The sequence below is a fragment of the Bubalus kerabau genome, chromosome 2 (assembly GCF_029407905.1).
Source record: "Bubalus kerabau isolate K-KA32 ecotype Philippines breed swamp buffalo chromosome 2, PCC_UOA_SB_1v2, whole genome shotgun sequence".
Classification (NCBI taxonomy): domain Eukaryota; kingdom Metazoa; phylum Chordata; class Mammalia; order Artiodactyla; family Bovidae; genus Bubalus; species Bubalus kerabau.
In genome coordinates this window covers 79285469-79429647 of record NC_073625.1, presented here as the reverse complement: position 1 = coordinate 79429647, position 144179 = coordinate 79285469, and the positions used below count along the sequence as shown (strand labels likewise).

Here is a 144179-nt window from a genome sequence, read left to right as displayed (position 1 = left end):
AGAGTGCCTGATGAACTATGGATGGAGGTTTGTGACATTGTACAGGAGACAGGAATCAAGACCAGCCCCAAGAAAAAGAAATGCATAAAAGCAAAATGGCTGTCTGAGGTGACCTTACAAATAGCTGTGAAAAGAAGAAAAGGGAAAAGCAAATGAGACAAGGAAAGATATACACATTTGAATGCAGAGTTCCAAAGAAAAGCAAAGAGAGATAAGAAAGCCTTCCTCAGTGAAAAATACAAAGAAATACAGGAAAACAATAGGATGGGAAAGACTAGAGATCTCTTCAAAAAAATTAGTGATAATTTTCTAGGGAAAGATTTCATGCAAAGATGGGCTCAATAATGGAGAGAAATGGTAGAGTCCTAACAGAAGCAGAAGATATTAAGAAAAGGTGGTAAAAATACATAGAACTGTACAGAAAATATCTTCATGACCCAATAATCACGATGGTGTGATCACTGACCTAGAGCCAGACATCTTGGAATGTGAAGTCAAGAGGGCGTTAGGAAGCATCACTATGAACAAAGCTAGTGGAGGTGATGGGATTCCAGTTGAGCTATTTCAAATTTTGAAAGATGATGCTGTGAAAGTGCTGCACTCAATATGCCAGGAAATTTGTAAAACTCAGCAGTGGCCACAGGACTGGAAAAGGTCAGTTTTCATTCCAATCCCAGAGAAAGGATATGCCAAAGAATACTTTAACTACGACACAATTACACTCATGTCACGTGCTAGTAAAGTAACGCTCAAAATTCTCCAAACCAGGCTTCAGCAATACGTGAACCATGAACTTCCAGATGTTCAAGCTGGTTTTAGAAAAGGCAGAGGAACCAGAGATCAAATTTCCAACATCCACTGGATCATCAAAGAAGCAAGAGAATTCCAGAAAAACATCTATTTCTGCTTTATTGACTATGCCAAAGCCTTTGACTGTGTGGATCACAACAAACTGTGGAAAATTCTGAAAGAGATGGGAATATCAGAACACCTAAACTGCCACTTGAGAAATTTGTATGCAGGTCAGGAAGCAACAGTTAGAACTGGACATGGAACAACAGACTGATTCCAAAAAGGAAAAGGAGTACATCAAGGCTGTATATTGTCACCCTGCTTATTTAACTTATATGCAGAGTATATCATGAGAAACACTGGGCTGGAGGAAGCACAAGCTGGAATCAAGATTGCAGGGAGAAATATCAATAACCTCAGATATGCAGATTTCACCATCCTTATGGCAGAAAGTGAAGATGAACTAAAGAGACTCTTGATGAAAGTGAAAGTGGAGAGTGAAAAATTTGGCTTAAAGCTCAACATTCAGAAAACGAAGATCATGGCATCTGGTCCCATCACTTCATGGCAAATAAATGGGGAAACAATGGAAACAGTGGCTGACTTTATATTTCTGGGCTCCAAAATCACTGTAGATGGTGATTGCAGCCATGAAATTAAAAGATGCTTTCTCCTTGGAAGAAAAGTTATGACCAACCTAGACAGCATATTAAAAAGCAGAGAAATTACTTTGTCAACAAATGTCCATCTAGTCAAGGCTGTGATTTTTCCAGTAGTCATGTATGGATGTGAGAGGTGGACTGTAAAGAATGCTGAGAGCCATAGAATTGATGCTTTTGAACTGTGGTGTTGAAGACTCTTGAGAGTCCCTTGGATTTCAAGGTGATCCAGTCAGTCCATCCTAAAGGAGATCAGCCCTGGTATTCATTGGAATGACTGATGTTGAAGCTGAAATTCCAATACTTTGGCCACCTAATGCGAAGAGTTGACTCATTTGAAAAGACCCTGATGCTGGGAAGGATTGAGGGCAGGAGGAGCAGGGGACCACAGAAGATGAGATGGTTGGATGGCATCACTGACTTGATGTACATGGGTTTGGGTGGACTCCGGAAGTTGGTGAAGGACAAGGAGGTCTGGCATCCTGCAGTTCATGGGGCCACAAAGAGTGGGACATGACTGAGCTACTGAACAGAACTGAACTGAACCCATAAATTTATTAACATTCGAAAGAAAGTGTGTTCATCTTCTACTATGGACTTAAATAACAAAGGGCTCCTAAACTGAATAAACATTTTTAAGTTTTCAGCACAAAAAAAAGTATATTTATAGTGAGAGTAAATAAAAGGTCAAAACAAACAGTGAGTGGGCTTCCCTGGAAGCTCAGCTGGTAAAGAATCCGCCTGCAATGTAGGAGACCCGATTTCAATTCCTGGGTCAAGAAGACCCCATGGAGAAGAGATAGGCTATCCACTCCAGTCTTCATGGGCTTCCCTGGTGCCTCAGACAGTAATGAATCTGCCTGCAATTGGGAGACCTGAGTTTGATCCCTGCGTTAGGAAGATTCCACTGGTGGAAGGTGTGGCAACCCAGTCCAGTATTCTTGCCTGGAAAATCCCTATGGAAAGAGGAGCCTGGTGGGCCTACCATCCATGGGTTTCAAAGAGTCAGACACGATTGAATGACTAAGCACAGCACAGCAGTGAGAAGACCAGATCAGATAGGTACAAAACCAGAGTGGAAAAAAAAAGAAAAGAAAAATCCATACTTACCAACAAGGACACTTTTGGAGGGAACATTGCGAAGTATAGGAGTGAGGCCAGGGTTACAGTGATGTATGAGTAAAGAAAAGCTCAAAATTAAATAAAGAGAGGAATCTGAGCAGTCTCTATGGTACGCCCCAGAACAGGGACAATAACAATTTGGAGACTAAGCTGGAGATATGTGTATAATTTCACACCAATGCTCATTTGCTCTTTGTTACATCTTTGTGTTCCAATCTATCATTGCTCTGCTTATGGAACTTGAAGGCAAATTCCAAGATGTGAGACTCAACAAATGAAAGAGAACTTTGCCCTTTCATATAATTAGATGGTGTACCTGCATTACATTCAGCAAAACATGCTTGCCATCTGATTTATTTTCTTAATGGATTGAATTTCAGCAAACAAACTTAAAAATCCTAGTTCAGTAAATTGGTAAGGGCAATTACCACACCTATATGCTAACTGTTTTATAATGTAATAAGAAAAATATTTTCTCTTCAAAAGGAAGTTTCTGGCTTCTCAGAAATATTATCACATAAAAATAAGTGATTATTTTGTTACTGACACCTATAGTTTAAATGTCCTTTAAAAGTGCATTATCTCTATCTGTGTAAGTGTACATCATTTCCCAGCAGCAGTAAGACCATATACACCATCTTCCTCCTCTGACTGCCCTTTATAGCAAAGGGCCCTTATGAAAAACCCCTTAGTTCTCCAGGGTCACTACTTATTACGGTAAATACAGACAAAAAGGTCCTGTCATCCTATAAGAGCTTTCAGTTTCTGAAACCTAAAATTTAATTCCCTGTGCAAATTCAAATATAACTCAAGAATAGAACAGCTTCTCTATGTAGTTGATAGGATTATGACAAAAGGGTAGAAGAATTGATTTTCAACTGTAGTGAGAAATTAAGTTAACCTTAACCTTCACTCGGATATACATGCTGGTGTACCAGAAAAGATCATGTAGCTTCTTTCTAGTTTTCAGAAAATTCAACCTACCAATATCCATTGTTAAGACACTGTGAAAATAGACAGGGGGATAGTCTGTGCTTGAGAGAATTGTGATGCGCTGATACTCTGAATACAAGGGTCGATTTGCTATTTAACAGATTCAGACAATAAATACAAAGAATTTTATGCAGATTATTTAAACTAGGTGGACTAAATGGATCCTTTTAAAAATTAAAAGCAAACATATTTATAATGTCACTACTTATTAATTCTTTATCTGTCTTATTTTAAAATGTTGTGATAAAATGACACTCCTTGAACGTGGACAATTCTTTTCAGCATTACGGTTTACTACGTGTTCCAACTACAGGATACCTTCATGGAACACTTTTTGAAGCATTACTGGTCTACTAAAGAGTCGAGGGAGTCTCCGAGGATATAATCATCCTCTCTCTACCCTGCTCTCCCACACAACTGGAGAGGAGTGGGTGAGAAATGGAGCATAAACTTCTCAAAGAATGGTTAAGCACTCCAGAGGAAGAAATGCTCCTTAATCTACAAGAGAATGACTTTCAATCTTGCAGTGTTACTACTTTGCAAGGTATCAAGACTTCCTAAGAATCTACAGTGATATAATTTGTGATATTCAAGAAGAGACAGAATAGAGCAGAGAGAAAAAGCAACACATGAATGCAATTAGACTATATGACAGAATTTGCACTTCAGCTTTATGGAGAAAGAGAAACTATTCACAAATACAGTCTGGGACAAGTAGTTACCCATGTGTTAAGGACTAAAATTAGTCTTACTTCATATCATATGTAAAATATCAGTTAAAGGGGGGTTAAAGTGTTAATTTTGCAAAGCAAAATAGTGGAGTGACTATAAGAGAAAAATATCTTTCTCCTAACTGAAACTTCTTAAACAAGTCACAAAATAGCACTAGCCATACAAAATTCAAATTTGGCTATACTACAGTCAAGAACTTATGCTCGTTACAGGAACCATAAAGAAAGTGAAAATACAGCCACAGATTGGGAGAAAATATTTGTCTCAAAATTGTTTTCTGGGAGTTCTTTAAAATTCAGGAAATTAAAATTTTGTTATGTATGTCATTACTAAAACTAAAATAAAATGCTATACCCTTTTTAAATATTATGAATTTGTGTCACATGCAGCATATGCAGTATACAAAAACAATACACATTTATCTGGAAGTTGAAAATTTATTAGTTTTAAGAAAAATTTGTTTAGCCATGTTTTTCATAGATCTTGAGATAAGCAACATGCTGCCCCTCTTCTCAAGTAGTGCTGAGAGGGAAATTGCCTAGGTGCTGCCTAGCTGTTCCTTTTACAGCAGCCTAAGCCACTCCTCTATCTGTCGGACTAGCTTTGGAATTTAGAGAGGGCTCAGCTGCCTATAAAGCTCAGAGAATCAACCTATGCTGACCTCATTTTAGGCTAGTGCTTTTTTGAACCTGACATGTCTGTTTACACACTATGATATTCATTAATGACCTGTCTAGGTGATATTGGGTCAATATCATGCCTAACAATAAAATTGTTAGTTGCTGCAACATATGATGTATTAAGTTTGCAACTTTAACTGTGATCATCACTCAAATGAGAGCAACTTGGTATAATTATATATTCCAAGTTCATTACAGCAGTGGGCACAGGACTGGAAAAGGTCAGTTTTCTTTCCAATCCCTAAGAAAGGCAATGCCAAAGAATGTTCAAACTACAGCACAGTTGCACTCATCTCACACACTAGTAAAGTAATACTCAAAATTCTCCCAGCCAGGCTTCAGCAATATGTGAACTGTGAATTTCCAGATGTTCAAGCTGGTTTTAGAAAAGGCAGAGGAACCAGAGATCAAATTGCCAACATCTGCTGGATCATGGAAAAAGCAAGAGAGTTCCAGAAAAGCATCTATTTCTACTTGATTGACTATGCCAAAGCCTTTGACTGTGTGGATCACAACAAACTGTGGAAAATTCTGAAAGAGATGGGAATACTAGACCACCTGACCTGACTCTTGAGAAACCTGTATGCAGGTCAGGAAGCAACAGTTAGAACTGGACATGGAACAACAGACTGGTTCCAAATATGGAAAGGAGTACGTCAAGGCTATATATTGTCACTGTGTTTATTTAATTTCATGCAGAGTACATCATGAGAAATGCTGGGCTGGATGAAGCACAAGCTGGAATCAAGATTGCTGAGAGAACTATCAATAACCTTAGATATGCAGATGACACCACCCTTATGGCAGAAAGTGAAGAATTAAAGAGCTTCTTGATGAAAGTGAAAGAGGAGAGTGAAAAAGTTGGCTTAAAACTCAACAATCAGAAAACAAAGATCATGGCATCTGGCCCAATAACTTGAAGGCAAATAGATGGATAAACAGTGGAAACAGTGGCAGACTTTAATTTTGGGGGGCTCCAAAATCACTGCAGATGGTGGGTGCAGTCATGAAATAAAAAGAGGCTTATTCCTCAGACAAAAAATTATGACCAACCTAGATAACATATTAAAAAGCAGAGACATTACTTTGCCAACAAAGGTCTGTCTAGTCAAAGCTATGGTTTTTCCAGTAGTCATGTATGGATGTGAGAGTTGGACTATAAAGAAAGCTGAGCGTCAAAAACTTAGTGCTTTTGAGCTATGGTGTCGGGGAAGAAGACTCTTGATAGTCCCTTAGACTGCAGGGAGATCCAACCTGTCAATTCTAGAAGAAATCAGTCCTGAATTTTCATTGGAAGGACTGATGCTGAAGCTGAAACTCCAGTACTTTGGCCACCTGATGTGAAGAACTGACTCATTTGAAGAGACCCTGAAGCTGGGAAAGATTAAGGCGGGAGGAGAAGGGGACGACAGAGGATGAGACGGTTGGATGGCATCATCGACTCAATGAACATGAGTTTGAGTAGGCTCTTGGTGTTGGTGATGGACAGGGAAGCCTGGGGTCCTGCAGTCCACTGGGTCACAAAGAGTAGGACAGGACTGAGTGACTGAACTGAACTGAACTTATGATGTTAGGGCAATATTCCAGAACAGAATTTGAGACAGAGTTAAAAGTTAAAAACTGGATTTTGGACTTTTCTTGAAAGAGAAATGATAGTTTGGGAATTAATTAACATGGTGTTAATCATTCACAGAAGTGTTTTGGTACACCATTAGAAATTAGATTTTAAAATCATTGAAAAATATTTTAAATGTATGCTTATTGTCACAATGGGATTTTTTTTTCATTTAATCATATTTAAAATTATTTTAAAAGCCTAAAACTAAAATGCTTTTTTTAGCATTTAAGTTGTAAACCCTTGCCTGGATTGTACTTTTGTTTTCCTCACCATTATCCAGAAGTTCTTAAATTGTAATTACAATCTCTTCCCTAAGAAAATTTACAACATGCTTGCAAGAAACTTTACAATATGTCTTTAAATATTTTATCAAATGAGATAATGAGATAAATTTTTAAAAATAATTACTTCCTAAACACACAAAATGAAATCTTTGCCTTTACACTTCAGCAAACCCCACTAAGTGGTGGGCAATCTGTAAATTAAGGTCATCGCCCTGATTTATACTGACTCTGAGAGACTGTGTAGGAATTATCATGGCTGATTAATATAGCTGAAATTAACAGATTGACTCTGCCATGCCCTATTCATTTTCCATGAAGGGATTCAGTTAAAAGGTGCATAGCTTATGATTCTTCATTTTACAGGGATGAAAGGTAGATCATCACCTAAATTTGATGCAATTTATCCTCACTTTAACTCATTGGGAATAATTAGTTCATTTTCTTCTTCATAATAACTGTAAGTCTATAACCATTTAAACTATTTCAATACAAATAATCCAGAAATATCCATGGCAATTATAGACATATTATAAGCAATATAAGTGGGGAAATGTTTCCCATATGCATTCACAGTGCTAAGAGGCTCTCTGCCAGCAACAAAACCTTTTGGACAACTTCCATTTTTCATTCATATTTTCATATCCTTGAACAAAAAGTATGCTTAGTAAAGCAACTGAATCTTAAGAAAAATTCCACATTCAGATCAAGAGTTGGTATATTTTTAACTGTTTCATGGTGTATATTAATTTTATTGGAAAACTCAATTTAAAAGCCAGTGGCTATGCAACTAAGATCACAGTGCCAAAGAGAAGATAAGCTAGTTCCCAGTGTGAAGATCATGAGAGCCCTTTCCAAGAAGTCTTCTGACACAGAAAGAATTGCAACTTTTTTTCTTCCTTTGAAGTAAGGTGTAACTATGCAATTTGCTTTGGCTGAAGAAACATGGGCAGGAGTGATATGAGCTGCTTCTTGTCAGTAGCTTTAGAACCTCTCCTGCTTCACCATCTCCCTGCCTCTGAGAGAGGAAGCATAGAGACCCATGCTGAAGTGGGGTCTTAGGCGCCTGGATTCCTGAATGGGGAAAATAAATAGCTTCTTCTTCTAACCCATGTTGGGTGATCTAGCTTGATCATAAACAAACCTCCATTAAAGAAAGCCACTGAGATTTGGGGCTTGTTAATAGATTCAAGGATTATATTGTAGCTGAACAGACAAAGCAAGTAATCTTACTGCCTACCAAAGGAAGCAGCTGGTAACAGGACTAGAGAGAGTAGCTAGACTGAGCTGTGAAAACCTGCTAAATTGCCCAAAACTCAAGAGACTATGAGGCCAAGGGGAGTTTCAGATAATTGTGTTTTATCTAAAGAAATTTTAAGCTATTTTTATCAGCATATCTCCCTCTGTCTATATTTCTAGAGTATATGTTGGAATAAAAAAGGGTTGAAAGTCAGTTAGAGTTGTCATTAAAATCTTGCGGACAAAAGTATATTTTTATGTTTGAAATATGCTATGTAATGGGGTTTACTTTTGAGAAGCAAAAGGTTTTGGTAGAAGCATATCAGTAGTTTCCACAAGTATTTTTCCAGCGTGAAACAACCACTGTTATTGCCGCTACTACTGCTCAAGTACTAGTAACAGAACAAATATTTTACAATGCTTTCTGTAAGACACATCCTGTTAAAGCATGTGTTAAATATCTAATTCTCACAAATAGTATCCTACCAGTAAGGTACTGTTCTTTTGTCAACTTTAGAGATTTGGGGAAACTGAGTCACTATCAGTTCAACAGGTTTGTCCAGTGATACACAGTTAGCAGGGCTTCCCAGGTGGCGCTAGTGGTAAAGAACCCACCTGCAATCCAGGAGACTTAGAGATGCTTGGGGCTGGTGCACTGGGACGACCCAGAGGGATGGAATGGGGAGGGAGGAGGGAGGAGGGTTCAGGATGGGGAACACATGTAAACCTGTGGCGGATTCATTTTGATATTTGGCAAATCTAATACAGTTATGTAAAGTTTAAAAATAAAATAAAATTTAAAAAAAAAAAAAAAAAAAAAAAGAGATGCAGACTCAATCCCTGGGTCCAGAAGATGCCCTGGAGGAGGGCACAGCAACCCACTCCAGTATTATTTCCTATAGAATCCCATGGACAGAGGGCCTGGTGGGCTACAGTCAATAGGGTTGCACAGAATCGGACATAACTGAACTGATTTAGTACTCACACATGCCTGCATGCGGGTAATAACTGGCAGAATGAGATTTCAACCCAAGCATTCTAACTCCAGAGTCTGTGCTTTGAAAACTAATCTACTCATGTTCAGTAAAGATTGATAATTTCTTTCAATGTATTAAAAAAAAAAAAGACTAGTTCTTAAATTAAATCCAGGATTTTGCGTAAGATGAAGCCAGATAGAGGAAAATGACTGAATACTATGGAATCAACATGTCTAGTTCCTGACTAAACTTCCTTTCATGGTCACAAATTCAAGGATGAAGGACCTGGATTGGACATCATGGGTTTTATGTAAGTTGATTTCAGTAAGGACTAGGGTGCTCCCAAGAGCAGAGTCTCTTGGTTCCCACACCCCTAAGGAGTGAGAACAGCTAATTTATATAACCAAAGTTTATAATTAGCTAATTAAAAGCAAGTCTGTGAATCCTGTCAGGTTAAAGACATGCTGTGATATTCTGCCAAGCAGCTGAGAAGCAGCAGCAATTTTAAAAGCACATACGACCCAGAGAAACTGCTTAGTTCTAAGTCCAAACTGTCTGAATAACTTTCTAATCACTCAGTGTGAGAATTTTAGTAAGTTACTTAACCTTTTTAAGCCACCAAAACCTCAAGATAATGATGCTACCTCAGGATCAATGCAGAATTAAGTGAGATAATGTTTGCAAAGCATTTGGAACATCTCCAGGCATGTTTCTACATATGACAGGGTTTATAAGGACAGTGTTAAATGGGTTTTTGAGAATACAGCTGTATTTTAAATCCTAACATATGCTATCAATTTATATATTTAGGTTCTATTTAGAATGTAATTTGTCCTGTAACTTCCATTTCATCCATAACCTTCTTACTTTCCTCTTGATTTACTAAATGCATATTAAAGAAACTACATCTGCTACATCTGCTATGCCCTTAGAAATTTCTTACAGAAAAAATTATTGTTTTCTTATAAATAATTTAATTTATATTAACTTGTATTAACATTAACCAGTCAATCCTAAAGGAAATCAGTCCTGGGTGTTCATTGGAAAGACTGATGCTGAAGCTGAAGCTCCAATACTTTGGCCACCTGATGCGAAGAACTGACTCATTGGAAAAGACCCTGATGCTGGGACAGGTTGAAGGCAGGAGGAGAAGGAGATGACGGAGGATGAGATGGTTGGATGGCATCACCGACTCAATGGACATGAGATTGAGCAAGCTCTGAGAGTTGGTGATGAGCAGGGAAGCCTGGGGGCACAGTACATGGGGTTGCAAAGAGTTGGACACAACAGAGTGACTGAACTGAACTATATTAACATGACTAACTACATTTTCTAATTTTTACATCTCAAACATTAATGAATCCCAGTTCCACTGGATAAGGTTAAATATGCTTCAAATGCTATATTATTGCCATATTATATATATATATATATAATAATTTATATATACTTTGATGTATGTGAATTACATAATTCTTATGTAATTTTATTAATGACTCAATAAAACCTGGTGGAGTGCAAGTCTTTTAAAAATATATGTATAGCTTTCTGAGGATTGAGCCCACACTTTTAAACTGATGGCTCTCTGGTTCCTGAATCTTAATGTAATACAGGTTTAAGGAATCTCATCCTTAGGCAATTATGTATTTGTGACCATCTGCTAACAGCCCTCCCTCTCCACTGGCCTTGAAGTCCAGCCTGAATATAAACCTGTCATCTGTTCTGCACAGCCGTGTTTCCCTGTCCTCTTTCATTTCCAGATACCACCTCATCTGCTCTTGTATTGATACTTCTATATCCCTCCACAGGTAAGATGTTTTTCCCTTGCAAGGTAACCTATCTTTGTAAAGCAAAAACCCTTATAATGTCATCAATGTAATTATCTCTCATTTCAGAGAGAAAATTGAGCCCTAGATGATCTCTCATTTTTGCTAAAATTACCAGATCCCAGAGAAATGGACACAATTTCTCATTAGTTAACATCAGATATCATATTCCAACTTAACATTTTTATTTTTACTGACTATAATCTGACATTTTTATGCTCTCTATAAGCTTCTTTGTAGCTTTTGTGTATAACCTATAACTCTCAAAAATAAAATATACATATTATGTATATGTGTGTGTGTATGTGTGTATGATTTGGTCTACAAAGAAAAATTACAGCTTTAAAGACAAAATAAGTCCATAAAAGTCTATCAGTTGTATAGGCTGGTGAAGCACAAAGACTGAGATAAGAATTTATAATCTGCCAACTATATAATGTAATTACAAACAAATAAATATTGATCGAAGAAAAGAAATAACTCAAAAGCCAAAATATGACCTTTAGATGAAACTTCTCATAAACATGAATGGTCTTGTTGTAAGTGGTGTATTTGAGGATTTGATTTTTGATAATTCAAAAAGCACCAAGGATCTTGTTCCTTATTCACAGGAGAAAATAAATGTTATATGCTATGTGTTGCCATTGTTAAAATGTGTATATAATACAATAACTTTATTCCTCCTTTTTAAGGATATTTCAAATTTATTAGAGGACCTCAGGGAGCAAAATTTCAAAAGACCAATTTAAACTCCAGTATTATTTCAGAAGAGTTACTAGCAGATTTGGTTCCGTGTCCTATCCCTCATATTCCAGACAGAACATTCTCAACATGCATCACTGGACACCCATGATGGACACGGTTACCTTCTCCTTGTAATAAGCCCAATTCGCCAAACTCATACTTGCTCTACTACTTCCACTTATCCTACCATTTCTCAAAGTTTCCCTTAGCTTCCCAATTTCAGATTAAAGAAACCACAGCTGCCTTTGAATTCATTCCATACTATAATTTACTATCTGACAAAGCAACTGAAGCCAAGGGAATACAAATGTAGTGCTCAATGTGATGGTACTAGGGTAGTACCTAGTATACTCCATCACATCGGGCTGTCTCCTCCAGGATGCTGAAACTAAATGAATAATAAAATAACCTTATAAAGACAAAATAATTTTTGATATTCACCATTTATTTTTTACAAATTGTATTTACCAGTTATTATTGATAAGATACTAAATTTTTGTCCTAGTGATTGAAATTACCAGTATAGTAAAATATGCTAATAGCTGCAACCATAAATTACCTTTTATGTAAGTATTGAAAAATTATGAAGAAAAACACCTCATTAGATATTAAATTTTTGTTTAAAGTGATATTTTTGCATAATGATCTGTGGGTTATAAATATTTACATCTGAATACCCAACACATTTTGGAAAATAAAGTGCAAGCAGTTCACTAATATCACAAAACAAAAAAACCCCTAAAAGAACCATATGAAGAACCACTGAGGCTTGCCTGTATTTTCTAACACCTTGAGTGTTCTTTGTAATTTCCAAAAGCATTTCCTTTCCACTCTTAAAAGTCTTTGTAGCCCATTTCTGAGAGTACATAATAAGTATAAAAATCTGTTTCATGATGCTGCAGATAAATATATTGGTACAGTTTTCCCTAATGGGTTCAGAATACAGCAAAGAAAAGAACAGTTGAGAACAATGGCATGACTCACTGAGTAATTCTGACTCTACCTGCTGAATTATCAGTAACCAGAATTTACTCCATCCTGAGAATTATGAAAATAAATTTATCCTGCTCTTTCTGATAAGGTAGAATGTAGTCAACATAGAAAATAAATGCCAACTATTTTAATATTGTATATAAATGCATATTCATATAAATAAAAACCTTTTAGCTGTCTGCTTCAAGATTAAAAGCACTAATGATTCTGTATGTGAATATTATATAATGTGCACTAATAGTGAATATGTATATTTATTCAATATGTGTTTATGAATATATGTTTATGTTCATAAACATATTTTTGCAATTATCCAACTGAGATTCAAATTTTCTTGATATTCTAAAACCATAACAGGTACCTTCCAATACTAAAATTATCTTTTAATATAAATGCCTCAAATCATTCTGTAAAATTATTTCTACCACTAATGACCATTTTTCATTTAAATACGGAAGTTTAAACCTACAAAACTAAATCATCTCAAAGTTCATTGGTAAAAACACTGAAAACTCAGAAAGTTACATTAATTAGTATTTATATTCTGGTATCATCTACACATCTCAAGGTTTATAATAAATCACCAGGATAGAAAACAAATATTTGTAAAATGATTCAAACACCAGAAACTGCTAAATCAAAATGTGTTTTACATTATTAAACTACAAAAAACACCTGAATATTCAGCAAAAAGATGCTGTTGTATTTGATAATAAAACTAAGTACATATTTGTGCTTTATTTTATCCACTAAATGCATTCTTCTAAACCACTGTGGATCTGGAAAAATATTATTTGACAACAGTACAAATGGCAGCAAGCGTGAAATGATAGAGTGAGAGAGAGAGAGTGTGATGATATAAGAATTCTCATATAATAAAGTTTTTTTTATAATTGCTAAATTTAAAAATAAATACATTTTTTCAGTTTGAGAAATTAAGGATTCCCAGTTGTTCATTTCTTTCAGCACTTAGATTGAAAGAAATCTACTTCACTATTTAATTGGTATCTTAATGATGTGTCATACCCTGAGGAAAATAGAATCAAAACAATTCCAAAGACATCCTGGGTAGATTAGATTAATTATTTATACTTTCATGTTATGATACCCCAGTATAATCTACAACTGGGTTTTGAAGGAAAAGATATTTATATTTTTTCTTAATTGCTGTTGGTACTTAATTGTGAGAAGTTCTTATTTGCACAAACTTTTAAATATAAAAGATGGCCTATTACAAAATAACACGTCAATGTTGCTACGGTGCAAACTGAACCTCACAATTCACATAATACAATATGTCAAAAAGGTGATGTAATTGGAATGTATTTTTATATTCTATGAATTTGTGCTTAAAAAAAAAGAGCAGATTCAGAATGTGGTAGCCTACTTAAATGTAAAATTGCAATTCTGTGGGAATTACTTATTCAAATGCATATTGAAAACTAGTTGACTTATTTTCTTTAAAGTTAGGTGCTGCATTCCTAAATAATATGCTCTAAGCTTTTTCTTTAACATGAAGATAACTTCTAGGATGAAATATTATTCATACTAAGGTATATCATCTTCCCTTGTGGCTCAGGTGGTAAAGCATTTGCCTGCAATGCAGGAGACCTGGGTTCGATCCCTGGCTTGGGAAGATCCCCTGGAGAAGGAAAAGGCTACCCACTCCAGTATTCCAGCCTGGAGAATTCCATGGACTGTATAGTGCATGGGGGTCTCAAAGAGTGGGACACGACTGAGCGATGTTCACTTCACTTCACTTCACTTTCTGGAGAAGAGAAAGGCTACCCACTCCAGTATTCTGGCCTGGAGGATTCCATGGACTATATAGACCATGGGGTCACAAAGAGTCTGCTATGACTGAGCAACTTTCACTTCACTTCACTTCATACATCTTCAAACTTTATCCTAAAGTATTTGTATTGTAGTTCTAAAGTATCTGGTTATTATTGTGTTTCTTCTGATCAGGATTTTTAAGGCAGTCCCACTGCTAATATGAATATCCCAGTTATTGAGTAGAATTCAGTAGAAGGAAGGATCTGTGGATATTTCCTTCAGTCACAATACATAAATTCAGGACACTATCTGTCAAACAATAGACTAAAAGGAAATTTTTCATTGTATCATTTAAAAAGAATATTATCATTTTTCAAAGGGTCATAATGGTATAAAGCAGAGTGGCATGCTTAGTTAAGTAAGTTACTTATATTATTATTAATTAGCCATTAATATTAATGGCTAAGTATTTAAAATGACTATTATAGAATCTGCACTCTAGTAGTAAATTATTTACCTGTAAAATATGTTTGAAAACATTTCACAGAGATATTACAAGTATCCTTTGAAAGATATTTTAAAACTAGGAAGTACTACATAAATTAATGAGATTTATTATCCTTTAACTGGTTTGACATAAGTCGGTGAATGATGAGAATGTAGTAACCAAATATTTTGGATTTAAAAATAAACATGTTCTGTTTCAATATAAGAGAAACAGAGATATTTACATGTTCTCACATTTCTTCCATCTATCTACAGATCTGTCTTGCTTCCTTCTGCTGCTGCTGCTAAGTCCATTCAGTGGTGTCAGACTCTGTGTGACCCCATAGATGGCAGGCCACCAGGTTCCCCCATCCCTGGGATTCTCCAGGCAAGAACACTGGAGTGGGTTGCCATTTCCTTCTCCAATGCATGAAAGTGTAAAGTGAAAGTGAAGTTTCTCAGTTGTGTCCGACTCTAGAGACCTCATGAACTGCAGCCTACCAGGCTCCTCCGTCCATGGGATTTTCTAGACAAGTGTACTGGAGTGGGTTGCCATTGTCTTGCTTCCTTAAACCATAAAAATTTCTAAGAACCAAGGGAATTTTCAACTTCTCTTAAAATCTTCATTGACTTTAGTCATTACCTCCTGTTGAAATTTTAATGGTGCAAAATTTATTTCTGCAAGGAGTCCCTTGGACTGCAAGGAGACCAAACCAGTCAATCTTAAAGGAAATCAGTTCTGAATATTCATTGGAAGGACTGATGTTGAAGCTGAAACTCCAGTACTTCGGCCACCTGATGAGAAGAACTGACTCATTGGAAAAGACCATGATGCTGGAAAAGATTGAAGGCAGGAGGAGAAGGGGACAACCAGAGATGAGATGGTCAGATGGCTCACTAACTGGATGAAAATGAGTTTGAGCAAGCTTCGGGAGTTGGTAATGGACAGGGAGGCCTGGCATGCTGCAGTCCATGGGGTCACAGAGAGTTGGACACAACTGAGTGATTGAACTGAACTGAAATGTTATTTCCATATATCTAAATTAAATACTACTTATCATGACCTATGAACCTTATAATTAAATTTTATATCAAATATGTAAATTATGCTACATATAAAAGTTCATATAATTTGAGTGAAAACTTCCTATTGGTAATTAAAGGTGAATAAAATAAATGATAAAGTCTGCTTATGAAAAGAATGGATTTCAAGAGTCCATAATTTTAAATACCCTGTAATATTAGGATCTGCAGATGGTGACTGCAGCCATTAATTTTTTTCTTTTTTTTGCAGCCATTAAATTAAAAGACACTTGCTCCTTGAAAGAAAAGCTATGAGCAAACTAGACAGCATATTAAAAAGCAGAGATATTACTTTGCCAACAAAGGTCTGTCTAGTCAAAGCTATGGTTTTTCCAGTGGTCATGTATGGATGCGAGAGTTGGACTATAAAGAAGGCTGAAAGCCGAAGAATTGATGTTTTTGGACTGTGGTGTTGGAGAAGACTCTTGAGAATCCCTTGGACTGCAAGGAGATCTAACCAGTCCCATCCTAAAGGAAATCAGTCCTGAGTTTTCACTGGAAGGGCTCATGTTGAAGCTGAAACTCCAATACTTTGGTCACCTGATGTGAAGAGCTGACTCATTTGAGAAGACCCTGATGCTGGGAAAGATTGGGGGCAGGAGGAGAAGGGGATGACAGAGGATGAGATGGTTGGATGGCATCACCAACTCAATGGACATGAGTTTGGGTAAACTCCGGGAATTGGTGATGGACAGGGAGGACTTATGTGCTGCAGTCCATTGGGTCGCAATGTGTCGGACACGACTGAGCAACTGAACTGAACTTAATATTAGGACTAAAGTAAATTATTTCCATTCACATACTCCATATGACCAATTATTTTACACAGGGACACAATCTCTTTATTTTGAAAACTTTGTAGAAGCACTGTATAATTAATCACTGTGATGTATCCAACTTCATCAATATTAGATTGAATAAAATTACACATTACTTAGGAACTGACCTTAATTAGAAACATTGGACATTTTACTAAAAAATATCCATTGGATATTTCTTTGCTTCTATATTTGCAAATTTTCCTGGATTTAAGAAATATATCTCTGTGATGTTCAGATTATATCTTTAACAATGATAAGACTACAATAAAAGTGTAGAGAAAACAATGCTACTTGGCAGTTTAAGATAAACTTGTTTTAAATACATCTTAGGTGGTGATATATATTAAAATTAATTTTCTAGTAGTGTTGTATTGTAAATGGGGAGATTAAATCCCTCTTACAGAATCTTTAAATATCACTGAAACAGAGACATATAAATTACACTTGATATATATGAAATTAAAGGATTTTTTTTTATTCACAGATTCTAAAAGAAGGGGGTATGGCATGCCATGCAAGGAACAGATGAGAGGAGTTCCAAGTATCCTTTATCAGAGACTGGGGTAGAATACATAAGCAAAATGAAAGGATTTCACTGGAGTGTTTGAATGTCAGTAGTTCACTATGAGAGAACAAGAAGGGGAACCTGTGGCAGGTACTAACCTTATCACCTTGGAGTTCTTGGCCACTAGGGTAAGATGCTCATTCAGTTTCTGGGAATGTTGAGGCATCAGGAAAATACAAGTATTAAAATTTTACAAATGCCAACTTGGTTTGTATTCAACAAATAATCTTGATTATGGCAATAAGCACAGTTCTAGGGAAATAACATGCCGATATTGTGACAAAGAGAAGCCTGAAAGCATAATTAGAACAAAGGTGTCATAAAATAAGTCAGACTTGTTTTTGGATGTGTATATAATGGGTTTAACTATACGTTTGTACATTCTTTCACCTTTGTGTTCAGATTGCTTTCAAGTGTGGATTCAATATGCATAAAACTATTGCTCTAAAATGACACAAAGTTCTCAGAATATTTTTGGCATAGAGTAAATTATAGAAAAAGAAGGATAAATTAAAGTGATAGGGTAACCTTATCTTAAATAAGTAATTGCCTACATACAGGACACAGAAAGAAGTTAAATAAAATTAAAAACAGCAGTTATAAAGTTTAGGGGGTGCAAACAATCAGCACTGAATGAAAATCGAAAATAGAATTTAAAGATTACTGTGTAAGCAAAATCCATAGCTTTTTTTTTTTTTTTTTTACTTTAGCTCTACTGAAGGGGACCACCTTTTCCAGGAAAAATAAGGTGAAGACTATTTCCAAGATGCTCTACTGAGTTACCCTAACTTACTCTTCCTTGACCCAAACATTGATCTGATATAGTGGCCCTAGGGCAGGTCCAAGTGTCACTCTTGCAATACATAGCACTGAGGATATGTATGTTTTGGTGTGTCAGCAAGAAAATGAACACAAACCTCAAAAAGGAGAGGATGATTAGAGTTGGAATCACATGAAAATTAAGGAGATCATATCTGCTAGTGGGTAAGTTTACTTTTAAACCTTGGTATCTGATATAGATACTCTGAAAAATCATAATTGATTTTGGGGAAGGAACTACATAGGAAATTAATTAAATGGTATTAATAATTTATGTCCCATTGTAAAAAAATAAGTAAATAGACATTATATAATGATCTTCTTTAAAATTCTGCTTTTAATTCTTATAACAATAGAAGTTATTTCTACTGCACCTTCATGAAGAAGTACTAGATTAGTCTTAACACTTTCTTTTACCTAATTTATAGGTAATCAGATCTTTTGGCAGCCTAATCCCAAAATTAACTCACAAGAGGGTTGGAAGAGGAATTAACTGGTATATATTTATGGCCTATAAGTTATCTATCTTAATAACAATGTTCACCTGCTGAGTAGTCATGAGCTTTATCAGACTAACTTAAGGTCTTTAAGATACAAATTAAACTTAGCTGAATAGTACACTCTACAATCTCACTGGTGGACAGTGACTGCAGCTATGAAATTGAAAGATGCTTGCTCCTTAGATGAAAAGCTATGACAAACCTAGACAATGTGTTAAAAAGCATAGACATCACTTTGCCGACAAAGGTCCATATAGTCAAGGCTATGATCTTTCCAGTAGTCAAGTATGGCCGTGAGAGCTGGACCATAAAGAAGCCTGAGCACCAAAGAACTGATGCTTTCTAACTGTGGTGTTGTAGAAGAGTCTTCAGAGTCCCTTGGACAGCAAGGAGATCAAACCAATCAATCCTAAAGATTCATTGGAAGGACTGATGATGAAACTGAAGCTCAAATACTTTGGCTACCTGATGCGAAGAGCTGACTCATTAGAGATGATGCCGATACTGAGAACAGTTGAAGGCAGGAGGAGAAGGAGAAGACAGAAGATGAGATGGTTTGATGGGATCATCAACTCAATGGACATGATGATTCTGAGCAAACTGTGGGACAGTGAAGGACAGGGAAGCCTGGCGTGCTGCAGTCCATGGGGTCGCAAAGAGTAGGACATGACTGAGCAACTGAACAACAACTATTTCTCATAACTAAGCTTCTTGGAGATTTTAAAATATGAGATATTTTAAGGAAAACCATTAAATATTTAGGTCAGATTGCAAAATCCATATACATTCATATATTTTTTAAAAAGAATTAAATATAATTTCTGAATATCTTAATAACTATCTTATTTTTATAAATGAACCCGACTGCAAAGTTCGTCTCATGTTGCAGGATCAATGATGAGAAGCTTATAAAACTGAAAATACGGCATTATAAATTGCCCATATTTTGGGGACACTGAACTTTCAAAAAGCATCCTTTTTGGTGTCAATAGATCTTGAGTCTAGTTTCAGCTTTACTATTCCCTGGGCTGTAAGAACTTACACAGACTTTTTAAATTTAAAATTCAGTTCCATTATTAATCAGGAAGAAAAATATGAGTTAAACCGGTTCAGTTTAACTTCCTGCATTAATGGAAATGTTCTGTATCTTTACTGTACCACTGTCATCTCTAGCCACCTGTGGTTCTTGAAGATCCAAAATTGGGCTAATGTGATTGAGAAACTAAAATTTTAATGTAATTAATTAAAAAATAAATAAATATAAACAAATAGTCACAGGCAGCTAGTGGATATCATATTGGGCAATGAAAACATACATAGTATCAATATTTGATCACATTTTTTGGAAAGAGTGATAATCATGGGTTGTTATCATAAATGCATATGTTGTGAATGATATTTTAAAAACAAACATTTCATAAATACAGATGTCCAAGGAGAAATGTATGATCTAAATCAATCCTTAAAGATATAGGTAGTCCACGCTGATACTTGACTTAAATGAAAATTCAGAAAAAATTTAATTGAAAGGATCAACTTGCAGAAGAAAATAAAAGCCATATTATAGCAATGTTAAACCTAAGGGATTTTTAAAGGGAGAATTATGATTCAAATTTTCCAGGAAAAATTACAAATAAATTATTGAGTAAATATGTAATTCAGGACTTTTTTTAAACAAGTCAGTTATAAGCCCCTTCTTTCCTAGCTAGTTCCCTGATATTGACTTCTGAGTCAATATCATATAATGTGGAGCCAATCATATGATGTCATTCTTCAATCAGAGTTGAGATTTGTCCTATGGGCCATTATATAAGAGCACAGTTTCCAAGAACTCCATATAAACTTACAGCTGATTTTACCCAAACATGGATTATCTTTCTAATCCAATACAGAATTAGGACCATAACTGTGGTTTCTATTTTTCAAAAATCTCCTAGTATGGCTATTCCACTGTAGCATACTTTTATTTAAAGAAGTCTTAATAAATGTAAATATATTTTAGTATATATTTTCCATACATTAGAGAATAAAGACTGGTTTTCTCTCTAATTATGCTTAGAAAATGGATTGCATATGCTGAATGCTGATAATTACATTTTAAAATAAAGGTTAACAATTCATATCATTTAGAATTCATCATAACTCCACTAAAAATGTCCTTAAAAACAATGTTCTCTAAATCTTCTTATTATTGCATAATGAAATCATAATATTCTTGACAGATACTTAGTATCCAGATAATATGCAATGCATGCACATATTATATAGCTATTTGCATAATGAAATTAGTTTTTAAACTCTTGATCCAGGTGCTTTTCCTCTACACTAGAAAAAATAAATTAGCAGAATAACTGGCAGAAATAAAATCCCCCATCCAAAATAACAATGAACCAAAAAGACAAAGCAATATATATAATAAACAAAATTATTGAGTAAAAATGTAATAGCATCTACTTCTTTTTTGTGTTCTTAATTTGTCTTAGAAATAATGCAAACTTGTAATAATGTTACAATGTCACATCATATTTGACAGGTTATAAATTTAAGATTACTACAATCTTTGTAATTTTCTTAATTTTAACTATGTATGCCACATATGGTTAATACAAAAATAGACAATTCAATGGGAATGAAAACAGTATATTTTATAACATGAAATACCTAAGCTAAGATTTTTAAAGGCAGTATTTTTTTTAATAAACAAACAACTTTGTAACAAAAAATGTTTTATTATGTTAATTTTTTAAAATTTCAATCCCTGAACCACCTAATTTCTGATTTTTATCCCATTGCACTTACAATCTTAAAATATACCGAGTTATTTTGTTTTTCCCCAGACTCTACCCATGAGGAATGTGAGATTTGCCACTGCTTAATTTACTACCCTATTCCTAGCTCCTAAAACAAAGTCTTAAACATAGTAAGAAGAAAATAAATATTTTGGATTAAAAATTGAATTACAATTTACACTAATTGTATCTATTAAAATGTTAAGGAGAAAAACTGCCTATAAATAAATTCTTGGGACTCTTTTCAGCAGTGGAGCTATCCTAACACAGTATTGAAGAAACTGAAAGGTAATGCTACTGAAAAGGTAATCCACACTATTCTTATTTATGCTTAAATGATAGCTTATGATAATGTATAATTATTATTACTATGGAATTAATTACTTTCCCTGCAATGATCTGGGGAATAAAAAAGACAGAAAAATACTGAAAATAGTGTACAATTCTTTTAAAATAAGAAAATACCATTTTAACCATGGGTTAATTTTGGATTTAAGAATAAACATTTTAAATTTAGGGCACTACAACATTTTTTATTCAGAGTTCATTTTTATTTACTACATTTATAACTAAAGAAATATATACTAAGTGTGTTCATGCTATGATTTTTATTCAAGATGCATGTATGATACATAAAATTATATTTTTCAGTTATGACTGTAATCTTATTTCTTTCTTTTCACAATGCATCAAATCATTATGAAATAAATTAGTTTCAAAAACTGAAAAAATTCACTAATTATCTTCCCATTTCAGATAAAATAAAATTAATGTTTTCTCTATGTAAGTATTATTATATAATAATTTTAATTCCTAGAGCAAAAGCATTAATATCAAACTAACAAAATTTATTATGTACATAAACAGATGAAATCATACAGAACAAATTGCAAGTGTCAATTTATCATATTTTGAGTCTTTCAAAAGTTTTTAAAGATTGTTTTAAATATTTCTGCCAAAGTATGATGTACTTGGTGATGGACAGGGAGGCCTGGTGTGCTGCAGTCCATGGGGTCACAAAGAGTTGGACACGACTGAATGACAGATCTGAAACTGAATATATCGTAAAGAAAAAAAGAGGTTTAAGGAAAGATAAAAATATTAGCCCCTAAACTAATCATTTTATTTTGGCTAAGATATCTCTCCCTTTAGAATTTTAAGATTTTTTAAAGAAGTTCTCTTTAAGGACTTACAAAAGTGCAAAACACTTTTTAAAAACTCTATAGGTTTCCTTTTTATTTTATTTTTTTTTATTATTTTTACCTTAAATATTGCATTGATTCTGCCACACATCAACATGAATCGGCCACGGGCATACACGTGTTCCCCATCCTCAACCCCCCTCCCATCTCCCTCCCCATACCATCCCTCCGGGTCATCCCAGTGCACCAGCCCCAAGGATCCTGTACTGAACCTGGACTGGTGATTCGTTTCTTATATGATATTATACATGTTTCCATGCCATTCCCCCAAATCATCCCACCCTCTCCCTCTCCCACAGAGTCCCAAAGACTGTTCTATACATTGCCGTGTTTCTTTCACTTATTTTAATTAAGTTATGGAATATTGGAAGGGAGTGGATAAAACACAGAAGTTGTTGTTTAAGTGACTTATGAGTTCCCAAGCATCTAAGATCATGTACATCTTACTTTTCCTCTGAGATTCTTTTTCTCTCTCTTTTTTTTTTTAAATTTGTAACATCTATTACAGTGTCACCTACATGAACTTTTTTTAAATATGCAAATTCACATGAAATGCTACACTCCGTTTCTTCATTAATGTAAATTGGTTCATCATGCTCCTTTCCCCCTAACCGATGTCTTCAGTTCCGTTACTCTGAGGCAGATTTCATATCAAAAAATAACTACAGGCATATTCCTGTACTTAACATGTATCTATAGAATTTTAATATTCTTAAAATGTCCATTAACCAAGATGGTTTAATGTTTCCCTCAGGTGGACTAGACTTTATACCTGACATCCCCCTACCATATATTTTTTTAGAAATTTTCTTTAGAAATTTTCTTTTTCTCTGCTCCTTCGAGATACATACAGATCTCTTTAAAAACCTCTTGTCAGTTTTACTACCCAGAAATAATTTTTCAAGGTCCTGGGATCCATCCTCTGAAATGTGATCATTTAGAAAAATAGCACCCATATTCTTATTCTCTGTTGTAGGCTAGAAGCCTAACTTTCATAGATACCAATTAGCAAATACAGATGGCCCAATCAGAGAGAAATGTTTACAAACTAAGGAAATAACTCACTGTTCTCCACACAGCCCATTGGCCAATTTCTTCCATAACACACTCCAAATACTACCTTATCCCAGCTCACGTTTAAAAACCTTCCACCAGTCGTGCCATTAGAGTTTAATTTAGATGTGGATGTGACCTTTTTCCATTATTGCAAAAACTTTGAGTAAAATTTTCCTTGTCTAATTAATTTTGTGCTGTGCAATTTTTGCTTTGAAACCATCTCTTAAATAAGATCTAAATCACCTATGACTTTGGATGACATTATGTGACTTTTGAACATTTCATGGGGCAAAACCCAAGAGTGTCAGAAATAATTAACCGAAACAAATAAAACTAAGCTCAGAAGGGCAGAATACCTCACCATACATATGCACACACAGAAAGAGAAAAAGAAGGAGAGAGAGAGAGAGAGGACTTTTAAGATTTGAGAGAACTTTAAGTCTTTAACACAAGTTAAGTGATATTCAATACTACTTATATTAGTGTTAGTCGCTCAATCGTGTCTCTTTTCAATCCCATGAAATCTAGCCCACCAGGCTCCTCTATTCATTAAATTTCCTAGGCAAGAATCGGAGAAGGCAATGGCACCCCACTCCAGTACTCTTGCCTGGAAAATCCCATGGATGGAGGAGCCTGGTGGGTTTCAGTCCATGGGGTCGCTAAGAGTCCGACACGACTGAGCGATTTCACTTTCACTTTTCAATTTCATGCATTAGAGAAGGAACTGGCAACCCACACCAGTTTTCTTGCCTTGAGAATCTCAGGGACAGGGAAGCGTGATGGGCTGCCGTCTATGGGGTGGCACAGAGTCGGACACGACTGAAGCCACTTAGCAGCAGCGGCAGCAGGCAAGAATACTGGAGTGGGTAGCCATTTCCTTCTCCAGGGATCTTCCTGACCGAAGGATTGAGCCTGGGTCTTCTGTATTGTAGGAAGATTCTTTACTATCTGAGCCACGATGGATGTTCTATACCAATAAAATAATAATGTAAAAGCATTTAAAGATAAATTTTATGACGATCCATTGAAGTGAGGAAATATCCTGAGTCAAAAAACGATGCCTGGGGCTGGTGCACTGAGACGACCCAGAGGGACCGTACGGGGAGGGAGGAGGGAGGCAGGGTTCAGGATGGGGAACACGTGTACGCCTGTGGTGGATTCATGTTGATGTATGGCAAAACCAATACAATATTGTAAAGGAAAAAAAAAAAAAAAACGATTGATAAACTATTCAGGACATCTCCTTGCTTTGCTTTTTTTTAACTCTAAGGGCAGATAAAAGCACTATTTCTTCACTTAGTTTTAGTAGTGATATCACTTTGAAGCTATTGACAAAGCAATAAATAAGGTCCAACAATACAATGTCAGTTAATTTGCCCAGAAGCTGCTTGGTTTTTTGTGGTTTTTTTCCTATTAAGGATGAAAAAGCCATGAGAATCTTAGTTAAAACTGATGGACTAAATTCAGATAAAGTCAATAAACATTTGTTGATTATGAGAGATGTGTCAGCCACTGAAAAGTGCTGAGATAATGAATAAAGCATAACTTTTTGTCCTGAAAGACAAAAAATACCATCATTGGTTGATAATCACATAAGAATATTGTGTTGTTTTATTGTTGTAAATGAAATGTTAGATATCCATGAGATAATAGAGGAGAATACTTAGCTCAATCTGAGGTTTAGTGGTAATTTTTTAAGACGGTAGCTCTCATAAATAGTTAAATGTGGATAAAATTGAACAGGGCAGCCAAATGAACCTGGAGTTTTAACATGACATCAAGTTATTTTTTTCTTGAGTGACTAGGTAGTACTATCAAGTGGGATTAGACAAGAATTGAAAAAAAGAAAGAAAGAAAAACGGAAATTGATGTGTTTCAGAGAGCTGTGGGACCTCCAAATGGATATGTCCAGAATTAAGTGTAAGAATGAATATAAAGTCAGGAAACAGACCTGGATTGAAGATGTGGATTTGGGAACGATCAGAGCCATTCATGGTTCATGCATAAAACTTGAAAAAGAGATTGCGCAGTACAGACAATAATAATAAGACAATATAATAATAATAACAATAATAATAAGACAATAATAATAAATTTATGACAGTACCATGGACAAACCTAATATATCAGAGTGATAGGCAAAGTAGGAGCCCATACATGAAGAACACATAAGGTAAACAGTACAACAGAGTTCGAGAGAATAGAGAGCTCTGGAAAGTCATGCCTGGCAAATAGTATACAATGGAGAGGTCCTGTAAATCAAATGAATGCTCCTTCTGTATTTGGCAATACTGAGTCATCCTTGAATTCCACTTTAGATGTTTAGTTGGAGTGGTGAAGACTGAAACAAATTGCAGTGTGTTGGTCAGTTGATTAAATCTGAGAGATTAGAGATGGAAATTATACTTAAGAGTGCATATAGTCAACAAAAAGCTTTTTATTTGAAGAGGAACATGGAAAGGAAAGACAGAAAACTTTTATACAAAGGATGAGAAAAATGACTGTAAGAGTTAAGAGGTTAAAGAGAAATGAAATTGAGGAGATATTGATGGAATAAAGTCCATTAATTTATTACCAAATAAAGCCCTTTACTTGTTGACAAGAAAAGAGATGAGATCAAGTAAAAATGCATACGTATTTGGTCTTGATCAAGAGAAGAAGCACTTCATCTCCTGTGAATGAGATGAGAAAATAAAGATAAATTGCAGATAAATGATTATGTTGATACTTTTGAAAGAGGAAAGATAACACTACATTCAGTTCAGTTTAGTTCAGTTCAGTTGCTCACTCATGTCCGACTCTTTGTGACCCCATGGACTGCAGCACGCCAAGCCTCCCTGTCCATCACCAACTCCTGGAGTTTACTCAAACTCATGTCCATCAAGTTGGTGATGCCATCCAGGCATCTCATCCTCTGTCGTCCCCTTCTCCTCCTGCCCCCAATCCCTCCCAGCATCAGGGTCTTTTCCAATGAGTCAACTCTTTGCATGAGGTGGCCAAAGGACTGGAGTTTCAGCTTTAGCATCAGTCCTTCCAATGAACACCCAGGACTGATCTCTTTTAGGATGGACTGGGTGGATCTCCTTGCAGTCCAAGGGACTCTCAAGAGTCTTCTCCAACACCGCAGTTCAAAAGCATCAATTCTTCGGTGTTCAGCTTTCTTCACAGCCCAACTCTCACGTCCATACATGACCACTGGAAAAACCATAGCCTTGACTAACGGACCTTTATTAGCAAAGTAATGTCTCTGCTTTTGAATATGCTATCTAGGTAGGTCATAACTTTCCTTCCAAGGAGTAAGCGTCTTTTAATTTCATGGCTGCAATTACCATCTGCAGTGATTTTGGAGCCCCCCAAAATAAAACACTACATTAGATTATGCTAAATAACTTTAATGATGAGTTTTAATTTATTAAGAAAAGTATGGGTGGGTAGGAGACTTAAGGATATAACTAATGGGTGATTTAGTCAGATAAGGAAATGCAAGAGCTGCCCAAAGACAGGTAAAACTACTGATGAATAGTATTGAAGACTAAATAGCATAGATTACCTCTAAATCAGTTACTGATTTCTCTCTTGTCCTTTGCATTGCTTAGGTCATGCATGGGACTCTTTGAGTTATTATCTCATGATCATATTCTTTATCTGGTACAGCTGAGACCCACATTTTGAGCCTCTCATATATTCCTATGTCTCCATCTCATTCAGATGTCTCTCTTCCCACTTCCTGGTTGTCACCACCCACCCACTTTCAATGTTCTGTTTCCCTAAAGACTAGCATGATATGTGATTGTTTCTTCCTCTCTATTTCAAATTCTTCTTCAGTATCTCCTTCACTTCTTTGTCCAAAGACAGTAAATAAGTCCTCTTTTAAATTCTCAGTTTCACTACTAGTGAGTATGGGAAAACAGCGTGTAACAAAAAGTATACCTTATACACACGTCAAAATGATAGTTAGTGGTTTAAAGTTACTGATGACCAGGAAGGAATTACGAATAGATACCACCTAGTGTTTTTCCCTCTGCCTTTATTACCTTGAAGACAAGGCTCATGAAAATAACCCCTTCCTTCTGTTTTCTCATTTACTGAAAATGAAGCCTGACGATGTAATCAAGGCAGAACAACAGGGCCCCCTTGTCTCAAGTGAATTGTTTGCATCTTGAAGTATCTCTGGATTCTAGGTGATGACTTTTCCAAGGGGGTTAAGCTTCTTCCTGGAAGATCACTTTTGGAATTTGCTTCACAGTATGTTTCACTACAATTGCCTTTTATTACACTGAATATTTGTTAAGTGACTGTGCCCAGCTGAGATTTCCAGAGATGCAGGCCCATCTATCTTATATAGCTATGTGCCAGCCCTAGGGAACCTCTCAGCATAAATACATAAAGCCCAAGTAAACAATTAAATTAATTTAACCCTTCAAAAAAATGACAGTGAACTCCAAAAAGTAAAACAGTGAAATATTATTATAGAGAGAAACACTCCTGCTCCAGATGAAAATATATTACTCTCATAGAGTCTAATAAGTTTCAGATTTAAAACAACCAAAAGTTTAAACACATACACAACTATATATAAGATAGATAAACAACAAAGACCTACTATACAGCACAGGGAACTCTAGTCACTATTCTTGGATAACACAAATCTTTTTTCCCAGAAAAAAGAAACTAAAAAGGAATGAATATATGTATACATAAACATATATATAAATGTATAGCTGAATCATTTTGCTTTACATTTGAAACTAATAAAATAATGTAAGTAAATAATACTCCAATAAAAATAAAATATAAAAATGTATAGGTATAAGAACATAACCATTTATTTAAAAAATCAGAAATATACTGTGATTTTAATACATGAACTTTAAATTAATATTATAAACTCCAGTGAGTGTGTTGATTATATATCTTACATCAGTCAGTTCAGTCACTCAGTTGTGTCTGAATCTTTGTGATCCCATGGACTACAGCATGCCAGGCTTCACTGTTCATCACCAACTCCCAGAGCTTGCCCAAACTCATGTCCATTGAGTTGGTTATGCCATCCAACCATCTCATCCTCTGTCTTCCCCTTCTCCTCCCACCTTCAATCTTTCCCAGCATCACGGTCTTTTCCAATGAGTCAGTTCTTCCCACCAGGTGGCCAAATTATTGGTGTTTCAACTTCAGCATCAGTGCTTGCAATGAACACCCAGGACTGATCTCCTTTAGGATGGACTGGTTGGATCTCCTTGCAGTCCAAGGGACTCTTAAGAGTCTTCTCCAACACCACAGTTCAAAAGCATCCATTCTTCAGTACTCAGCTTTCTTTATAATCAAATTCTCACATCCATACATGACTACTGGAAAAACCATAGCCTTGACTAGACGGACCATTGTTGGCAAAGTAATGTCTCTGATTTTTAATATGCTGTTTAGGTTGGTCATAGCTTTTCTTCCAAGGAGCAAGCATCTTTTAATTTATTGGCAGTTACCATCTGTGGTGATTTTGGAGCACCCCCAAAATAAAGTCTCTCACTGTTTCCACTGTTTCCCCATCTGTGTGCCATGAAGTGATGGGACCAGAGGCCATGATCTTAGTTTTCTGAATGTTGAGTTTTAAGCCAACTTTTTCACTCTCCTCTTTCACTTTCATCAAGAGGCTCTTTTAGTTCACTTTCTGCCATAAGGTTGGTGCCATTGCTTATCTGAGGTTATTGATAGTTCTCCAAGCAATCTTGATTTCAGCTTGTGCATCATCCAGTCCAGCATTTCACATGATGTACTCTGCATGTAAGTTAAATAAGCAGTGTGACAATACACAGCCTTGATATTCTCCTTTCCCGATTTGGGAGCAGTCTGTCATTCCATGTCCACTTCTAACTGTTGTTTCTTGACCTGCATACAGATTGCTCAAGAGGCAGGTCAGGTGGTCTGGTATTCCCATCTCTTGAAGAATTTCCACAGTTGTTTGTGATCCACACAGTCAATGTCTTTGGCATAGTCAATAAAGTGGAAATAAATGTTTTTCTGGAATTCTCTTGCTTTTTCAATGATCCAATGGATGTTGGCAATTTGATCTCTGGTTCCTCTGACTTTTTTAAATCCAGCTTGGACATCTGGAAGTTCACAGTTCATATATTGTTGAAGCCTGGCTTGGAGAATTTTGAGCATTACTTTGCTAGCATATGAGATGAGTGCAACTGTCTGGTAGTTTGAGCATTCTTTGGCATTGCCTTTCTTAGGGATTGGAATGAAAACTGACCTTTTCCAGTCCTGTGGCCACTGCTGAGTTTTCCAAATTTGCTGGTATGTTGAGTGCAGCACTTTCACAGCATCATCTTTTAGGATTTGAAATAGCTCAACTGGAATTCCATCACCTCCACTAATTTTGTTCATAGTGACACTTTCTAAGGCCCACTTGACTTCACATTCCAGAATGTCTGGCTCTAGGTGAGTGATCACACCATTGTGGTTATCTGGGTCATGAAGATCCTTTTTGTATAATTCTTCTCTGTATTCCTACCAACTCTTCTTTATATCTTCTACTTCTGTTAGTTCCATACTATTTCTGTCCCTTATTGTGCCCATCTTTGCATGAAATATTCCATTAGTATCTCTAATTTTCTTGAAGAGATCTTTAGTCTTTCCCATTCTATTGTTTTCCTCTATTTTTTGCATTGTTCACTGAGGTAGTCTTTCTTCTCTCTACTTGTTCTTCTTTGGAACTCTTCATTCAGATGGGTATATTTTTCCTTTTCTCGTTTGCCTTTAGCTTCTCTTTTTTTCTCAGCTATTTGTAAGGCCTCATCAGACATTTTGCCTGTTTTCATTGATTTTTCCTGGAGATGATCTTGATCCCTGCCTCCTGTACAATGTCAGGAATCTCCGTCCATAATTCTTCAGGTACTCTGTCTATCACATCTAATCCCTTGAATTTATTTGTCACTTCCATTGTATAATCATAAGGAATTTGATTTACAAAATGTTGAGAGAATTAACTACTGAATGGTTTAAAGTCACAATGCTTAAAGAACTTACAACATATTGAAGATAAGAGAATATGCCTTATGCAAGGCAAAACCATCAAAAGTTCTAAATAAAAAAGTGTTGTGCAGGGAAGAGAGTTTGAAGGAAATACTTTAGCAAAAGGGACTGGCAATTTAGCTGATGCAAAATTTGAAAACACACATCAATTCAGGAGTATAAAAAACAAAGTTTGGAAGAGAAAGGCATTTTCTGAAACCTTGTTGAGCCGCATGACACTTCACCCTAACTAGGTGAAATCAACTGCCATATCAGAAACCATAAATTAAAATTCCCCAAAGAATATAAAATATCAAATAACCATTAACTGCATATACAGGAGGAAAAAAATAGTGATACAAGTAACTTTTGTAGATATTTAAAACCTCAAATCTTACAGCTGGCCCACTTACTTATAGCTTCCCTTGTGACTCAGCAGGTAATGAATCTGCCTGCAATGCTGAAGGCCTGGGTTCAATCCCTGGGTTGGGGAGATCCCCTGGAGAAGGGAAAGGCTACCCACTCCAGTATTCTGGCCTAGAGAATTCCATGGACTGTATAGTCTATGGGGTCGCAAAGAGTCTGACACAACTGAGTGACTTTCACTTCACTTATAAAATAAATGGTAAATGAATGACTTAGGTTTGGAAAAAAACTATTATTTGATAAAAAGAATACCCTAATCCCTATTAATATTGAATATAAATAATTTTTTAGTGAAAAACAATTCATTAGTGACATTATGTTTGTCATTTTTAATCAACTTTAATGGCATGTTAAAATCTGACAAATAAACTTCAGATAGATTAAAACAAAATGAAACAAACAAACAAAATCCTGAGGCTTTTTGTGGCATTCTAGCTTATAGAACCTATTGTTTTTTACACTAATCCGTAACTGATGGTTCATGACATTGCCATTTTCAAGTCATTAGTTACACAATAACAATGTTAACTGTTTTAATTAAGTGAGCTATATTTGAGCTTGGAATATTTTAACTTTCTTTTAGAGATAGACAGTATTTCCTAGGGTCATTTTCACTTGTATTTATTTTTAAATCCTCCTTTACTGTCTTTGACATATTTAGAATTAATATTGACCACGGAGAAACATGTTTTCATATTATCAGCTGTTTGCTATTGAAATCATTCATACTGCACCATATATCAGAACATAATTCCTAAGACAAGGACATGATTTTTGTGATGATGACTATTTCTACAAATTTGATGCAGTCAAATTTGTTCAACTTTTTTGCTAATTTTGCTTCATAAGAGTATAAATTATATTTTAGGACTAGTAAATGTATGAAAGCTAACAACTTTGCTATCATTGGAGCTTAAATTTTATTATTATAATTTTCTCATTTTGAAAGTAGTACCACAAATAAATAAAAAAAATAATTCCTCTATTTAAGAACATGTGTATATTCATATAAAGTCAGTGGTTTGTCAATTACTTGGATCCTATTCCTAAGGAAGACAAAGTCATGAATGTAATGGTGATGTGATTCAAGTAATAGAATCATCTAGCTCCCACCCATATCAACAAATACTCTGCTCTAAGACATTTACAGGAGGGACCATATGAGAAGGAGTGATCTATTTCAGCACATAGTTGTCATTACCATGAACTTACAGGTCTTGAACTATGGGTCACTAACATTATATCAACATGAAAAGCCTTATGATTTAGATTAAGAAGATAATAAAGCAGACACTGTGAGGATAACAAGCATATCACATGTAGAAAACTATTATCATATATAGAAAAATAAATTACTTGACTTTAAAGTTGCACATTAATCATTTAATTATTAATAGTCTTTGAAATTGGCATAATAAACTTGTGGGCATTTATCCTAGATTTTCACAAATGAAGAAAGTGAAGTTCAGAAAGATTCAATCACCTGTTCAAGGTCATGCAGCTGGTAAGTGCTTATCTTGGATCTTGAACCTAGCCCTATTTGACTTTGGAGTCCATGTCTATTCTACTCTTCCTCCCAGGAGGGAGGGATAACAAACAAGGATGACAGGCAGAGAGAAGCAGGTAATACACTCATGTCTATGTTCCCAGCTCATACTGGATTTATAAATAATAGATATGCATTAAAAATATTAATGAACTTTCTACTTTTAATGTCCTGACATAATTCAAACCTTAGAAGAGTACTACTGAGGAAACAGTGATAATTCTAATTAGCAATTCATCTGCTGCTCTTGAGGGTCATTTTTTTAATTCTGCTTATTAACTTATAGCATTTCCCTCTCAGACTGACTGTCATTTTCAGGAATAAGTTAAGGTAGATCAGACCTTGTATGGTAGCAAGTAGTAGGACGTTATGAAAAAGAGCATTTAAGTAGTTAAAGAAGAAGTAGAAATTTATCAGAAGTAAATTGGCTATTAAATCATCATCAGCTGTTCTCTCATTTGAAATTTTAAGCATTCCAGGTGGATATAAATGAAATAACATTTAAGACTTCATTAAGAGTTTGGAGAATGTACAAGAATAGTAAAAAGGCCTGTATAAAATATTTCAGTGCAGTTATGGTAGGCCCCATTTATATGAATAACCTACACATGAATATTTCTATATATGAACTAAAATCCAAATTCCTTAATCCTTTCCCTTTATTAACATAATGAATGGTTACAGAAAAAGCACTGAATGTTTTTTTTTTACAGGCACTGTATTAACCAACACAGACATTATTATCCTGATTTCATATATCAGGGAACTATGTCTTGCAGAAATTAAGGAATTTGTCGAAGGTCACATGGTTAATAGGTGGGAGAGCAGTCTTTGAACATCAACCTTTCTCACACCAGATCTGTTGCTCACTGAACTATCTAAGCAGTTAATGACAATAAGCACTAGCCAATTATGTATGAATTCAACAAGAAATAACCAGCTCATCATACTGTAGCCTAGTTATTCACAGCCACAGAGTTCTTGAACCATTCTTGGTCATGTTAATTGTGTTTCCTGTGATTTCCAGGTCTGGAGTCTATCTCTGAAGACTGTAGCCAAGACCCAATTTTTCCAGTGTCCTCAGTAAGGAACGGAGAAGGCAATGGCACCCCACTCCAGTACTCTTGCCTGGAAAATCCCATGGACGGAGGGCCTGGTGGGCTGTAGTCCATGGGGTCGCTAAGAGTCGGACACGACTGAGCGACTTCACTTTCACCTTTCACTTTCATGCATTGGAGAAGGAAATGGCAACCCACTCCAGTGTTCTTGCCTGGAGAATCCCAGGGACGGGGAGCCTCGTGGGCTGCCGTCTGTGGGGTCGCACAGAGTCAGACATGACTGAAGCGACTTAGCAGCAGCAGCAGTAAGGAAGGGCAGTGTAAGCAGAGTGTCTTTTATTTGCTCTGCTGAACACATAACTCCTCCTCACTTACTCACACCTACTCTGAAAGTACCTATCTCCCCTATCTTCACACTGACTTTCATCACAACCCATCCTTCTTGACCCATCAATTCAGGTCACAGGGTTTCCCTGTGCTCCTTCATCACTCACTGCCCAAGTTCCCCACACCCTCATCCTCTGATGAGCTAGGCTTGTGATCCTAAACACAGAGAAATTTCAGAGATAGGATTTGTCAGAGCTCACTTCCAAAGTTCTTGTGGATCCTACTATAGCTACTGCTGCTGCTGCGGCTGAGTCGCTTCAGTCGTGTCTGACTCTGTGCGACCCCATGGACTGCAGCCTACCAGGCTCCTCCGTCCGTGGGATTTTCCAGGCAAGAACACTGGAGTGGGGTGCCATTGCCTTCTCCACCTACTATAGTTACTAATTGTGTATTACATAATCATGCTTTATCTGGCAAAAATAAGATTTTTAACACAAACATCAGTTCAGTCACTCAATCATGTCTGACTCTTTGTGACCCCATGGACTTCAGCACGCCAGGCTTCCCTGTCCATCACCAACTCCCAGAGCTTGCTTAAACTCATGTCCATCGAGTTGATGATGCCATCCAACCACCTCATCCTCTGTCATCCCCTTCTCCTCCTGCCTTCAATCTTTCCCAGCATCAGGGTCTTTTCCCACACAAACATACCACTAAGACTATTCTCTATCAGTATCAAGATTGATTATTTAGTTAAGAAGGATTCTCAACTGGAAAGGAAATTACTTTAGTGTATGAGACTAAATTTTATTTTTCTTTCATGCCATCACCTTGCATAATCTCTGACTATTGAAACTCAGAAAGACTTGAGAGAAACGTACAATGAAGCTAATTTTTAGTCATGTAACTTCATAAATTTTAAAAATACTAAATATATTTCTCTCCCTTTCTGTTGTCACTTCCATGATACAGACTTGAACAGGTCTGGCCTCACATGAAATCCTGATAAGTAAGAAAGTCTAACAGCACTAAATAATAAATGCCATGTGCTGTGCTTAGTCACTCAGTAGTGGCCGACTCTTTGTGACCCCAGGGACTGTAGCCCGCTAGGCTTCTCTGTCCATGGGGATTCTCCAGGCAAGAATACTTGAGTGGGTTGCCATGCCCTCCTCCAGGGGATCTGCTCAATCCAGAGATGAACCCAGGTCTCCCACACTGCAGACAAATTCTTTACCATCTGAGCCACCAGGGAATCCATGTATATATATATATATATATATAAATGATTTAAAACTATTAAAATATGTTGCTTTATTCATATTGGGAAAGATATAACACAAAATATTTTAGGATATAGTATTAATATTCAATATGCCTAATATCAAGATTATACACTGTTGCTTTGCTTTATATTATACTAATTTTTTTATACTGATGTTCTTAAAAGTATGATCTTTTTCTCTTACTCTAAGAGTTATTTTAGTGGATGCCTTTTCTTTACACCACCCTCTTCACACCCACTAAAAATATAGTGGCATGTACTAGGTCACAGGCATACTACATTCTTTATTTCTTTTTATCTTATCAGTAATTCCAATAGGAAGATATTGTTAACTTATTTTCAGTTAAATTGCCCAAGATTAGTCAGTTAGTCATGAGCCTGTTTTCAATTTCAAATTTTTTTTTAATCTGCTACAAATTACCAAGGCATCAGAGTCAAACATTTTAGCATCTTTTTTATTTCTCATTCAGTAAAAGAGAAACTGATTGGCAGTCTGCCTGAAACAAAGTAATCACTCACTAAATGAACAAATTAATAGTTGTTTTTTGGTTTTTTGTTTTTTGTTTTTTGTTTTTGGAAGATATAGGAGACAGCAGGAGAGTGGAAAATGAAGGAACAGGGTGAAGTTCATGTTGAAGGAGAAGGTACCACAGACAATTGAAACAAAGATTTTGAACAAGGTTTATTTCTATGTAAAAGGTTGAGTGAGTAATCCAATTCAGATATGTATAATTCAGTAAGTTGTAAATTGTATATATACACATAATACAAATTATACAGACATGTACAATAATATATTTTCTGAGCTTTTTAAATTATTGCACCATATTATTTTTTTTTCTTTTTAATTTTTGGAGAATATTGTAGCTACAAATGGACACATATAGCTTCAAGACACCCTAATGTTAATACTGCTAATATTCAATATATATAAACTGTTCAAGACAGCCTAATGTTATTAATATTGCTTTTATGAAAAGATTCTATCTGCATGCAAAAAAAGAGTATTTGCAGTAAAAGTCTTTAGAAATAAAATGCTTTATATAGAATATTGCAGAATTTAATTAATAATTCACCTACAGAAATGTTATAAGGATATAATAATTATAGACTAATGCTATACAAGGGGAAAATTGCACTATAATCATTTTTCTGCTACTTCTTGGTAATTCAGCTATACAGTAGGACATAAAAAATTCTGAAACACCAAAGAATCTTCAATGCTTTATGATTTTAGTCATAAAACTTACTTACACAATGTATTTTAGTTAAAGTTCATAGCTCTTAAAATGCCAAAACATAATTTTATTCTTTCCCCAGAATTTTCAAATGAGGCAGCTTTCTGGAATTTTATGCTTAATATATCAGTCTTGTTATCTGTGTGATACACACTGGGCAGCACATATACAGTTGCCCATTGGTTTTCAGTGAATGTTGATAAGAAAGGATGAAAAGGTCTATGATATTTCAGTATCTGTGAAACAAGAGGTATGTTATCATTTTATGTTTCAAGAATTTTCACCAGGATCCCTTTTGCCACTTATTAATATCTTTGAAACCAGAAAATTTGTGGAGAGGCAGTAAAGGGATGCTTTTTAATCAAGAAATATTATTAAGAGCTTAGAATTTAATAGGAGACTTGGTATTTAGAGATCTAAACCTTGTCATTTTTTAAGGCATGGATTCCCAAACTCTGGGATCTAATGCCTGATGATCTGAAGTGGAGCTGAGGTAACGATAATATAAATTAAGTGCACAATACATGTAAAGTGCCTGAATCATCCCCAAGCCATCCCCTGCTCATGAAAGAAACATTGTCCATCATGAAACGCATTTTTGGTGCCAAAAAAGATGGGACCACTATTTTAAGGTATTTGCTCTAATGGAATGTCTTACCTCTCCTGTTTCATTTCAATTCATCTCAGCCATCACAGAATGAAGCACAGAATCCCAAATGGTATGCAGAAACCACAATTTGGCTATTATTTATGCAGCTTAGTAATGCTGAGATAAATTGAAAGTTGGTGACATTTATAAGGAACACCAGTACATATTTTATATCAAAATACTTCATAGTGCTCATTCACACCTAGGTAGATTGGTATAATGTAAAGATACCACAGTACGGAAAATAAGAACGTACATTTGAACCCTGGATATGCATATTGGCTATATCATATTTAATGTGCTAACTTTTCTAAGATTATGCATCTTATCCATAAAATCAGAAGAACTAAATATGATAAAGCAGGGTAAGTTATAATTAATATATATATATAAAGGTACTCTGAACATTAGTTATTATCACATTGTGATATAATAAGTTGTGAATAAATTTCAAACTAACCTCTTAAACTATGTGGCCTCTTGATAAATAAAACTGAAATTTGAAAAAGAAATGTTACTTTTCGTAAAAACAATTTAAAACACTTCAGGAAAAATCTCATATATATTTGAATTTTATCTGATTTGAATTTTGTTATCTTTCACCACCGATATTACAATGAGAAAGACTTTTTACAAACGTGTGAAATATTATTTCATACCTATGTGATTTGAAATGCTCAGAAGGAAGGCAGATTCCTTTAAGAAGCAAGCTGGTCTGGGACTGAAATATATTATACATCTGCAACAGTGATCTGATAGCCCAAAGAAGTTCCTCATGCTACGTTATCTATAATGAAGAGAAAAATGTAGAATAGGAATATTCACTGATGCCCTGAATAACTGAAAGAGCATACTTCTAGAAATTCCTAAAATATTAGGAGAGAATCATTATGGTTATATATAAACAGAAACCAAATGGCTTCAGGTTTGTTGCCTAATTTGTGAACTTGAAAGAGACAGATCATAGACAACCGGACATTTTGATAACCATTCAAGTAGGAGGCTTTGAGATCTTTCCGTCTTCTTTGCCCTCTTGTTATACCCTTTTGCTCCTGGTATGTCTCCACTGAGATAATTCCATAAGTAGCTAACCTCATATCTCTAAACTGAACAAAATAGAAAAGCCTGTGAATTTCCAACAATGCCAACATTTTTAGTTAAACACAATTTTTGAACTATTTAAAATCTTTTGTGGATTTATAATTTGCATTATAATACAACATTTCTAATCAGTAATTTTTAATTTGAAGGATCTCCTCTTTATTTACCCTTCTTTTCCCATTTTCAGATCTACATGTGTTTTAGATAGTGGTAGTAGTAGCGTTAGTTGCTCAGTTTTGTCTGACTCTTTGCAATCCCATGGACTGTAGCCCTCGGGCTCTTCTGTCCATGGGATTTTCCAGTCTAGAATACTGGAATGGGTTGCTATTACCTTCTCCAGAGGTGTTTCAGATAAAGAACTGACAAGTATAAAAGCATCAGATTAAGAAATGAGCATGATGTTTCTCTGTCTTGATTCTGTTCAGATCAAAAGTGGATAAAGGAAGAAAAAAAAAAAAAAAAAAGAATGGAGCAGGTAGAAATGAAATCTGCCCTAACTGCTCCTCTTGGAGTCTTAATTGGATTATTGTTGTTGAATCACTAAGTCATGTCCGACTCTTTTGCAACCCCATGGACTGTAGCCCACCAGGCTCTAGTGTCCATGGGTTTTTCCAGGCAAGAATACTGAAACAGATTGCCATTTCAGTCTCAGGGGATGTTCCCAACCCAGGGATAGAATCCATGTCTCCTGCATTGATAGGTGAATTCTTTATCACTGAGCCACCAGGGAAGCCCAATTGGATCATTAGTCCCACTTAATTGTTTCTTTTCTCCTTTTCATAAAACTATTCTTGCACAGACTGTTTTCCTCTCAGTGGTATAAGAGATGCCTTGCTTGAGATGAAACAATTATACAACGATCATGAATAGCCTCATCAATGAGTACTTATCTCTTTCTCAGTGTCCCTTAGATCAGGTATTGACTGCAGACCATCACCTAGTCTTACTGCAATGTGTGAGTAAATAAGAATCATTTTAAAGTGGGTTATATTTTCTCATACAAAGTGTGTTGATACACTTCAAATTAAAGACTTAGTATCCCTCTTACACTGTTGGTGGGAATGCAAACTAGTACAGCCACTATGGAGAACAGTGTAGAGATTCCTTAAAAAACTGGAAATAGAACTGCCTTATGATCCAGCAATCCCACTGTTGGGCATACACACTGAGGAAACCAGAAGGGAAAGAGACATGTGTACCCCAATGTTCATCGCAGCACTGTTTATAATAGCCAGGACATGGAAGCAACCTAGATGTCCATCAGCAGATGAATGGATAAGAAAGCTATGGTACATTTACACAATGGAGTATTAGCCATTAAAAAGAATACATTTGAATCAGTTCTAATGAGGTGGATGAAACTGGAGCCTATTATACAGAGTGAAGTAAGCCAGAAGGAAAAACACCAATACAGTATACTAACGCATATATATGGAATTTAGAAAGATGGTAACAATAACCCTGTGTACGAGACAGCCAAAGAGACACTGGTGTATAGAACAGTCTTATGGACTCTGTAGGAGAGGGAGAGGGTGGGAAGATTTGGGAGAATGGCATTGAAACATGTAAAATATCATGTATGAAACGAGTTGCCAGTGCAGGTTCGATGCAGGATACTGGATGCTTGGGGCTAGTGCATTGGGACGACCCAGAGGGATGGTATGTGGAGGGAGGAGGGAGGAGGGTTCAGGATGGGGAACACATGTATACCTGTGGCGGATTCATTTTGATATTTGGCAAAACTAATACAATTGTGTAAACTTTAAAAATAAAATAAATTTAAAAAAAAAGAAAAAAAATAAAGACTTAGTATCAAATATTATTCAGTCATTTAAAACAATATCTTACAAACAATACAATACAATTTTACATCAATGCTATATATAAATATATATTTGCTATACATATTGATTATACACAGTGTTATAGACTAAATGTCTGTGTCTCCTTCAATTCATGTGTTGAAATTCTAACCTCCAAAATAATGTATTAGAAGTGGAACCTTTGGGAAATGATTAGTCATTATCCACATGAATGGGATTAGTACTTTGACAAAAATGATTCCAGAATGATCTCTCTCATTCTCATGACATCAAGTGAGGATACAATGAAAAAACAAAAAACAGCCATCTGCAATCCAGACAAAAAATTCCCACAAGAACTTCACCACACTAGTCCCTTTATCTCAGGCATCCTGCCTCCAGGACTGACTCTATTGTTTATAATGCACCTAATCTAGGTTTGTGGTGTTCTATAACAGCAATCTGAACTAAGACTCATGGTGAACAAAAATACCAAAATTGTACATAGGATCATATTCTGCTGTACCACAAATATTTATTTGAAAATAATATGCTGTGATAAGCAATTACTTAAGAACCATCTCATCCTCTTTCTTTAGAAATCAAAAGGTTTGGAGTCAAATGCGGTACTATCTTTACCTCTTTATTTTTCCCCTGATAATGATACTTTTAAACAATGATAATACTTTAACAGTTGTACTCCAAGTTGTCCAAACAGGGAATATTCTTTCCATATCATCCCACTTTAGCTCATTAACCCATTAAATGTCTAAGGCTATAAACACAAATATCCAAAATCTTCACTTTTTTTTAGACCCCTTATCATCCACAAAATTAGCCTTAAATAGAGTACCATACTCTTGAGGAACTTTGCCAATTTAAGCCTGACGTCTCAGTGTATGTATTTATAGCACGTTTGTCATACATTTGCTGACTAAATGGAGCTTCTACATCTATGACTGCAAAAAATACAATCAACCTGATTTCGGTATGGACCATCTGGTGATGTCCATCTATATAGTCTTCCCTTGTATTGGAAGAGGGTGTTTGCTATGACTAAAACTCTGTTAGCCTTTGCCCTGCTTCATTTTGTACTCAAGGGCCAACTTTGCCTGTTACTCCTGGTATCTCTTGACTTCCTACTTTTGCATTTCAGTCCCCTATAATGAAAAGGACATCTTTTTGGGGTGTTAGTTCTATAAGGTCTTCTAGGTCTTCATAATGGGGAAGGCAATGGCACCCCACTCCAGTACTTTTGCCTAGAAAATCCCATGGATGGAGGAGCCTGGTAGGCTGCAGTTCATGAGGTCTCTAGAGTCGGACACAACTGAAAAACTTCACTTTCACTTTTCACTTTCATGCATTGGAGAAGGAAATGGCAACCCACTCCAGTGTTCTTGCCTGGAGAATCCCAGGGACGGGAAGCCTGGTTGGCTGCCGTCTATGGGGTCGCACAGAGTCGGACACGACTGAAGCGACGACGCAGCAGCAGGTCTTCATAGAGTCATTCAACTTCAGCAATCGTTCAACTTCAGCTCTATACAGTAAGCGAGACAAGACTGAAAGCTAACTGGGGCTCAGAGCATGAACTCCTTATTGCCAAATCAGACTTAAATTGAAAAAAAGTATGGATAACCACTAGACCATTCAGGTGTGACCTAAATCAAATGCCTTATGATTATACAGTGGAAGTGACATACAGATTCAAGGGATTAGATCTGATAGACAGAGTGCCTGAATAACTACGGACAGAGGTTCCTGACATTGTACAGGAGGCAGGGATCAAGACCATCCCCCAGAAAAAGAAATGAAAAAAGGCAAAATGGTTGTCTGGCAAGTCCTTACAAATAGCTGGGAAAAGAAGAGAAGCTAAAGGCAAAGGAGAAAAGGAAAGATATACCCATTTGGATGCAGAGTTCCAAAGAATAGCAAGGAGAAAGACTACCTTAGTGAACAAAGCAAAGAAATAGAGGAAACCAATAGGATGCGAAAGACTAGAGATCTCTTCAAAAAAAATTGGAGATACCAAGGGAATATTTCATGCAAAGATGGGCCCAACAAAGGACAGAAATGGTATGGACCCAACAGAAGCAGAAGATATTAAGAAGAGGTGGCAAGAATACACAGAAGAACTACACAAAAAAGATCTTCATGACCCCTATAATCATGATGCTGAGATCACTCACCAAGAGCCAGACATCCTGGAATGCGAAGTCAAATGGGCCTTAGGAAGCATCACTATGAACAAAGGTAGCGGAGGTGACGGAATTCCAGTTGAGCTATTTCAAATCCTGAAAGATGACGCTGTGAAAGTGCTGCACTCAATATGCCAGCAAATTTGGAAAATTCAGCTGTGGTCACAGGACTGGAAAATGTCAGTTTTCATTCCAATTCCAAAGAGAGGCAACACCAAAGAAAGTTCAAATTACCTCACAATTGCACTCATCTCACACGCTAGTAAAGTAATGCTCAAAATTCTTCAAGCCAGCCTTCAGCAGTACTGTTGAACTGTGAAGTTCTAGGTGTTCAAACTAGACTTAGAAAAGGTGGAGGAACCAGAGATCAAATTCCTAACATCCACTGGATCATTGAAAAAGCAAGAGAGTTCCAGAAAAACATCTACTTTTGCTTTATTGGCTACGCCAAAGCCTTTGACTGTGTGGATCAAAAGAAACTGTGGAAAATTCTTCAAGAGATGGGAATACCGGGCCACCTTACCTGCCTCTTGAGAAATCTGTATGGAGGTCAAGAAGCAACAGGTAGAACTGAATATGGAACAACAGACTGGTTCCAAATAGGGAAAGGAGTACGTCAAGGCTGTATATTGTCATCTTGCTTATTTAACTTATATTCAGAGTACATCATGCAAAATGCCAGGCTGGATGAAGGACAGGCTGGAATCAAGACTGCTGGGAGAACTATCAATAACCTCAGATATGCAGATGACACCACCCTTATGGCATAAAACAGAGAAGAACTAAAGAGCCTCTTGATAAAAGTGAAAGAAGCGAGTGAACACGTTGGTCTAATACTCAACATTTAGAAAATTAAGATCATGGCATCCAGTCCCATCACTTCATGTCAAATAGATGGGGAAACAATGGAAACAGTGACAGACTTTACTTTTTTGGGCTCCAGAATCACTGCAGATGGTGACTGCAGTCATAAAATTTAAAGACGCTTACTCCTTGGAAGAAAAGCTATGACCAACCTAGGCAGCATATTAAAAAGCAGTGCCATTAGTTTTCCTTAGACATTACTTTTCTAAGAATCCATCCACATTACTTTAAAAAGTTATTTCATAATACTCTACAAGTTAAAAGCATGGTTACTTTTATTCAAAGCACTACAATAATTTCTTCTTAAATTTACATATCCTCAAGTTCCTACTTAATCTGCCTTCTACCTATTTTTCAGAAGTTTATTATTTTGGTGAAATATACATGATACAAATTTTACCATTTCAACATTTCTAAAGTGTCCAGTTTAGTGGCATGCAATACATTCTCATTTTGTGCAACCATTACCACCATTCATCCCCAGAATATCTTCATATTGAAAAAATGGCCTAGAAATGAAAATCTGTAACCATTAAAAATAAGTCCCATTTACCCTCTTTTCTCTTAGACCTCATAAACACTATTCTTTCTGTCTTTACAAATTTGACTATTTTAGATATTTCATATAAGTGGACTCATTCAATATTTGTTCTTATTTCACTTAGCATAATGTCTTCAAGGTTCATCCATGTTACAGTATGTATCAGAATTTTATTCCTTTAGAGGCTGATTAACATTTTGTTGTATGTACAGAACCATACTTTTTCATCTATTGGACATTTAACGTTTTTTCCAATTTCTGTCTATCACTAATAATGCCGTTGTGAACATAAATATAGAACTCCCATTTTCTATTATTTGGGATATATACCCAGAAGTGATATTGATGGTTCACATGGCATTCATGTATGTTTTTTTGGTTTGTTTTAGAAATTGCCATACCATTTTCCACAGTGGCTATGGCAAATATTTTATTATCTTATCACTAATGCACAGTGGTTCTAATTTATCCATGTCCTAATCAACACATTATTTTCTCTTTTATTTTCTTTCTTAAATAGTCATCTTAGTGGCTATGAAGTGTTATGTCATTGTGACTTTTATTTATATTTCCCTAACAATTAGTGGTGTTGAACATCTTATGTGTGGTTTAGCCATTTGTGGACAGATATGCTTTCTTTCTTTTATTACAAAATTCTAAAATAGTTAAATATACCACTGTTATTTTCTGCAAACGTTTTTCATCCTCTCTACCTCAATTTCCAACACACGGCCCTGTATTATGTTGGTGCCAATAAACATTCTTTGCCCTTGTTTAGTAGGCCAGTGCTCATAGCAGGGTCAAATTATAACTCCTGTGATCATCAGTTGCTAACTTACATGTCTGACTATTACTTTCTCCCCATCTTCACTTCTCCTTTTCCTCCTCCTACTCCCTGTACCATATGTGGATATTTCCAAACAATATACGTACATTAAATCTCCTCTGTTTCTCATAATAATTTGCCTTTATAAAATCATACAAACGTAAGACTTGTCTAAACACCTAACTGTTATGACTTGTCAAAGCTGATTTTCCCCAGCTTTCTGTCATAACTTTCTGTCATAACAGTGGTGCCATCTGCGTATCTGAGGTTATTGATAGTTCTCCCAGCAATCTTGATTCCAGCCTGTCCTTCATCCAGCCTGGCATTTTGCATGATGTACTCTGAATATAAGTTAAATAAGCAAGATGACAATATACAGCCTTGACGTACTCCTTTCCCTATTTGGAACCAGTCTGTTGTTCCATATTCAGTTCTACCTGTTGCTTCTTGACCTCCATACAGATTTCTCAAGAGGCAGGTAAGGTGGCCCGGTATTCCCATCTCTTGAAGAATTTTCCACAGTTTCTTTTGATCCACACAGTCAAAGGCTTTGGCGTAGCCAATAAAGCAAAAGTAGATGTTTTTCTGGAACTCTCTTGCTTTTTCAATGATCCAGTGGATATTAGGAATTTGATCTCTGGTTCCTCCACCTTTTCTAAATCTAGTTTGAACACCTAGAACTTCACAGTTCAACAGTACTGCTGAAGGCTGGCTTGGAGAATTTTGAGCATTAAGTTGTTAGTGTGTGAGATGAGTGCAATTGTGAGGTAACTTTCTTTGGTTCTTTATTTCTTTCTTTCTTAATTGAACTTTCTTTGGTGTTGCCTCTCTTTGGAATTGGAATGAAAACTGACATTTTCCAGTCCTGTGACCACAGCTGAATTTTCCAAATTTGCTGGCATATTGAGTGCAGCACTTTCACAGCGTCATCTTTCAGGATTTGAAATAGCTCAACTGGAATTCCGTCACCTCCGCTACCTTTGTTCATAGTGATGCTTCCTAAGGCCCATTTGACTTCGCATTCCAGGATGTCTGGCTCTTGGTGAGTGATCTCAGCATCATGATTATAGGGGTCATGAAGATCTTTTTTGTGTAGTTCTTCTGTGTATTCTTGCCACCTCTTCTTAATATCTTCTGCTTCTGTTAGGTCCATACCATTTCTGTCCTTTGTTGGGCCCATCTTTGCATGAAATATTCCCTTGGTATCTCCAATTTTTTTTGAAGAGATCTCTAGTCTTTCGCATCCTATTGGTTTCCTCTATTTCTTTGCTTTGTTCACTGAGGTAGTCTTTTTTCTCCTTGCTATTCTTTGGAACTCTGCATCTAAATGGGTATATCTTTCCTTTTCTCCTTTGCCTTTAGCTTCTGTTCTTTCCTCAGCTATTTGTAAGGCCTTGCCAGACAACCATTTTGCCTTTTTTCATTTCTTTTTCTGGGGGATGGTCTTGATCCCTGCCTCCTGTACAATGTCAGGAACCTCTGTCCATAGTTACTTAGGCACTCCATGTGATCTAGTCCTTTAAATCTATTTGTCACTTCCACTGTATAATCAAGGTAGTTGATTTAGGTCACACATGCATGGTCTAGAGGTTTTCTGTAGTTTCTTCAATTTAAGTTTGAATTTGGCAATAAGGTGTTCATGATCTGAGCCACAGTCAGCTCCCAGTTTTGTTTTTGCTGACTGTATAGAGCTTCTCCATCTTTGGCTTCAATGAATACAATCAATCTGATTTTGATATTGACCATCTTGTGATGTCCATGTGTAGAGCCTTCTCTTGTGTTATTGAAAGAGGGTGTTTACTATGACCAGTGTATTCTCTTGGCAAAACTCTGTAAGCCTTTTCCCTGCTTCATTTTTACTCCAAGCCAAATTAGCCTGCTACTCCAGGTAGCTCTTGACTTCCTACTTTTGCATTCCAGTCCCCTATAATGAAGACTTCTTCTTCTTTTTTATTTTTTTGTGTGTGTGTGTTAGATCTAGAAGGTCGCGTAGGTCTCCCTATTCTCTCTTGGTTAATTCTTGATTAAACTGCCTAGAATTCACTCCTATAGTAAGTTCCTGATAGAATAGAGCTGAGCTTCCTCCATTCCTATTTCGATTGCACTGTATGAATGTCCAAATCCTAACCTACACATACTGAATTATAATTGACTGTTTAAAGGGATATGTCCTCAATTAGATTATACATAGGAGAGACATGTATTATTAGTCATAATTTCCCTAGAGCTTACATTGTGCCTATCACATAATAGAGCACAATATTTATTTGTGAAATAAGAGAATATGGGACCTCTGTACAAATACAGTGCCTCTTTTATAGCTAATATCAGATGATACATTACTTTTCTGACAAAGGTCTACATAGTCAAAGCTATGGTTTTTCCAGTAGTCATGTATGGATGTGGGAGTTGGACCATAAAGAAAGCTGAGGGCTGAAGAATTGATGCTTTTAACTGTAGTGTTGGATAAGACTCTTGAGAGCCCAAGGAAATCAAACCAGTCAATCCTAAAGGAAATCAGTCCTGAATATTCCTTGGAAGAACTGATGCTGAAGCTAAAGCTCCAATACTTTGGCCACTTAATGCAAAGAATTGCTGCTGCTGCTGCTGCTGTTAAATCGCTTGTGAGACCCCATAGATGGCAGCCAACCAGGCTCCTCCATCCCTGGGATTCTCCAGGCAGGAATACTGGAGTGGGTTGCCTCACTGGAAAAGACCCTGATGTTGGGAGAGATTGAAGACAGGAGGAGAAGGGGTCAACAGAGGATGAGATTGTTGGATGGCATCACCGACGTGAGGACATGAGTTTGAGCAAGCTCCAGGAGTTGGTGATGGAAAGGGAAGTCTGGCATGCTGCAATGCATGGTGTTGCAAAAAGTCGGACATGACTGAGTGACTGAATTGAACTGATTGGATGCTCATCCTGGATGGTTTGCTAACACCTCAAGCCAGGATGCTACAAAAGTGTTCAGTCTTTCAAATCTCTTCCTCTTCAGCTACTGTCTTTTCTGATACTATTAGCTTTACTGCTTGGGAATCCTTAGTTAAAATCTCCATCTTTTCATTACTTTCATCTACTCATCCCTGTTTGCATACCATCATTTACTATGTCTTACTAATGTCACCTTCATAATGTTCTTTAACTCTGCCTCCTGTTCTCTATTCCCAGTGTCTGGTTTTTACTTCAATAACTTACATGTTTTGTCTGGATTAATATAATGGTTCTTCTATATCCACTTCCCTGACTCATCAGATCTCTTTTCTGACAAAATAATTCTCTTTTGTTCAAAAACCATTTTTGAGTCTCTACTTCTTTCAAAATTATGCAATCTCCTTCATATGCCATTCTAGCCCCCTATCTCTCCCATCTACCCACACCCCGCTCTGCCCACTGTGGTAAAAGTCTTCTTTCTCCACTGGAATTTCCATTAATCTAATTTAAGTACTATTTGCTTTCAAATATTCAATATATTACCACCTATGTGCCCTTCCTTATATTCAAATGGGATGCCTTTTCTGACGCCAAATGTCCAAAGTCTATTCATTATTTAGAGCTAAATTAAATATTTTCTTTTCCATGGTATTTCCCTGTTTCCCATTAAAATGCAAGCTAGAATTCATTACATCTTCCATTGAACACCTATGCAATTATTCAGTCTCTTCCTTATGACATTTGGTAAGTTACATTTTAAAGCGTTTCTATTTGAGAATGTACCATTGTCTCCTATATACTGTCAGTTTCTTGCCGACAAGATCCAAGGATTATTTATCTTTTGCACTTTCACAATTAATTAGCACATTGAATGTTTTACATTGTTTTGTAGAAGCTAAATAATGATTTCTTATACAGGTGAAGGAATGAATGAGTAAGTTAATGAAATTTTACTTATAGTTGCACTGAAATTCCTCCCTCCTTGTATTTATAAAATTTATTTTTAGAGTCTCCCTGAATCTTTTCTTACAAACTGCCAAGAGACACTCATCTTAATCTCCAAAACCTTTTCTGATTCTTAGTCCTTGCTTCTCCCTACCTTACAATATGAACATACGTAGCCAGCACATAATTGAAACGGTCTATTAGGAATATATTCTTTCATGAACTCACACAAGTACATTCACTGTAAGAACTTTTTATTTCCCTGAACACTTCCAAGGTAGCCTTTCTTATATTTAAGGTTCTGTTTCCTAGGAAGCTTTTGACTGTCCACTGTTGCCCAGCAATAGAACACATATAGCCTATATTCTGTATATGAATTGCTGTTCAAAAATGAGTTTTAGGTTACCTTATCAATGACTTACAATGCATATGAACAACGTCTCAAACACTTTATGGAAACATTTGTGTGTGCATTTTTCTTTCCATTTCTTTTCTTTTTTAAAACTGTCAAAATAATACAGCAACCTGAAGTCCTAGATAGCTTCACTTATTTTATAAACTGAAATATAGAAATTCAGTTCACAGCAGCCCAAATGCCAGGTCAAGAGCTGTCTCAACATTAATTACTAAAAAAATGTCTAGTTTTTTGAAGTTTGGTGCTTTCCTACTTAAAAGTCTGTATGAGAAATCAGCATGTTCTGTCACCATTGAACTTTTCCCCAAATATTACAGCCCTTGCTTGTTCCTCTAGAGAGAGAGCTTCTTTGAGACCAGGAAGGAGCATTGTTCCCCATTGTTTCCCATTATACACTACAAGAAAGATGCAAAGATCAGCAGGTGGATAAAAGGGAAATGTGCCTTTTCAGTTATGATTATTATGTTGAATATAGAATCTTTTCCTACGGTCTCTGTGCTTATAACTGGAGTATATCATCAGCTGCTTTAATAATGCAAATGTCCCATCAGTTATTTTGTCTCTCCAGTAATATTTATAAATTTAATTGTATGAAGTTTTCTGTCTGTAATTGACATGTTTATTGCTTTAATAATATTCCAATCAATAATATTCCAACAGAAATGTCATAGTACAGTGTCTAAAGGAAGATAAAGATGATACCTTATCTAAAGCCCATAGCATAACAATAGTAAGTACTAGAGTTCAAAGGCAAATTAAGCTTTATATTATAAAAAAGTAGCACAGGCCACTTATAACTCTAAAAAAATCAGTTTTCCACTGTCATACTGATTTATAATTGAGAATAAATATCAGGCTCCAAAATTTTTACGACATAGTAGCAACACCATCTCAAGTACCTGCCTTGTCAAAAGCACATATATTACTCCTCTTTAAAAAAAATCACATAAAATATCAACTCGTCAGGAACTTTCTGTGTAAATTATCCTTGAATAAACAGTAATATGCCAAAGAAACATAATTAAGACTATATTGAAAAACAGCATAATGATCAAGCTAATTATTAATTGCTGGTGATCTATGTTTCATTCTTCTATTAAGAAGCATCCCATGTTTACTGCAGCATTAATCACAGCAGCCAAGATGTGAAAACAACCTAAGTATCCATCAATGGAGGCAAGGATAAGAAAAGATGTGTATATGTACAATGGAATATTACACAGCCATGAGAAAGAAGGAAATCTTGCCATTTGCAACAGCATAGGTGGACCTTGAGGGCATTATGTTGAATGAGATAAATCAGACAGATTAAAGGCAGATACTCTATATGTCACTTTTATGTGTAATCTTAAAAAGTCAAACTTGTGGGGACAGAGAGTAGAATGGTGTTTATCAGAGCCTAAGGCATGGGAAATTGGAGAGATGTTGTTAAAGGGTACAAACCTACAGTTAGGAGATGATTTGTTAAGTTCTGAAGATCTAATGCATGGCACAGTGATTATAGTAAATAATATTATGTTATAGACTTCAAAGTTGCTCAGAGACAAATCTTAAATGCTCTCTCCAAAGAAAAAGAAATGATAATTCCATGTCAAGATAGGCATGTTAGTTAATACTATGATAGTAAAGTCGCTCAGTCGTGTCCGACTGTTTGCGACCCTCTGGACTATAGCCTACTAGCCTCCTCTGTCTATGAGATTTTCCAAGCAAGAGTACTGGAGTGGGTTGCCATTTGGCAATATACAAATGTATCAGATATGCAATATGCAATATTTAAACATATCAAATCATATTTTACACCTCAAACTTACATAGTGTTATATGTCAATTATGTCTCAATTAAAACCAGCAAATAGACAAAAAAAATTTTAGGCTTATCATCTCATCTCTCTGAAAAAATGTCTCCTCAAAGTGTTAATATGGTTAACACTTTTAGCTAGGTTGTATCTAACCCAAGAATTCACATGTGCCTATGATTCAAACAGCTGGTAATGAAACCCATCAGTCTATGTACATTAAAGACCCAGAGGCTTTCTCAAATATGTTCTCTTTTGAATAGAGAACATATTCAAATACAATTATTAGGACCAATTACAGAACATTAATTTTTGGTCTTTGGATATGGACTAAAATTCTGAATATATCCACACATACTCCTCTGGTCCATCCTAGGAAAAGAGAAGGCTGTTTTGTAAAAGAGAAAGTGGTAAGTTTACCAAAACTCAGACTTTACAGCATAAGCTATAATGATTTATCTTCCTTATGACAAAGAATACTGTAAATCATGGCAGAACTATCTCCGTTTCATATACAAAGGGTTCATATGCAACTGGAATATGTATGGCAGGACATCACTTAGAAGTGGAAAGTTTTGATTAGTTCCTCACCTTAGTTAATGATATAAATAGATTTATGTTTTTGCCAGAGGCCTTAGTGCCACAGAAAGGCAGAATCCACAGAGACAATGTCCACAGAGATAATGGACCAATTAGCAGATAATACCAGGGAAGTGGGATTTAGCAGATGAGCAAGAAACTATACATGTCTCTGGAAACTAGCAGAATTTCTTTGCAGCATAAGTGACACATTTCCTAAGAACTCCCGGAAATAATTATTGTCAGTGACATTACAAGGCCAAGGACCTTTTCAGAGGAATAAGAGCAAGAGTCACTGGAAGAAAATTACCACTAATAAAGGGACCCTGTTTAAACCTGTGTTTAACTGGAGTATCTAGCTTATCCCAGGCAACATATGATAATTATTTATTTACTCTTTTGAAATATGAGAGAGAAAGGGAGAAAGATCTTACTATGCCATTGAAAATCTTTAGAAACTATACAGTCATCTATAAACCCTTAAATAAATTCAATAATGTACAGGTTATAATAATTTGCTTCCTAGTCCATTTCCTTGTAAGTATCCATTTCCTTGTTCAATAAAGTTAGCTCCTTTAATAGATTACCCTCCTTACAAAGTTAAGTCTCTGCAATCATTTATAGACCTGTATGATTTTAAAAAGCAAGTGCATTCCTCCATCCACCTGTTAGGGCAGGCCTGTGTTCCAGTTAGGAATGATGGACTCCTGAAGAGGTCAATGGACACTGTGGCTCTCATCTGCCCATTGCAGGGGAGGAAGGATTATTTTTCCTCTATTCATTCACCATTCACACTCTGCAGATATTCAGTTGTGACCATCAACAACATACTGAAATATGGACTCAAGTAACTGTATATAATGAAATCCCTAATCCTATTCATTTAAGCTATCAACCTAAGTTCTGTATAATTGAAATTGTCCAACCAAAGATCAAATACCCAATTAAACTGAGGAACATCATCAAATGAGAGTATAATGTTCACTACCCCCTAAATAGGGGCTTCCCTGGTGGTTCAGGGGTAAAGAACCCACCTGCCAATGCAGGAGATATGGGTTTGACCCAGGGTTGTGTAGATCCACTGGAGAATGAAATGGCAACCCACTCCAGCATTCTTGCCTGGGAAATTCCATGGACAAAGGAGCTTGGCAGGCTATAGTTCATGGTGTCATAAAAGGGTCAGACATGACAATGAATAAATAACAATAATAATAACCTGTAAATATAATTTTAGAAACACACTTCAAAGTTCTAGTCATGTAATTTCCCCAAAAAAAAGTTTAGGAATTTTTTAAAGAAGTACTTTAAACCAAATGGATTAGACATATACATTTCTTGTATTAGTATCTATTATGTCTGATGATTTTAATAGCATAATGCATCTAAGATGAAACATTGTCATGTACAATATTAAAATGATAACTGTGTAAGACAATATAGGTTTAAAAGTATAACAAACTACATTTTGAGATGCTAAGTGGGCTGCTTTTTATCTTCATAAGGCTGTGTATCATAGACCACATCCTGACAGAATAATGAGCTATTACAAAGCAACCACAGAAGACTAGCAACATAAAATAGCATTTGACTAGTTTGTTGATCTGTATGACATTTTATTCTTTGCTTAAGATTACTTCTAATACTCAGTAGTAGAATGAATGTCACTTGACAAATGGGTATAATAGCCCTATATGATTTTTAAGACCACTTTATATAAGATCTAATTTACATATGACATCACTGAAGAGCAATTTTTGAATCACATGTGCTAAAAATGCTGATTCTGAAAATGCAGTTGGTGAGGGTTTTTCCATCTTACTTTCCCTAGTGGCTCAGATGGTAAACAGTCAGCTTACAAATCCCCTGGAGAAGAGAATGTCAACCACTCCAGTATTTTGGCTTGGAGAATTCCATGGACAGAGGAGCCTGGCAGGCTACTGTCCATGGAGTTGCAAACAGTCAGATACGACTGAGCGACTTTCACTCACTCACTTTATGCAACTGCAAGAGATCCATTCCAGAATATTTACAAGTCCCCTGATATCAGGAATTTTAGGAAAATAATCTAAATTTTTAAGCTAAAATGCAAATTCATTTAAAGTCTTGAATGTGTTTTTCATGTTTTAATTATATTTTTGTAATATTTAGAAGATGATCCTATAGAACAGGGGTCCCCAACCTCCAAGATCTAACGCCTTATCTGAGGTGGGGCTGATGTAAAAATAATGGAAACAAAGCGCACAGTAAGTATAACATGCTTGAATCATCCCAAACCATTCCTCCACCTCCAGCTCCAGTCCAGGGGAAAATTGTCTTCAATGAAATCAGTCCCCGGTGCCAAAAAGGTTGGGGGCTGCTGCATAGAACACTGAGTGTGAACCAATGTTTAGCTTATTCATTGACTTTCAAATTTACCATGCTCCAAAAGATAAATCCTAGTTTGGCTTAGAGATATTTTTTTAACCGGTTCTGAGAAATAAGGTATCTGAGGGCAAATTTTTAATTTTTAGCAAACGATAAGAAAAATGTTATAAGAAAATAATATATAGCTATACTAATGACTGCAAGCTTGAAATAGTGTTCTACCCTGTTTAATGAGGTAACCTATGACTGATCAGTTATGTAGACAAGCAGAATTTAATTAGACATGTAGAACAAATGTGATTTAAAATAGCAACTAAAATCACTTTAGCTCTACAGCTATTTCAAAAGCACATTTAGATTCTGGAGTGGAAAAGAAATAGTATTACAAGAAAGCCATGAAGCTATCACTGGGGGATTTTCTTTCTTTAATAGTGGAACAGAGTTTTACCTAAGGAAAAAAATGCTGAGGAGCAGAAACCCTAGGAGAGAACGTGTAACAGTCACCAAGGCTTCTTGAGACTAGAGATTGGATTGCTCAGGCTCCCTTAGTCAGCAGGGAAGCAGAAGGAGAAGCAAAGCAATGAGAAAAAACAGTGAGAAATAAAGAAAAGTTCAACTCTAAACTTCAAAGATGAGCAATGATAGAGATACTTTAATGTAAATTCACTACTGCTCTGGTCTCCTCCTTTCCAAGAAAACTTAAGAATGAGAAACCTATGCTGTCATTTTAATTTTCCATTCCTAGGCTGCTACATTGCCACATGTGCAAAGCATTTGAGTAAAAAAGAATCACAAAAGAGAATAGTTGAGAAAATGGGTTTGACACACTGGCCTGAAATGCTATCTTTAGCGATCAGTAACAAATTGTGTAAATTATTTAAAGAGAGTGAGACCCCAGTTCTCAATAGTAAAATACATGTGGGAATGTAGGCTGGGCTGGTATGCACAAATGGGTTAAACAACCATTCTAGAAATGCTCAACTGATGGTAGTGGAGCAGTGGGAGCAGAAGATACAAGGATTCTTTGATACTTCTTGTAAAAAATGCTCAAGAACTTAGAATGAAGACAAAACAAGTTTATCAAAGTTTTAGATATTGCTAAATTGGTTTTAGAAATGACTGTAGTTATTAACTTATAAAACAAATTCAAAATAAAAAAATTAAATAAGCTAGTTGAGCACAGTTGAACAGGATGAAATTTGATATAGATAATGCTAATTGTTTGGTTATATTAAAAATATTACAGAGCCCCTGTTTGAGTTCCCTGAGTCATACAGCAAATTCCCATTGGCTATCTATTCTACATATGTCATTGTAAATTTCCATGTTACTCTCTCCATACATCTCCCCTTCTCTCTCCTCCCCTCCCTCCATGTCCATAGGTCTGTTCTCTATGTCTGTTTCTCCACTGCTGTGGAGAATGATGAATAAATTCATCAGTGCCATCTTTTTCAATTCCATATATATATATATACATGTCAGTATATGATATTTATATTTCTCTATCTGACTTCACTGAAGATTGGGATGGGAGGGAGGTTTGGGAGGGAGGGAACATGAGTGGTGTACCTATGACTGATTCTTCTAGATGTATGACAGAAAACCACAAAATTCTGTAAAGCAATTATCCTTCAATTAAAAAAAATTTAAAAAGACTGACAGAGAAATTCTAATATATATAGGCCTTGTTGTCAGATTAAAAAAATATTACAATTTATAATAGCACAGAACAGGAATGGCATTACTTAGAAAGATTCTATGGGAAGTGGAGCTGTCTTGGAATTTTTCACGTTAACATGTAACAATAGATGATACTGAACAATTTAAATCCACCTCAGGCTACATGAAAAGTTATTCTGGATCTTGGGAAGTTAGAGAAGTCTCTGTTCTGGTCAACCTAGAACACAGACCTAGGTTGTGTAGTCCTATGCCATCAATTTGTCAGTTTGATAATACTGAAAAATTAGTGTATTGTCAGATGATGATAGATCTTCAAAAATAAAGCTAAGAAAATCCAAGGGATTATCAAATGGACTCATAAAATTAAAGGGACTTTCCTGGTGGCCCAGTGGTTAAGATTCTGCCTTCCAGTGTAGAGGACACAGACCTTATCCCTGGTCAAGAGCTAAGATCCCACATGTCACACAGAGCATCTAAGCCTGTGCACCTCAACTACTAAGCCTGCATACTCTGGAGTCCATGCACCATAACTGGAGAGAAGCCCATGTGCTGCAGCAAAGAGTATGCATACTTTAATAAAGACCCTGTCATGGCCCAAAATTATTTTTTTTAATTAACATTTGAAAGTTCCCTAGAGAAGATCTAATCTAAGCTTTTCATTCAAAGATGAGATCTACTTAGAAGTTATAGTCAAAACTAGAAAGAATACAAAAGATACACCTGATTCGACACCAAGTTTCTATCATTTGGAACAGTAACCATGAAAAACTGAAGCTATTGACTTCATCTTGGTATCCTACCACTTTGTGCATGATCGGTAAATGCTTGCTAAAATAATTATGTGGTATCTGAAATAGCCCAAATTTATATTAATTTCTCCAATACAACTATACACCAATGATAGATCTCTGAGCTCTTCAACTTTTAATTTTCTTTAATATCCTAATTAATGGTGAATATTTGAGGAAATATCAAAGAAAATTTTTGAAGTAAAATATGCAAAAATACCTTATCTTCTAAATGTAGGATAAACATTTAGCTGGAAATGAAGATGAAGGTAGGCCACAGACATTTTAGTATATTTATTATACCTCACAAAATTAGACTTTGAGTCTAATACAAATACAATCAAATAAAATTGATTGCATATTTCATGAAGCAAATGGTTTTATATTAAGTATTCCAGCTGTTATAATAAAGTCATGGTATGATTTTACTTAAAAAGTTATTCTTTTATATCTAGAGTAAAAGAATCAAGTAATTTCTAGGTATTTTGTGCCTTTAAATTTCATTTCTCACAGAAAAAGATCTGATTTGAAAGTGTCTTACTGTTTGAGAACTTTGAAAGTCAGTGGAAATAAAAGCAAAAATAAACAAATGGGACCTAATTAACCTTAAAAGCTTCTGCACATCAAAGGAAACTATTAGCAAGGTGAAAAGATAGCCTTCAGAATGGGAGAAGATAATAGCAAATGAAGCAACTGACAAACAACTAATCTCGAGAATATACAAGCAACTCCTACAGCTCAACTCCAGAAAAATAAATGACCCAATCAAAAAATGGGCCAAAGAACTAAATAGACATTTCTCCAAAGAAGACATACAGATGGCTCACAAACACATGAAAAGATGCTCAACATCACTCATTATCCGAGAAATGCAAATCAAAACCACTATGAGGTACCATTTCACACCAGTCAGAATGGCTGCGATCCAAAAGTCTACAAGTAATAAATGCTGGAGAGGGTGTGGAGAAAAGGGAACCCTCTTACACTGTTGGTGGGAATGCAAACTAGTACAGCCACTATGGAGAACAGTGTGGAGATTCCTTAAAAAACTGGAAATAGAACTGCCTTATGATCCAGCAATCCCACTGCGGGGCATACACACTGAGGAAACCAGAAGGGAAAGAGACACGTGTACCCCAATGTTCATCGCAGCACTGTTTATAATAGCCAGGACATGGAAGCAACCTAGATGTCCATCAGCAGATGAATGGATAAGAAAGCCGTGGTACATATACACAATGGAGTACTACTCAGCCATTAAAAAGAATACATTTGAATCAGTTCTAATGAGGTGGATGAAACTGGAGCCTATTATACAGAGTGAAGTAAGCCAGAAAGAAAAACACCAATAAAGTATACTAACGCATATATATGGAATTTAGAAAGATGGTAACAATAACCCTGTGTACGAGACAGCAAAAGAGACACTGATGTATAGAACAGTCTTATGGACTCTGTGAGAGAGGGAAAGGGTGGGGAGATTTGGGAGAATGGCATTGAAACATGTAAAATATCATGTACGAAACGAGTTGCCAGTCCAGGTTCGATGCACTATACTGGATGCTTGGGGCTGGTGCACTGGGACGACCCAGAGGGATGGAATGGGGAGGGAGGAGGGAGGAGGGTTCAGGATGGGGAACACATGTATACCTGTGGCGGATTCATTTTGATATTTGGCAAATCTAATACAATTATGTAAAGTTTAAAAAATAAAATAAAATTTAAAAAAATGATATATAAAAAAAAAAAAGAAAATCAGTGCTCTGTAAAAAAAAAAAAAATTAAATGCTATTTTGGAAAATGCTTTACATAGAATTTTAAACAGACACTACACTTTTAATTCCATATATTATACATCATAAATTTATTTTGCCAAGTGATTAATACATTTAGCATTTTTCATGAAAGTTTTATACTCAATGTTACATTTCACTGAAATTTAACAGTAGATGTACCTCATTTTCTGACTTATCTGCTCATTAAGAAGTGAAAGTCAAGGTTCTGTGCTTAATAACAGGGGTTTTTAAAAGGAATTATAAAAGTTTAAAACTGACAATTACTCTGAATTTTTTGTATATTAACTTAAAATATTTTTCATATGTTTTTTAAAGTTTATTTAATATTTCTCCCTTCATTTCTTTAATAAACTATATTGGGAATCACCATTTGAGCAAAACTTTTCTAAAAGTATATTTACACAAACCACTTTTTGTTTTCATGAGAATAATATGCTCATCACAAATGTGCAGAAAGAGACTCAGTTTTTCATGTAAAAATGTCAAAAGTGAGAGATACTTGTGCTATTCATGAAAAATATCATGCAAATACTAGACTTAAAGCATATTGAAGCATATGAAGGTAATTACAGATATGTACATGGATCTGCAATGCACATGTGAGTGTATATACATATCTTTCAAATACCATATGAGTTCCAACCAAAAATAAAACAGTACAAGAAATTATACCCATCTATTTCTGCATTTCTTTTGGATTGGGAAAGGATACTACAAAGTTTTTTATTGTCACCCTGTTTATTTAACTTATATGAAAAGCACATCATGAGCAATGCTGGGTTGGATGAGTTACAAGCTGGAATCAAGACTGCTGTGAGAAATACCAACAACCTTTGATATGTGGATGATACTGTTCTAATGGTGGAAAGCAAAGAGGAACTAAAGAACCTCTTGATAATGGTGAAAGCGAAGAGTGAAAAAGCCAGCTTAAAACTAAATATGAAAAAAAGTAAAAACTAAGATTATGGCACCCAGCCCCATCACTTCATGGCAAATAGAAGGGGAAAAAATGGAAGCAGTGACAGATTTTCTCTTCTTGGGCTCTAAAATCACTGAATGGTGACTTCAGCCATGAAATCAGAAGACGATTCCTTCTTGGTGGGAAAGCTATGACAAACCTACACTGTGTTAGAAAGCAAAGACAACCTTTTTCTGACAAAGGTCCGTATAGTCAAGGCTATGGTCTTTCCAGTAGTCGTGTACAGTTGTAAGATCTGGACCAATAAGAAGCCAAGCACCAAAATTGACGCTTTCAAACTGGGGTGCTGGAAAAGACTCTTGAGAGTCCGTTGGACAGCAAGGAGATCAAACCAGTCAATCTCAAAGGAAATCAACCCTGAATATTAATCTGAAGGATTGATGCTAAAGCTGAAGCTACTATACTTTGGTCACCTGATGTGAAGAGCCGACTCATTGGAAAAGACCCTGCTTCTGGGAAAGACTGAAGGCAGGACGACAAGAGGGGTACAGAGGATAAGATGGCTGGATGGCATCAGTGATGCAATGGACATGAACTTGCAAACTCCAGGAGATGGTGAAGGACAGGAAGCCTGGTGTACTGCAGTCTATGGAGTCGTGAACATTCAGACACAACTAGGGGAATGAACAACAAAATTTCTGCCAATTTTATTCTGATATAAGTATCAATCACTTGAAATTACAAATGCACTCTATTAGATGAATATTAATAATTGAATAGTATAACTATAGAAAATTACTTAACACAAATAGATACATGCATATTGTATATATACATATATATTTAATTTCTAATTTATAAGCAAGTATCCTTAAAACAGTAAGGTAGTTTATGACAATCATGAAATAGTAATTAATCCAGCATACTTATTTAGACATCACTAGATATTTTTTCAGAAATTTTGTATTAAGAATTTTTTAATTGAAATTAAAGTTTTATCTATAAAAAACCAGTTAGCATTCATTAAAGTACATATCTAATATCACCTTCAGTCTTATTTTAAAGTTGCTATTTTGATAAAGGGCTCTCTATAAATATATATTTGTAGGAGGCTATGAAAAAGAATATGGTTGTTTAACAATGATATAATATCTTAAATATGTTATTATAGTTTATATGTTTCCTCTCATTTAAGAGAATATAAGCCTCTGTTTTTAATCCATGTGAAGGTTCACACACTTTTAAGCATGTATTGGCTTATATTAAGAGCTTTAGTTCATGTTACACATCGTTACTGAAACTAAGGGATAGATTTTAATTAAGTATCTCACATATTTCCCTTGATTGTCTTATTAACATTATGCTTCCAGAGAAATATTTAGCTACAAGCAAAGCATTAAAACCCTGGAAGTAAAATCTTATGCCATTTTAAGTTATTGGACTTTCAGAAACTATCCTTTCATTACACCCCCTTCTCTGTCCTCTGTATGATAGAGGAACATCCTCTTACAGACACCAGATGCCTTCTCCTTGGGGACAAATGAATTATGTCTTCTATATAGAACATGCATGTTTGATATTGTTGGTTTTTTTCTTTTTTTGTCTAGCCCTGAAGGACAAAAGGAGTACATATTTATATGCTCTGTTCTGTGCCAGCAGAGTTCTTGCTGAATTTCTATTCTTATGACCACCTGAAAGTAATAGTGATATATGAAATGTTTAAGAGAATAGTCTTCCATCAGAAAAAAACAGTTCCAAGCATTGATTCCCCCCTCAACTTTTTAAAAATTTCTTTCTCATAAAGTCCAAACTACTTTTATGAATTGATGACAAAAAACAAACAAAAAAAAGTTCTATATAAGCTTGTGATTACTATACTGTGTTTGCTATTACCCATGAAGCTTGATTATGGTGGCTATGGTGAACACCGAGTTTTCTGTGAACTTCTTCTTCTTTAAGATATTTACTCTTTTAGTATATAATCTAATCATATCTATGAAAACAGTGTTAATGTTTCAGAGATGTACATTTCTGTAGCTTAATATCAAAATATTATAGACTCAATCTGAACTCCATGTATATTGTATGGAATCAGATAAACTCAAGAAACTTTCAGGTAAGAAGAGTATGAAAACAAAACCTTTAACAAAATAAAAATAGTGCTGTGCACAAGAAGGAAATCATAGTAAATATTAGTAAGCAGCATGTATCAACTGCTGTAAAATGGGTAATTTGTAGCTCTCTGTAGAATTCTTATAAAATTATATCATAATTCTATAAAAACTCTTATAAAATCATATCATAATTCTTATAAAACTAAATATCTGGCTTTTAGAAAGTAATGAGAAAATAAATTATAATAACCAAATCACTCCCTTAGTTCCAAATTCAGTATGTATGAGTTAGAAGATATTTTGATATCATCTAATCCATATAATAGACTTTGAAATTAAGGTTCAAAAGGTGAAATGATTTATGCAAGGTTATACAATTTGGTAAGTGGTAGATTAAAGACAGTTAAACTTCCTTGGTTTAGTCTGGTATATTCTCTCCTTACTTTTATCTTCTGTATGTATTTTGTAGGTTTTGGTTTAGAGCAAAATTCTAGAAAAAAACAAGACTTTTGTTTTCTTGAAGGTGATATCCCATGTGGAAGAATAAATAATCCAGGAATTCAATAATTTGGGTCTAACAAGCAATAGGTTGTGCTTCTTCTCCTTCCCAATCTAGAATGTACTTTGAATGCTTCTATCATGCAAGCAAAACTTAAGGCCAAGCATAATGATGCAGGGAAATGTCATGCTGTGCCATGTCAATTCTTGTATCCTAGAAACCAATTTCGTTTCTTCTAGTGCAAAGTTGTTCTCCAATTATTTACAACTTCGTTTTCCCATTTTATGTTTAAGAGAGAGTTTATTCCAAGTTCCTAGGGTATAGTTTAGACCCTACAAATTTTTAAAGTTTGTGAATGAGGTCCAGAAATAAGTACACTAGATGATTTTAAAACAAGCACACTAGATGATTTTCAAGGAAAATAAAATTGAGAATGATAAACTTAGGAGTTGTTATGGATGATAGGGACAGAGGCAACATAGATGAAAAGAATGAATGGAAAGAAGATGCCATTTTAAGATTATCCTACTTATTGATATATGAATTTGAGATAATCAAGGGATCAAATGAGTAGGTGAAAATCACTGTTAAGAGAGAAAATTTGTCAATTTCAGCTGTACATAAGATCAAAGACACATATAGCAAAACTCCTTTAAATCCAAGTGGGACTTCAAAGATACTGGCATATTGTTAACATTTTCAAAATCTTTCCGTTAGGTAGTTGGAATAGGAAAAAGGAGTCCAAAATGGTGGTGGCTAAAAGACAAAGAAGGGGAAAGCCTGTGAAAATAGGACAAAAGAAGGTCCGAACACCAGAGTGAGGACCTCAGGCAAAACAAACAGCACTCCTGGCTAGCCCAGTTTACATAGGGCAGGCCCAGGAGGAGGAGAAAAAAACATAAAAAGAGGAGCCAAATTGGGCCAGGGGCCTCTCTTCTCTTCAGGTCTTTTGGGTCGGCATGTCCTCATGCCTCAAGGATGTATCTTCCTTTATTTTCTAAATAAAACTGAGCTGTAACAGGAGTGTAACACTGGTCCATCCAAAGGCTTAAGGCTAGTCAGTCTGTCACATCAATTTTTTGTTGCGACGAGACAGAACCGAGGAAATTACACACTCCTCCAACATTTCCAATCCCTTATAAATAAAAAATAAATAAAATTAATAATAATAACAACAAAAATAATAACTTGTCAGCCCTAATTCTCTGGAGACCGAAGAAAAAACAATAGAGTAAAATGAGATGAACATAAAGAAGACAGTAGCTAGTAGAAGCCATGTGCTAGTAAATATTATACATTGCAGTAGAGTAAAATACAAGGGAGAATACATTCACTGAAATGTTTAGAGATCTACATCTACATTCCCAGGGCTGAGAATAGTTCTCATCTTTATTTCACAGAAATATTATGCTGTTCTTACTATAGAATTTATATAAAATTATTTTCAAAAACAAGTCAAAAGTTAATTCACTGCATTAACACTTCAATAGATATATTGACATTCTGACGTGTTAAATATAGATTAATTAACATGAGCCCATAAATCAAACATTTATTTACCGAATATCTTAGAATGAATGTCTAGAACTACTTATTAAGAATCTCTCTTCCAGTATAACAATTCTGATTAGACATCAAAAAATCCACATTGACCCTAACCCCCATCTCAGATCTATCACACTAATAGCAGAATAGAGTTTAGCATTTAAACTCAAATTGAAATCATGAAGAATTGGAACTGGAGGAATCTTTAGAGAGTACCTACCCCGAATCACATAATATATTACAACTGGAGATAGTAAGGCTGACTTTAAATGACTCTTGTGGATTCTGTAATTGAGCTTGTAAGTTAAGTTCCACCACTTGTCCACTGGATGTGCTCAAGAAATTCTAGCCTTGTGTAGTTTGACAAAAGGAACTTGGATAGAAACAAACATGCTTAATGTTGAATAATTTTGGAAAACTGAATTTAAAAAATAATCATGTTTCTTAGAAGGAGTTTTCAAACAAATCTGTTAGTCAAATAAGCTTTAAGTTAATAGATATATATTAATAGACATGTGGGGGAATATGTGCTATTTTGAGTTTGTTCTTTCTAGTAAGTATCTTTTGAATGAGGACTATGTATTCTCCCCTAAAATCTAGCAAAGTATGCCATAAATATTCTTTTAAGGATGAATTTATCTTTAATTAAACACATATAGGTCCATGAATCAAAGCATATTGGAAGTGGTCAAACAAGGGATGGCAAGAGTGAATGTTGACATTCTAGGAATCAGCGAACTAAGATGGACTGGAATGGGTAAATTCAACTCAGATGACCATTATATCTACTACTGTGGGCAGAAATCATTTAGAAGAAATGGAGTAGCCATCATGGTCAACAAAAGAGTCTGAAATGCAGTACTTGGATGCAGTCTCAAAAACGACAAAATGATCTCTGTTCGTTTCCAAGGCAAACCATTCAATATCACGGTAATACAAGTCTATGCTCCGACCAATAACACTGAAGAAGCTGAAGTTGAACAGTTCTGTGAAGACCTACAGGACCTTTTAGACCAAACACCCCCCAAAAATATTCTTTTCATTATAGGGGATGGGAATGCAAAAGTAGGAAGTCAAGAAATACCTGGAGTAACAGGCAAATTTGGCCTTGGGTACAGAATTAAGCAGGCAAAGGCTAATAGAGTTTTGCCAAGAGAATGCACTGGTCATAGCAAACAACCTCTTCCAACAACACAAGAGAAGACTCTACACATGGACATCACCAAGTGGTCAACACCAAAATCAGATTGATTATATCCTTCGCAGCCAAAGATGGAAATGCTCTAAACAGTCATAAATAAAAGACCTGGAGCTAACTGTGGCTCAGATCATGAACTGCTTATTGCCAAATTCAGATTTAAATTGAAGAAAGTGCAGAAAACCACTAGACCATTCAGGTATGACCTAAGTCAAATCCCTTATGATTATACAGTGGAAGTGAGAAATAGATTTAAGGGACTAGGTCTGATAGACACAGTGCCTGATGAACTAAGGATGGAGGTTCGTGACATTGTACAAAGACATGGATCAAGAGCATTCTGAAGAAAAAGAAATGCCAAAAAGGAAAATGGCACTCTAAGGAGGGCTTACAAATAGCTGTGAGAAGAAGAGAAGCAAAGAGAAAGGAGAAAAGGAAAGATAAGTCCATTTGAATGCAGAGTTCCAAAGAATAGCAAGAAGAGATAAGAAAGCCTTCTTCAGTGATCAATGCAAAGAAATAGAAGAAAACAATAGGATGGGAAAGACTAGAGATCTCTTCAAGAAAATTAGAGATACCAAGGGAACATTTCATACAAAGATGGGCACAATAAAGGACAGAAATGGTACGGCTCTAACAGCAGCAGAAGATATTAAGAAGAGGTGGCAAGAATACACAGAAGAACTACACAAAAAGATCTTCACTACCCAGATAATCTCGATAGTGTGATCACTTACCTAGAGCCAGACATCCTGGAATGTGAAGTCAAGTGGGCCTTAAGAAGCATCACTACAAACAAAGCTAATGGAGGTGATGGAATTCCAAATGAGCTATTTCAAATCCTAAAAGGTGATGCTGTCAAAGTGCTACACTCAATATGTCAGCAAATCTGGAAAACTCAGCAGTGGCCACAGGACTGGAAAAGGTCAGTTTTCATTCCAATACCAAAGAAAGGCAATGCCAAAGAATGCTCAAACTACCGCACAATTGCACTCATCTCACACGCTAGTAAAGTAATGCTCAAAATTCTCCAAGCCAGGCTTCAGCAATACGTGAACCGTGAACTTCCAGATGTTCAAGCTGGTTTTAGAAAAGGCAGAGGAACCAGAGATCAAATTGCCAACATCCACTGGATCATGGAAAAAGCAAGAGAGTTCCATAAAAACATCTATTTCTGCTTTATTGACTATGCCAAAGCCTTTGACTATGTGGATCACAATAAACTGTAGAAAATTCTGAAAGAGATGGGAATACCAGACCACCTGACCTGCCTCATGAGAAACCTTTATTCGATCAGGAAGCAACAGTTAGAACTGGACATGGAACAACAGACTGGTTCCAAATAGGAAAAGGAGAACGTCAAGGCTGTACATTGTCACCCTGCTTATTTAACTTATATGCAGAGTACATCATGAGAAACGCTGGGCTGGAAGAAGCACAAACTAGAATCAAGATTGGTGGGAGAAATATCAATAACCTTAGACATGCAGATGACACCACTCTTATGGAAGACAGTGAAGAAGAACTAAAGAGCCTCTTGATGAAAGTGAAAGAAGAGAGTGAAAAAGTTGGCTTAAAGCTCAACATTCAGAAAACTAAGATCATGGCATCCGGTCTCATCACTTCATGCAAATAGATGGGAAACAGTGGAAACAGTGGCTGAGTTTATTTTTGGGGCTCCAAAATCACTGCAGATGGTGACTTCAGCCATGAAATTAAAAGACGCTTACTCCCTGGAAGGAAAGTTATGACCAACCTAGACAGTATATTAAAAAGCAGAGATATCACTTTGCCAACAAAGGTCCATCTAGTCAAGGCTATGTTTTTTCCAGTAGTCACGTTTGGATGTGAGAGTTGGACTATAAAGAAAGCTGAGCATCAAAGCATTGATGCTTTAGAACTGTGGTGTTGGAGAAGACTCTTGAGAGTCCCTTGGACTGTGAGGGGATCCAACCAGTCTATCTTAAAGGAGATCAGTCCTGGTGTTCACTGGAAGGACTCATGTTGAAGCGGAAACTCCAATACTTTGGCCACCTGATGCAAAGAGCTGACTCATTTGAAAAGACTCTCATGCTGGGAAAGATTGAGGACAGGAGGAGAAGGGGATGACAGAGGATGAGATGGTTGGATGGCATCACCGACTCAATGGACATGAGTTTGGGTAAACTCAGGGAGTTAATGGACAGGGAGGCTTGGCGTGCTGAGGTTCATGGGGTCGCAGAGTCGGACATTACTGAGTGACTGAACTGAACTGAACCAATGATACAAATGAACCAGAGGTTTGGTGTGTATAAAGTACAGAATAATAAAATGTCACATAATTTCTTTGTTTCTACCAGACAAATAACATGATTCATCTGAGTTAACCCAGGAATGTGAATATCTAATTCCAAATATTTGGACCAACCTTACCATAAGATACACTTGAAGAAGGGCCATGCTTAAGATCATTTTCCCTCAATATCCTGGGTTTCCAAAAAGTGCTTTTTGAAAGAATACAGCAGCCAAATTTTGATATTTTATGCACATCTCTAAACTTAGTAAAAAACACAAAAGAATAAAGATCCATTGTTCCTGACAATCTACAAATAAAATATTTTAACAATTATTTTGAATACCACATGTAGTTTATAAAGATATCAATTTTAATCCACTAAGTATGAGATTCCAAATTCTATAAGTAATCCACTGAGAAAAAATAGAAATATGTGAAACAAATTCAGAAGTAATTAATGTCAAGATATTTTCACCTAGTAATCTGGGGATTCAGATAAATGGCCTTCTAAGAGTCCAACACTTATTAATGTTTATTTTTTGTTGGAAGTTAGTCTATTTTCAAAACATTCTTCAGCTAGTATTGGTGCCTCAATTTTTTCTTAATAGCAAACAAGTAGCTATTACACATTAGAATAACACATTTGATAAAGCAGTTAATTTGGCTTTGTCACCTTTTAGCACTGTGGGTAGTCTTATCTTTTAAATATATCTGAGCAATGTAAAAAAAAAAAAAATTCTGAATGTCAAACTCTAGTTCCCTAGAAGAAAAATCAGTGATTACATGTAAAATATGAGTTTCATAAAAAATTATTGATCAATATTTGTTAACCTAATTTTCTTAGCTTTAAATTTCCTCAGCTGACTTGGAAAGTTATCATCATTTTAATGAAAATTCAGTGAAACTAGTGACACATATTTAGAAAGAAAATACTTTTAAAATGTTTTATTTTTATTTTTTACATTTCCCCAACAATAAACGACAGTGGATTGATCTCTACCACACTTCACTCCTGATTTGTATATGCAGCTATGCAGTCATGCATATGTATGGAAATGAATGTACATTTATAAAATGATTGGCTATCAGAAAGGTGGTAATTTATTACCTTGGCAGAACAATGTTACTAGGTGAACACAGGCCTTAACTTATTGTGTTGAACTCATTAAAACTTACTCCTTAGGTAATTATTTTTGTATAGGTATAATGACTAGCTGAGCCCCTGCATGTGTGCCAGGTCGCTTCAGTTGTGTCTGACTCTGCGACTCGCGGACTATAGCCCTCCAGTCCCCCTCTGTCTATGGGATTCTCCAGGCAAGAATATTGGAGTGGTTTGTCATGGCCTCCTCCAGGTGATCCTCCCAACCCAAGGGTCAGACCAGCATTTGTTATGTCTCCTGCATTGACAGGTGGGTTTTTACCACTTAGCCACCTGGGGAGCCCAGGTAAGCCCCTAGAAGGAGCTTATTTATAAAAGATTTTTAAAAACATATATTTTTTTCCTGTCCAAATTAGAAGAAAAAATGTCAATATACTCCACTCTTCTCATTTTCCTACATTGCATCAGTTTAGCTGAGAAGTGTGAGTAAATGTAGGCCTCTATTTTAATAAATTTGGCAGACATCAAATTTGCTTCATTATATTTTAATTTCATTTTAAATGGAAACCTATTACGCCACTGTACAAATGGGGATATCACTTACAGATTCATCTCAGGAACTGCCCTAGAAGCACCTCTCCTCCCACCTAGCTTTGCTAATTGCCTTACCTTCAATTTTTACCTGTCAGCCCTCCTGCAGGAAAGGACTCATTTATTTCCATCCTCCCCCAGTCATCATCTCCTCTCCCAGCACACTTACCCTCCCCAAGGAAATTCGGCAAAACCATGTTTTGAAAAACCTGTCTGAATTTTAAAATAACATTTTCACTCTCAGAGTATAGTGGGTATATGACTTAGAGTAGATATTTGATATGCAGGAGTTTTTATCTAAAAGCATTGGTAATGATCATAACAGACCTTTATGCAAACAAATTTCTTCTAAATTTGATTCTTTCAGTTTCCTTTTATTAATAGCTTGCAAATCTCATATAACCCTCTTTCTATACCCATTTGTTTGCTAATATTGTTTAGTAAATAAAGCTTATAATGAAATCATCATAAAACTTAAAAATCCATGTGAAGATATAGTCGCTTGTATGATTGTGTCATAACCTAGTCATCTTATCATTATAAAAGGATAAAATCTTGTTACGTGTGTCAGCACCAGTGAAGTTGGTGGTTGCTACAGTAGAAATATAATACTATGACCTATATAATAGAATGTTGGGGATTTAAATTTGTCTGGGGACATCCAGGAAGGTAACAAATATTAAATTGAGAGAGAAAGTAGATATCATGCATAGAAGGGGGAAGAATGTGCCAGAAAAAAGGGAAAATTTGTGCAAAGTCCCAGTGTAACAAAAGACATATACTTTACATAAAACAAAACAAACAAAAAAACACAAACAAACAAAAAAGTTAAAAGAACTGTTGATTCTAAGGTGGAGAATTACAAGGGTAAATTTGAAGCAGTAAAAAGACATCAGAATATGCATAATATTGTAAAATTTGGATTAATTTTAAAGGTGAAAGGAACAGAGAGTTTCAAATCATGGAGTGATATGATAAGTATTATAGAACATGTAGAACATATTTTAGGTGGTGGCTGTAAAAGAGAAGGGATTTGGAATTAAGGAGATTAACTGTTTAAATAATCTCAGCAAGGGTGAGGGGTTCATGCTCAGAAAAAAAAAAGTAATAATAAAATATGTGGTATATGTCTGTAATGGCAACGTTCTGTCCATAGTCACCTGTGTATCTCAAGCACTATTCATACATGCATTCATTCATCCATGTTTACTGGACACCTGCAAGATGATTAATGTCATAGATCATCAGCAATGCAAGATGCTGAAGATGTGGTAGATATTTTATATATGAACATTATTCATGTACAAAATTTAAAAATTAGAAGAGGAGATAGACTTTTTTTAGAAAGCACAATTTACAAATTGTGATGAATGCTACATCAGAAATTAATTTTAATTAAGACTAATCTCTTTTATAAGATTTTCGTTTGTTTGTTTAAGAATCAATATGTTGCATTTTACCTATAGGAGTAAAAGTGGCAGGAAGGAGTTAGATGTCAATAAACAAAAATAGTTGAAGATGAGATAGAAAAAAAGAAGACAGATTCAAGATATTCCAGAGGTAAAAGCAATGAGAATTTAAAATAGTTTGGATGTTAAAAAAAAGGGAAAAAATTAAAATTAAAGAATCATTCTGAGGACTTTGACCTGGAAATGAGATCAAGCAATTTATTGAGATGGAGTAACCTGTTTAAATATGCTTGAGGCTAGAACCACTGCTGAGTTTTAGACATGGCAAAATTGTTAGACACACCACAATGGGACTAAACTTGGCAGTCGAGCTAGTTTGATCTAGAGACCTAGATGACTGAATTATTTCAGACAGTAAATAGCCATCAGATCAATCACAAAATAATCTCTATAAAAATGTCAGCAATTTAGCTATCTTTTCGCTAATTCACAAAGTATCTACATAGTCCAATTTTATTAAAATGAAAAGATCAAACAACTCATCCAAAAATCAAAATAAATATTCAAAGTTAAACCTTGTGAGGAGGGTCAAGGAAATAATGTAGCAGAAGACCATTCTCTAGGTTTCTTTTTTGTAGAATTGATTCAGTGGTATTGTCGACATAATATAATATTAAGCAGAAGCATCTATAAAATAATTTTCTATATTACATTAATAAATAGATGTCTCTAAAATAAATTATTTTCCCTTAGGCTACAATTCATGTTCTACATTCAACAACTTATATAAATTGGCTAATGATTCTCAGGTGCTGCTAGTGGTAAAGAACCCACCAGCCACTGCAGGAGACATAAGGGACACAGGTTCAATCCCTGAGTTTGGAAGACCCCCTGCAGAAGGAAATGGCAACCCACTCCAGCATTCTTGCCTGGAGAATCCCATGAATAGAGGAGCCTGGTGGGCTATAGTCCACAGGGTCACAAAGAGTCAGACTGACTGAAGTGACTTAGCAGGCACACATTCTTCTTACACAGAAGAGGTAACAAAACCTGCTTATTGAAAACACACCAAGAAAAAATGTTACACTTATCATAGGTTTCAGACAAGAAGTCATGTAAACTTAAGAATGAGTTTCTGCTGTTTTATTATGCCTTTTTATCTTCCAACTATCATCAAAATACAAAAATATTTTTAAGTATAGGGTTCATCATTTGCATTATTTATGAATGGCTACTTCATGAAGCTACAAAAAAAAGAGCAAAATAAATGTTATTAATAAATATTAAATATAACTAAACCAAAAACATTTCAAATGTTAATATGGTAAATTTAATTAAAATCAGATCAGATTTTGAAAATCTAGTCACATGTAAAACTACTTCCTCAATTACCATAAGTTCTCTAGGATGAAGAGACAATACTAAGTTTTTCTGAACTAATGTTTAAAGATTGTTCCCCATAATCATTAGATGAAATTCAGTGGCTGAAGCAAAAACATGATTAGATATTTTCAAGCAAAAATTTAGAAACACATTATAATGCTATTTCCAAGATAAATATTTATATGGGACATCTCATATTGTTTAGGTATTTCTGAGACAATTTTTAAAGCATTTTTATTTTAATATATAAATATGAAAGCAATTTAATATTTACATTTTAAAACAGTTTCAAATTTGAAGTTTTTTTTTTAATTTTAATACATGCAGACTATTGAGAACTATGTTGACCTTCATGATAACTTTCAATAATTGAAACATTTGAAATGTTTTCTGCATAGTAATTCTTACCTACTACTATGAGTTATTATTATGCTCCTGTTTTGTATATAATATATAGTCCCAAACTATAGACACGTTTGCTATAAAGCTACAAGATTTTTTTCATGAATTATGTATAAATAGATTAGTTAGCTGTCACTGAAGATCTTTCGGGAGAAGGCAATGGCACCCCACTCCAGTACTGTTGCCTGGAAAATCCCATGGATGGAGGATCCTGGTAGGCTGCAGTCCATGGGGTGGCTAAGAGTCAGACACAACTGAGCAACTTCACTTTCACTTCCCACTTTCATGCATTGGAGAAGGAAATGGCAACCCACTCCAGTGTTCTTGCCTGGAGAATCCCATGGACGGAGAAGCCTGGTAGGCTGCAGTCCATGGGGTCGCACAGAGTCGGACACGACTGAAGAGACTTAGCTGCAGCAGCAGCAGCAGCAGCAGATCTTTCCAGATTTGCCTGTAAAGGACGTCTGTCCTCAGATATTCCTGGTGAGTTTGACAAGTCACTGAAGTTTTGACTATTTCTCATGCCCCTGTGATTCCCCAAAAACAAATTATATTTTTAATTCATTTATGTCTTTAATGATTTAAAACAACATGTATAGGAATAACCTATAGATCTGACAGAGTTCCTGTTTGATCAGGTCGGTTTTGCATCCATACATTCTGCATTTTAACAAGCCCCCATGTTAATTTACTCCTAGTTGTTCTCTTTCACACTTTAGAAACACTGCCCCACTGTGCTATGAATATGGAACAATGGAAGCAGTGCTCTTTGGTTGGAGAGCATAGAATTTACTAGAGTTTAAGGCTGATACTGGAGAAATTAAATATGCTAATAGGCTAACAAGATTGTTTTTCATCTTTTTGTTTTTTATGATTAGTACATAGAAAAGTCCACTATCAATTTATAGTACTAATATTTCCTAGTAAAGCAAAAACAGGAAAAAATTGAGAAACATTTCCATAAGAATTCACTTCTGCAAATGATCATTGTCAATTTTAATACTTAATTAGAATTATCATATCTAATATTGCATAGCTATCAGATTGAGAAATGAATTTGAAAAGTATACTTATATAGTCTTACAATTAGCTCACACAAAATGAATATGTTTCACATTGTGACTATTTTTAATAACCACAAAATTTGTCAGAATCAAAGAAAAAATCAGGAAAAAAATTAAGTCATACAGCCAAAATATGAGAATTCTATTGTATGAAAACCTACTGGATACAAGTTCCTCTCATATTCAATTTAAATTTCAATTCAGTACATGCTTGGAAAAAAAATTGTGGATAACCTTAAAAAAGGCTAAAATATTTGCATTTAGCAATGCTGAACCAGTTCATAGGACTAAAATGCATTGATAAACAATAGCTATATAGAAATCCAGAAAAACATCCTGTTCCAGCCAATAGAGTTGTGGAAAGAAAAAGAAATTCAATTTGCTTGGCACGTCAACTTTTCAATGAGGAAAAAAGGAACATTTTTCAGTATATGAAGATAAACATAGTACAAATAGAAAAGAACTGTGGGCGAGAACAACTCATGCTGTCCTATTTTACTCTGTTTTCTTTAGGGGATTAAAAATTCAAACCCCAAGCTTGTTTTCAGTAAGGACAGTCTGGAAGCCTAACAGTAAATAAATGTACCCTAATTAAGGAAAAAAAAAATGTTCTAGTTAAAGGATAGAAATACTACTGTTCATTCCCCTTACCTGAACTATCATTTTCTAATAATCAAAATAAAAACCCCTCTGACCAAGTTTAATCCTCTGACATAAATTTAACCATAATTTATTGAAAATCGTTTATATGAGTCAAAAGTTCAGTTGATAATGAACTTTTGGACTAAACTGCTGGACTTGGACACAATTTGGTGGAAAACCAGCACTGAGGAAAGAATTTAAATGACTTGGATGTGAGGAATGAAGCATTGTATTAAGTTCTTAAATACTCAAATTACTTCATTGTAGTTCTCTTGCAAAATAGTCAAGACAGGAAAATGGGACACTTTTCTAAGTAATCGAGACTGGAGGAGATAATTTAATGCCAAAATTTACTAAAACATATTCTTTAACATGAAAATAAAAATCATGCTTAGAGAATTAACCACAATTTTAAAGTCAAAAGTCTGCCTCATCATCAGATTTCTTCAGAATATTGACAACCTGTATGAGGTCAAGAGATCAGGTTAGGCAGAGGGTTGTTTATTTATGACTAAGTAAAAATCAGTTTCATTAATAATAATTAAGTGCAGTTATGCAGAAGACATTCAGTTTTAAGACTGATGTTTCAGGTAGACTAGAGCACTGTCTTCGGAGAAGGTGATGGCACCCCACTCCAGTACTCTTGCCTGGAAAATCCTATGGATGGAGAAGCCTGGTAGGCTGCAGTCCATAGGGTCGCTAAGAGTTGGATATGACTGAGCGACTTCGCTTTCACTTTTCACTTTTATGCATTGGAGAAGGAAATGGCAGCCCACTCTAGTGTTCTCGCCTGGAGAATCCCAGGGACGGGGGAGCCTGGTGGGCTTCCGTCTGTGGGGTCGCACAGAGTCGGACACGACTGAAGTGACCTAGCAGTAGCAGCAATGGAGCACTATCTTATAAATAATCATTTAAAATCAACAAATTGTCATCTATTAACAAATTTCCTCAGTCATCTTATACATTTCCCATGGTTACAACATACTTCTGATACTAATTGCTCTAGGATAAAAATGCTATGGAAGCACGTATTTCATGCCAGTTGAGAGTACCAATTAAAAACAACCTAATCATGAAACGATCAAAGGAATAATCATCTGTCATCACTTAATAAATAAATAGGTGTAGTATAATGCAGTCTTAGCTTTCTTTATAAAGGAGAATTTTACGTCAAATTAGTATGTCTTAGTTTTTATTAATACTATATGCCTCTTATGCCATCATAAAGTGAAGTGAAACCACTCAGTCGTGTCTGACTCTTTGTGACCCCGTGGACAAGGTTATTCAATTCTGACTATGTGAACCTTAGCTATAATCTTTAAATCTCTATTTTCCTCTTTCTGTTTAAGTAAAGTCGCTCAGTCAGACCCTATGGACCGTAGCCTACCAGGCTCCTCAGTCCATGGAATTTTCCAGGCAAGAGTACTGGAGTGGGGTGTCATTTCCTTCTCCAGGGGATCTTCCCAACGCAGGGATTGAACCCAGGTCTCCCGCATTGCAGACAGATGCTTTACTGTCTGAGCCAGCAAGGAATCTTCATGTTTACATGATCCAAATAAAGACCAGTAAGCAGTTGTTTTCAGGAACCAATTTCCTAATTAGGATCAGTTATTCTGCTCTTACTCTTTTGACTCTGAGCGCATTACCGTAGGTGTCAATACAAATAAATGATGGTTTCAGACAAACTTCATTAATAATATCATCAAATGTAGTTTTTCAGACTCTAGCCAGCCTTGCATGCTTTTTAATTTTGCTAATGATAAATACTATATTTAACAGATTATCACACCAAAATGCATTTTGTGTTTACCTACAGTTTTAAAAAGTATACAGCTGAAACTCTAAAGAATTTTATAAGTAAAGGTTTACAAAGGTTTTCATTTGTGGATACATGTGTCACAGCTGGTTTTAGGAATTGAGCTACCACACTGCATGTGAGGAAATTGGAAAGAAGCAATATGCATTTAGTAGCTGATCCAGCAAGCAGAATTAATCAACTGAAAAAGTATATAAAATTTATAGACAGCTGTCTGAATGGAATAGTAGGTAACAATACCTTCACTCAGGAATAGAAAAAAATTGCCTGGCCAACCTATCTGGTCCTTGGGGTTCTGATTTGCTATGAAATAATCATCATGAAATGAACAAATATTTACAGAACACTATGGGTGCAGTGAATATGTAAATAAATGATACACATTTTCTGCAGTCAAACAGGCATTAACTGTAAATAAAATAAGTGCTATTGGAAAAATATGTAGAAAATGGTAAGAAGACTTTAAAAACATTAAAGGGCCTAGCAGCTACTTCTGTTTTGGCTTCCCTATAGAATATGTAAGAATGTATGAGGAGGTAATATTAGGCAGAGATTTAGAAGTTTTCCTCTGAAATAATGAATAACACTATATGAACATGTTTGTACTCAAAAAATGGTCACAAAAATATGTGAAGCTTCTAAATTACCAAAAGAGAAATAAGATGATTTGCAGCTATGGACCAGATTACTATCTCATAAATTAAGACACTTTGTAATATTTATTATTATATCTAAAGAATTATTTGTGCTAAAAATCCAAAATGACCTAATTGGGGTCAAAAGAAACTTCCATTCCCAACTCCATAATCTCTGTGTACTGGTGATCCTAGAAGATTAAAAACTAATATGTATAAACCTCAGTCAAGTCTTTCTTGTTTGAAGTAAAATAATTATATTTGCCTACAACAATATAAATAGAATAACTTATGGTGTAAATATGACTTTTACATAAGATTTGTTTACATATGGCCAAACATATCCAGATGGAAATAGGAAAAACTATAATTAATCAGAAATTTTTGTTATCCTACACCAAATCTGTAACTATCTAGAATCATGTGAAAGTCTGGCTTCATGTAGCTAAGTCCTTGAGACAGTCAGTAAACTACTCACTGACCTTTCTGTTAACTGAGATCCATGAACGCAAGTATCATCTTTTAGATCTTACAAAAAAGATTACCTTTTTCTGCTATCATCAGAAGTTTTTGACCTTTCTGTTTCTTCCCACAAGAAAATGCTCTAGAATTCCAATTTTATTTTAATATTTCAGTGTACAAGTCACAAAACTTTTTTTTTTTTTCATGAAGCATCATCCCTCTACTGGTTTCCAGTGTTTTGCACATTTGTGATTCTGAGAAAACTGGACACAGACATTTAATGTCCCAATACCCATTGGATCATCAAAAAGCAAGAGATTTCCAGAAAAACATCTATTTCTGATTTATTGACTATGCCAAAGACTTTGACTGTATGGATCACAGCAAACTGTGACAAATTCTTAAAGAGATGGGAATAACAGACCATCTTACCTACTTCCTGAGAAATCTGTATGCAGTTCAAGAAGCAACAGGTAGAACTGGACATGGAAAAGACTGGTTCCAAATTGGAAAAGGAGTATGTCAAGGCTGTATATTGTCATCCTGCTTATTTAACTTATATGTAGAGTACATCATGAGAAATGCTGGAGTGGATGAAGCACAATCTAGAATCAACATTACTGGGAGAAATATCATTAACCTCAAATATGCAGATGACACCACCCTTATGGCAGAAAGTGAAGACGAACTAAAGAGCCTCTTGATGAAAGTGAAAGAGGAGAGTGAAAAAGTTGGCTTAAAACTCATTTTCAGAAAACTAATATCACGGCATCCAGTCCCATCACTTCATGGCAAATATATGGGGAAACAGTGGAAACAGTGACAGACTTTATTTGAGGGGGGGGGGGGGGTCCTAAATCACTGCAGATGGTGGCTGAAGCTATGGAATTAAAAGACACTTGCTCCTTGGAAGAAAAGCTATGACCAACCTAGTTCAGTTCAGTTCAGTTCAGTTCAGTCACTCAGTCGTGTCCGACTCTTTGCGACCCCATGAATTGCAGCACTCCAGGCCTCCCTGTCCATCACCAACTCCCGGAGTTCACTCAGACTCACGTCCATCAAGTTAGTGTTGCCATCCAGCCATCTCATCCTCTGTTGTCCCCTTCTCCTCCTGCCCCCAATCCCTCCCAGCATCAGAGTCTTTTCCAATGAGTTAACTCTTCGCGTGAGGTGGCCAAAGTACTGGAGTTTCAGCTTTGGCATCATTCCTTCCAAAGAAATCCCAGGGCTGATCTCCTTTAGAATGGACTGGTTGGATCTCCTTGCAGTCCAAGGGACTCTCAAGCATCTTCTCTAACACCACAGTTCAAAAGCATCAATTCTTCGGCGCTCAGCTTTCTTCACAGTCCAACTCTCACATCCATACATGACCACAGGAAAAACCATAGCCTTGACTAGATGGACCTTTGTTGGCAAAGTAATGTCTCTGATTTTCAATTTGCTATCTAGGTTGCACATAACTTTCCTTCCAAGGAGTAAGCGTCTTTTAATTTCCTGGCTGCAGTCACCATCTGCAGTGATTTTGGAGCCCCCAAAAATAAAGTCTAACACTGTTTCCACTGTTTCCCCATCTATTTCCCATGAAGTGATGGGACCGGATGCCATGATCTTCCAACCTAGACAGCAAATTAAAAAGCAGGGACATTACTTTGCCAACAAAGGTCTGTCTAGTCAAAGCTGTGGTTTTTCCACAGTAGTCATGTATGCATGTGAGAGTTGGACTATAAAGAAAGCTGAGCTCTGAAGAATTGATGCTTTTGAACTGTGGAGTCGGAGAAGACTCTTGAGAGTCCCTTGGCCTGTAAGGAGATCTAACCAGTCAATCCTAAAGGAAATCAGTCTTGAATATTCATTGGTAGGACTGATGCTGAAGCTGAAACTCTAATACTTCGGCCACCTGATGTGAAGAAATGACTCATTTGAAAAGACTCTGATGCTGGGAAAGACTGAAGGCAGAAGGAGAAGGGGACGACAGTAGATGAAATGGCAGGATGACATCATCAACTCAATGGACATGACTTTGAGCAAGCTCTGGGAGTTGCTGATGGACAGGGAAGCCTGGCATGCTGCAGTCCACGGGGTCGCAACGAGTCAGACACAACTGAGCAGCTGAACTGAACCGAACTGAAGTTATGCAAACTAAAATTTGCTTAAAATTTAAATACTACTAAAGACTCACGTCCATCAAGTCAGTGATGTCCATAAAGTCCATCAAGTTTCTCAGTCGTGTCCGACTCTTGGTGACCCCATGTACTATACAGTCCGTGGAATTCGCCAGCCCAGAATACTGGCCTTTCTCTTGTCCTGGGGATCTTCCCAACTCAGGGATACAATCCAGGTCTCCCTCATTGCAAGCAGACTCTTTACCAGTTGAGCCACAAGGGAAGCCCAAGAATACTGGAGTGAGTAGCCTCTCCCTTCTCCAGCATATCTTCCCAGCCCAGGAATCAAACCAGGGTCTCCTTCTTTGCAGACAAACTCTTTACCAACTGAGCTATCAGGGAAGCCTATTAATCAGATACCACATCAGATAAAAAATGCTAATGGAGATCTGACTTGATAAAATAGATTAAATATCCGTATTAATATGGATTAATTAATATTAATGTGTAAAATGTAGATTAAATATACTTTAATAGAGCTTTTCCTTTTATATTTCAGTATTTCATTAGGGGGAATGAATGTGTATTTTATTTTTAAATATGTATCATTTAATGTACTGCATCAGATAGCAAATGCTTACTGGTCTTCTCTGGAGAGACTTGGAAGGGTTAGGGTAGGGAGATGCATGGTATTTATTCTGTGAACACTTCTTTACACTTGCATTTGGATTTCTCACCAGAGTTTCTATTGAAATATAGAATGTATTTCACTTCTTGGAGAAAATAATGTACATAAACATTTTTAACTATTTTTTTCTCTATAAGCTATTTCTGGGATAAAAGGCCTATTCTTGAGAATCTTTAATGCTGCTGCTAAGTCATTTCAGTCGTGTCCGACTCTGTGTGACCCAGAGACAGCAGCCCACCCGGCTCTGCCGTCCCCGGGACTCTCCAAGCAAGAACACTGGAGTGGGTTGCCATTTCCTTCTCCAGAGAATCTTTAATAGCAACATTTAATATCCCATCTTAAGATTTTTCAATTCCCATCTTAAATTTTCATATTGGGTACTGTGCTGAAATTTTTCCTATTAATTTAAAAGTTTCATTAAAATTTGGTAGAAGATATTAGAACCTTTTTAAGTGTTCTGTGTAGAAAAAAGAGCAGTTTTGTTCTTGGATATCCTCATGATTTATCAAAAAGTAAAATCCAAATCTAGACTGTCTTCATTGTGATAATGTGCATTTTTAACCCTTGCTTCCAATCACCATGCCCACCATGATACTGTACCCATGAACAATTGTACTTTGAATCTTCCTAGGTGTTTTTATGTACCGCTCATAGGCAGACTGAAAAAAAAGTGAAATAACTGGCATGATGTTTTGGAGGAATTAATTGCTGGTGCATCAGGGTCCTTTCCAATGAGTCTGCTATTTGCAACAGATGGCCAAAGTATAGGAGAGTCCACTTTAGCATCAGTACTTCTAATGACTATTCAAGGTTGCTTTCATTTAGGATTGACTGGTTTGATCTCCTTGCTGTCCAAGGGACTCTCAAGAGTATTCTCAAGCACCACAATTTGAAATCATCAGTCTTTGGCTCTCAGCCTTGCTTATGGTCCATGTCTCACACGTATATATGACTAATGGAAAGAAAAGAAAAAACAAAACTAGCTTTGACAATATACAGACCTTTGTAGCCACGTTAAAAAAAAAAAAAAAAAAAACTTGTGCAATTACTTTTATTAACATATTTAACACAGTTTATTAAAGTGTCACCATTTCACCATGTGATCATTATAAAAGTTATTAATGAGATATTTTATAGTGTTAATATTTCATACTAACTCTTCAAAATCTCAGCTTGGATTAGCCACAGCTGAATTGGTCATGGGGACTAATGGCCTCTGTATTGGCAATAGTGGTTTAATATGTTCCTGTCCTGAAGGTATTTTGTTTTTCCTAAGAAAACTGTATAGAAGTGAGAGTTGAATACTGAAGGACCTTACAATTACATGCCATTCACCTGTCTTAACATAAAAAAAGACTGTTCACTGTTTAAAAATCAAAAATAAACACTGTTTTAGGCTAACTTTAGTGTAAGCATTCCAGATAGTCTAAGAGAAGAAATGAAAAGAAATAAACTCTGGTGTTATATGAAGAACATCAGCAGCAACAACAACAACAAAACAAAATTCTAAGCATTCTTTTGCTGTGCAAATGGTTTTAAAAGCAAAAGCATGGCTCATGCTATTAGCATTGACTTGGAACTGAAGAAAAGCCTAAGGAAGTCAGAAAGCATATCAGCTTAGCAGACCAGTCACAGAAAGAGAGATGCCTTTCACAACATGCAGGTTCTTTCAAACTGTGGACTGACATTCTGCAAGAGTTGAAAACAGCAGGGTATATAATAATTGGGTACTTCATTGCATGCTAATGATTCAGTCAGTATATCAATAAAAGTATTTAATGTGGGTAGAAATACAATCAATCATTATAGGTTTATTTTTTAATGGGTTATATCTTTCCATAGGAATTTAACTTCAATGCTAACACCCTACTCTGTTTCTATATAATACATGTTGTGCCATTCTATGACAGTAAAGTACTTAAATTTGTGGAAGTTTGTGTTTACATGGCTTTATTTCGCTCATGAAATACAGGATCCACAATATTTAGGGTGAAAAAAAAAAGACATTGAAAATAATAAAGGAGATTTTTTTTTTAAGTGCAGCTTCTCTGGAAGTAGAGAAAAATATTTTGATAAGTTGTATATCGTTGGCTGAATTCATCAAAACTATAAATTGTAAAACATTGTGTAGGGGATTTTAGAGTAGGATATTCTTAATTGTATCTCCAGGAGCAAGAAAACAATGAACTTGATCAAGAACTGTCGCTACTGGGATGTCCCTGGTAGTCCAATGGCTAAGACTCCACACTTGCAATGCAGGGGCTCAGGATTGATCTCTGGTCAGGGATATTAGATCCCACATGTTGCAACTAAGAATCCATATGCCACAATGATTAAGGATACTACATGCTGCAATTAATACCTGAGCAGCCAAGTAAATAAATATTTAAAAAATAACTGTCTCTCCTAAGGTTGTGATCCATTTATATTCAAGAGCATATATGTAAAAGGAGAAAACATTTCAAAAACAATTACAGTCTCTACAATCCTTACCCAAAATTAGGTAAAAGAGATAGGAAAGGAAAATATAAGGTTTGTTACATAGAATAAATTCATTCTTAATATTGCATTTTTGGATTTAAATTCAATGAGAAATGTCTTTTCATTTTGTGGTCAACCATTTTTCCCATCCTAATTTTACTGGGAAAAGGTCCGTTTTCATTCCAATCCCAAAGAAAGGCAATGCCAAAGAATATTCACACTACCATACAATTCACATTCCAGCAAGGTTATGCTCAAAATCTTTCAAGCTAGGCTTCAGCAGTACGTGAACTGAGAACTTTCAGATGTGTAAGCTGGATTTAGAACAGGCAGAGGAACCAGAGATCAAATTGCCAACATTTACTGGATCATGGAAAAAAGAGAAGTCTGGAAATATATCTACTTCTGCTTCATTAATTGCATTGAAGCCTTTGACTATGTGGATAACAATAGACTGTGGAAAATTCTTAAAGAGATGGGAATACCAGACCACCTTACTTGTCTCCTGAAAAACCTGTATGCAGGTCAAGAAACAATAGTTAGAACTGGACATGAAAGAACAGACTGATTAAAAATTAGGAAAGAAGTACATCAAGACTGTACATTGTCACTCTGCTTATTAACTTATATGCAGAGTACATCATGTGAAATGCTGGGCTGAATGAAGTATAAGCTGGAAGCAAGGTTGCTGGGAGAAATATCAACATCAGATATGCAGATGATACCACTCTAATGGCACAAAATGAAGAGAAACTAAAGAGCTTCTTAATGAGGGTGAAAGATGGGAGTGAAAAAGCTGGCTTACAACTCAACATTTAAAAAACAAAGACACATGTATACCTGTGGCGGATTCATTTTGATATTTGGCAAAACTAATACAATTACGTAAAGTTTAAAAATAAAATAAAATATAAAAAAAAATAAAGAAATAAAAAACAAAGATCATGGCATTTGGTCCCATCACTTCCTGGCTAATAGAAGGGGAAAAGTGGAAGCAGTGACAGAGTTTATTTTCTTGGGTTCCAAAATCACTGTGGATGGTGATTGCAGTCATGAAATTAAAAGATGCTTGCTCCTTGGAAGCAAAGCTATGACAAACCTAGACAGTGCATTGAAAAGCAGAGACATCACTTCTCCAACAAAGGTCCATATAGTCAAAGCTATGGTTTTCCAATAGTCATGTACAGATATGAGAGTTGAACCGTACAGAAAGCTGAGAGCTGAAGAATTGATGCTTTCAAATTGTGGTGCTGGAGAAGACTCTTGAGAGTCCCTTGGACTGTAAGGAGATCAAACCTGTCAGTCCTACAAGAAATCAACCCTGAATATGCATCGGAAGGACTGATGCTGAAGCTGAAGTTCCAAAACTTTAGCCACCTGATGCAAAGAGCCTCCTCATTGGAAAAGACCCTGATGCTGGGAAAGATTGAACGCTAAAGGAGAAGGGGGCAATAGAGGATGAGATGGCTAGATAGCATTACCGATTCAATGGACATGAACTTGAGCAAGTAGTGGGAGATAGTGAAGAACAGAGGAGCCTGCTGTGCTGTAATTCATGGGGCTGCAAAGGGCTGGGCATGACTTAGCAACTGAAAAACACAACAATTTTATCCAGTCTGGTTTTATCAAAGTTAAGAACTGACACCTATATACCAAGTGAATGACAATAAGGTTTCATATCCAGATGACAAATACTTATACTTTTAATTTACCTCTCTCTCTATACACACATACACACACACACACATACATTTTTATATTTATAAATATATTAATATAAATATATACATATACATTTAAGAGATAGGGAACACACAGATGGCTATAATCAACTAAATGCAGCATTCTCAAAGTGATGAAATGCTATTTAAAACATGAAAACTACAACTTGGAATTTTTTTTTGCAAAAACATCTCTCTAAAAAATTCTTTAGGATATATGCAGTTAGTTGGATTCCATTGAATAGCATGTGTTTGAGGATGGGGTAGGGAAGCTTTGTGTTTGCTGCCAACATTGCTACACATTTCCCCATAATCGAATATGCCTTTGTTCTTTCAGATTATGTTTTCAGACTGTAATGTGATGTGCCCTTGTTCAGGCTTTTACTGGAAAATTACTCACTGCACCTGCGCAAAAATTCTACCAGTGCTCCTTAAACTCTACATATCTATAAGAAAACCTTCATCGTTATGTATTCAAGCATCCAGGCACCTAGTTATGGAGTCACTTCTAAGTCACAGGTCAAAAAATGTGTTGAGTTTTAGAAAAATTCAGCAAGTTATGCCATTAACTGAGAGGAAAAATAACTATGAAGAGCAAAGGGCTTTGCATTTTTCAATCTGTAGTCACTGTTCTAAAGAAAGAATGTGGCCTTTTAGAAATACGAAATAACTTTGTCCTTCATAAAGAGTCACATTATGTCCATATATTGCAAAACAATATGTCCTAAGCATTGGAGTTCAGCAGGAATCATAACTACTTTGTAAAGCTGCATGCAGTTTAATTTATCCTGCAAATATATGAAACATGATATTCAACAAGGCCCTAAACCAAGTATATATTAATCTGTTCAATATCACTTCTCTCTTCCCTCCTTACAATGCTTTTTCTCTGCCTTGGAATAACCTAGTTTCATGGTATTTATAAACACTAGATAAATATGGACCAAATGACAAAAGGCCTGGTTTAGATCTGAATTTGTCATTTACTAATTGGGCAAACTTGAGCAAGAAATTTAACTTGCCTGTTTTTCCTCTCTCCCTGTATTATGTGGAAATTTATAAATGTTCCAATAAAATCTTGAAATTATTATGAGGAATAATGAGATGATATTTATGAAAGTTTTGTGTCATACTCTCAAGAATCTATCACAACTTTTATTATCAAGCTGACAAATGTTTAACTGATATACTGGTAACATTTTGCTACATACTCAGGCTTCCTTTTGTTTTATGAGCACTGAATAATTGATGCTTTTGAACTGTGGTGTTGGAGAAGACTCTTGAGAAACCCTTGGACTGCAAGCAGATCAAACCAGTCAATCCTAAAGGAAATCAGTCCTGAATAATTCATAGGAAGGACTGATGCTGATGCTGAAGCTTCAATAGCTTAGCCACCTGATGCAAAGAACTGACTCATTGGAAAAGACCCTGATGCTGGGAAAGACTGTGGGCAGAAGGAGAAGGGGACAACAGACCATGAGATTGTTGGATGGACATGAGTTTGAGTAAACTCTGGGAGCTGCTGATGGACAGGGAAGCCTGGCATGCTGCAGTCCATGGGTCACAAAGAGTGGGACATGACTGAACTGATTTGAAAAACTCCTCGTTTATATACAGACAGATCTGCATCACAGGCAGTGGTATACACTCTGCTGTAAACATCCCATGTGTAAGAAGTTTTTGGTAAGCACAGAGGAGAAACTGGCCTCTCTCATCCCCAAAGCCCTGAGTAGAACTGTTAGGACAGAAGCTAAGGAACAGGAAATAGACAGGAATCAGTCTCTCTCTCACTCTATACACATAGTGGGGTCCTACTTACTTTCCTGTCTTAGTCTTTTGGGACTGTTATAACAAAATACCACAAACTGGATGGCTTTTAAACAACAGAAATTTATTCCTCCCAGTTCTGGGGGCTGGAAATTAAAGATCATGGTGCTGAAGATTCTATATTGGGAAGCTCACACTTCCTCCCCAGCAGCCATTGTTCTGTGGCCTCATGTGGTGGGAGGTGCAAGAGAAACATTCTCCTGTCTCTTTTTGTCCTTTCTTCAGTGGCTAAGTCTTATCTGACTCATTTATGACCCCAAGGACTATAGCCCACCAGGCTCCTCTTTCAGTGGGATTTTCCAGGCAAGAATACTAAAGTGGATCTCCTCCTCCAAGGGATCTCCTTCATCCAGGAATCAGACCCATGTCTCCTATGTTGGCTGGAGGGTTCTTTAGAGCCACCAGGGACATCCCAGGCCTCTTATACAAGGACATTAATCCCATTTATAAGGATTCCACCTTCATGACCTAATCAATTCCTCCTAATACCATCAATTTGAAGGTTAGCATTTCAGCATATGAATTTTGGGGCACACAGATATTCAGAATATAGAACTTCCCAAGCACAAAGGGAATCATTGAGATGATTAAACCTGGAAAGGTATTTCATAAGCTTATTTTCTACATAGAAATTAAAGAAAAAATTTTTATCCTCAAAATATAGAAAAACTCTGCTTTCTTCTATGTATATACATTTTTTAAGACACTAGTCAACATGCAACCACTGAGGGGATGACACTGGCCAGATATTATGTTCCTACTAGGTGTTATGCACTCTGAATGGGACTTCACACAGGGTAACTCATAGTTTTAGGCATAAGTTAACTGGGGACATGGAAGTTCTGAAATTTGCCCATGATCAGATAGCAGGTAAGTAGCTGGATGATGACATTGCTCACATGTGTCCAAGGCAACAGTCACCATCTTCACAGAAGAGTAAATGATTTGATATAAAATAAACCCCAATGGACAGGAGTTTGAGCAAATTCTGGGAAGCCTGAATAGTGAAGGACAGGGAAGCCTGGAGTGCTGTAGTCCATGGGGGTTTCAATCGTACATGACTGAATAACTGAACAACAAAACTGCAAATAAAATGCTCTCCAGTCAACATTATAAAGGTGTTCAGCTATCATAATACATATTACAAAGTAATTTTAATGAAAGAAAGCAAAAATTCTATAATATACTTCAAATTACCAGAATTACAGTGACATGTATCACTTGTAAAATGAAGTGGAGGTGATGACTCAGAATCCTTAAATTCAGAAACCTTTAATTCTTCAGCATTAGGAAATATACCTAATCTCTCTGTATTATACACACAATTTCATTTCAATCATTAGTCTCACTTAAATGAAGGGGAATATAAACACTATTTTAGAAACATAAATAATATTTTTGATTAAAATTTTATGGTAGTTATTTGTTTTATGACAGCAACCTAAAGTTTTTCAATATAGGACTAAAAATCCTGGACAAAAAGGCATGGTACAAGATAAGTCTATCTAAATTTAAGTATCTGCATTGGAATGGAACAAGCCAAGTGTCATCTGAAAATTTTTTAAACCACAATATACAATAAAAAACTTATTTTTAAGTTTTTATGTGCCATCAGCATGAAAAGAGAGGATACATGATTATGATATTTCAAATATATTTATAATAGAGAGAGAAAACTGAGGAAATATTTATTAAGATTTTTATTTGGATATTTCCACTGAAAATTCTGAACTTAGAAATTGTTAATCTCTCTGATTATATGATATAAATTTCTCTGATGTATAAGACAGTTGAAGCTATATCCTTGTGCTATTTGACTTGAAAATACTATTTAATGCATGTTGAATTCCTACTCCTCTTTGAGCACTTAAATCACTTTGACATATCAGCTAAACAGAAAGAATATGCATTTTGCTAGGATTTTGATCAAGTATGAATCCATAGGGTTTGCTAAAGTTACTATACAGTGAAATATTCACATGAAAGAGGAGTTAAGAAGCATGTAATAAAGTTTCTAAAGGTAGCTATCTTCCTATCTATCTATAAGTTTATAATAATTAGTCAGACCAGTTACAGAACAGATTATGACATGAGAAAGTTTGCAATCAAACAGTTAATTGATGTAGTAAATTGATGCATTTGATTTTACATTTCATTTCTGGGTAGTTAAAAATCCTTCCAATATTAAAAAAATAAATAAATGTCTGTTGCACCCAAAAGAGTGTAATATATGTCTTAGAATTGCTTTAAATTAAATTATATGTGCTTATATGTTTAAATTTCTACTATTTTATAGGAATGTCTAGGTTACCAAAATAGTTATCACTAAGAATGATTTTTTTTTTTTATTTTGGAGGACAACACTTAAAGAATAATTATAAATCTGATTTAAACAACCCATTTGGATTTACTGGATTTTCTTAGTTATTAGAAATTCAATATAACCATTAAATAGAAACCCAGTGTGGTAAAATCAGATCACTTAGAACATTCCTTTTTTATAGAGTTAGTTGTAACAGCAATAATTCAAAATACTTTGTTAGCATTTATGGCTCCCCACTCCAGTTACTCTTGCCTGGAAAATCCCATGGATGGAGGAGCCTGGTAGGCTCCAGTCCATGGGGTCGCTAAGAGTCGGGCACGACTGAGCGACTTCATTTTTACTTTTCACTTTCATGTATTGGAGAAGGAGATGGCAATCCACTCCAGTGTTCTTGCCTGGAGAATCCCAGGGACGGGGGAGCCTGGTGGGCTTCCGTCTATGGGGTCGCACAGAGTTGGACACGACTGAAGTGACTTAGCAGTAGCAGTAAAGTTTATTGCCCTATGGCAAGAGTGAAAATGAAAGAAAGCCTTTTGACAGGAAAGAAAAACAAGGTTGTGAATAGTATTAAGTGATGCCCTATATACACTTGAACACTTTCAAGAGGGAAAAATGTCTATATCTTTCCCTAATAGATTGTAAAAGGCTCATTTTAAGAAGGAAAGAAATAATGGAACGTTGCAGAGAACATCTATTCACTAGGCTCTTCTGAATGAAAATTATGAATGTAAAATTGGGAGACAGTTTCTGGGCTTTTTGCAGATAAGATATCTGCATATGAATGCTCTTTGTTTCAATGATTCCTGTAAAGCTTTACATTGAGGATGTAATGCTATATAACAGTCCTTACTCCAGCTTTTTATATAATTATATACAAATGTTATAAAAGATGCTGTGTTAATCTAAAATTGAACATCTTTTTTTGTTCTTCTCAGCTCTGAAAGCTGGTGAATGATCCAAAATCACAATGGCAACCTAATAGCTGTAAGAGGAACGGGTTTATTTGTATTAATGCCATGGAGTTCAATATGATTTGTTTCCTGAGACATCCAAAAAATAAAAAGGAATTGTTATTGGCTGATTACTAAACATGGATTTTTGGTTCCTTCCTTTCCTCCAAGACAAGTTTTAAAAATTGATCATTTAAAGGAAGTCAGTGGCACAAAGAGCTAAAAATGCTTAGAGGATAGCTACAGGGCATTTATTCCTTACTAAATCATTCTCTATCACTAAGATCACTGGCAATGTTAATTTGAACCATATTTCCACACATATTCTCTATAAAATCTGATGCACATAAGTCTACATTAAAAAATTAAATATTGAAATCAATCAGGGGAGCAAAAATTGCAGAGGCAATTTGTTTTTTCTTGGTAGAGTTTTTGTGGGTGAAACATGAAACCAAGATTTTACTTCTACATAACAGTGAGAATATATTATATGATATTAAATGGTTTAACTGTGCTCTACTAAATGTTTTTCCATATCTAATTTTGCTTACTATTAACACTCAGATAAGAATTTGCTCTTTTATTAACCCACAATAGCATAGCAACTGGCAAAAAAAAAAAAAAAGTGTCATACAATTTTATACAAAAGTTGAATTAAATATTTAATCTCAAGTACTTTTATTTGAAGAATACACTTAAAATATATTTTAAATACATATGCTTGTATTTTGGGTAGATTTAAAAAATAATTTTAATATATACTTGTAAAATCAGTGGAGATTTTATAGTTTTGATTTATAAATATATAGTCATCATCATCTCAAAAAGAATCACCTGTGATAGAGTGACTACATATCTAAAATGATAAAGACTAAATCATTTAGTACTTGAACATAACAGTTATAGTAGGCCTATTTGAAAAAAATAAGGTATCTGGAAATACTAGTGTCCAAAGACAATTTTTAGCACTCAGAGGAAAGCTGACAGCATATCTTATACATATTTCTTACTACTATTAATAAATCTTTAGCTACCCTTTCCAATAAAAATGTTTCATTATAATAAAATACTTCATAATACATGAACATTGTGAAAGAACCTCAATTAAATAATCACTGCACATGAAAACAATTTTTTAATTACTTTGGACCTTGGCTAGATGTAATGGGTAACCTCTAGGTAAAGAGTTCTTGGTCTATGAATGATCCTGAGAAGTCATATAGCTTCCATGTACAGAACCAATATTATGAGGATTAGATTTGATTTCTCAAGGAATTTTGATTGGTACATTTTAAATAAGATACACAGCATATATTATAAAATTGTTGGTAAAATTAGCATCGGCTTCAACAGGTTTTTTCTTTCTTTTCTGTACTTTGGTAAGTCAATAATTGTGTGTTTGTGTGTGTGTGTGTGTGTGTGTCCACACACGCACGCACTCAGTCATGTCCGACTTTTTGTAATCCCATGGACTGCAGCCCGCCAGGCTGCTCTATCCATGGAATTCTCCTATCAAGAACACTGGGGTGGGTTGCCGTTTCCTCCTCCAGGGAATCTTACCCACCCAGGAATCAAATCCACGTCTATTGGCAGGCAGACTCTTTACAATGGTTAGCATCAAATTTTCTCAGTTCAAATCCTGGATATTAAAAAAAAGTAAGACGCTTTCACAACTTCCAAGAAGAGTAAAAAATAAGAAAAAAAGGTTAATTTACCTGGCTGTCCTAAGATACTATAATATGGACAAGAATGGCAAAATCAGTCACCTTTATCAGGAGTGCCCTTCAGAGGAATGTGGTGTTCGAGTTTTAATGTCCTGCCACGTTACAGACATCATTGTGGCAAACTTCAATGACCCAGAAGACAAGAAATTATAGAAACTCACAACAAAAATAATGAAATTCTATAAGTTTTTAAACTACTTAGTGCCTTAATTTTCTCTTAAGCTATTTGAGGGGATAATAATAGAAACTGCCACATAGGATTAAGGATTTAAATGAGATGAGCATCAGAAAAGTACTTGCCACATGTACATTATGTACATGAACACATAATGTTCATTACTTAAACATTTTTTGAACCTATATAATCTTGACATTTTTCAATATAGTTAAATAATTTTTAGACTTATCATAAAGACCCTACAAAGAGTTCCATACACACTGTACCCACTTTCTCTAGTCATTAGCATTTTATATTACTGTATTACATTTGGTACAACAAAAAAGTTAACATTGATATATTACTAGCTAAACCCCATGTTTCATTCAGATTTCATTAATTTTTCCCTATTACCCCTTTTTCTGTTCCAGTATCCCAGCTTGATAACACATTGCATTTAGTCTTTAACTAAGACTTCATTTAACAAAAATGAAGCTTCCAACAAAAATGAGAAAAAGGTACAGAGATTTCTCATTTATTCCCTGCAACCACACAAACATAGAATCCCCATTATCAACATCTCCCCTGCCCTACCAGAGTGGTACATTTGTTATAATTGATAAAATCCTTAGCTTTTTTTCCTAAAAGATGTAGCTTTTTGTATTTTTAAAATTTTTGCACATATTAATTAAATCATATATCCTGCCTTTGCTGTTTCACTGTTAACCATTGCAATTTTTATCATGGTTAATTAGTCAATTCTATTATGGTTTTTTTTTTTTATGAAACTACATTTGACAATGCCTCTGTGTAGTTATCTAGTTGAATATGTGGGGAAATAATTCTGGCATGTAATAAGCTCTCAATAATTTAATAAATTTTAATTCAATGGTTGACTTAAATTTTGAGATAATTAGCTTGCTATGCTTTAGTATGACATTTTTTTTCCCAAGAAATAATGACTACTTTTGGTAAATAAGATTAACTTTCAAACAGCTTTAGAATTCCTGGTTTTAAGTATACTTTTTGTATGTGGATGAGACACACTTGACTAAATAGTGGTAGTTTTACATTAAAAGGATCTCATGTACTTATTCCCATAATAAATACTAACATGTTAAACATTGTGCTCATTAAAAAAAAATCTGAAAAAGAATAGATATATGTACATTTATAACTGAATTAATTTGCTGTATACCTGAAACAAAAAGAACAGTAAAAATAATATAGGCAACAGCAATATATATACAATCACCTTGATAATACCGCACCCTGGAAACTTTTTTTTTCCCCTCAAGACCCTAACTTGGTTTACTATTGAAAGAAGATATATCTGAGAGTCTTAGTATCTAAGAAATTTCAAACTTCTTTCTTGGGTATCTCTACTTTAAACTACAACTCTTTTGAATAGACTTAACCTAATGGATATTGCCAGGAATATAGGTGACATAAATTATTAAATGGGCACTTTATTTTCTGATTAGTTTTCAGTAGTATTAATGCAGATATTCTTTTAGTAAGATAACTGTACATCTGTAAAAGAATTTAAAATATCAGCTAATGACTTTGGCGTTATAATAACCAGCACTTTTTAAATCATTAAATTTGATTTAATCAATCATCACTGTTTTCTCCATGGTTTTTCAAGTACTGAACTCTTACCTTTTGTTTAAGAGAAGACAGGAGAGATCACTTTTTATTCTTTTCTTTCATAGCTTATATTATTACTTCAATTATATCACTTCAATTCAATTATAATTGAATGTATACAAAACACACATATATAGATATGGAAATAAATTATAAAATTGGAAATTGATTCTAGTTTCTCAATCCTAAAGTTTTTTGTTTTTTTTTTTTTTGCCTATTCAATATCTTTATTTTTTTTTTAATTTTATTTTATTTTTAAACTTTACATAACTGTATTAGATTTGCCAAATATCAAAATGAATCCGCCACAGGTATACATGTGTTCCCCATCCTGAACCCTCCTCCCTCCTCCCTCCCCATTCCATCCCTCTGGGTCGTCCCAGTGCACCAGCCCCAAGCATCCAGTATCGTGCATCGAACCTGGACTGGCAACTCATTTCATACATGATATTTTACATGTTTCAATGCCATTTTCCCAAATCTTCCCACCCTCTCCCTCTCCCACAGAGTCCATAAGACTGTTCTATACATCAGTGTCTCTTTTGCTGTCTCGTACACAGGGTTATTGTTACCATCTTTCTAAATTCCATATATATGCGTTAGTATACTGTATTGGTGTTTTTCTTTCTGGCTTACTTCACTCTGTATAATAGGCTCCAGTTTCATCCACCTCATTAGAACTGCTTCAAATGTATTCTTTTTAATGGCTGAATAATACTCCATTGTGTATATGTACCACAGCTTTCTTATCCATTCATCTGCTGATGGACATCTAGGTTGCTTCCATGTCCTGGCTATTATAAACAGTGCTGCGATGAACTAAAGTTTTATACATTCTTATATTTACTACCAAATTAGGTAGATAATAAAACAAATGATAAAAGAAAAGTGAGAATATTAAATAAATGTAATGAGATATAAGTTCAAATGCTCTGATAATGTCCCTCTAATGAAATTTATCTTTTCTGTTATGAATGATTTCTCCTAATCTCTGGATCCTATTAAAATTTGTATGTCTCATGAAGAAATTTCCACATTTTGCTTTATATTACCATTTTAAATATTTTCTTCTTAACTAAAACCTAATTTCAGAGGGTTACTTATTTTCATATTTTTCTATGGCATACAGTACTCTATCTATAGAAGAAAATCTAAACATAGCAAGTTATATTATTTCCAGGCTTTGCTAAACTTCTATTAGTTCAAATTATGTTCTATAACCTCAGGATGTTAAAAAATTTGCTTGGACTTGAACATTAAATTCTACATATTTTAATATATTTTAAACTTATGTCTCTCAATAGGAGTTCTGCACGATCATAAGTGCCCTATTCATTGTCTTTAGTATTGGCTATGCCAATTTTCTCTCATTTATTTGTTCATTGTTTCCCTATTATGGGCTAAGCTTATACTCTGCTCTCTGGAGTGCAGAGCCTTGCAAATATGTACAGCATCAGATTGCTTACCGAGCTATGCTAAATTGCATTTTGCTCCCAGTGGATGGATTTATTCAAACTTTTTTTTTTTTTTTTTGGAAGTGCTGTTTGAGAGGAATAGCTCTGAGTAGGATTTTTAGAAATGGGAGGAAATTCAGTGATGCCTGTTCTGTTTCCCTCATAATACAGAGAAGGAAAAAAATCTCTATCCTGGAATTGTTACTTGTCTCACCTGAGGATACACAGCAAGAAATGAAAACAGAGATTAGGTCTCCAGGCTCTCTCTCCAGTGCTCTCTGAACCTCTCCTTTTCTCAGTGGACATTTAGTTAAAGAGAAATCTGGCTAATTTAAACAGAATAGTATGAAGAGGGTCCACATACAATAGTATGTCCATACAATAGTATGAAGAGGATAGTGAAATATCCACTAGACTTCAAAGATGAGTATATAAGTATGGATTATTTATTGAATTGGTATGTTAGATATACTGGTTGAAATAAAATATAAATTAAATAATAAAAATCATATTAAATAATATAAAATTATATATCATACAAAGTAAAAATCAAATAATGTATAAATTATATCATTTATAACTATATACATTTATTCACTTCAGTTCAGTCACTCAGTCGTGTCCAACTCTTTGCAACCTTATGGAGTGCAGCACGCCATGCCTCCCTGTCCAGCACCAATTCCCAGAGTTTACCCAAACTCATGTCCATTGAGTTGGTGATGCCATCCAACCACCATCTCATCCTCTGTCATCCCCGTCTCCTCTCACCTTTCCCAGCATCTTTCCCAGCATCAGGGTCTTTTCAAATGAGTCAGCTCTTTGCATCAGGTGGCCAAAGTATTGGAGTTTCAGCTTCAACATCAGTCCTTCCAATGCACACCAGGACTGACCTCCTTTAGGATGGACTGGTTGGATCTCCTTGCAGTCCAAGGGATTCTCAAGAGTCTTCAATACCACAGTTCAGAAGCATCAATTCTTCGGTACTCAGCCTTCTTTATAGTCCAACCCTCACATCTATACATGACTACTGAAAAAACCATAGCCTTGACTAGAAGGATATTTGCTGGCAAAGTAATGTCTCTGCTTTTTAATATGCTGTCTAGGTTGGCCATAACTTTCCTTCCAGGAGCAAGTATCTTTTAATTTCATGCTGAAGTCACCATCTGCAGTGATTTTGGGGACCCATAAAATAAAGTCAGCCACTGTTTCCCCATCTATTTTAGATAAGCATAATTTAAATCTTTATCTTTATTAATGCAATTACTAGAAAAATCATAATCACTTATATTTCTTTTATTCTATTGAATTATATATTTTTTTACTTAAATTGAGAGCACAATAGGACATAAGAGACTAGCTTTTGCTCTAGGTGAAATGATGATTCCTTGGAAGGGCTCCAGCAAGAGAGAAATAAGATCTATATTTTTAGTTCTACTTTTTCTTCATTTAATTATAGCTATCATTTACATATCTCATATAAATTAATAACTAGATCCATACTTTGTACATATTGCATCACAAATAAAGCACAATTGGGTTAATTAGACAAGTGATTTATCATTTTCTCAATTATATTACTCACTACTAGTTTTCATAAATTTATCTAATCATGAAAGAGGATAGTCCACATAAACATTGTAAATTATCTCATTCTAATTTATCTTAGTTCTGGACAACCCTAGCAAGTTGTGTGCATTTTCTTCAGAAACAAAAGTCAGAGTACCTTCCAATTTTTATGCTAATTCCCAACTGATACATCAAGTAGCTCATCAAAAATGTCCATATGACTGCCATATTATGTATCAATTTCACTTCTGAATATTCACTGGAAGAAAACCAAAACACTAATTTGAAATGAAACATGAACTCCAAATTGTTGTAGCATTATTTGCAATAGCCAAGATATGGAAACAACCTAACTGTCCTACAACAGAAGAATGGATACAGAAAATATTGTGTATATGTATACATAAAGAACAGTGGTAGCTTGCCACTTGTGACCAGATGGATAGATCATGAGGGCATTACACTAAATGAAATAAATCAGAAAAAAACAAGTATCATGTGATCTCACATGTGGAAGCTTATAAAAAGAAGTCATAAAATAGATACAAAAAATAGATTGGTGATTACCAAAGGTAAGGGTTGTGGAGTGGGTGAAAATGGGTGAAGGAAGCCAAAAAGTATGAACTTACAGCTACAAAGGAAGTCACAAGAATGTAATGTACAGCATGGCATTACAGCTAATAACACTGTACTGAATATTTGAAAGTTTACAACAAAGTAGATCTTAAAAGTTCTCATAACAAAAAATAATAATTCTGTAACTGTATATGGTGACAGATGTTAACTAAACAATGTAGTGATCTTTTCACAATATATACAGATGCCACATCATTATGTTGTACACCTGAAACTGATACAGTGTTGTATGTCAACTATACCTCAATATAAGAAGCTAAGTAATTGAAAAATGTCCACATATTTTGCTTTTGCAATCAATAAGCCAGAGAAATTATTTTGACAAATTGCCACCAGTGCCTTAAATATTCTCTACACTAATAGTGGAATTAAATATTCTCTACACTAATATTGGAATTAAGTTAGAGTCAAATATAGCCTAAAACCAAAAAAAAAAAAGATATTTTAAATGTTTAATCTATGGAAAGTAGTAGTTTTTATGCTTTCAATGATCTATAACACAATACTTACCAATTTCATAACCTGTAATGATACAATAAGCAATATATAAAATTAATCCCAAATAACTATATTCAGAAAAATAAAAAAACTCAGTAATTTTTAGGCTGTCATTCTAAGAGGATTTGAAATGACAGATTCTTCTAAAGTAAAACTGTCAATAGTTTAAATATCTTTGTTATAGAATTTCTAAATTTTTGTCTATATTCACATTTTTACACAGGTAAGGGGCATGTAGCCAATAGGAAAAGAGACAATTTCTTTCAAACTTATTTCTTTTTTATGCACAAAATTACTATTAGTATTAATGGGAGTTAAACACATAAATTCATTTTGCATCAGTAGAAGAGCGGAAGCTATAATCTATGAAATGAATGAATTAAATCATTATGAGTAATTCTTTAGCACATGACCTCCTCTAAGTTCTATGAAGTATACAATCTGACTTTTTGAGATGACACTTAAAAAGGTTTTAAACTCTAATTGAACAGCCATTCACTTGGATTATTTTTCATTTAGATCTCTCCTAATACCTGTGAAGTAGGGTTTTTAAAATAGGAGACTGGATATAAAAGCAGTAATTTCTCATCAGGGAATATTTAATAAATGGAAGCTATTAGCCAACTAAAGGACACAAAATAGATTAATCTTTCAAAGATACATCCTTTTGGGACTATAAATTGTTCAGTTTTCAAAGGGAAAAATCTTCCTGACAGTTGTGTAAGGATAGATTTACATTCAATATTTTCATAATACATGAGTAAATACTATTTTAATTTTTAATAATAAACATTTATTAAGATTATTTGAAACTAACCAGAGGTAAAGTAAGTTAAATATTATCCCATTTGTGTAAAAATTTAGTTTTTATAGATGGTAATGCATTTTTGTTGGAAGATGGTATTATGAAAGCTAACTTTTGGGTATGTATTTTATTTTATAATATTTATATAATACTGTTATGATATATCATAAAATCTAACTCTATGTCCCTTTACTGTGGTTATAAAAAAGATAACCAGAAAACTTGTTAACAAAGCTATGGTTTCTATTAAATATATCTTTTGCCCTAAAAAATATTCATATATCAATAGCTTTTTCAAAGAATCATGAACAAAATGTAACTAAAGAAAATGAATTTTTCATTTTATTTTGAGTTAAACTTAGAATCTAGGCTCAATTCACACATACTTTAAAATTTTGTATCAGCTATTTTGACTTAATTATCCATCCCTTATAAAACATTGCATATGTATTCTTATCATCCAAAGATCTTGAAAACACATGTACAGATAATTTTCTATTTACTGCAATAAGCTAAACTCAAGAACACCTATAAGGTAATCTGTGAGGTTATATATATTTTAGGAGGATATAGAATTGAATACAGGAATCTCAACATTGTTAAAATCTGGGAACACTATTGAAAAGTTACTACTTAGATTTTCCCATTCCATTTTCAGAGGCAAAAATGACTATAAGAAATTTAGGGGTGCGGGCATTTCCAATAGCACCCAGCCGCCCGGCTCTCCCAGCCTCTGCCCCCGGACCCAGAAGATCTAGAAGGAGCCGCAGGGCTCCAGCCCTGCGCGCCCGCCATGGGCCCCCGCCGCCGGAAACGCAAGCCCGAAACACCAAGGAGGCGCCCCGGGAGCCCGGTTCCCGCCGCCCGCCGGCCGGCCGGCCGGCCCCGTCCTTAGGCACATCCTCCCGTCCACCTGCTCGCCGGAGACATGGAATCCTGAAGGAGATCCGAACTCTTCAGAAGACCACACACCTGCTGTTAAGGAAGAACCCCTTCTGCCGCCTGGCAAGAGAAATATGTGTTCAATTCACTCGTGGTGTGGACTTCAATTGGCAAGCCCAGGCCCTGTTGGCCCTACAAGAGGCGGCAGAAGCATTTCTAGTTCATCTCTTCGAGGATGCCTATCTCCTCTCCTTACACGCCGGCCGCGTCACGCTCTTCCCGAAGGATGTGCAGCTGGCCCGGAGGATCCGAGGCATTCAGGAAGGGCTTGGCTGAGCTCTGGCCACCCGCCCAAGTCTCTGTAAGCGTGTCCTGTTCACCAGAGAGTGAGCAGACCTTGCGGGGAGAGCACTCAACTTCCCACCGCCGGGGCGGGAATTTCTCTGAAAGAAGCTTCCTTCTCCATCCTGACTCCTTTGCTGCCTCGCCTCCCCTTTGTTCTCTAGGAAAGCTTTGACCTAGTTTTAACTTGAATGTTTGGGATTATGCGGCTCGTGTCCTTTTGTACAAATTTATTTTTCAGTTTTAAGTTTGACTTCCCTGTAGCTCAAATGGCAAAGACTCTGCCAGCCATACAGGAGTTCTGAGTTCAATCCCTGGGTCAGGAAGATCCTCTGGAGAAAGGAATGGCAATCCACTCCAGTATTCTTGCTTGGAGAACTCCATAGACAGAGAAGCCTTGGAGGTCTACAATTCATGGGGTCACAAAGAGTCAGACACGACTGAGCAACTAACACACACTTATTTTTGAATTAAATAATGACCAGATAAACTGAATCTGACAGAGTTCATCCTCTCTGTTTTTCAAGGACCAGATGACCTTGTGGGATTCTTTTGGGTTTGATTTTTTTAATTGGAAAGTAATGGCTTTACAGTGTTGTGTTGGTTTCTCTGGTATAACAACACAAATCAGCCATAATTATATATATATATATATATATATATATATATATATATATATGTATCCCCTCCCTCTTGAGCCTTCCTCTCCTCTAGGTCATCAGAGAGCGCCAGGCTGGACTCCGAATGTTATATAGCAGCTTCTCCCTAGCTAGTTATCATTCACACATGATAGTGTATATATGATGACCTTGTTTTGATTGAAAGAAAGTTCTTATTTTTGAAAATGCCTTGTTAGTTAATATGATTCCTAAATTTCAGGGTTGTTACCAGAGCTTCTGCCTGTAGCCAGGACCAAATCCACGGAGTACAAGGTGTTGCCTGGACTTGCTCTCTCGAAGCAGAGCGTGCGAGTTGCTTTCGTCGTTAGTTGTTTTTTAGAAGAAGACTGCATGGCTTTCCTCTGTAACAGAGGCAATATATGAGAGAATCAACACATTCCAGAAATCCTGAGAATAATTTTCAGATGAAGAGACTCTAAGGTTGACTTCACTTTGTAAATTATTCATGTGACTGATGATTTGGAAGACATCAGATTTTCTAGGTTATGGGCAAAAAGGATATTTACTGATTATTTTAAATCTTCTTGTACCATTTAAATTTTTTTTACCATATATATATATTTACTTTTATTTAAAACATGATGGAAAAAAATAAGAGAAAACCAGTCAGTTGCATGGAAGAGCCTGGTACATCCAGAGTACAAATCTCTGTCTTCAGATTGACTTCATCATTAATGGTGGAAGCAAGTTTGTATGTGGACTGTACCTGTCAACAGATTATATAGCTTTTCAAAAACTCAATTGGGATGAAAATAGAAAATTGTTAAGGTTTGATGTTCTGGCTCCTTCTGGTAAATTCCTGCCAAAATCATTCAGAAACTCCAACTTGTAGAATTTATTTTATTCTTTATTTGCAAATCATAGACAATGTATCATAATTTATACTTCAGAATTTTTCATTCCAGGATTTTAAAGAGCCTTTTCAATGTTTTTACAGGTATTTTTATAACTTCTTTGTGGAAAGAGAATAAAAATAATTCTTAATGAAAAAAAAAAAAAAGAAATTTAGTAACACAAAAAATAACATGTCCTTCTCCAATATGTTTTATAAGAAATTGTCCTTTTCCTTGACATTCTGTCCCTCCTGTCCTCTTCTCCATTCTTCTTTCCCACTCCCCTTTCATCTGTCCATCCATTGTTCCTTCCTTCCTTCTTCTGTCATGTTGCCACATTTTTGTTTTTTAGGGTTTTATGTCAATGCATATATATTTTTTTGCATTGATAAAAAATCATTTTAAAAAGTATTTTTGTTGCTCTTGTATAGTTGCTGAGTCATGTTGAAATCTTTAAGACCCTATGAACTGCAGCCCACCAGGCTCTTCTGTCCATGGGATTCTCCAGGCAAGAATACTGGAGTGGGTTGCCATTTCCTTCTCCTGGGAATCTTCCCAATTCAGGGATCGAACCCATGTCTTCTGCACTGGAACATCACTGAGCTACCAGGGAAGCCCTTAAAAGTATTTTAATATTTGCTTAGTAATTATATAATATTGCTTATAGAGAGTTTTACTTTATGCTAATCACTGTTTTTAAAATACTAACAAATAGAACACAAAAGACTAGAGATATCTTCAAGAAAATTAGAGATACCAAGGGAACATTTCATGCAAAGACAGGTACAATAGGGGTAGAAATGGTATGGACCCAAAATAAGCAGAAGATATTAAGAAGGGGGGCAACAATATACAGAAGAACTATACAAAAAAGATCTTAATGACCCAGATAATCATGGTGGTATGATCACTCAACTAGAGACAGACATCCTGAGGTGTGAAGTCAAGTGGGCCTTAGCAAGCATCACTGAGAACAAAGCTAGGTGAGTTGATGTAATTCCAGCTGAAATACCCTATCTTTCGGATATTTCAAATCCTCAAAGATCACGCTGTGAAGGTGCTGCACTCAGTATGCCAGCAAATTTGGGAAACTCAGCAGTGACCACAGGTATGGAAAGGTCAGTTTCATTCCAATCTTAAAGAAGGGCAATGCCAAAGAATGTTCAAACTATGGCACAACTGCACTTATTTCACATGCTAGCAAAGTAATCCTCAAAATCCTTCAAGGAGACTTCAGCAGTATGTGAACCAAGAACTTCCAAATGTCCAAGCAGGATTTAGAAAAGGCAGGGAAACCTTAGATCAAATTGCCAACATCCACTGGATCACAGAAAAAGCAAGAGAATTAAAAAAAAAAAAATCTACTTCTGCTTCATTGACTATGCTAAAGCCTTTGACTGTGTGGATCACAACAAACTGTGGAAAATTCTTCAAGAGATGGGGATACCAGACCTCCTTACCTGCCCCCTGAGAAATCTGTATACACCTCAAGAAGCAAGAGTTAGAAATTGACATGGAACAATGGACTGGTTCTAAATTGGGAAAGGAATATGTCAAGGCTGTATATTGCCATCTTGCTCACAGTACATCATGTGAAATGCTGGGCTGGATGAAGCATAAGCTGGAATCAAGATTGCCAGGAGAAATATCAATGATTTCTGGTGTGCAGATGACACCACCCTTATGGCAGAAAGCAAAGAGAAATTAAAGAGCTTCTTGATGAAGGTGGAAGAGGAGAGTGAAAAAGTTAAGTTAAAACTCAACATTCAAAAAATGGAGATCATGGTATCTGGTCCCATCACTTCACGGCAAACAGATGGGAAAACAATGGAAATAGGGGCAGACTTTATATTCTTGGGCTCCAAATCACTGGGAACACTGACTGCGGCCATGGAATTAAAAGATGCTTGCTCCTTGGAAGAAAAGCAATGACAAACCTAGACAGAATATTAAAAAGCAGAGACATTACTTTGCCTACACTGGTCTGTATAATCAAAGTTATGGTTTTTCCAGTAGCCATATATGGATGTGAGAGCTGGATGATAAGTCTGAGGACCAAAGAATTGATGCCTTTGAACTGTGGTGCTGGGGAAGATTCTTGAGAGTCCCTTGGACAAAAAGGAGATCAAGCCAGTCAATCCCAAAGGAAATCAATTATGAATATTCATTGGAAGAACTAATGCTGAAGCTGAAGCTCCAATCCTTTGGCCACTTGATACAAAAAGTGGACTTATTGGAAAAGACCCTGATGCTGAGAAAGACAAAAGGCAGGAGGAGAAGAGGACGACAGAGGATGAGATGGTGGGATGACATCATCGACTAAATGGACATGAATTGAGCAAACTCCAGGAAATGTTGGACAGGGAAACTTGGCATGCTGCAGTCCAAGGGGTTGCAAAGATTTGACTGAGCAACTGAACAACACCAACAATGAATAGAAACCTTATGAAGTTGAAAGTATAAGTATATCCATTTTATTTATCCACAGAGACACTGAGGCACAGAGCTCTTAAGCAGCTTGCTGAAGACTACATTATTATTAAGTGCAAGGATAAGGATTAGAATCAAGGTCCTATCACTCAGATTTGTGTTATTAACTATCATACTGTAGTGCTATAATAAGAAAACTTATAATAAGGAAATCGTCAAAGTAAGTCAGCTGTAGGTTTATTTGGTCCAAGAATTGCTAGCAAATTTCCAGATGTTAGCTTTAGAAGATGGTTTACTTCAAACTCTTTTAAGAATCCTTTTTGATTCTGTGGTCATACATCTATTTAAGACATTTTGAGTTAAATTACATTTCCTTTCTAAACCACATACTGTGAATATTAGTCTTTAGTATTGAGTATCAGTTGTAAGAAATAATGCACTTCATTTCTTTTATTTACTCTCACTTCATTTTAATATTCAGGTTATAGTGAAAATATTTCTTACTTGTGTAGAAATAAAATTTTTGTTTTAAAAACTGCAACCTTTAAAAAGGTAATCTGAAATTTGTTTTCCAGTCAAAGGCTTTAAATGTTAACAGATAAAACTAATTTTCTTATTTAATGCTTTAAGCATGTTATTCTAGATAACCTGGAGAAGTATAATCTAATCTTTCTATAAAAATACATTTCTGAGAAGTACAGTGATGCCGCATATTTTGGAAATTTTTGTTAAATGAATAAAAGAGAAATTCACATAATTTCTCTATTTTTTCATATTTCATACTCAATCATTTGAGCATATGTTGAAAAATCAATAATTCTAGCCCACACAATCTCCACATTTTGAGATAAAGGGCACTGCTTAGCTGGGTAAAGAGAATTCAAGTAGATAAAATCAGATGGGGATATAATATAAAACATAGTAAAATGTCATTATTTAGGATGCTCTTATCATTTATGTACAAGACACTTTAAAAATTCTGCTTATCCAAAATGCAAAATCAGTAATTTTGAAATTTAACAGGAAACAATGGCTAACATGTGATTGCATTAGAATACTATTACCACAGAAAAATTAAATCACTGAATTTTTCCCCCATAAAAGGTGATTGTAAAAACCCAAGTCCTAGCAAAAACAATACAGCTCACGTTACAGCAACCATAATCAAGTTTAGGATAGTCACACGAGTGTATTCAGATACATTCACACTCAGAAACACAAAATGGCCCTAATGATTATGTCATGTCTGGTCATTAAGGAAAATAATATGAAGCTCACACGTTCATATCCTTTTACTCCCAGGCTTCACAGAGCTGTAATCCATGACAGGTATGATTAATAGCCATTTCTTTGGAATATTTGATTTTTATAGGTAGTGAATGCAGAACAAATTACAAAGAGTGAAGATTAAAGGTACAAGCAAATATTCTAATTCAGCACTGATTTTCTAACTCTTGCCAAAAAAGAATTATCATCAAAGGAAACTTTTGGTCTTGCTAGAAAGCTTAAAACAACTTTTAAAAAAATCCATGTTTAACTTGTGCTTTAAAGAGGGTCCTGACATCTTTGTTACCAAAAAAAAAAAAAAAAAGGCAAATTCACTGTTTCACCTATTTATATAATTATATATGTATATTATTCACAAATATCTGTGTGCTCTTTTGGCAAAAAAATGAATTTGGGGCAGAGATAATTTTTAAATTAATAAATAAGACAAATGCAATGTCCTAAGATTATAGGTAAATCACAAATGAATATAATTCAACAGTCAAGGGAACAAAAATTCAGGCTAAAATACTGAACTCTAAATCTATAAGTCTCAAATCTCTCTCTCTCTCTTTTTTTTTTTTTCCTCTCATCTGTTATTCTTCCCCATGGGGATCATCTAAGTTTTGCCCACAGTAATTCAGAAGCACTGGTCCTGAAATAGAGGGGAAAGGCATCAACAGCCATAATTGAGCCATTCACTCAGCTTTCCTTTGAGAGCATATTTGATTGGCATAATAGAAAATAGAATACACATTTAGAAATAGACTTAAAACTGCTCTTGAAATGGGGACTAAATGGTTCATGAGATTGATGAGATAAAGATCCTATTACTCCAAATCACTGATTTGAGTCTAGCTCTCATGAAAATGACTAATTCATTACCATCAGACAATCTTCAGAAACTGATGTGATAAGTTAAAGTCTCCATATGACATATGATGAAATCTTTCAATAAATGCTACTTAAAACAAAAACAAAACTTAATTAAAGCATGTATCCTGAATGTAGATGTTCCGAAAACATCCTGAATATTTGTGATTAGGAAGTCACTTTATTCTGAATGCTTGTACAAATGGTTCCAGAGCCTCCATTGCATCAGGAACTGTGTAGAAGATTACAGACAGAACAAAGTTAGATCACACAATGCCAGAGGGACTATCAGTGAGCACTATTTCCATTGTGTTTTCTGACTAAATAGGCTATTGGGATTATTTCTTATTTCTTCAGTGCTCTAAGCCTAAATTAGTGTTTCACAGTTGGAATCTCAACCTTGAGATCTAACTTAACGAATGGAGTTCACCAAACAACTTGGACTGATCCTGTCCTATATAACAGCGGTTCCCCAACCTTTTTGGCAACAGGAACCGGTTTTGTGGAGGACGACTTTTCCACACACCAGGGTTGGGGGATGGGGGAATGTTTTCAGGATGATTCAAAAACATTGAACTTATTGTGGACTTTTATTTCTATCATTATTACATCAACTCCACCTCAGATCATCAGATATGAGCCCCCGGAAGTTGGGGAGCCCTGCCTTATTAAGTGCTGTGTCTCTTTGTGTGTCTAGAGTACAGTGCTGCTACTGATGTTCTTTCCCAATTCCTTCAGCTCATACGTGTGCATTTCCTGACTCTTGGTTGGAGAGATGACAGATGACTGCATGGTAGATAGACTGAATAATGGACAGAAAAAAGTGATGAATATTAGCCTTGTTTTCTTTTAAGGAGGGAATCAATGTAAAAATAAGTATTCCCAAAACAATTTTCCACTGTTAGAGTTTCCAGGAAAACATCACAACTGAGGGTTTGCTCAATATCTATACATGATCCCCTAAACCATATACTAAATAAAGTATGTAGATGCTGACCTGAAACAGCTCTTCTCCCTCCACTCCACTCCCCAAACAAAAGAAAAATAAACACACTCACACATACAAACATAACTGAGGGGGACGTTTGGTGATAAATTATTAAATAAATAGTCCTTAAGCATGTCACAATGCCTTGTGTACAAAGACAGCCCACATAAATCTTATTTACTTCTCACTTTATTGAAAATTACAGTAGCTGAATTTCTTGAGAAAAAAACATATAAATAAGTATTTCAAAAATAAAAGGCGACTTAGACTAATTCTGTCCCCAATGTAGAAACAAGCTTCCCTAGATGGAAAATACTAATAATTATTTGATGTAAACACCTGAAAGAGATTGTAAATGAAAATAGAACTCCATTGAAAAGCTTGCAGAAGCAAAACAAAAGAAAGAAGACTCTCTTGTGATTGGGCATTAATGATGCTTCCATAGAGGTAGCAATCAGTTCAGTTCAGTTCAGTCACATCAGACTCTTTGTAGCCCCATGGACTGCAGCACATCAGTCCTCCCTATGCATCACCAACTCCCAAAGTCCACTCAAACTCATGTCCATTGGGTCAGTGATGCCATCCAACCATCTCAACTTCTGTTATCCCCTTCTCCTCCTGCCTTCAATCTTTCCCAGCATCAGGGTCTTTTCAAATGAGTCAGTTCTTCACATCAGGTGGCCAAAGTATTGGAGTTTCAGCTTCAACATCAGTCCTTCCAATGAACACCCAGGACCGATCTCCTTTAGGATGGACTGGTTGGATCTCCTTGCAGTCCAAGGGACTCTCAAGAGTTTTCTCCAACACCATAGTTCAAAAGCATCAATTCTTCAGTGCCCAGCCTTCTTTATAATCCAACTCTCACATCCATACATGACTACTAGGAAAACCATAGCCTTGGCTAGATGGACCTTTGTTGGCAGAGTCATGTCTCTGCTTTTTAATATGTTGTCTAGGTTGGTCATAACTTTTCTTCCAACCTAAAATAAATTATATTGGCTCACAGTGCTGCCAGATTCAAACTGTTCTTACTTCTCTGGGTAAAACCACTAAGAGACATCCTTCCATTACATGTTTTTCATAAAAATAGAGAATTGTGAATATATTCTATAAATTTCCAAGCATAAATGAAATAACTGTTCCTGTTAAAATACCAACAATAAATAGATTAAGGAGGCAATGTTTCAAATGATATTAAAAAGCCTACACTTTAGACCTTCCTGGTGGTCCAGTGGGTAAGAATATGTCTGCCAATGCAGGAGAGATGGGTTTGGTTACTGATGTTGGAAGATCCCACATGCCACCAGGCAACTACGCCTATGTGCTGAAACTATTGAACCCATGCTCTAGAACCTGTGCTCTGCAACAAAAGAAGCCACTATAGTGAGAAGCCCGTGGATCACATCTAGAGTGTAGCCCCTGCTTGCTACAACTAAAGTCCATGAGCAGCAATGAAGACCCAGCACAGCCTGTATATATGTAATATATATGTGTGTGTATGTGTGTGTACATGAATATATAAACTTGAATATATAAACATGAATAAAACTGTTTTGTTTCTCTTTGGAAAGTATGTCTTTGGACCCGGAATGTTTAATACACACACAAACACATGCATACACACATGCATGCACACACACATGAATTAGGTGCACATTGCTTTGAAACTACTGTAGGCAATACTATAATATTAGCTGCACTTTCCTAGAAACACTGACACCTTAATTAAATATTTAATATCATGAGAACTCAGCCAACAAACACTGTTAGGAAAATTCAGCCAAATAAATGCAGTCAATGAATAAATTTTTAAAAATATACAAAAACCAGTATGTTAATTAAAAGGGGAATAGAGGGTTTGTAGCCAACAATTTTCTTAAGCTTACTAACCTATATTAAATGATTCATATCTTATCTTAAACATACAAATAGTACTAATACAGCACTATGAATTTTAAAAAAATCTCCCCAAATCACTTTAAGATTTCAATAAATGAAGAAAATAAGATGTGGCACCAGTGGTAAAAAACCTGCTTGCCAATGCAAAAGATGTAAGAAATGCAGGATTGATCCCTGGGTTGGGAACATCCCAAGGGGAGAGCATGGCAACCCACTCCAGTATCCTTGCCTGGAGAATACCATGAACAGAGGAGTCTGGCAGGCTAAGGTCCAGGGTTACAAAGAGTCAGACATGACTGAACCAACTTAGAAAGCACTCACAAGGCAAAATATAATATACAAAAAAGGAAAAATGTGAAACGATGTAAGAATAAAAGGCTCAGTCTGAGAAACAAGGGCTTCCCTGGTGGCTCAGACAGTAAAGAATCCTCCTGCAATGCGGGAGACCTGGGTTCGATCCTTGGGTTGGGAAGATACCCTGAAGAACAGAACAGCTACTCACTCCAGTATTCTGGCCTGGAGAATTCCATGGACTGTACAGTCCATGGGGTCACAAAATAAAGTTTAAAGTGAACCCAGGTTAGCAAGTTTACAGAGTATTTGCTAAGGGGCTTTACCTTGAAAGCAGTACTATCAATGAAAAAAAATAAATTTATCCAGTACAGCTTAACTGGACTGAGGTGAAATCTAGCTTGTAACTTTGGACTTTATATAAAAGGTTGATTTTCAGAAGGCAATGGATAGTTGTGCACAATAGTCCTATTGTTAAAAATAATCTAGTGCAAAGTAAAGTGTGAATTACAGACTTGTTATCTTAAAGACAGTAATACAAAGATAGTTACTACTGCATTAGAAAAAAATATTCAATGAGTCAACATATGGTAGAAAACCCCATAGATCATCTTAATTTTAAGTAAAATATCAAGAAAATTTATTTTCATAAAATAATGGAAAATGGATACTGCAAAATTATGAATTAAGAAAGAATGGAATTTTTTATATTATTCTTTAAAAAGTTTTGTGATAGTGCATTGACCGATCACCAAATTCCACTAATGAAATATATCAGAGGGACTACTAAGAAGAAAGTGGAAATGCCACCTGATTAGACATGGCAAAGAAGATAAAAATTAACTGGAATTTGAAGGGAAAATGAGGTTTCACCAGGGGAACATTGAGGTAATAGGGAGTGAAAGAGTAGACCCAGCAGGGGAAAAGGAGGTGTCTTTTGCTGGGATGGCAATCCAACAGAATGCAACCTAACAGCCTAGTGATGGCACACGTTTATCACTGTATGTGTAGCACTACTGTGTGTATACATTGGAGGGAAGAAGTTTATTGTATTTAAAAGGTGAGACTGAAAAGATTGATGATGTCAAATTATAAAGGCAAAATATCTTTTAACAGCTTGAACTCCAAATAGTTTTCCAAAATGGCTGCATATGATATCATTTAGTGAATAAAAAAAAAACAAACCCGATTCCAGGGTTCTGTTCAGGTGGAGACAGGAACATCCATTAGTTTTGGCCCACTCAGTGTCCCTAGTGTGGTTCCTTGGTATCTCAGTTGGTAAAGAATTTGCCTGCAATGCAGGAGACCCAGGTTCAATGGGATGTTTAAGGCAACCTCTTCAGAGTTTACTTCCCAGACCACAGTTTCTGAAATTGTCGGCCAGTTACTTGATGACTCCTTAGGTATTTTTTTTAAAAGAGATATCGTAGCATTTTAGCCTATTTACTTGTTCAAGTATTTGTTTACTGTCTAGTCCCATCCCCACTCCATTCACATATACATACTCAAATGATAGCTGAAAGAGAGAAAACATGACTAGTAGTGATAGGGCTTATTTGCCTAACTCTTAGAATGCTGTGTGTCATAGGAGTACGTTCTGAACAAATTGTTGTTAAGGTTTAAGCAAAAGATTATTTACTTTTTACATAAACCAAATTTAGAAGTGAAGTTCTGCATCTTATTCTGAGGTAAACATCATTGAAGTTGATTGCTAAGGAAATAATTCCTTTGTGAAGATGGTTAGAATAGACTATACACATACTCTGTAGCCCTGGTTACCTGTTCATGAATAGAAGGATTTCCCTCCAAAAAAAGACCTAAGATCTAGCTTCAAATGCTTTGAAATTAATCTTTAGGAGGGCAAATGCTAACTATGAGCTTGATACCATTTATAAGCACTGTTATAAATCAAGAAAGTTCAGAACATTAAGGTGAGGTTGAGATTTTCTGTTCAATCTATTTATTTTACAACTGTGAAACTTGGGACTAGAAAGAAAAAATGATTTAAAAAAAAGAAGCTGTTAATTAATAGTAGTTAAATTTTGCTTATCAAGAACTAACTAATTTTAAATTGAAACAAAATATCAACCCAATATATGTTGAAATTAAATAATCTAACTATAGACTAAAATCATAGTAATTTTAGAATATAAAATATAGTTTCAGCTTGATTCCATTCACTAGATCTATATGCATCTATATACATTTTATCCTCAAATTAAATTGTAAATTATTTAATGAGAAACATCAGATGAAGTTACTTCAGATTACAACCATCACTGTACTACTTATTTCCATGATAAATAAACATTTACTAATTTATTTGCAAATTAAAGGAAAATTAAGACTATCTATAAAAAGAATTTATTGCTGTATGCTTCTCTGGTGGCTCAGATGGTAAAGAATCTGCCTGCCATGCAGGAGACCTGGGTTTGATCTTGGGTTCAGGAAGATCCCTTGGAGAAGTAAGTGACAACTCACTCCAGTATTCTTGCCTGGAGAATCCCATGGACAGAGGAGCCTGGAGGGCCATAGTCCATGGGGGTGCAAAGAGTCGGACTTGACTAAGTAACTCACACTTTCAATAAATAACTTTATTTTAAACTTTCATGTCTGTAAAAATAAGAGTAAGTTTCCTAAATTATTTTTATTATGGTCTATAGATAATGTGATACATAAGTAGTATTTTGAAACTATATCCAGCAAGCAAAAGCACAATGCATGAGTTAAGAGAGTTAAGAGTTAATGCACACTAGTTAAGAGAAAATGTGCATATAACCTATTAAACCCTAATAAAATGGGCTTCCCTGGTGGCTCAGACAGTAAAGAATCCACCTGCAACATGAGAAACTTGGTCTCAATCCCTGGGTTGGGAAGATCCCCTGGATGAGTGGGGCATGGCAACCCGCTCCAGTATTCATGCCTGGAGAATCCTGTGGACAGAGGAGCCTGGCGGGCCACAGTCCATGGGGTTGCAAAGAGTCAGACATGACTGAGCGACTAATTACAAGCCCTAATAAAATAATCTTCATTAAACCAGTAAAAGTTGTATTCCGTCCTCATCTATTATTCAATCAGCCTACCAGGAAGAGAGTGGAATAAAACTATATAAAGAAGGGGTCTAGTCTGAGCGATGAGCAATCAAATATGCTATTGCCACAGTGCCTAAACACTCCCTAAAATTGTCATGTCTCTAAAGTTCCCTTGGGTTTCCCTGGAAACTAATGTGGGAGACACATATCAATCCCTGATCTGGAAAATCCCACATGCCCTGGAATAACCAAGCCAAGAGCCACAACAATTCAGCCGGAGCTCTAGAGCCCCAGAGCCGCAACTACTGAGTCCATGTTCTGCAACTACTCAAGCCTGCGTGATCTCCAGCTGGTGCTCTGGAACAAGAGATGCCACTGCAATGAGAAGCCTGTGCACCACAACTTAAAGAAAGGCCCATGCAGCCACGAACATCCAGAGCAGCCAGAAGTTAATTAACTAATTCGTTTCCTTAGGTAGGAAGCTTTTTCTTGTTCTCGAATAACAATAGCACTTTCCCTCTCTTTATAAATAAAGTGAGACAAAAAAAAGAGTGAGAGATACAAGATTGACAAAAATGGTGGCTATGATCACAAACCCTATGAAAATGTGTATAGCTCTATTTAGCAACTACAAATTACAGTTCAGAGTAAATATCTGAAAGTCTCCTTTATCATTTTGTATAAGATTCTATTTATCTTCACTAAACCATGAGTTCAAAAATAAAAATAATCTCATCGAGGAAAAGAACAGATGATCACAAGAGAAAAGTTGATCATTTGTTATTCTTGAGTAAAAATATAAACAAAAGAGAAAGTCTATGTCAGAATCATGTAAACGGTCCACTTTCAGAACATGTATTCTTCCAATATTCCTCTTTAAAGAATATCTCAAAATCTTAAATCTTACTAGTATGAAACAGAATACTCTTTGGAGAAAGAATGGCAGCAGCAGTGTTAGTCCAACTCTATCTCATACTGGAAACAGAATGCATAACAATTGATTCAAATTTTCTTCCTAGACCAAGGTTAGCAAAGGCAAAGAAATTCTTTGAGAATTCCTTGGAGAAAAGAAGGAAGTTGTACCAAAAACAATTGAACAGATTATGTCAACTATCCAAAGTAATCCGTTTTCCTTCAATATCTTATCATTTCTCTACACAGCATGAGACATAGAGCAGCAGCAATAACTTGAAGAATGAAGTTTGGAAACCTACTGGGGAGGGGGACCTGAAACGGACTAAATACATTTATGGCAGAATTAATTCCAACACCCAGGAGGAAGCTGCTAATGCGTTAGAGTGAGCTGTCAAGTGAAACAGGGAATTTTTCCCATGCATTTTCTAATGAGTTTTAATACACCCCCAGTATTTATTTTAAGACATTCTGCTTGTCAAGGTAGGACTTCTGTGCTCATTTTCAGATAATTGACTAGTTTAAAAAAATCTTTATTCCATTTCAAAATATTAATAAAATAGTCCACTTCAAATACAATTCCCTTTGTCCCAAAGGCGCTGGATTATTTTTAAAGCCAAATAAAATAAGAGAGCCCACTGAAAGTTTGTATGATTGTTACATCTTTTTTCTTTCATTCTAACTTATGACTCAGATTTCATAACTTTATCTAATTCTATGATCCAAATACTTGGATGTTTAAAAATATCTAAGGTTGATAGTCAGGAAGATTTATGTCATCTCATATGTGGCTTTGATTATGACATTTAGTACATGGCATTAGCTCTGTATTTCTAAAATCTGCTGTTTTGTTTGCCGATTATGACACTAAAACCTTTTCTTTCATTTTTTTTCTTTGGATCATCAGAGATTAAGTTCAGAAAACGTATAAGCCCAGTTGAGTGAATTTCATTTAAATCAAGACATTTAGAAAATCATTTAAATTATTAGTCAAGAAGATTAAATTTACATTGAAAACTTATTGTAGCTTGATAGAAATATTTTTCTATGACTCAGAGGTAAGTTAGCTTCAACTTTAGAAAGTATGTAAGAAATAATATCAAAGTTTGTATTTTGATTAATATCAAAGTGATATTAGAAAACCGAACATTATTATTTGTATGATATTAAAGTTAATTGCAGTTTATGTTTGTAAATATATTTGTAGTTTAAAAATCAGATTACCATGAGATTCCTGAATATTGTGCTATTCAAATTCCTCTTATTTATTCACTTATTCCAAGTGAAGCTTCAATTTAAATCCATAAACTCCATAGTAACCAATAGTCGAATAGTAAACCAATTTAGGACAAAAAGTGAATACATACTTAAATAAAATCTATTTCTGTTATTATTTGTAGGTTGAGATTTAATTTTAAAATAATTCCATAATGAATATAAGTATCATTGTCATTGGGGATTTAGAATTTTCTGAATTTTTGTGTTATAGAAGTGTGATATTTAACCTAAAGTTCTGAGCACAGTATTCAATAACTGAAAGAAAAATAAGAGAATCCCTTATTTATGTATTTAAAAATTCAAATATTACTGTATTTTATTCTATATAATAATTCATAATTTTTTATCCAACTAATCACTTTTCATGAGCTTTTAAATAATTAAAACTTTTAAATGAAAATAAGTAAAAATTATTTAAAAGCTAAATGGGAATTTCAAATTATTTGATTTTTTTTTTACTGTGTCCTGTAAGGATTTTCCCTTTATTTTAATTTATTTTCAATTTATTTAAAGTCACTTAGAATAAGAATATATACAGAAATGATTTTAAAAACATATGTTTAATTGCTGGTGATATTAAATAATGATAAGGAAAATTATGGGAACTTTTTGTCAAACTGTTTTTCATTTATTTGTTTATTTTTTCATTTGCTTAGGTCTGTCTGCAAGTTTTTGAGCATTTTTGCCCCTAAATATTAAAGATAAAATATTAAATCATAGTGTTGATCGAATAATATTTATTTTATAGTACTTTGAAAAAGTTTGGATTTAGATAATATAGAAGCAGACTATAAGTTTGGAAACAAGTTGTGTGTTGGGAGTAGGGATCACGATCTGCCTACATGCATGTGTGAGTGTGTTTAAGCTCTTAGTAATGAACTGGAATTTTCAATTCCTCCTCAAAAGTTCCCTTTTCTTTCCTTATAATGTGTTCTTGTATGTGCATGCTTAGTCACTCAATCCTGTCCAACTCTTTGTGACTCCATGGACTGTAGCCTGCCAGGCTCCTCTCTCCATGGGATGTTCCAGGCAAGAATAATGGAGTGGGTTGCCATTCCCATCTTCCTGACCCAGGAATCAAACCCAGTTTTCCTGCAATGAATGTGTATTCTTTACTCTCTGAACCACAAGGGAAGCCTATAGTGTGTTCTTAGGGGGGGAAAAAATCTATTGCTCTCACTTGTAGTTTGCTTCTGAAGTGAAGGAAATATGTAGCTAAGCAAATCAACAAACAAGCAATCAAAAACAAGATACTCCTACTTTATCGGAATACCAAATACAAATAAATGGTATTGTATCCTGTATTTTATTTGTGCTTTATCTATATTTTTCACATATTCATTGATGTGCCTGAGGTGTAGGAGGTACTACTTGCATTTGGCCTGAAAGAATAAAGCAGTAAATGAAGCACTCTGTAGAAACAATAATTAAAATCTGCTTTCCTTGTTTAGTTAGATTGTCCATGACCATCCATTGTGACTTATTCACAAACTGTAAGCTACTGCTGCCCAGATATATCTTTGAATAGACTAAAGGAAATAGACCAGGTAGGGATCATCTAAATTTGGTGAGATATCTTTAACGACAAAACTAATCATTTAAGCTGGAGAAGGAAATGGCAACCTGCTCCAGTATTCTTGTCCAGAGAATCCTGTGGACAGAGGAGCCTGGTGGGCTGCTGTCCATAGGGTCGCACAGAGTCGGACATGACTGAAGCGACTTAGCATGAATGCATGCATTGGAGAAGGAAATGGCAACCCACTCCAGTATTCTAGCCTGGAGAATCCCAGGGACAGAGGAGCCTGATGGGCTGTCATCTATGGGGTCACACAGAGTTGGACACAACTGAAGCGACTTAGCAGCAGCAATCATTTAAGCAATGTATAAACTAAATCCCGTCTTAATTTAAAAAATCAGATATTGACTGTGTATCTACTATTGCCAGTAGTATCATTACTATAATGTTCTGGTAATAATATATATTATTTGAGGTATATGCAGGCTATTCATATGCATCTCTGATATGGATTGTAATGCTGAAAGTAACTCCTTGTACAATGGTCTCCCTTGCAAGGTCCATGACTAGAAATGAGCATTTTAAGCTGTTATGGGGAGTAGTCTTCTTTCTTTTTTTCCATTAAAAGAGGCATTTAAAATACTATGCTAAAGGGACATAGTTTCTGGCAGAAATTACAGATAACCCTTGGCAACTCACAGGTTGGGGGAATCGTCTACACAGTCTGAAATGCTCCTGTAATTTATAGTCAGCCCTCCATGTGGGTCATTCCTCCTTATCTGAGTGGCATCTCTGGATTCAAACATTCCTGGAATGGGATCATGCAGAACTGTGTCAATTACTGTTGAAAAAAAATAAATTGGACCAGCTCAGTTCAAACCCTGTTGTTTAAGGGTTGAAAATACTCTAATATCACTATGAAAGCCAGTGGGGAAGAATAAGTTAATTTAGAAATATTCATTTTTAAAGCAACATTTTGGGAATAAGAATTTATCATTTTTGATAGTGATTCTTTGTTATCATTGTTATAGACGAATAGTCCTTCAGCAACTGTTCTCAGCTCAGTAACTTTTTTTGTGCATTTATTGTTAGAAGTGTTCTCATACAATGGTATTTTGGATGGGACTATTCATCCGTCTAGTCAAGGCTATGGTTTTTCCAGTAGTCATGTATGGATGTGAGAGTTGGACTCTAAAGAGAGCTGAGTGCCAAAGAATTGATGCTTTTGAACTGTGATGTTGGAGAAGACTCTTGAGAGTCCCTTGGACTGCATGGAGATCCAACCAGTCCATCCTAAAGGAAATCAGTCCTGGGTGTTCATTGGAAGGACTGATATTAAAGCTGAAACTCCAGTATTTTGGCCACCTGATGCAAAGAGCTGACTCATTTGGAAAGACCCCGATGTTGAGGAAGACTGAAGGCAGGAGGAGAAAGGGATGAAAGAGGATGTGATGGTTAGATGGCATCTCTGACTCAATGGACATGAGTTTGGGTAAACTCAGGGAGTTGGTGATGGACAGGGAGGCCTGGCGTGCTGCAGCTCATGGGGTCACAAAGAGTCAGACACAACTGAGCAACTGGACTGAACTGAACTGATTTTCCTATTATGTTTTAATTGGTTGTTGTTGTTGATACAAAGTAACAGTATTGATTTGAGGATGTTGATCTTATATCTGTCTACCCTGATAGATTCTCTTATTAGTTCTAATAGTTTGTTCATTGACTCACTTGGAATTTTGAGGCTATATCACCTGCAAATAATTAACACTTTTTCTTCTTTTTAATTGTTAAAAATTTTGTATCTTTTCTTGCATCCATTCATTAGCTAGAGTCTCAAGAAAACATTGAACAATAGCAATAATAGCACATTTATATTCTTCAGGATATGGTGGGATTTCCATTGTATTACATGTATAATTTTATGTTTTCTTGCACTCTCAAGAATATTATTTATCATGATAAAATTATTTTTGCTAAGAAATATTTTAATAGATATTTATCAAACATATAATAAAATAATCCTTGTTTAAACCTCAATTTTAGAATTACTTTTCTTAAAAATATTCTTACACTATAAGGAGATTCCAGCATTAAATAAACCTGAACATTGTTGGCTATCACATAAAGACTTGGATTTGTATCTCTGGTTTAAAATTTCAGCAAAAGAAGAATTATGAAAATGATGGATACTTTTGATTAATGATTGGCTGAAAACATACAAGGTTTTAAATATATGTTTTTTTAAATATACTTTTATTACCACAAAATAACTCCAAAGTAAATTTATTCTTAATTTTTATGATTAGGGCATATTTCAGGATGTTTTAAGCAGAAATAAAACCAATATTTATTTTTGGCACCAACAAAAGCCTGAGGAGTACAAAAATGTATCATGCATATTGAATCCGGATCTCTGGTAGTGTGACACAGGAAGTCAGAAAGACTGAAATAGAGAGTCACTGAAATTAAAGCATCATAGTGAGATATGAAGGCAAAGAACTGACTTTTAAACCTGGCTCTCCTTTTAAGTATATAATTGTGGGTTCACTATTTATTTTCTGTAGATGATGATCAGTCTATCCATAAAACAAAAACTGAAACACATGATTCTATTTATCATCAAATAGAGCTTTTGTATGATTTATTTATCCACTCCCTGATACCTGTTATCATACTTTATCAATGAATTACAGTATTTAAAGAAAAAATGACAAAAAATAAATTGTTCTCTGTATCCTAAACACATTTATCTTCACTTCTTTTTTGAAGGTTAATCCATAAGTATTTATAAAAACTGCAGTTTTTAAAATTGTTTCTAATATCTTTAAATATTAATTATATAAAAATACAAGTTAATAAAATTTAAACTAGAATGGAATAAAATTCTTTTCTAACTATACATATAAGATGGAAACACTGATATTAATTCTAAAACCATTTTAACAACAACAAAAACCTTCATCAATATGACACATCAAAAGACCTCAAAATTGAGTGAGAATAAAGTCATGAATGGATTCATATATATGTGTGATGAATATATCCACCTATATACATACTTTCCTACACTCACATGTACACATACATATTAATGCCTACCCTTTTCTTTTCTTCACATCGGTCTAGAAATATTATCTTTTTATGCAACCATTTTTATTGTTTCTTCTGCTAAATCTATAAGAAATTTATAGTTTGATTCCCTGAATAAACCAATTTTGTACTTCATAAAATTTACAACCAAATAATTACTCTTTAACAAGTTTACATACGTGGATTGCACACACACACACATATAGGATAGACAGACAGAAAGAGATACACAAAAATAGAATGATAATTACATGCAAAGAGTCTATGAGAATTCTTTGCTGCACTAATTTAAGACAAGTCTATCTAAATCTTGAGTCAGAGGCCTTGAAAAATGTCTAATCCCTACTTTGGAAGAAAAACTCTCCAGTAAAAATATTATCAACAAAAATATAAAGCTTCTGGAGAAATTTCAAGTGTATTGGAAAAAAAAAATCTGTAATAAAAAAATCCACATTCAAGGCACCTACTCATCATGAATCTTGTAGAAACAAGATGGGGATTATACAGAAAAGGAGCTGATTTTATTCTTTGGTATTAGAAGGCCCTAGTGGCCACAATATACAATATTAAAGCTGCCTTATTCTAGTTTTTAATTTGCTCAAACTATGAAACATTTCTGTCTTGCTTATTTGTAAATAAGCAACTATATCCTGCACAATTTGAATACTTAAGTATGAGAAGTTATAACTATTGTGAGATGTGCCAACAATGAAGAAAAGAAAATTCAAATCACAAATATGATTCTGTATTTAAATGGTAACTAAATCAAATATTTGTAATATTAGAACATCCTAATATACTCATTTAATAATTTTATGACTGTCATGATGCATATCCTAAATTTGTGTAAGATTGAAAATGACATATTTTTAAAATGAAGAACTATAATAACACATGAACTGACAGAAGATTCTATAACAACAAATCAATTCAAAAAGCGGTGAGTTTCTGATTAATAATTATCCTTAAATGACTTTTGCTGCTGTTGTTTAGAAACCTTTTTTCCACTGAAAATATGTTATTTGGATTTCACTGAGTATTGCCTTAAATTTGATGGGTGAGCACGTTTGTGCATAATAAGTGTACTCACATATAATAATAAGTGTACTCACATTCAAGTTGTTGACAGGGCTTGAATTTCATCTGTTTAAGAAATCTGTCAATATATTCTGTTCATTTATAGCATTTGCCAACAATGAATTCAAGAGCTTATCTGCAACAGAGAGTTTCAACTGTAGTTGCACATTAGAATTACATAAAAGCTTTTAAAAACCTGATGCCTGAAGATTACCCCAGACCAATTTATTCTGAAACTCTGTGGAAAGGGCCTGGACCTGGGTATTTTTACAGCCTTCACAGGTGATTATACTAAGCAGGCATTATCTATAACCACAGATCCATACATTTTACTTATGTCCTTCTATCAGCATCCACGAGAAGTCAGCTGATAATATAAAATAACTTAGAACAATAAACAGCTATTCTAGGATCAAGAATATTGCCCGATGAATACATTCAGTTTAAAAAGTTTTGTAATTTGAGGCATATTTAATTATCTGTTAGATACTCCTCAAGAATGTGAAAGCATTTAAAAATTAGTCACCCTTTATATAACCTCAGATATGCAGATAACACTACCCTTATGGCAGAAAGTGAAGAGGAACTCAAAAGCCTCTTGATGAAAGTGAAAGTGGAGAGTGAAAAAGTTGGCTTAAAGTTCAACATTCAGAAAACGAAGATCATGGCATCTGGTCCCATCACTTCATGGGAAATAGATGGAGAAACAGTGGAAACAGTGGCAGACTTTATTTTTTTGGGCTCCAAAATCACTGCAGATGGTGACTGCAGCCATGAAATTAAAAGACGCTTACTCCTTGGAAGGAAAGTTATGACCAACCTAGATAGCCTATTCAAAAGCAGAGACATTACTTTGCCAACAAAGGTTCGTCTAGTCAAGGCTATGGTTTTTCCAGTGGTCATGTATGGATGTGAGAGTTGGACTGTGAAGAAGGCTGAGCGCCGAAGAATTGATGCTTTTGAACTGTGGTGTTGGAGAAGACTCTTGAGAGTCCCTTGGACTGCAAGGAGATCCAACCAGTCCATTCTGAAGGAGATCAGCCCTGGGATTTCTTTGAAAGGAATGATGCTGAAGCTGAAACTCCAGCCCTTTGGCCCCCTCTTGCGAAGAGTTGACTCATTGGAAAAGACTCTGATGCTGGGAGGGATTGGGGGCAAGAAGAGAAGGGGACAACAGAGGATGAGATGGCTGGATGGCATCACTGACTCAATGGACGTGAGTCTCAGTGAACTCCGGGAGTTGGTGATGGACAGGGAGGCCTGGTGTGCTGCGATTCCTGGGGTCACAAAGAGTCGGACATGACTGAGCAACTGATCTGATCTGATCTGATCTAACCAATGTTATGTTATTATAGATACCAATGTTATGAAGAATTGTTGGCCTTCATTATTTAAATGTAATATCCTTCAAAACATTATCAATAAATACACTTGTGCTATTTTACTATTTTAGTTAAAGAAAATAAAACTAATTAAAAGAGCCAATTACTAATGACTTTCATGTATAAGTGGAAAAGGCAATGGCAACCCACTCCAGTATTCTTGCCTGGAGAATCCCATGGACCAAGGAGCCTGGCAGGCCACAGTCCATGGGGTCACAAAGAGTCAGACATGACTGAGTGACTAACACTTCATGTATAAGGCATTATAGACAGGATACAGTAAATATATTCTCTAATTCTCACAACAGTGCCATAGAGATATTAAGTACAAACAATAAATTGCTTAGAGCCAAACAACTTCTGTAAATGGCAAGCATGTCTGAATTCAAAATTCATCTTTTTAACCTTAACTCCCTTGTCTATTTATATCCATGAAACCCTGGTAATATCAAGACTTCAGTGTGTTTATAATGACAAATGAATAAAAACTCTGTGAATATTATTCCTAAAATTTTATTATTGAAAGCATTAGATACATTCTAGTTCACATTTACCTCCTCATTTAAGTAAGAGGAACTGAGACTCTGAAGTGTTTAATTTGCCTCACAGAATGTCACTAACACAAAATAGAGTTAGATTATAAACCATTTCCTCTCACCTTCCATCTTTCTGCTGCCTGACACTGTCCACCCTCATTTGTGATGAACGAGTACTGCCTTTCTTTAACAGATGACATCATTTTAAAAATTGCCTTACAAAGGTGAAAGCACCAGTGGATACTAGGAGCTGCTGCTGCTGCTAAGTCGCTTCAGTCGTGTCTGACTCTCAGCGACCCCATGGACTGCAGCCCACCAGCCTCCTCCATCCATGGGATTTTCCAGGCAAGAGTACTGGAGTGGGGTGCCATTGCCTTCTCCAGATACTAGGAGAGAAAGTACTAAATGTATACTCAGGAACTGTCACTTAAGGAATAATTAATTTGTACTATAACTTTCACCTGAGTGGTTCAGCAATCATGAACAAAAGCATAATATTCACCATATTTGTATGGTTATATTTTCTTTTTTTTTTTAATTTTATTTTATTTTTAAACTTTACATAACTGTATTAGTTTTGCCAAATATCAAAATGAATCCGCCACAGGTATACATGTGTTCCCCATCCTGAACCCTCCTCCCTCCTCCCTCCTCCCTCCTCCCTCCCCATTCCATCCCTCTGTGTCGTCCCAGTGCACCAGCCCCAAGCATCCAGTATCGTGCATCGAACCTGGACTGGCAACTCGTTTCATACATGATACTTTACATGTTTCAATGCCATTCTCCCAAATCTTCCCACCCTCTCCCTCTATTCAAAGAGAAGTGAAGCACACTCAACTTATCTCTTGCTATAAAACTTAACTATAATAATTTGATTCCAAACCAGTTTAAAATGCAAATTAAATATAGAAATGTTTCTCAAAGCTTACAGGGCATATGAATCAAATGGGAATCTCATTATCCTGCAGCTTCAGATTCAGTAGTTCTGGACTAGGGCCTAAGGTACTACATATTAACAAGCTTTCAGGTGATGCCATGCTACTCAAAATGTGGTCCATGCATCTCATTTGGTCAAGCCAGTTAATAGAAACCTATCACATCATCCTATAGAATCATTAACTGTGATACTTATTAAAATTATTTTTTACATAGAAAAAAAGAAAGCCAGTAGAAGACAAGCAGATCTGTAATGGAAGAAGTATAGCTAGTCTGCTACAATGGATACCCAATTATAAGGAGCAAATAATTCAGGAATTACAACAGACTCTAAAAACTGTCATAAAAGTTCAAGAATAGACATACTGCCAAAATATGCATACAAAATTTGTAAGCAAATCCTCACTTGAATTTAAAATGAAAGCACTTAGTGCATGCAAGCTTTTAATAACTCCTACTTGATGATGACACTCACTTTCTAATAATGCGGATGATGATGGGAGTAAAGGAAGGCATGCATGCAATTTCATTTTATTAACTTGATATGTCTGAACACAGATTTTTCATGACTTGCAAAAGAAAGTTTCAAGGACTGCTTTAGAATAACAAGCATGCCACATGAATAGTTTTGTGTCCTTGATCCATATGCTGTGATTAAACCCTAAAACATGTTGTCATACTGGTTTTTGAACAGTTCCAGGAACAGTCAACTGAACTCTCAGCTTTAAGACTACATAGTCCTTTCTTATTTATCCTAACCTTGTATGATTCCACTTGCCTTTTAGTTAATTATTATAAGTACCAATGCACTGAAAGAAATGAACAGAATGATGGTCCAGTGGGGTCGTGGCAAGAGTAGAGTGACAGGACCCACTAAATGCTGTAGTTTAAAATACTTCCAATACATTAGGAACAAATGAAAACCCTTTCAGCACTTGATATTAAGTACATTAAGTATTCTATTTATGAGCCCTCATCCACTGTGTGCTGTGGTAGTCATAATCATTTTTCACACCAGTGAAGCCTCTCAAATATTTAATAAATATTTCTTCCTCAAGATCCATATAGACTTGAGGCCATTTACTCAAGTACATCAAGCATCACAAAAAGAAGCAATTGTTTTATGTTTTAAGTAGTGTTTCCAAGCAAGTGTAGTTTATCATCAAGAATACTTGCACATGCTTCGATAGATGAAGTCTGTATCTGTACATCTGGTGGCCAAAATGATTATAAGACCTCTTCTGGAAGCATCTTTTCTAAGCAATAACCTTCCAGAGTTTCCAAATATGACTTAAGAACAAAGAACACATTTCACTTTCCCCACCACCACCACCATTTCAAAATTATTAAGACAATTTTATAACCTCACAACTGGTGATTCTGAAGTGAGATTTTCCCCCTTTTTAATCCATGTGACATAATTCATAAAATCAAGTTTTTCTAATCCTGTTGCTCACCTACTCATAGTCCTTAATCGTTCCTTGTTGCCTACAGAATTAAGTACAAAGTGTCTAAGCGTTAACAAAGCTATATCTGAGATGCCCTAATAATCACATCTCCAGAGTTGTTCCTCAGCTTACTGAGGTCGTGATTTACTGTAAGTTTTATGTTTCCTCATTTCCATTTCTGCCAGCTGCTTCCTTTACTTGGATTATTTTGTGTGTCTCTGCCAAGTCAAATAATTTCTATCTCTCTTATTTTAAATATCATTTCCCTTGTCATTCCCTCATGAAGCTTTTCCTCATTTTCTAATGAAATAAACTTTTATTCTTTTCTTTCATTTCTTTTTGTTTACTTTTTCCTCCCTTCCTGTAGGCTTCCCTGGTGGCTCAGGGGAAAAGAATCCGCCTGCCAATTCAGGGTACTAGGGTTCAATCCCTGGGTCAGGAAGATCCCCTGGAAAAGGAAATGGCAACCCACTTCGGTATTCTTGCCTGGGAAATTCCATGGACAGAGGCGCCTTTCAGGCTACAGTCCATGAGGTTGCAAAGAGTCAGACACAACTTGGTGACTAAAATCAAAAAATACTGATGACAACATATTAAACTATATACTTCTTACAGTAGATGATTAGTATGATAATTGGATAAGCATTTTAAAATTACTTAGTTCTTTTAACAGAAGAAATATCACAGGAGGTTTATTGCAATCATGAGGACTACAGGAATCTGTTCTGTTAAAATAAGAAATTCAATTAACTAAAAACATTTCCATCTGAAAAGAGACCTTGGAATTTGATTGGCTGTTCCAATTAAACATGAGGGTGGCAGCCATTCCAGATGGTAAAGACATATTTATAAAAAGTTTTACATAGAGAACCTCAGTGTAAGAAGGGACATTTCAGTTCATCTAATTTAAACCAATATCTGAATCATTTCTTCTACAAACAACTATCTGATCCTGAGTTCTTCTTAATCCTCTCCCCACACTGGGAATCCACTATACTTCAAATGGCCTTCTCACTTTGACAACAAATCTAATTTCTATAATTTTCTTTATAAAAAGTTGTGTTGCCTTATTTGCCCAACAATCATCTTTTGGAACAACACTCATCTGTTTTTCACAATAAAGCCCTTTAATATTTGAAAACCATGACACTGGTCACCATAAATTCTGTCTTTTCCTAACTTATTCTCAATTCTTATAATGAATTTTTCAGTTTTATTTTTTATTTGACTTCTTGGAAACTGCCTGTATATGCCAGCATATAATTTTGTTAGGATAATCTTTAATACAATTTCCAGACTCTAGGGCTGGGTGAAAGAGAAGAATATTTTCACCATTTGATGACAGGGTATTATACTTGTATTCTCTCAAATTTACCATTGATATTTTGACAGTCTTGTAATAAAATTAACTACTTTTGGCCTTATAATAACTCCAAACTTTTGATTTAGCTCTAAAAAGTATAGCTTTAATTATATAAATTAAATCATTTTTGCTAGCATGGCAAAAACATCTTCTTATAAGTAATTTTGAACATATTTGGAATCCTACTGGAAAATCTTGATACTAGTATTTGTCTTCCAGATTCTTAAAATCATGCTTTCATTTCCTTAATACAGTACTGGTCTCTTCACACTAACTGAAGTTTTTGCATTCAGAGCCAAATGAGCTATTCTGAGTTGTGCCAGGGAAGCTTACTGTAGCTACTCATTGAAATTACAGCAAACAAGAGAATGTGCCACCACTTATAACACAAGACTAATTCATTTTTCATGTCTGAAAATATAATTATATGTTTTTAATATAAAATATATTGCTGTATATATATATATAGCATAAACAATTTGCAAATCTAAACTAATGGAAATACATGTTTTAAAAGCAGAGTGGTTTTTAAGTTACAAGTTACATAAATTAGAAATTCAAGAAAATTTTATTATCTAAATACTTTTGGAGCTCCTGTACAAAACCATTTTGTTCTATGGGACAGGGTAAAAATTTAAGTTAATGGTATATCTGATTTAAGTCAATGGTTATTGGATAGAGTTGGATACTTTCCACAGATTCATTCATCAGAGATTTTCTTAAATTTGTACATAACTTTAGCCTCAGTAGTGTATTTACTCTCACCATTATCTAGTGAGGCAAATTTGGCTCTGGGAAGTAAATGGTGTAACTAGAAGAAAAATTTCCTTCATCTGTAGTATCTTAAAGGGACATTTATTTCCAAGCTAGTCCATAGAAATAATTTACAGTCAGCCCTCCGTATCCACGGATATGCACACTAAGCCTCACTATACAACGGACTTGGGCATCTGCGAATTTTGATACTTGTTAGGTCCTGAAACCAATTGCCTGAGGATAACAAGGACCTTACTGTAATAGCTTTACTTCTTAGTCCCGACAACCTGTTTTCATTATTAATTTAATGATGAGATGTAATTAAAGTAAATATTATGGGCACTCTAGAAGAGAAATAAATTGAAAAGTGATTAATATTTGCCTCAAGGACAGATTGATGTTTATGGTTATTTATGGAAATGTGCAGGGCATATCCACCCACCTTGCTTTCATAAGAGGCTGGGTGTCATTCTTGAGTATAAAAAAAAATCGTTGGTAGAGATACCAACATTTCTTCCGTCAGTATTCTTAAGATGCTGTCAAACCACCAGCAACCCAGCCTTTAAAAACATGAGATCTTGGATATTCATTTCAGTTAGCTATATTGTGGGAACAACTTTGACCTTGATAAAAAGAAATTTCTGAAATATCTCTAGTCATAACATAAACCACCAACAGTTCCCTACTCTATCTAAAGTATCTATTACATATATCCAAAGACATTTACATTTAATATAATTGTAAACTATTTATGGAAAGGGGGGAAAAATTCTACACTGAAATAGTGAAGATCTATGGACATAGATGAAGAGCCTTAATAACACCCCCAGCCATTATTTTGGAGGTAGGAATATGAGGCAGGACTTAATTTTTTTTCAAACTATATTTAGAGTCACTTAATGACCTTACATTTACACCTAGAAGGACTTGTACAAAGTTTCTGAATGTCAGGGCAGCTTAAGTGACAGATGAGAAAGTCATCAAGCCATTCTGAATCCCAGAAGTCTGGCTAGTCTCCATATAATCTTTGGAAAGGCCTGGAGCTTTTTTGCTCATTCCTTGAAGAATAGCATGAAGCAGGCTGGCAGGCTTTCTGCAGCAGTTGAGTGAATTCTGACAGTCCTTGCATACTCCTTCAAGCCAAGTCTAAACTGACATGAGAAAGGAGCTTATCCCTGCACCCTTTGTCATGTGTGGCTGGAATACGTAACTTCAAGAATTCAAAGCTTCTTGTCCTTTCTCTTTAGACAACAATTATGCAAAACCATCATAAGTCTTAAAATATATGAGGGAAGAGTGAGAAAGGACAATTTAACATACTTTCCACAATTTGATTACCTCATTACTAAATTTTCAAGAACATAAAGTTATGTGCAGATATCATTCATGGCATAATTTCCTATAACTAGCTTGAATAACTGAGAGTAACTGGATTCTAGCAATGTGCCTGCTACCTACAGGCCTTTACAATATTTGAGCAAGCCACTTAATTTCTAAATCTCTCATATCTCCACTTCTTCAACTGTAAAATGCTTATAACACTTCCTTTACTACTTAATGGAATTTGTTTCTAGCATCTACTAATGATGAGATAAAATATGCTTTTTCTAGAACTCTCTGCAATTGATTTATTATAGTAAGTCACAGGGAAATCCTCAAATTGCATTCCATTTTAGTCCATGCCAGATTTTGAAGTGTTGGTCATTTTCCAGTTCCCCTCAGCTCTGAATATGGTTTTTTTTTTTATTATTTCATTTTATTTCCTATTTACTCTAGGTCAGACCTGCTCACCTAAGTTCTGCACGTAAGGTGCAGGTGTCCTTGAAGATGCTGATCCCCTGACTCATTGGTGTAAAGCAGTTTGAGCCTCCAACCTGGGCATTCAAGCTTGAATAGCCTGTTAGATTCCACGAGAGGTATCAGAGGCTAATAGTTTCCTATGAGTGAGCATGATGAGCAACGTCCAGTAATCCACAGCTCTCTCTCCACACTGAAGATGTTCTATTTTCTCAACATCTGCCTCAGGAGCCCTCCATGGAGTACACTGATCCCCAAGAGAACTGGTGGAGTGACTGAAGAATATCACTCTTTTAGTGATCATAAGGAGGGAGGCCAACCTAATGTGTGGTTATTGGGGTCATGGAGAGGGCAGCTGGGGATTCCTATTAAATGTGGCAGCTCTGAATCTTTGTCTTCATACAAAATGTTTTCCATTTGCTGCTGATGTGTTGTTTTTGTGGTGTCTGGGAAAACTGCAGGGTTATAGTCCTAACCCTGAATTCCAATTCTGCAAATCAAAGATTCATCAATATTTTGAATAGCTGATACTAGATTTTCATTGCGTTAGAAACGTAAAACCTGACAACAAACATTTTGCTTGAAATTTTAAACAAATTCAATATATATTATCTTCATTTATCATTTTATAAAAAAACTTTATCACAGTATGTGACATGAAGATGAGAAATATTCACCAATACTCGTAGCCCATTTCACTCTAGTATTAACCAGTAAGTTGTCACTTGCTGCTGCTGCTGCTGCTGCTAAGTCTCTTCAGTTGTGTCCGACTCTGTGCGACCCCATAGACAGCAGCCCACCAGGCTCCCCGTCCCTGGGATTCTCCAGGCAAGAACACTTGGAATGGGTTGCCATTTCCTTCTCCAATGCATGAAAGTGAAAAGTGAAAGTGAAGTCGCTCAGTCGTGTTCGACTCCAGCGACCCCATGGACTGCAGCCTACCAGGCTCTTCTGTCCATGGGATTTTCCAGGCAAGAGTACTGGAGTGGGGTGCCATTGCCTTCTCTGACGTTGTTGCTTAGTCGCTAAGTAATGTCTGACTCTTTTGCTACTGTATTGATTGTAGCCCGTCAGGCTTCTCTGTCCATGGGATTTTCCCAGCAAGAATACTGGAGTAGGTTGCCATTTCCTTCTCCAGAGGATCTTCCCCACCTAGGAATCAAACCCACATCTCTTGGACTGGCAGGCGGATTCTTTACCCCTGAGCCACCTGGGAAGCAACTATTAATCAGTATTGATAAAAATTTTTAAAAATAATAATATTTTCTATGTTTGTCTATATTTTTGAAAAATCCTGGGCAGCACTACTTTAAGGTTATCAAGGGTTTTACCATTTAAAATATTCACTAGTATAAAAATACTTTAGGGGATTCATTTTAAAAGAAATGTTTTCTTACTAACTATGAAATGTATACTCTGCCAAGCATTGAAAATTCTAAAAATTAATTTCCCTAAAGCTCTTTAAACAACATTTACTCTTTTTTTTTTAATTTTATTTTTAAACTTTACATAATTGTATTAGTTTTGCCAAATATCAAAATGAATCCACCACAGGGAACAGTCTTATGGACTCTGTGAGAGAGGGAGAGGGTGGGAAGATTTGGGAGAATGGCATTGAAACATGTAAAATATCATGTATGAAACGAGTTGCCAGTCCAGGTTCCATGCAGGATGGGGAACATTTACTCTTAATCTAATCATTTAAAAGAAAATATTTTAGTTTTAGGAAGAAACAAATTAGCAGTTGTTTAAAATTCAGTTCCTCTGCTGGGATAGAAAATTTTGAAAGGGTGAATATTTATTTTGGAAATTGTGGAAAGCTTTTATATAAATTGTCTTATTTAATATTTACAAGTATATTTGAAATCAATTCCCCATTTTCATGCAAGGAAACTGAGATTAAGTAACCTGACAAAGATTTAGATGGTAATTCTTTGAATAATATGGATTTAAATCCTAGAACTTGATTCTTATAGCATGTGATTTTCAACACTCTGCTATGGAAAATGGCTTATACTAGCAACATTATATATATGTCACAATATATGAATATATTTTTTACATATTAGAAGCTTATGATATACTTCTTTCTTCACCCCAAAGAAAATGCTTTTAATTAGAAGATATATAATAGTTTAAGATGGCAAAGTGGCAAAGCAAGACTGTATTATAAAAACCTGCTGTCTAAATGACATTTTTTAAATGCAAGAGTATTAGAGGGGAAAAAGTTAATATTATATCACTAAAATTATATTATTGAAAAAGTTGTATGAGAATTTATCTACCTAATGTTCATCTTATCATTTGTTTTCAGGAACAACTGAACACCATATCATCTAGGTGTTAATATTTATCTTTTTAAAAGTCATTCCTATAATTTAAATATAGATACTAAATGCAGAACTTTTAATAATACATTCAGATCTCAAGGAGACAGATAAAACATTAAACATGACACTCATATAAATTATCTTTATTGCTTCTCAGACTCAAGTTCTTGAAAAAGTATTATACTTATTGCCCTACTGCTTCTCTTCCAATTCATGAGGCCCAGTAAAGATAACTTCCATCAGTACTACTTTCACTGAAACTGTCCCCACTAAGGTCTTCAATGATCTAAATGCCAAAGTCAATGAACCACTTACCCATTATCTTCATCATAATGAACCACTGTATTATTTAACACAATGAAGCACTTCCTTCTCCCTGTAATTTTCCCCATTCTTTACTTCATTCTATTTGACCATGTGATTCTCTTCCTACTATCTACTATTTTTTTTTTCCTGCTGCTGCTGCTGCTGCTAAGTCGCTTCAGTCGTGTCCGACTCTGTGCGACCCCATAGACGGCAGCCCATCAGGCTCCCCTGTCCCTGGGATTATCCTCTTAAATGTTAAATTTCCATACATTCAATTCTTGGCCATCTTTTTCTTCCAGGTTTCCTTTGGAATACTCCTCCCTGCTGACTTTCTTTATGCCTAAAATTTAACTATCATTGCAGATTCTGAATTTTCTCTGTCCAACCTAGATACATATGTGGCTATTACTAGTTATCTCCTTTCACAGTTCACAGAATCTCAAACTTGGCTACATCTGAATGGAACTCATCACCCTCTCTTATATATCTTGGGAATCTTAGGGCGTTCCATAGACAGTTGTTTTCTCCTCATATCATGTAATTGATCACTAAGTCTTCTGAATTATACCTCCTAACTTTATCTTGAGAACGTTTGAGTCCTTCTTCTTCATCCCTATGACAGTTGTCCCAATTTGAATTCTAAAGGGCACCTTATCTTGATTATTTCAACAGTTGAGCTGCCTTGTTTTCTCAAGTTTGATCCTTGCTACACCATTTTATTTCTTCTTCCTAGATAGTCTTTCTCAGTTGCCAGCATAATCATTTTATTCCTGTGTAGTTCAAATTCCTTACCATGAACGATAAGCTCTGGGAAATCTTGTCTGTCCACTTTTCATACTTAAGTTCCCTATGTGCTTCTACAGTTTCAGGTACCTTATGCAATCTCTTGAAACTGAATATACTTTTTTCTATCTAGAATATCTTCCTCCATCCCCTTTGCCCACATTCCTACTCATCTTTCAAGACAGATGTCAAAATTTATTTACTATATAAACCAAATCAAATCCCTCTCCTATTGTTTATAAAATGATATCCTTCTTTACTTGTGAACAAATAACCTTTTCATGCATCCTTGTATCACTCAGAATACCGATTTTGAACTATTCCTGCAACGAATTGAGAGGGTCTTGAAAAAATATTTTGAATCTATATTTTTCATGTAAGTACATTTCACAGTGCTTAGCATATCATATACGTCCAAAAAGTGTTGTGGGAGATGTACATGAGTCAAAAGATGGAAATATACTTTGCATGTTCTCACTTTTCTCAAAGCTTACTCTGTATGTCAGAGTGTTCTAGATAATTCAAAGGTGGTCATGGCTGTGTTATGTGATTATAAGTAAATTGTTTTATAAGAATTGGACATATGAGATCAAGTAAACCATTGAATAAAACATTTTATGATCTTTAGCTTCAATTTCTTTTGTATTGTATGTAAAAGCAAAATATTAATTTTAAAACCACTTGTGAAAATTTAATAATTTATATAAAATATTAACATTATTTCTAGCATACAGTGTATATCCAATACATTTTACTTCCTTTTGTAATTTTCTTTTCCAACACAGTACCCTCATTACAAACATGCTCCTTAATTTTGTTTCAATTTTTTAAAGATAAATATATAAATTTCTATGAGAGTTACCATTTATTGAAATCACAATTAGTAAATTGAAATAACCTTTGGGAACCTTTTAACATAGTTTCCATTGTCAAGAGACTTTATTACTATGACTAGACTCATAGAATCCACCATAAGGATTTATATTGCAATTTCCTTTTGGAGACATATGAGACCATCAGATAAGATCTGATCAGATCAGTCGCTCAGTCGTGTCCGACTCTTTGCAACCCCATGAATCACAGCACACCAGGCCTCCCTGTCCATCACCAACTCCCGGAGTTCACTCTGACTCACGTGCATCGAGTCAGTGATGCCATCCAGCCATCTCATCCTCTGTTGTCCCCTTCTCCTCCTGCCCCCAATCTCTCCCAGCATCAGAGTCTTTTCCAATGAGTCAACTCTTCACATGAGGTGGCCAAAGTACTGGAGTTTCAGCTTCAGCATCATTCCTTCCAAAGAAATCCCAGGGCTGATCTCTTTCAGAATGGACTGGTTGGATCTTCTTGCAGTCCAAGGGACTCTCAAGAGTCTTCTCCAACACCACAGTTCAAAAGCATCAATTCTTCGGCACTCAGCCTTCTTCACAGTCCAACTCTCACATCCATATATGACCACTGGAAAAACCATAGCCTTGACTAGACGAACCTTTGTTGGCAAAGCAATGTCTCTGCTTTTCAATATGCTATCTAGGTTGGTCATAACTTTCCTTCCAAGGAGTAAGCGTCTTTTAATTTCATGGCTGCAGTCACCATCTGCAGTGATTTTGGAGCCCAGAAAAATAAAGTCTGACACTGTTTCCACCATAGTAGCTTATAAAGCAAGAGTAGAAAACTGATTATATTCATATTAGAATAATGATTTGTGTGTGTGTGTGTGTGCACTCTGTGTATGAAAAATTGGTAGGTCACAAAGGACAATAATATGGTGAAACAGTGGCCAACAAGGACACCAGTTCTCTACAGCAGAAGCAAATGCAGTGTCTCTGGTGACAGAAATAATGAAAAAAAACTGGAGCCAAGGTATATGATGACAGAAAATTGGATAGGATTTATTGCATGAGGGGATATGATATAAAAAGAAACTCTATCTTCTGGAATATGTTACTAAATCTTTTTTTGATGTTACATAACATGTAATAGTTTATTTAATATCTGTTTAATTGACTCCATGTTAAAAAATAAACCTGAAGGACCCCTAATTTCTTATTTTGGGGGTGTATGCTAAACTATTGCTCACTGTGGTAGATGATTGTTAAGATATTTTCAGGCTCATGGAAAAATTCTCCCTTAGATTTGTGATATGCTAATGCTTTTGAACTGTGGTGTTGGAGAAGACTCTTGAGAGTCCCTTGGACTGCAAGGAGATCCAACTAGTCCATTCTGAAGGAGATCAGCCCTGGGATTTCTTTGGAGGGAATGATGCTGAAGCTGAAACTCTAGTACTTTGGCCACCTCATGCAAAGAGTTGACTCATTGGAAAAGACTCTGATGCTGGGAGAGATTGGGGGCAGGAGGAGAAGGGGACAACAGAGGATGAGATGGCTGGATGGCATCACTGACTCGATGGATGTGAGTCTCAGTGAACTCCGGGAGTTGGTGATGGACAGGGAGGCCTGGTGTGCTGTGATTCATTGGGTTGCAAAGAGTTGGACACGACTGAGCGACTGAACTGAACTGAACTGAATCATTGAAAGAAAATATATATCCTAACTACTAGTTAAAGTAACAATAGTCTTTACATGTAATTGATAGTATTTTTAAAGCTGTATTTTCATTATTTAACTTTGTGTTAGGCAATGTTTCCAAAAACTCCAAAAGTATTATTGCATCTAAAATACAATTGCAAAAAATGTTTTATATTAATTTCATAATTGTTCTAAGTTATATTTAGTCACTTTTATAGTCACATAACATGAGGGTTTTAAGATGTTATTCTAAAATTACATTTTTTTATAAATTATTTCTTTAATTTGATTTATTCTGTTAGAGATAAGGCAAATTTGCATTTTTCTACTAATTAGTAGATGCTGACATGCTGAAAAATTTAATTATAACTGAGTATTAGCAACTGATATACTGTACTGTACACTTTAGAAGATACAATCAACAAAGAAGACCAATAACTATAATTGACCCCGTGGGTTTTTCCTGTTGGTTGTGAAAATGGTAGTTTAATTTCATGCCTCGGGTCACAATGAATTAATGGATCTATCTTTAACTCTTAAAAAAATTAAAGAAATACATGATGGATTTGGGAGCATAGCAGCTGAAAGAGAAGCAAAGTTTTGGTTCACTGAATATTTGTATATATTTTAGAATAATGCAACATGGTAAGGTCCTTTGGTTATTTTAAATAAATCACCACCAGAGGCCAATCAAATGAGTATGACTTTTGACTGACCGTAAAGTTCCTTAGAAATAATTAGACCCCTCAGGAATGGGATTTGTGCATATTGTTTGCTAGTTCCAATGTATCAACCACTATTTATAATCAAGACACAGATAGTATAGCTTTAATTAACATAAGCACCTGTTCTGGCTTCTTCTGTCTTCCCACTTTTCAATCTTTGTGACACTTTCAACTGGAAAAAAACACTGATAGTTTTAATGTTCCTAAGATGGTTATTTGGGAAATGTTGCTGAACAGACCTGAAAATATACAAGAGATTATGGAATGTGTTTTTAGTTAAATTATATGACCCTTTCCCAATATGTAATTTTTAAGAAAAAAATTTAAATCATGCTTCATGATGTTGATACTAAATACCTTCTTGCATCAGAGGAGTGCTGGATATTTATCAATATATCACTTAATAAAACAGTACTGAAAGCTTGCCATTAATTATGTTTCTTTCCTTTTTTAATTGCACATTCATAACAAAAAAAAAAAAAGTCTGCACACACTACCTACATATGCATACTTTTATTTATAAAATGTACACATATACTACCCTTTTGTTCACTATACATAGTATAAAATATACATAAAATCAATTTTAAAATAAAGTGGGATGAAAATAAACAGAAATAAATTTTCTAATATTTTCCCTGTATTAGAGCAGATATCTTGTATACAGCCCACAATGTAGACTACAACATACCCATATCAAGAAGCATGAAAACAAGGAGGGCAACATGCAAATGAACTAGACCAAAAACTGGACATCTTTTGAAAAGCTATGTAAATAGAACATTTTATTTCCTACTGCTACATGTGCATCTTAAATAAAAATTATCTACAATGAAATTGCCATGTCAAGTTTTCTGTCATGAGTTTCTAGAAGGAAACAAGAATGCCAAATGAAATCTTTCTTGCACCACATTAATAGTATATGTAGGTTCAGGATTTTCACCCTTATTCAGTAAGTTAAAGTAGGGTAATTGAAGCTAGGTTCCAGAATAAATATTTGAAAGATAAACTGTACTGCAACATCAAATGATGTGATAAAGCAATGAGCTGCTGAGAAACAATTGGGATATTTGGCAAATCTAATACAGTTATGTAAAGTTTAAAAATAAAATAAAATTAAAAAAAAAAAAAAAAAAAGTCAAGCCTAACAGTCAAAGATGGCGTAGCTTTTTAAAAGAATATCTCCTGCATACCAGGTCATGTAGAGGCAGGGTGACATTTCACAGTGCCAGACACTCTATGCAGTGACAGCTATAATGAACCAAAGGATATTCTTTGTATGAGTCCACTTTTGAAGAGTGTTGGGAACAGTTTGAAGGATTATTTTTTTTTTTCAAATCCATATCCATTCACTATCTATCAGTTGAGATTCTCAAAAAAAAAAAAAAAAAAAAAAAAGCCACTAAAACTTTTTTAAAAACGAGATGTTCTTAGTTTCAATGCCAAATATCCACCCAAGAATTTCACTGATTTTTCTTGGCAACTGACTTTCCTGGAACCATCCCTGTCTGATTGGTAAGTCTTTCCTAAAAGGTAAAAACAGTATATAATATCTAAGCCCAGAAAAGATTTGGCAGAAAGTATAAGAGAGAAATATAACCTATATCAAAGAATATCCTCGCTGCTGAGAGGAAGCAATTTTAGAAAGTTGATATACCAACCATAGCTAATTTCTTCTGGAACTCATCCCTCTATGATGGAGAGAGGACGGACCCTTCCAACTGACCTGAATTCCTTTGCCAGAAGCAAGTTTCATCACTCAGTGCTATAACAAATCTTCACCAAGCAGAAAAGACAAACTGCATTGGGGATTACATTTTATATCTCACAATCCCAAACTCTTTTTAGAGATTAATTCCACTTACAAAAAATAGATATGCTCCTGTACTGAGTATGGTTTTGGCGGGCTGCTACAAATAGGAAACATCCTTCACCTCATCCCTATTGAATGCACAAGTCCCAGAATCTTCATCTCATATCATAGGCACAGGAGCTTTTGTAGTACTGGCCAGAATGGAAGAAGTCTCGGTAATAGAGAGTGAAAGAGAAAGTCACTCAGTTGTGTCTGACTCCTTTTGTGATCTCATGGACTGGACTGTTGCCTGCCAGGCTCCTGTATCCATGGAATTCTCCAGGCCAGAATACTGGAGTGGGTAGCCATTCCCTCCTCCAGGGGATCTTCCCAACCCAGGGATCAAACTCAGGTCTCCTACAGGATTCTTTACTGTCTGAGGCAAGAGGAATCTCCAGTAATAGAGAAGCTAGGTTCACTAAGGTGGCGGTAACTGTCCTTACCCAGGCCACAAGAAACTTGAGGAAAACATCGATAATCACCTTGCAAGCAATGGGTACAAAGAGATTCAGAGTTCCAAGGACACACTATGACTTGAAGTAGGGAAGAAAATACTCTTCCTATCTATGACTGGAACCAGAGCTCTTTTTTGGTGCTCAAAGAATTAAACTCTTGAGAGCATCCAAATATAGCTCCAGTGTATAGATAATAGATTTTACTTCTCAGATAATGTGAGGTATGGTTTCTTCAAGTGGCTTTGGACACCCTGAACAAAAATAAAAGTAAACAACCAGGAAAGGAAGATGGTGATGGCAGCTGGGGGAAACCACGCAGTGCCTGATGTTGAAAGACCTGGTTACAGGCATTTATGGCCACACACTTCCCTTTAGGTTACTCGCTCAAATGACCATGAGGGCAGTTTGGAAGATGACTGAGACTGCTGCTATTCATATACAACTGTCAAGCTGGGTGGAATTTGGAGTGGACAAAATATTTCTGCTTGCAATGAACATAGAAAGAGACACTTCCCTGTACCATTCATTTAAAAAGATGAGAGAAATTTTTCAAATAACAGAGACATGGAAGAAATGATGCCTGACTGAAAAAGGCTTAGTTTTGAATCGCAAAGGGCTTCCCTGATGGCTCAGCTGGTAAAGAATCTTTCTGCAATGTGGAGACCTGGGTTCGATCCCTGAGTTGGGAAGATTACCCTGGAGAAAGGAACAGCTATCCACTCCAGTATCTGGTGTGGAGAATTCCATGGACTATATAGTACATAGGGTTGCAAAGAGTCAGACACGACTGAGCGACTTTCATTTTCACGTATTGCAGAGCTTCTAAAACGCAGGGGAAAAAAAAAAAAGCAGAGTGGAAAAATATGAAGATGTCAAAAAATCACTCAAAATTCCATAAACAAAATCTAAAATTAAGTTACTGTTCATTAAACAAGCAGTGTCACTGCCTTATTTAAATATGAGCTGCATACTAATAAATAAATAAGTTGAAACCAACAGTTCACACTTTTAAGCTTGAAGATTACTTTAAGCATGAGACAAATAATAGCTAGGTTGAAGCAGTTGTTCTCAAAAAGAATGCACAAAATTAATGGGCTCTCACTTTCCCTGTCGACATTTGTTTTTCTGATTTGTAAGCAATGCACCTCTGAGTGTGCATTTATGAAAGTGGGTATGGAAGAATGGAAGGTTGCTGGAGAAATTATTTTTTGGCCTCTGATGAAGAAGAGTGAATGATAGGGTAATGTATGGTAATTACATTCTGAAGGAATGTACACCAATATTTAAAGCTCATTTCCTTTCAATATTATGCATATGTGAAACAAATCTTTATTCTCCTTCAAATGCTCCTTTATAGTTTGGTGCCTATTACAGCAAATAGCAGAAAATAAGCAAAGTGACAACTGTCACTTACTTTAAGACATTTTTTTTCCCTTTAAATTCTGGCGTTTTCCATCATTTCTACAATTAGCCTATGGACCTGGCTGAAAAGTCACTGCCTGTCTGCCACGACACAATGAAAGCACAAAATAGTAACACCATTTTCTTCCTGCCAAAGATGACAAACCTCCCAAAGGGATAATTTCTCTCTGGGGATAAAGCCACACAAGGCTCTGAATTGGGTCTGTTTTAAGAGTCTTCAGAGCCTGAATGCCAATTATGCTTGAAATAGCACGAGAACTACTATAGATGACTAAATCCCCCTCTCTATGAGGTTAGAAACAAGAGCTTTGGTACCTGGAAGACAATGCGGAACATGTGAGCCACATATGAAAGGTGAAAAAGAAATAAGATTTTACAAATCTAAAAAATTCAAGAACAGAATACTACAAATGAATTCCCTTATTCTTTTCTCTTTCCTCTCTTCTTCCACTCCATCTGTTTTTTACCTTCCGTCCCCCTTTCTCCTCTCTCTTTCCCCACTGTTGTCCGTGTCCCACACCAACCCTCACCCAAAAACTCAATGAACACCAAGTGCTAATTGTGTGAATAATAAAAAAAAAAGAATAAATATGGATATATGACTAAAATTACACCCTGATAAAAATTTAGAGATTAAAGAGCATGCAAAAAGATGAAATATAAGGCAGATTTAAGTTGCTAAGCAACTTGGCGTTCACATGAAATCAGATACAGCAATTTGCTTTGGCAAGACTACACGATAAGTTTAAAGAAACAAAACCAGTTATTAGTTTGAGCTACTAAGTAATTAAAGGAAGAAGAATTAAAAGATTGAACTGAATTAAGTCAGTGTTTAACATATAAGAATACAACCAATTTGTCTCAGAGGCCTGAGGGTCCAAACTGATATTTAATTACAAGACAAAAGATGACTGTCAATTTGACAAAGGCAAAAATAGATTAAAACATGATACTATATTTAAATCTGATCTTGTACAATGAGTTTTGACTTCCTGCCAAACTCCTGTAGCATCATTTCTTACATCATGTAATAAAATGCTCATGTAATAAAAATCTCCCTGGTACATAGATTCCAATTTATGCATTCTTTCTGCTGGATCTGAAGTATGCCACCTTAGCAGAGATTATAGTGCTGAATATTGAGAACATTTATCACTTTGTTTCTGAAAGAGTAAAAATACGCATTATTATTAAACTTTGGGAATGTGCTTGTGTTGTTGCCATCAGCTACCATAATCAGAATGCAAAGTAGCAGAACATCTATTCCAAGGATGGGTAATCTTCTCCTTTATAAACATCAGAGAAAAAAAGAATTAAGCCTATTGTTTGTTTGTTTGAGATGGCTTAATTCTCCTCTAGTAACTAGCCCCATGGCTTTTCTTAACTGAAGAGAATATTTGGAAAAAGAAAACAAGAATTGCTATCTATAAGTGTTGCTCACTTTCAGACACTACTCTGCATTAATGAGTCTCTATCACTTCAGTTTCAGGTAATAGCAGCAATGGTACAAGGATAGACTTGACTCAAACAAACAAGCAAACAAGTTAACAAAGGCAAGGAACAAATAAATTATTTAAAGGATGTTCCAATTAATGAACATTTAATTCTCTGATCAGCTTATCTGTACTGCTCAAGTACTTTATGTGTTTAGCAATTTTAGTTTTTCATAGCTCTATGCAAAGTTTAGACAAAGCACAAAACCAAAATGTAACTTTAACTATAAAGAAGTCATGTTTGTTCAAAATCTTTTTGTGAAATGTTCCTTTGTTTTCAGGCTCACTATTAGGCTCCCAAATATTCAATACTTGTGTGCTCATATTTCTCATCATGTGAAAACTCATGGAATTTTATCCTCAGTAAAGTGAGAATCTTAGAACTACAATCAATGACACTGCCTGAAGGTTTGTAATTATTGAAATTAACCTAAGGTTTGGAACCTTTGCTTTTTATTAAGTCTAAAGGTGGTACTGAGTTTTGGCTTCCAAGACTACAGCTGAGTAATGCCAATTTTTTTTTTTTTTTTTTCTCACTGTCATTGCCACTCACTTTAGACAAGGAGCAGCAAGTGACTAGACCACACTGAGATTCTCAATGTTGAAAGTGGAGGGGCAGGTGATTGATTTTCCCTTCAATATTTAACTTAACTAGATACTGGTAACATTAAAGATGGAACAGACTCTCCAACTTGTCTCTTCACTCTCTATTCACCCTTGTACTTTTCTTTCAAGAAAGGTAGTATTGATGGGACTCAGAGAGAAAAATACAGGTTAAGAGGATGACAGGTGAAAGGAGAAACAAAATGTGTGTAGCTATAGGGCATTTAAATATAGTTAAAGTACATTTTCTTTTCTGAGTACACTATAACCTTAAAAAACTTATAAAATACATAAATTATTTATGACAAGTTGAAACAATTACTAGAACTACAAGGATAGAGGGGTATATTGTAAGATAGAACTTATGTATATAGACTTTCCCCTCAATGATAATCAATTTATATCAAAAGAATATCATTATTCTAAAAATCAATCACAGGAAAAAACTCCACAATTTGATGAATATTTTTCTAGTACTCTTTGTGTCAGTAATATTGTCATAGATTTACCCAAAGCGTTCCTTAATTTGAGGTCATTTTTGTGTGTATGTGTTTTGTTTTATTCTTTTATGGAAAATGAGAAAACAGCATATGTATATAAAATGATGAGAGAGTTTTAAAAAGACTTTAGGAAATCCATTTTTGAAAAAAATTCCTCCACTTGAGTATGGATTTATAATTCTAAGGGATTGGAAAAACTATTATATTTGTATTTATAATAGAGATAATCCTAGGTCAAAATAGTATTTCTTCTTTAATTCTCATGTTTCAGCCAACTCTCAAGAAGTTATCAAATTATTTATGTGGAAATATTCCCACTATATTATAATTATGTGATTTGCTGAATGAAGGCAGGAGAAGGGAACAACAGAGGATGAGATAGTTGGATGGCATCATTGACTTGATGGACACGAGTTTGAGCAAGCTCCGGGAGTTGGTGATGGACAGGGAAGCCTGGAGTGCTGCAGTCCATAGGGTCACAAAGAGTCGGACACAACTGAGCGACTGAACTGAACTGAGTATTTACTATATACAAAATAGACTGCTTATTTCTACCCATTAAAATAAGCTTAAAGTATTTTAATAACTAGGTAAAATTTACATGTTTGTAAGCATCAAAGATTGGATTGGGCTCATAAAGGTGCAAATCCCATATCTCAGCACCTAATCACTGAGATCTGTTTTTCAATAGTATCAGAACCACATGTTGAGACTGATTTAAAATGTTCATTCCTGTATGTAGATCTCCACATCAGACCTAGGGAATGTATACACAAACATGTTTGATAATTTTTAAGTATGGCATTGTCTCAGTATCCCCTGGGGTATATAGCATACTATAAGAATAAGACTCAATAAAATTAGCCAAACTACTTCTGTTTTGAGTACCTATTATGTCCCAGGGCAGGAATTAAACTGCATACATGTCATATATTTTCATTATTTAGTTTTTACACAATACCCTTCATGCACAAATATCCTTCACTTTGTTTGGAAAAATTCCACACCAAAGCAATGTGCCTAAGGCCTCATGAATTAGAAACGGTGATCACACTGGTCTTTTTGCTCTTCTGTACTTGTGCTTAAATACTTGCATGAAAAACTGAGATGAATTTTCAGAATTTCAGAGGAAGTTAAGTAATTCATGGAATCATCATTTAACAGACTAAATATCAATACCAAGACTGAAAACTATCACAGACCTTCATGTTTTTACTTTGCCTGTTTTAAGAAGCTTTCTTTTGTCTTTACTTTGACCCCTAAGGACACAATAGCTTTTTTTGTTTCTTATGTTTTCATTTTCAGGCCACCAGAGAGACTAATATGATCCCTAGTAATTATCTTTGTTATTAAAAACGGGATGGAATGGAAGAAGAAAAAAGTTAAAACAAAAAAGGGATATTGTAAAAGAAGAGATGGAAAGGAAAAAAGAGGGAGCTGTGAACAAGCTGCATTTGTAGATAGGAGAACTTCTCATACATAGAGACTGTGAGTTGATTTGTGTTTTAAATTAAGTAGCAATATTACTAGATAAGGCTGTATCCCAGGGCCTTTATAAAGTTATAACATAAAGGGAGCAGAAGTGAAGAAAAGGTCTTCTTAGTAAGGGAGATGGTCTAACAGGCAGTCATACTGGATGATAGTCTTTTAAAGAGACAGGGATGTAGACTCCCACCCTCCATGCCACTATAGAGGTAGAAGGCATTTGCAGAGATCATTTGAAAGAGGTAACAAAAAAAAATCAGTGCACCTCCTGCAGTACGTGAATAGGAATAAAAAATATATCTGTACAAAGCTACTATGAACAGAAATAGAAAAGGCAATAGCGACATGCTGTTGGTGATCTCTAATCTAGGCCTAGCACTTGTACTTTCAAGAATGAATTTTGGGTAACTCCATACAGAAACAGTGAATGTTCTTGCAGATTTAACACATTGGCATTCATCTGGTGAATCTGCATGTCCACTGTGCAAAGTGGAAAATGTAGGTCAGAAAACCAGTAGTAGTAAAATTCAAGAATTATTAACAGAAACCATTCATACTTATTGCCCTCAGTAATCTTGGCTATAGCCAACCCTACAAAGATAGGAAAGTAGAATCCTGTGTTAATATTAAATCCCACACTGTAGAATTACCAGAAACATTATAAGAAATTCCACAATGTGGATGGAGCTTTTCTCACCATATTTGTCCCTAAGTTGGAAGAATTTTTTTTTTTCAAATAATGTAAGAAAGATATGTGAACTGGATTAGGCGACCTAATGGACTTTTAATACTTATCTTTATCTCCCAATTGAGTGGACAAGTTAATTATAACTATTATTTGCCAGTAGTCCAGGATCCTTACATATTTTTTCCATCTTACCTCTGAATCAATTGTTCATAATTAAAATTTATCATTTTTATTTTGAAACATTCTTAGCATTCTAATACACTTATTATCTGAAGATATATCTATCTTTTTGTGTAATCTGAAAAACCAGGAATTTTGATATCTGGCACTTAAATTTAATGTAACAGATAATATACATCAGGAAGAATGATCAGCACTGTTCTTTGAATGTAGTAGGCAGACAAAAATGGTAGTTATGATTAATCATTTTATAACTTCAGATTGCTTAAAAGAATGAATATGTTTTCCTGAAAAACATCTTGAAAGAAAAACATTGGAAGGCTATGGAGAGTTAATATTTGAAAAATGGGATACCTAAATATAATGACCAGAGACATTAGAGAACCAATATCAGCATATTATAAATGGATGCAAACAAATGCAGATGTGGATATATCCAATAATGCTTTCAAGTTAGACAGTAAAAGAAAATCCAGAAATAGATTTCATAAACTGTCTTGTGGTATTCTGAGAGCAGTGAATCAACAGGTGCTTTTGATTCCCAACCACTTAGACCACTTCTCCTTTTGATGCAATTATAATATGCTCACACATTCTCTTTTCTCCATGAACAAGGCACACATGTTCACAAATGTTTAATTGGTATCAGAACAGTTTCATAAAATTTCAAACTGTCATTCTTTCCCATGCTCCTACATCCCATTCCTTTCACAAAATTTCTCTCTTTAAACAATTATTTTCTTATTTGCTCTGGCAATTCCATTGCCCAGCATTATAACCCCATCATGAAATAAAGTACACATTCTGTATCAACAGTTTTAAGGAATGAGAAGAGAAAGAGAGTAAGGCTTGTCTTGGGTATATTTTAACAAACATGTTTATATGTTATAAACATATAACAACTTTATTTAAAGTGCTGAAAATTCTCTGCATTGACTGAGAACAGTCATAGCTGTTGCCAAGAATTTGAAAGTAAACAATACAAATACAAAGGAATTACCTAAAAATAAACTTTAAATTCCCATTCAATGACCATCTTGGGAGTAAAATCCAATCAGGAACGTGTGAAATGTAATGTGTAGTTAGGGAATAAAACCACCTTTTAATTACTGCTGGCAGCTAGAGAATACAATCCTCACAACTAGCTAATTTCACTTTTTTTTCAGTGAAAGCAACATGACTTTATTATGACCTCAAAAAGCATATATGATAGCAAATAGGAATATGACATATCTCTCTGGCTTAAATAAAAATAAAAGCAAAACGTATCAGCTATGCTCCTTTATCTGCAAATTTAAGTGAACAAAGCAGAATTTTTCCTTGTCCTTTCCAAATACAAAACACTGATAGTTTTGGGAAAAAAAAAAGAGAGAGAGAGACAGTGAGAGAGAATACATATTGAAAATATCTCAGCATTACAGGAAAAAAAAAGTAAGACAGTTTTATAATATTAAGATAAAGAAATGTTCTTTTCTCACAATTGCTGTGACAAGGTTAATGTGTAATCTTTCTTTAACCTGGAAGCAAAGAAAGGCACTGAAGTCACAGCACATGTAGTTAGTCGATTTCTCTCTTTCTGTCAAGGTAAGTCACGCAGGAATGCCTATATAGCATGTGAACAATGAAATCATTGGAAAGAAATATTCCTAAAAGTCAAAGTATGATATTCCACATGATCGATTTGATAAAAGCTACCCAAATGCAAGTCTCAATACAGCAATGCAGACTCTTTCTTGGGTGATTAAAAGGCGAGGCAGCTAAATATTTCATTGTAACATATACATGATTGACAGATAACATTACAGAGAAAAGCACACAGAAGACTAAATTTATATTTTTTAATTCAAAATAATTATACTGAGTTAGATCATTTCCTTCACATTTTTTTTCTGTAAAAATAACACCACAATTTTAGTAAATGCTGCATGTCTTTAGTGGTAAATTTGTCTCTTTTGATTCTGTGTGTCCCTACATAACTTCCCCTGTCTGTGTGTTTCTGCAGCATTGAAATAAAAAAGAAAGGCTGCACTTCCCAAAGCATAATGCAGTCCTCTGCACACAGATTCCTTTCAATTGTCTTTGATGCCCATGTTATCTTTGTAACCTTGCTTCCAGGTCATTCTTTCCAATTTATGTAACTCAAGATAAAATGTAGCAACTTTTAATGGGATACTGAACCTTCTAGAAAGTGATTTTCATTTCTAGAAAAAATGTATAGCCCCTTATTCATTTAGTTCTCAAGGAGATTACTCACAACAGATTGTATTCCATATATGGCACTGTTACAGCAGTTATCAGTAGGAAACTCAGTACAGGGAGAAAAACAAATGATATGCAAATTAATAACACACTTTATTACTGACTATCTAACATTAACCAAGCAACAAATAAGTACAGAATATGTGAAGACAAATGAGATGGAATCCTTGCTGTATAGGTTCTTGTAGGATCATAAAATGAAAAAATTCCTTTATTGGGGATATACAAGATTTAATGGAAAATGGAAGAGGGGTGATTAACTACCTGGTAAACATTAAATATAGTATTAGAAATCAGACATTTGAATTGGCTAATGGAGATGAATTTCAGGAGCTTGAAAAGAAAAGCAACATCAATCTAGGCTGGGGCAACACGTGTAACTGCCCAGAGAGCATCCTAAAAGAGTTGGGAGCCTCC

The 144179-nt window shown here is 35.4% G+C and overlaps 1 pseudogene; it reads left to right on the top strand.

The window, feature by feature from the left end:
* Positions 1-97239: 97239 nt before the first annotated feature.
* On the top strand, positions 97240-99457 carry LOC129643404 (histone H3-like centromeric protein A; annotated as a pseudogene).
* The last annotated feature ends 44722 nt before the right edge of the window (positions 99458-144179 follow it).